The following is a 144,179-nucleotide window of genomic DNA, read 5'->3' as shown; positions in this document are numbered from 1 at the left end:
ACTAACATAAACTGTCCAACATGAAACCTTTTCATACAAGCTCCCACTTAAACTGGTGCCGAATCCCTTTAGTACAATGTGGCTTATAAACTACTAAATCACCTTCGAAGCCGAAACCGGCAGCCTCTTCATAATGTGCACGTCTATTCGACTCTGCCAGCATTCAGTTTAACACGAACCTTTCTGAGCGTTATTTTATAAACACGTGCACTCCAGCATTCAGGTGTGGTTTTAACCCCATGACCTGATCCAATTGAAATTCAAACGCTTAAAGAAACAGCCTACAAATATGTCAATCTGCTCCCACCACCACAATTGCACAAAATCCCCACACCTCTACGCTTCTCAACCAACCCATAATTCTACCGCTATGAACCATACATTAACATAAACACATGTCGAAAATATACAATCAAAATTGCGTGAAGGTAAACAGTATAATACAAATATGAAAAATTTATAAATAATGAAAAAACAGACACTTTGAAAAAAGAGACCTCCCATATAACTGGCTTCATTATCTTGATCCGTTATAATCCATTAACATTCCATGAGCACCATTCCGATTTTTTTTGGTGTCCTCACGCTGCCTCCAGAGTGATGCATGTATACGTGGTAAGTACTTGATTCATACGAAACTTTAATCAATGGGGTGCAAACTTTCGAAGGGACAATTAATTGAATAACAAGAAAAAGATTAAAGAATGCACTCCTTCCCTTTTTAATTTATCATTGTCGTCCTGAATTGAGAAGTTCTAGTGAATTAATGCGTGCGAGCAGTCAGTGATCTGTCCCAGTGATCACTAGTCTGAAAGAGAGTTTCCATAAGGACGCGCGCTTGCGCTCCAAACTGTCGCACTGCGGGGACAGGAATATTTCCATATTTTACACAACTATATTTCTTCTTTTTGCTGTTTACCAAAATCTTCATATTTTAAAAAAAGTAAACCAAGCTGTAATCACGAAACCTTCATCCACAGTTCATCCATACTTGCACCATCACGGTGGGAACAGCGCAATTCCAACATGATCCATTGTATTTACATATTCAAATGTCTCCTGCATGCCCTCCGGGCCTTCGACAGCGACACGTTGAAATGAATCATGCACAACAAGTTGGCTCATCAGAGATATTTATTTCTTATCACCCAATGCATTTCGGGCCACAGAGGCCCTTCGTCAGGGGTCACTGAAAAGAATGATAATGCAGACGTCTCAACCATCAAGATGAAAATAAAATAATACAAATAATACAAATACTACATGATGTAACAATAAAGTGATTTAAACTGCACACCCCAATCGTTTTACCCTCTATTAACCCTTGTTTACGATCGAAACCAGAAATTAAACGTGCTCAATGTGTCCCACCACCCCATAACCCCATTACATGCACTCAAAAGTTCAAATTAATCAAGCGCATGAAAACTAAATGCTGAATAAAAACCCAAAGTCTAGCCCGTACTGATAACATATTAACGCTAAATGAAACCCAAACTCTTGTACGTACTAACATAAACTGTCCAACATGAAACCTTTTCATACAAGCTCCCACTTAAACTGGTGCCGAATCCCTTTAGTACAATGTGGCTTATAAACTACTAAATCACCTTCGAAGCCGAAACCGGCAGCCTCTTCATAATGTGCACGTCTATTCGACTCTGCCAGCATTCAGTTTAACACGAACCTTTCTGAGCGTTATTTTATAAACACGTGCACTCCAGCATTCAGGTGTGGTTTTAACCCCATGACCTGATCCAATTGAAATTCAAACGCTTAAAGAAACAGCCTACAAATATGTCAATCTGCTCCCACCACCACAATTGCACAAAATCCCCACACCTCTACGCTTCTCAACCAACCCATAATTCTACCGCTATGAACCATACATTAACATAAACACATGTCGAAAATATACAATCAAAATTGCGTGAAGGTAAACAGTATAATACAAATATGAAAAATTTATAAATAATGAAAAAACAGACACTTTGAAAAAAGAGACCTCCCATATAACTGGCTTCATTATCTTGATCCGTTATAATCCATTAACATTCCATGAGCACCATTCCGATTTTTTTTGGTGTCCTCACGCTGCCTCCAGAGTGATGCATGTATACGTGGTAAGTACTTGATTCATACGAAACTTTAATCAATGGGGTGCAAACTTTCGAAGGGACAATTAATTGAATAACAAGAAAAAGATTAAAGAATGCACTCCTTCCCTTTTTAATTTATCATTGTCGTCCTGAATTGAGAAGTTCTAGTGAATTAATGCGTGCGAGCAGTCAGTGATCTGTCCCAGTGATCACTAGTCTGAAAGAGAGTTTCCATAAGGACGCGCGCTTGCGCTCCAAACTGTCGCACTGCGGGGACAGGAATATTTCCATATTTTACACAACTATATTTCTTCTTTTTGCTGTTTACCAAAATCTTCATATTTTAAAAAAAGTAAACCAAGCTGTAATCACGAAACCTTCATCCACAGTTCATCCATACTTGCACCATCACGGTGGGAACAGCGCAATTCCAACATGATCCATTGTATTTACATATTCAAATGTCTCCTGCATGCCCTCCGGGCCTTCGACAGCGACACGTTGAAATGAATCATGCACAACAAGTTGGCTCATCAGAGATATTTATTTCTTATCACCCAATGCATTTCGGGCCACAGAGGCCCTTCGTCAGGGGTCACTGAAAAGAATGATAATGCAGACGTCTGCACCATCAAGATGAAAATAAAATAATACAAATAATACAAATACTACATGATGTAACAATAAAGTGATTTAAACTGCACACCCCAATCGTTTTACCCTCTATTAACCCTTGTTTACGATCGAAACCAGAAATTAAACGTGCTCAATGTGTCCCACCACCCCATAACCCCATTACATGCACTCAAAAGTTCAAATTAATCAAGCGCATGAAAACTAAATGCTGAATAAAAACCCAAAGTCTAGCCCGTACTGATAACATATTAACGCTAAATGAAACCCAAACTCTTGTACGTACTAACATAAACTGTCCAACATGAAACCTTTTCATACAAGCTCCCACTTAAACTGGTGCCGAATCCCTTTAGTACAATGTGGCTTATAAACTACTAAATCACCTTCGAAGCCGAAACCGGCAGCCTCTTCATAATGTGCACGTCTATTCGACTCTGCCAGCATTCAGTTTAACACGAACCTTTCTGAGCGTTATTTTATAAACACGTGCACTCCAGCATTCAGGTGTGGTTTTAACCCCATGACCTGATCCAATTGAAATTCAAACGCTTAAAGAAACAGCCTACAAATATGTCAATCTGCTCCCACCACCACAATTGCACAAAATCCCCACACCTCTACGCTTCTCAACCAACCCATAATTCTACCGCTATGAACCATACATTAACATAAACACATGTCGAAAATATACAATCAAAATTGCGTGAAGGTAAACAGTATAATACAAATATGAAAAATTTATAAATAATGAAAAAACAGACACTTTGAAAAAAGAGACCTCCCATATAACTGGCTTCATTATCTTGATCCGTTATAATCCATTAACATTCCATGAGCACCATTCCGATTTTTTTTGGTGTCCTCACGCTGCCTCCAGAGTGATGCATGTATACGTGGTAAGTACTTGATTCATACGAAACTTTAATCAATGGGGTGCAAACTTTCGAAGGGACAATTAATTGAATAACAAGAAAAAGATTAAAGAATGCACTCCTTCCCTTTTTAATTTATCATTGTCGTCCTGAATTGAGAAGTTCTAGTGAATTAATGCGTGCGAGCAGTCAGTGATCTGTCCCAGTGATCACTAGTCTGAAAGAGAGTTTCCATAAGGACGCGCGCTTGCGCTCCAAACTGTCGCACTGCGGGGACAGGAATATTTCCATATTTTACACAACTATATTTCTTCTTTTTGCTGTTTACCAAAATCTTCATATTTTAAAAAAAGTAAACCAAGCTGTAATCACGAAACCTTCATCCACAGTTCATCCATACTTGCACCATCACGGTGGGAACAGCGCAATTCCAACATGATCCATTGTATTTACATATTCAAATGTCTCCTGCATGCCCTCCGGGCCTTCGACAGCGACACGTTGAAATGAATCATGCACAACAAGTTGGCTCATCAGAGATATTTATTTCTTATCACCCAATGCATTTCGGGCCACAGAGGCCCTTCGTCAGGGGTCACTGAAAAGAATGATAATGCAGACGTCTCAACCATCAAGATGAAAATAAAATAATACAAATAATACAAATACTACATGATGTAACAATAAAGTGATTTAAACTGCACACCCCAATCGTTTTACCCTCTATTAACCCTTGTTTACGATCGAAACCAGAAATTAAACGTGCTCAATGTGTCCCACCACCCCATAACCCCATTACATGCACTCAAAAGTTCAAATTAATCAAGCGCATGAAAACTAAATGCTGAATAAAAACCCAAAGTCTAGCCCGTACTGATAACATATTAACGCTAAATGAAACCCAAACTCTTGTACGTACTAACATAAACTGTCCAACATGAAACCTTTTCATACAAGCTCCCACTTAAACTGGTGCCGAATCCCTTTAGTACAATGTGGCTTATAAACTACTAAATCACCTTCGAAGCCGAAACCGGCAGCCTCTTCATAATGTGCACGTCTATTCGACTCTGCCAGCATTCAGTTTAACACGAACCTTTCTGAGCGTTATTTTATAAACACGTGCACTCCAGCATTCAGGTGTGGTTTTAACCCCATGACCTGATCCAATTGAAATTCAAACGCTTAAAGAAACAGCCTACAAATATGTCAATCTGCTCCCACCACCACAATTGCACAAAATCCCCACACCTCTACGCTTCTCAACCAACCCATAATTCTACCGCTATGAACCATACATTAACATAAACACATGTCGAAAATATACAATCAAAATTGCGTGAAGGTAAACAGTATAATACAAATATGAAAAATTTATAAATAATGAAAAAACAGACACTTTGAAAAAAGAGACCTCCCATATAACTGGCTTCATTATCTTGATCCGTTATAATCCATTAACATTCCATGAGCACCATTCCGATTTTTTTTGGTGTCCTCACGCTGCCTCCAGAGTGATGCATGTATACGTGGTAAGTACTTGATTCATACGAAACTTTAATCAATGGGGTGCAAACTTTCGAAGGGACAATTAATTGAATAACAAGAAAAAGATTAAAGAATGCACTCCTGATGAGCCAACTTGTTGTGCATGATTCATTTCAACGTGTCGCTGTCGAAGGCCCGGAGGGCATGCAGGAGACATTTGAATATGTAAATACAATGGATCATGTTGGAATTGCGCTGTTCCCACCGTGATGGTGCAAGTATGGATGAACTGTGGATGAAGGTTTCGTGATTACAGCTTGGTTTACTTTTTTTAAAATATGAAGATTTTGGTAAACAGCAAAAAGAAGAAATATAGTTGTGTAAAATATGGAAATATTCCTGTCCCCGCAGTGCGACAGTTTGGAGCGCAAGCGCGCGTCCTTATGGAAACTCTCTTTCAGACTAGTGATCACTGGGACAGATCACTGACTGCTCGCACGCATTAATTCACTAGAACTTCTCAATTCAGGACGACAATGATAAATTAAAAAGGGAAGGAGTGCATTCTTTAATCTTTTTCTTGTTAACTGCCTGTATGTTGGCATTCCTGCCTATGAGTTGCGGCGCCTTCAGACTATTCAAAATCAGGCGGCTTGCCTAATCCATCGGCTCCCCAAATTTCACCATTCCTCCATTCTTCTAAAAACCCTTCACTGGCTCCTTATTTTGTACCATACCCTTTTCAAAATGGGATGCATAGTTTTCATGGCTCGTGCTTGCACAGCCCCTCTCTTTATTAACTCCATGGTCTCTCATTACCTTCCTAGTCGTCATCTTCGTTCCTCCAGTCAGGCTCTTCTTACTGTCCCCCGATTTCGCAAGTCTCGTGCAGGTGGCACTAGGTTCTCTACCCTTGCTCCTCACTTTTGGAACAGTCTCCCTTTCACCATCCGATCAATTACCTCCTATCTTCATTTCCGGAAAGCGCTCAAGACTCACTTGTTCGCCCAGGCGTTCCCCTCCACTTGACCCCCCCTGGTTCCCCTCCGCCTCCAGTAATCCCTTAGCGCCAGGAAACCGCCCGGTCACAGTGCGCTCTACAAATATTTTTAACTTCACTTCTCTCTCTATCATGAAGAGAGGACATAAATGCTCTCACTTTATTATGAAGAGAGGGCACCCCTTCTCTCTCTATCATGAAGAGAGGACATCAATGCTCTCACTTTATTATGAAGAGAGGACAACCCTGCTCTCAATGCAGCCGTACTCTCTGTTTAGAATAGGCAGCTCTTTACCTTGGAGAGAATGTTAAAATGTCTTTACCTTGAACAGAATGCACCCACGTTCTACTTACCTTGGACAGAATAGACCCCTACTCTCCCTCTACCGTGAACAGAAAACATCCATGCTCCATTCACCATAGACTGAAATCACCCCTGCTCTCTCTTTACCCTGGACAGAATGCTCCTCTTCTCTTCCTTTACCATGGATAGAATGCACAGCAGCTCTCTTTTTACCATGGACAGAATACCATCCTCTTTACCATAGAATGAATACACTTGCACGCTAGCTTTGCCTTGAAAAGAATACCACATTGCACTCTCTTTACCATGTACAGAATGCTCCCCTGCTCTCTCTTTACAGTGTACAGAATGTTCCACTGCTCTCTCTTTACAGTGTACAGAATGTTCCACTGCTCTCTCTTTGCCATGAACAGAGTGCACTCCTGCTCTCTCTTTACCGTGGACAGAATGCTCCACTGCACTCTCTTTAAAGTGTACAGAATCCTCACCTGCTCTCTCTTCACCCAGAAAAGAATGCTCCCTTGCTCTCTCTTTACCATGGACAGACTGCACCCCTGCCCCCTCTTTACCTAGGACAGAATGCTCCCCTGCTCTCTCTTTACAATGAACACACTGCACCCCTGCTCTCTCTTTACCATCGACAGAATGCTCCCTTGCACTCGCTTTACAATTAACAGACTGCACCCTGCTCTCTCTTTAACATGTACAGAATACTCCCTTGCTCTCTCTTCACCATGGACGGAATGCTTCCCTGCTCTCTCCTTCCCATGAACAGAATGCACCGCTGCCCTCTCTTTACCTAGGACTGAATGCTCTTCTGCCCTTCTTTTACCCTGAACAGAATGTACCCCTGCTCTGTCTTTACCATGGACAGAATGCACCCCTGCTCTGTCTTTACCTAGGACAGAATGTTCTTCTGCTCTCTCTTTACCATGGATAGAATGCACAAGAGCGCTCTCTTGTACCAAGAGAATGCTCCTGTGCACTCTCTTTACCATGAACAGCATGCTACCGTGCTCTCTCTTTACCTTGAACAGAATGCTCCCCTGCTCTCTCTTTACCAAGGACCGAATCCACTGCTGCTCTGTCTTTACCCTGAACAGAATGCTCCCTTGCACTCTCTTTACCATGAACAGCATTCTGCCCTGCCCCCTTTTTACCTAGGACAGAATGCACCCCAGCTCTGTCTTTACCTAGGACAGAATGCTCCCCTGCTCTCTCTTTACAATGTACAGAATGCTCCCCCGCACTCTCTTTAAAATGTAGAGAATGCTCCCCTGCTCTCTATTTACCTAGGACAGAATGCACCTGTTCTGCTTGGGTTTTCGGATCAGATAGAACCCACTCATCAGGGCCTCACTAACCCAGCCAGAACGTTACCCCCTCCCTAGAACCTATTTACAATCCTACAACCACATATATCTATCACCTAAGGACAGGGGATTCCTACTATGTATACCAAGATCTCACAATCGGCGGCCTCGCGATCCCCTACGAATCCAGACCTCTCTGCCCAAACGACAGTATCACAAGTGGCGGCCTCGCGGTCCCATACGAACCCAGACCTCTCTGCCCATACGACAGTATCACAAGTGGCGGCCTCGCGGTCCCATACGAACCCAGACCTCTCTGCCCAGACGACAGTATCACAAGTGGCGGCCTCGCGGTCCCATACGAACCCAGACCTCTCTGCCCATACGACAGTATCACAAGTGGCGGCCTCGCGGTCCCATACGAACCCAGACCTCTCTGCCCAGATGACAGTATCAGCACAAGTGGCGGCCTCGCGGTCCCATACGAACCCAGACCTCTCTGCCCAGACGACAGTATCACAAGTGGCGGCCTCGCGGTCCCATACGAACCCAGACCTCTCTGCCCGTACGACAGTATCACAAGTGGCGGCCTCGCGGTCCCATACGAACCCAGACCTCTCTGCCCAGACGACAGTATCAGCACAAGTGGCGGCCTCGCGGTCCCATACGAACCCAGACCTCTCTGCCCAGACGACAGTATCAGCACAATCGGCGGCCTCGCGATCCCCTACGAATCCAGACCTCTCTACCCAGATGGCAGTCTCATACGACAGTTCATCCTATGGTTACCATAACATACAAAAAGGGCTCACTATTCATCAGATCACACAAGGATTGTCAGTTTGAGTACAGCCTGTTCTCAGGTTCGAGGGGCTCCTCTTTCCCTTATTCAGTTACCACTTACCTGATCAGGGTTAACATCTGTTCATGTAGCCGCAGCTGACTAGAAGAATAGGCTACCCTCTTATACAAGAACACGCAGTACATGTTGGTTCACTACAAACTGAATAGTTTATTACTCATTACATACATAATCACATAACATTACGATATAACACATAACCTGCAAAGAAAAGTGAAAGATTAAGTTGTACACTCTAATAAGAAAGGGTCGACATCACCTTAGTAATATGTAGCCTGCACTCAGTGGTCATCTAGGTTCCCTTCTCGTCTGTATCTCGGCTCGCCGGGAGTCACCCTTCTTCGAGTCACTGGGACCTCTCCCTTATCGGCTACTCTCTCCTCTCTGGCTATTCTGCTAGGAAAGCATCTGTCTCTCGGTTCTTCTCCGCTTTCAAGATGGCGTCTGTCTTCCCTGGAATAAGTAGTAGCTTTACTGCTAACGGCCAGATGCCGCCTACGGACTGAACGTGTAACTGCCTAAGACTTTCACTAATATAGAGGTGCATTTCCTCATGGAAAATTCCGGCCCGTAACCTGCCGCCCACCAAATTCTTGTACCTCCCCGTACCAAGGACACGTTCCCAGCCGGCCGGCCTGATGTAGTGTCTTCGGCATGAAGAAAAATACAATCCTTCGATAAGGGCCGGCCTGAACCGGTTCTCTCCAAGCGAATAACACCTCATAACTAAAACATAGCTTTTGGCCTAGAAGCATCCCAAGCTGCCGAAGCAGAAAGAAAGATGGAGTCTCTCCCGTTTGAGGCCTAACAGGCCTGAATTCAGCACAGCTCCATGAAATACTCTCACTATAGGACAGGTTATCCCTGATACTAACGAATCTATCCCCTAGGCTATATATGCAAGCCCTGATCTATGGGGAAGAGCACAGAATCATATCAAAGTGCCTAGTAAATAGGCTCCATTCACGACTCTAACCCTTAGGCTTGAATGATAAGAGACTGAAGTCACATCCAATCACTTGTTAACACAAGAAGGCCAGGAAAATCGAGCAGTACATTTCACCCTTGACTTCAGTCTATTATACATTCATTAAACGGAACTAACATCTGTGGAAGAATAATATGAAACAAAACTAACTGATCTATGTCGAGTACCAGGTGTGCAGAATTGAAGTAGTGAAGGAACACACTGAATAAAGCAACAGATGGAAATCAAAATGGCGATAGTAATCAGAATACCTCCTAATATTTGGCGTAAGAAATGCAAATCAGGTAACCAATTAAAGAGCCAGTCAAACCAGCCCTGATCAATGTGTTTTCTTACTTCTTCTGTCAAGTCATGTAACTTGTTAATGTGAGCTCGAATGGATTGTGTATGATCGGACAGGTTAAAACAACAAAGACCCTCAAAATCGGAACAATCGTGTCCATGTTTAAGCAAAAGATAATCAATGGCCGCTCGATTTTGCAAGATAGCCCGTCGTTCACCCTGGGCGTCTAATAGCATGTCCGACAGGACTGTGGAAGTATTATTAATGGATTTCACCATCCAGCAGGCCATTTTCTCAATAGATTTGGCATTATAAACAGCCAAAGCAGGAACACCAATAATTGAAACAGCCAGGCTAAGATATTCGGACTTAGAATATAAATGCAAAGATGAGTCACAATCCTCCTGTAATCTCACTGTATCTCGAATCACACGAGAATTGGCATTTGGATGTGAGGAAAACATGAGTAGGCTCAGCCTAGTAATGGCACAAGGGCCTCCAGAAATATTTGCGGGGACATATGGCCAGGAAGTATTACCACATGAGAAAAGCCATCCGGCAGGTAGTAACATCGTGCGATAATGACTAGGGGTAACTACCAAACTCTTGCAAGTCATATTGTTCTGGACCGAAGCACATGTTTTCGGTGTCCTTTGAAAGCACAAAGTTCGCTCATGAAGGGTGAAGAAAGTAGCACCTTTCAATTTTAGACGCAGACATTCAGAAATTGCACTAGGATTACACGTAAGGAAAAAACACATATCTCCTTGTGTGATATTATAGGTAACTATTTGGGACTGGACGGGGGGTATCTGGTCTGGTAGTTCAGTACATAAGGGGCAATACGCATGGGTGGCAAAATCGCCCAGAAGAACATTGGGGCGGGCCTTTGAAATGTTAAAAATATTAGTCAAAGTTTCCAGCGAGGCAGGGAAAGCAACCAGACAGGTCGCTAAGATGTCGTGTACAGATCTCATCGGCGTCAAGCAAAAGTGAGGGGCATCGGTCACCCTTTTCGCCAGTAAGGTCCAAAAGTTCGATGACGAATCCCACGCAGCGAGGGAACGCGACACTCGGGTGCGTAGCTCATCCCGGGTTGACGGGATTCCTCCTCTCTCGTCGAACCAACCCGAAAATAGTCCGACGACGACACATCCTGCAGCAGCAGTCCAAAGAATGATCTGAAAGAGAATCAAATACAGGCATTAATCATTCTCGTAAGTAACATTTGTCAGCCGGGACCGCTTCCCAGCTATCTTTCCCTGGTCTCATAACTAAAATGGTGTTATCATGACCGGTGGCAATGACCTCTGCTTGTTCAGGGGGATTCTTAGGCGACTGCACCCAAACCCTGGCCCCAGGGTTATTTGTGGAGCCAAAACCTTTCTGGCCTCGTACAGTTAGCAAAGTTGGGGCAGTGCCTTTTACCATCCCACCACTGAAGACAGGCATTATGAGTAATTGAGCCACTCGGTCAGTGCGATGGATCAGCAAGTCAGCCTCACTGCTATTCAGCAGGAGCACCTTAATCTCTCCCTGATAATCACTGTCAATGACCCCTCCAAGTACCTGAATGCCTTTTACAGCCAGCCCCGATCTAGGGGCGATTAATCCAAAATTCCCGGGTGGTATATGAACACCAACACCGGTCGCAATGATGACCCGATCTTTACCTTTTATAACGGTGTCATCCATGGCATGCAAGTCTAAACCTGCTGACCCTGGGGTCGCTCTACATGGAGCCATAGCTCCGGGAGTAATTTCCCAGTACATCACAGTCTCTCCGATTTCATTTGGCTGAGCATTAACATTCGGAGGGAACAAACGCATAAGTGGAGATTCAGCATTTAGAAAAGGACGATTATTCAAAATTAATAGCGCTTGGGGCAAAAAGTCTCGCCAATTCTTGTATTTGTCATCTGTCAGTCTACGCAGCTGCTCCTTCAGCAGACCATTCAATCTCTCCACAAGACCCGAGGCCTGCGGATAGTATGGGATATGAAATACCCAGTCAATATTGTTTTCCACACAGAATTCCTGTACCAATCTTCCACGAAAATGGGATGCATTATCAGATTGAATTTGGAATGGCACACCATAATACATCATAATCAATTCCAATGTTTTAATGGTATTCAATTGGGTAGCTTGCTTACAGGGAAGGGCCACCAACAGGCCACTGTATGTGTCAACAATGGTGCAAACATATTGACAATTCCTACTCATAGGGAGTGGACCAATGTAATCAATCTGCCAAATTTGAGCGGGCACTTTCCCGCGATGTAAATGACCTTTAACAATTTGGGGCACTTTACGCTGCCTGATATGCTGACAAATGGGACAATGTAAAATAACATTTTTAATTAAATCTAGGGGAATATAAATTCCTCTATCAGCAGCCCACCTGCTAGTGGCTTTCTCTCCAAAGTGTCCTGCTTTCTGGTGTGCCCATTTCGCCAATCCCGCAATATCAGAATCTTGCGTGTCCACCACTGCCTCAGCAATTTTAGATTTCTCATCTGCAATATTATGAAAGAATTTGTCAAGAGAGTCTATCGGGGTATGAGCATCCACATGGAAGATTGTAACAGTACTCCGTGGGAGCATTTCCCAAATCTCCTGCCATAATTCTTTTCCCCACAATTCCTTGGAATGGATTTTCCAACTATGGGAATGCCAAGTCGGTAACCAAACTGCCAGTCCATTGGCAGTAGACCAAGAATCGGTAAAAATATGACATATGCCAGGTAACTCTTGTTTCAGAACTTGATAAACAGCATAGAGTTCAGCAAATTGACTGCTCTTACCCTCACCAGTTGTACTCAGCAATTTTTGTGTGATCGGATTATAGGATACTGCCTTCCAATGCCGTTTCGTCCCTATGAACCTTGCTGAACCATCCGTAAACCAGACATGGTTTCTGTCCTCTGCGGACAAATCATCGAAAGGTTTACCCCACTTAACAGGAGATTCCTGTACTAAAGGTACGAAACATTCACTCTCAGTCTCAGTTGATGGCGCCCGTGCCACCTGCTCATGCAAAGATGCAACTCCTTTTTGTCCCACACGTGCCCTATCTTGTATATACCATTTCCATTTAATCACACTCGCCTCTTGAGCGTGTCCAATTCGGTGAGTTTTCGGCGAACTCATAACCCACTGCATGATAGGAATTTCAGGTCGCAAAACTATATCATGTCCCAAAGTCAACTGCTCGGTATCCACCAGAGCCCAATAACATGCAAGTAGCTGTTTCTCAAAAGGTGTATAACGCTCACCAGCATCAGGTAACTTTTTGGTCCAGAAACCTAACGGTACTCTACTCTTGCCTTGTTTCTGCCACAAACTCCAATTCGCATAAAGACCTTGTACAGACACATTCAAATCCACATCACCATCACATACAGGCCATAAATCCAGAGCATGCTGAATTGCTTCTTTTGCCAGACTGAACGCATCTTGCTGTGGTTTATCCCATTCAAATGCATTCTTTTTACGAGTGACACGGTACAAAGGGGCCAATATTTGACTCAAATGAGGAATATGCTGGCGCCAAAATCCAAACAAACCAATGAAGGTTTGGGCTTCTTTCCTATTTCTCGGAACTGCGAAATCAAGAATTTTCTGTTTAACCTGAGGGATCACTTCTCGGTGCCCTTCATGCCAATTAATACCCAAAAATTTTACAGCCTGGGACGGGCCTTGTAATTTATCCGGATTGATTTCCCAACCTTTCTCACGCAGGCACTCAATGACTCTGTCCAATTGGGTCTGAACTTCCTCTTGTGTTTCGCCTTGGATCAAAACATCATCAATATAATGACACATCTGAATTTGTGGATGAACCGGTACCTCAGCCAAATGCTCTGCCACCAGCCGGTGACATATCGTAGGACTATGTACATAGCCCTGAGGAAGACTTCTAAACGTCATCTGACGCCCATTCCACGTAAAACTGAACTGTTCCTGACACTCAGGGGCAATCGGAATCGAAAAGAAAGCATTAGCAATATCAATGGACGCATACCATGTACCTGGATGTTTTTGGATTCTTTCAATTAGGGTAATAACATCCGGTACTGCAACAGTCAAAGGGGGTGTGTGTCTATTCAATTCTCGATAATCAACAGTCATGCGCCAAGAATGATCACTCTTACGTACAGGCCAAACAGGATTATTCCAAGCAGAAGTAACTGGGGTGATAACACCTGCATCCACCAACTCCTGAATAGTGGTACTAATCTCTTCATGACCACCCGGAATACGATACTGCTTCTAACGAACCACTTTTGTCGCCTGGGGAACTTTTATGGGGGGCATTCTTAAACGACCAACCCGCACAGGCCTGGACGATATATAATGCCTAGTTTCAAATTGGTAACATCCATCATCTAAGTGCAAAGTCATTCCTTTCAAAATATCAATTCCAATTATAAATACTAAGAGTGGCACCACTAATACAGAGTATTCTTTTCTAGGAATTCTACCTATTCTCATTTCAAGTAAGGTTTGAACTGCGGGAGTTTCCTTTCCGCCTAATCCGGTAATTGTAAAAGGCTGACCTTTCAACTTCTTTGATTTTCCATGAATAAGAGTGGCCTCCGCTCCTGTATCTACCAATGCTCGGGCCCTTTGGACATTACGATGTCTCCAATAAATATCAATATCTACATAGGGTCTATTATCTCTGTGAGCCCATCTGTGTACTGGAGCTTGACCTATTTCCTAGTCATCTTTACTGCGTTCTGTGTACCAGGATAAATCAGGATAAAGACTCTCACGTTTCCTAGGTATCGATACCTCCTGTTCATATCCATCTCCATTACGAAATGGATTACTGTTCCCTGCATTGTACTGCGGGTTTCGATCGGCCAATGTGTGTCGATCCTCTCTCCTTCTCAACTCAGGGGATTGATCCCTATCATCTCTGCGTCTGCTGTTAACATAATCATCTCTCCCCCTCTCTCTTTCCCCCTCTCTCTCCCTGTCTCTCTCACGACGGGGGGACAAGTCACGCACATAACGCCGATCATCACGACGATCAGAGCGCCCACGGCGGTCGTCATCACCGCTACCGTCAGAAAAACCACGATCACACTCAGTCGTCCGAACACGCCGGGCACCCTCCTTCCGATCCAAGCCACGTTTGCGAAACATTTCCCACAAACGAGAAGTAGTCTCACCATCAATGTCCTCTTTCCGCACACCATCGGCCAGAAGACCAAGAAACATATCACGTCTAGTAAGTTTATTGTCACCAGGAGTACGAGTGTCAGGCCGGGATTGCCGTTCAGGTCTAAACCACTCACCCAACTCACCGAGTTGGCGTACCGATTCCAGCACCACAGATAACATGTTACCAGTCTGATTAATCAATAAAGTCATCATAACCTGCTTATAAGCAACAGGTGAAGAACGAATAATACGATTCCGCACAGAAGATGTCAAGAAACCATCAAGCAACCTGTCAGCAGTATTCAGAAAAATTGCCGTTTTCATCACCTCCTCTTTGAGACGTTGCGTAGCATCGCGCAAAGTATACCACAGTTTGTCATTCACAGGCCAATCAGATTCAGTAGGATATTTTTGATTACAACCCTCAGTCGCCAATTGAAGCAAAGAAATTTGACCACCAACATTAAAGTTACGAAAATGATCCTGTACAGTAGAATCCGAACTCAAGGAACAAAACTTCAAACAATCGCCAACATCCAACATAATGCCAGCAGCGCCCAGTTCATAAAGGCGCACCATCCATGTGAGTAAGGACTCACCAGCTCGCTGCCGAAATCTTTGTAAAATATCACTAATTTCTTGTTGAGTAAAATCCTCCAAAGAGTCTAAAGCAATACCATTCGGGGCACCGGGAGCCTGCTGCAACTTCCGCCGAAAAACCGGATGCACTGAGACCGCGGGACGAGCAGCACAAGGAGCTCGACCAGTACACGTAGATGAACAATCAGTGGAAGAAGCATCGACCCCACTCGAAGGACGAATGCAATCATGGAGTGCACCATCAGAGGCGCAAGAAGCAGACTTACAATCACGGCCGGAGCGAGAGGACTCGCTCTTGGCAGACTCCTCACCCGAGGAAGGAGAATCACTCGAGTTCCAGATATTACCATCCCATTCATCAGGATTCCAATCCAGACCGGCTTTCGCCACGACCAGACGCACCTTTCGCTTCGAAACTCGACCACGCCGATTTTTGTATTTATAACGAGCAATTCGCACAGCCGCCCTCTCGGCAATAGTTTGGTACGTCTCAAGTTTGTCAGCAAGCAACTTATTTTGACACCGCAACAAAGTATGAGCATTCTGAATCTCAACAAAATTCGCTTCCACATCCTTATGCACATTCTGCAACTTCAACAACCTCTCATGCAGGATCCTGTACGCAGACAGAACAATCCAACCTCTGCGCCCCAAAACGGGAAGTTCATCACCCTTAGATACCGGCGCCTTCTGTAAACAAGTAATCACATCAGCCGGCTCCGCCAGCTCCAAAAAAGAATTCCAATTCTCACTCAAACCAGTAGAATCAGCCCACTCACGGGCTAAGGCGTCATAAGGCGTTGAATCCCAGCCGGGAATATCAACGGGTAACTTAAAAGTAGATTTCGACTTTCTAGAAAACATATTTGAAAAGAAAGAAAAAGAGAAAAAGAAAAAGAAGAAAGAGAAAAGAAAACCACACGCAGGTAGATACAAATAATATACAAACAAAACCACGCACGCGCCGAAGGCAAACACAATACAACTACAATGCACACAGGTTTCGTAAACGGTTCGTGACGCCAAATGTTCTGCTTGGGTTTTCGGATCAGATAGAACCCACTCATCAGGGCCTCACTAACCCAGCCAGAACGTTACCCCCTCCCTAGAACCTATTTACAATCCTACAACCACATATATCTATCACCTAAGGACAGGGGATTCCTACTATGTATACCAAGATCTCACAATCGGCGGCCTCGCGATCCCCTACGAATCCAGACCTCTCTGCCCAAACGACAGTATTACAAGTGGCGGCCTCGCGGTCCCATACGAACCCAGACCTCTCTGCCCATACGACAGTATCACAAGTGGCGGCCTCGCGGTCCCATACGAACCCAGACCTCTCTGCCCAGACGACAGTATCACAAGTGGCGGCCTCGCGGTCCCATACGAACCCAGACCTCTCTGCCCATACGACAGTATCACAAGTGGCGGCCTCGCGGTCCCATACGAACCCAGACCTCTCTGCCCAGACGACAGTATCAGCACAAGTGGCGGCCTCGCGGTCCCATACGAACCCAGACCTCTCTGCCCAGACGACAGTATCACAAGTGGCGGCCTCGCGGTCCCATACGAACCCAGACCTCTCTGCCCGTACGACAGTATCACAAGTGGCGGCCTCGCGGTCCCATACGAACCCAGACCTCTCTGCCCAGACGACAGTATCAGCACAAGTGGCGGCCTCGCGGTCCCATACGAACCCAGACCTCTCTGCCCAGACGACAGTATCAGCACAATCGGCGGCCTCGCGATCCCCTACGAATACAGACCTCTCTACCCAGATGGCAGTCTCATACGACAGTTCATCCTATGGTTACCATAACATACAAAAAGGGCTCACTATTCATCAGATCACACAAGGATTGTCAGTTTGAGTACAGCCTGTTCTCAGGTTCGAGGGGCTCCTCTTTCCCTTATTCAGTTACCACTTACCTGATCAGGGTTAACATCTGTTCATGTAGCCGCAGCTGACTAGAAGAATAGGCTACCCTCTTATACAAGAACACGCAGTACATGTTGGTTCACTACAAACTGAATATTTTATTACTCATTACATACACAATCACATAACATTACGATATAACACATAACCTGCAAAGAAAAGTGAAAGATTAAGTTGTACACTCTAATAAGAAAGGGTCGACATCACCTTAGTAATATGTAGCCTGCACTCAGTGGTCATCTAGGTTCCCTTCTCGTCTGTATCTCGGCTCGCCGGGAGTCACCCTTCTTCGAGTCACTGGGACCTCTCCCTTATCGGCTACTCTCTCCTCTCTGGCTATTCTGCTAGGAAAGCATCTGTCTCTCGGTTCTTCTCCGCTTTCAAGATGGCGTCTGTCTTCCCTGGAATAAGTAGTAGCTTTACTGCTAACGGCCAGATGCCGCCTACGGACTGAACGTGTAACTGCCTAAGACTTTCACTAATATAGAGGTGCATTTCCTCATGGAAAATTCCGGCCCGTAACCTGCCGCCCACCAAATTCTTGTACCTCCCCGTACCAAGGACACGTTCCCAGCCGGCCGGCCTGATGTAGTGTCTTCGGCATGAAGAAAAATACAATCCTTCGATAAGGGCCGGCCTGAACCGGTTCTCTCCAAGCGAATAACACCTCATAACTAAAACATAGCTTTTGGCCTAGAAGCATCCCAAGCTGCCGAAGCAGAAAGAAAGATGGAGTCTCTCCCGTTTGAGGCCTAACAGGCCTGAATTCAGCACAGCTCCATGAAATACTCTCACTATAGGACAGGTTATCCCTAATACTAACGAATCTATCCCCTAGGCTATATATGCAAGCCCTGATCTATGGGGAAGAGCACAGAATCATATCAAAGTGCCTAGTAAATAGGCTCCATTCACTACTCTAACCCTTAGGCTTGAATGATAAGAGACTGAAGTCACATCCAATCACTTGTTAACACAAGAAGGCCAGGAAAATCGAGCAGTACAGCACCCCAGCTCTGTCTTTACCTAGGACAGAATGCTCCCCTGCTCTCTCTTTACAATGTACAGAATGCTCCCCTGCTCTCTCTTTACCTAGGACAGAATGCACCACTGCCCTCTCTTTACCATGGACAGAATGCACCCCTGCTCTGTCTTTACCTAGGACAGAATGGTCTCCTGCTCTCTCTTTACCATGGATAGAATGCACAAGATCGCTCTCTTGTACCAAGAGAATGCTCCTGTGCACTCTCTTTACCATGAACAGCATGCTCCCCTGCTCTCTCTTTACCAAGGACCGAATCCACCGCTGCTCTGTCTTTACCCTGAACAGAATGCTCCCTTGCACTCTCTTTACCATGAACAGCATGATGCCCTGCCCCCTTTTTACCTAGGACAGAATGCACCCCAGCTCTGTCTTTACCTAGGACAGAATGCTCGCCTGCTCTCTCTTTACAATGTACAGAATGCTCCCCTGCACTCTCTTTAAAATGTACAGAATGCTCCCCTGCTCTCTCTTTACCTAGGACAGAATGCACCCCAGCTCTGTCTTTACCTAGGACAGAATGCACCACTGCTCTCACTTTACCATGAACAGAATGCTCCCCTTCTGTCTCTTTACCATGAACAGAGTGAACCCCAGCTCTCTAACATGGACAGCATGCTCTCCTGCTCTCTCTGTACCATGGACAGAATGCACAAGAGCTCTCTCTTGCACCAAGAGAATGCTCTCTTGCACTCTCTTTACCATGAACAGCATGCTCCCCTGCCCTCTCTTTACCATAGACAGAATGCTCCCCTGCTCTCTCTTTACAATGTACAGAATGTTCCACTGCTGTCTCTTTACCTAGGACAGAATGTTCCTCTGCCCTTTCTTTACCATGAACAGAATGCTCCCCTGCTCTCTCTTTACCATAAACAGAGTGTAACCCTGCTCTCTATTTACCATGAACAGAATGCACCCGTGATCTCTCTTTACCACGGACAGAATGCTCCCCTGTTCTCTCTTTACCATGTACAGAATCCTACCTGCTCTCTCTTTACCCTGAACTGAATGTTCCCTTGCACTCTCATTACGATGGACAGAATGCACCCCTCCCCCCTCTTTACCGAGGACAGAATGCTCCCCTGCTCGCTCTTTACCATGAACAGACTGCACCCCTGCTCTCTCTTTACCATGTACAGAATGCTCCCCTGCTCTCTCTTTACAATGTGCAGAATACTCCCCTGCTCTCTCTTTACCATGAACAGACTGCACCCCTGCTCTCTCTTTACCATGTACAGAATCCTCCCTTGCTCTCTCTTTACCATGAACAGAATGCACCCCTGCTCTGTCTTTACCTAGGACAGAATGCTCCCCTGCTCTCTCTTTACCATGAACAGACTGCACCCCTGCTCTCTCTTTACCATGTACAGAATCCTCCCCTGCTCTCTCTTTACCTAGGACAGAATGCACTGCTGCTCTGTCTTTACTCTGAACAGAATGCTCCCCTGCTCTCTCTTTACAATGTACAGAATGCTCCCCTGCTCTCTCTTTACAATGTAAAGTATCCTCCCTTGCCCTATCTTTACCTAGGACAGCATGCACCCCAGCTCTCTAACATGGACAGAATGCTCCCCTGCACTCTCTTTACAACGGACAGAATGCACCCCTGCTCTCTCTTGACCTAGGACAGAATGCACAAGAGCTCTCTCTTGTACCAAGAGAATGCTTCCTTGCACTCTCTTTACCATGTACAGAATGCTCCCCTGCTCTCTCTTTACCATGGACAGAATGCACCCCTGCTCTTTCTTTACCATGGACAGAATCCCCCCTACTCTCTCTTTACCCTGGACAGAATGCTCCCCTGCTCTCTCTTTACCTAGGACAGAATACTACACTGCTCTCTCTTTGCCATGAACAGAGAGCTCCCCTTCTCTCTCTTTACCATGAGCAGAGTGCACCCCAGCTTTCTAACATGGACAGAATGCTCCCCTGCTCTCCCTTTACCATAGACAGAATGCGCAAGAGCTCTCTCTTGTACCATGGGCAGAATGCTCCTCTACCCTTTCTTTACCCTGAACAGAATGCTCCCCTGCTCTCTCTTTACCTAGGACAGATGTTCCACTGCTCTCTCTTTACCATGAACAGAGTGCACCCCTGCTCTCTTTACGATGAACAGAATGCACCCCTCCTCTCTCTTTACCATGGACAGCATGCTCCCCTGCTCTCTCCTTACCATGTACAGAATGCTCTCCTGCTCTCTCTTTACCATGAATAGAGTGCACCCCTGCTCTCTCTTTACCATGTACAGAATCTTCACATGCTCTCTCTTTACCCTGAACAGTATGCTCCCTTGCACTCTCTCTACCATGGAAAGAATTCACCCCTGCCCCCTCTTTACCTAGGACAGAATGCTCCCCCGCTCTCTCTTTACCTAGGACAGAATGTTCCACTGCTCTCTCTTTACCATGAACAGAGTGCACCCCTGCTCTCTTTACGATGAACAGAATGCAGCCCTCCTCTCTCTTTACCATGGACAGACTGCTCCCCTGCTCTCTCCATACCATGTACAGAATGCTCCCCTGCTCTCTCTTTACCATGAATAGAGTGCACCCCTGCTCTCTCTTTACCATGTACAGAATCTTCACATGCTCTCTCTTTACCCTGAACAGAATGCTCCCTTGCACTCTCTTTACCATGGAAAGAATTCACCCTTGTCCCCTCTTTACCTAGGACAGAATGCTCCCCCGCTCTCTCTTTACCTAGGACAGAATGCTCCTCGGCTCTCTCTTTACCTAGGACAGCATGCTCCTCTGCTCTCTCTTTACCATGTGCAGAATGCTCCCCTGCTCTCTCTTTACCATGTACAGAATGCTCCACTGCTCTCTCTTTACCATCATGAACAGAGTGCACCTCTCCTCTCTCTTTACCATGGACAGACTGCACCCCTTCCCCCTCTTTACCTAGGACAGAATGCTCCCCTGCTCTCTCTTTACAATGAACACACTGCACCCCTGCTCTCGCTTTACCATGGACAGAATGCTCCCTTGCACTCGCTTTACAATGAACAGACTGAACCCTGCTCTCTCTTTAACATGTGCAGAATACTCCCCTGCTCTCTCTTCACCATGGACGGAATGCTCCCCTGCTCTCTCTTTACCATGAACAGAATGCACCCCTGCCCTCTATTTAGCTAGGACAGAATGCTCCTCTGCCCTTCTTTTACCCTGAACAGAATGTACCCCTGCTCTGTCTTTACCATGGACAAAATGCACCTCTGCTCTGTCTTTACCATAGACAGAAAGCCCCCCCCCCTCTCTGTCTTTACCGAAGACAGAATGCTCTCCTGCTCTCCCATTACCATGGATAGAATGCACAAGAGCGCTCTCTTGTACCAAGAGAATGCTCCCTTGCACTCTCTTTACCATGAACGGCATGCTACCCTGCTCTCTCTTTACCTTGAACAGAATGCTTCCCTGCTCTCTCTTTACCAAGGACCGAATGCACCGCTGCTCTGTCTTTACCCTGAACAGAATGCTCCCTTGCACTCTCTTTACCATGAACAGCATGCTACCCTGCCCCTTTTTACCTAGGACAGAATGCACCCAGCTCTGTCTTTACATAGGACAGAAGGCTCCCCTGCTCTTCCTTTAACTAGGACAGAATGCTCCCCTGCTCTCTCTTTACAATGTACAGAATGCTCCCCTGCACTCTCTTTAAAATGTACAGAATGCTCCCCTGCTCTCTCTTTACCTAGGACAGAATGCACCCCAGCTCTGTCTTTACCTAGGCCAGAATGCTCCCCTGCTCTCTCTTTACAATGTACAGAATTTTCCCCTGCTCTCTCTTTACCTAGGACAGAATGCACCCCAGCTCTCTAACATGGACATAATGCTCCCCTGCACTCTCTTTACAATGGACAGAATGCATCCCATCTCTCTCTTTGCCATAGAAAGAATGCTCCCCTGCTCTCTATTTACAATGTACAGAATGCACCACTGTTCTCTCCTTACCATGAACAGCATGCCCCCTTTCTGTCTCTTTACCATGAACAGAGTGAACCCCAGCTCTCTAACATGGACAGAATGCTCTCCTGCTCTCTCTTTACCATGGACAGAATGCACAAGAGCTCTCTCTTGCACCAAGAGAATGCTCCCATGCACTCTCTTTACCATGAACAGCATGCTCCCCTGCTCTCTCTTTACCATAGACAGAATGCTCCCCTGCTCTCTCTTTACAATGTACAGAATGCTCCCCTGCTCTCTCTTTACCATGTACATAATCCTCCCCTGCTCTCTCTTTACCTAGGACAGAATGCTCCACTGCTCTCTCTTTACCATGAACAGAGTGCACCCCTGCTCTCTCTTTACCATGGACAGAATGTTCCCCTGTTCTCTCTTTACCATGTACAGAATCCTCACCTGCTCTCTCTTTACCCTGAACTGAATGTTCCCTTGCACTCTCTTTACCATGGACAGAATGCACCCCTGCCTCCTCTTTACCTAGGACAGAATGCTCCCCTGCTCCCTCTTTACCTGGGACAGAATGCTCCTCTGCCCTTTCTTTACCCTGGACAGAATGTCCCCCTGCTTTCTCTTTGCCATGTACAGAATGCTCCCCTGCTCTCTCTTTACCATGGACAGAATGCTCCCCTGCTCTCTCTTTACCATGAACAGACTGCACCCCTGCACTCTCTTTACAATGGACAGAATGCATCCCATCTCTCTCTTTGCCATAGACAGAATGCTCCCCTGCTCTCTGTTTACAATGTACAGAATGCACCACTGTTCTCTCCTTACCATGAACAGCATGCCCCCTTTCTGTCTCTTTACCATGAACAGAGTGAACCCCAGCTCTCTAACATGGACATAATGCTCTCCTGCTCTCTCTTTACCATGGACAGAATGCACAAGAGCTCTCTCTTGCACCAAGAGAATGCTCCCATGCACTCTCTTTACCATGAACAGCATGCTCCCCTGCTCTCTCTTTACCATAGACAGAATGCTCCCCTGCTCTCTCTTTACAATGTACAGAATGCTCCCCTGCTCTCTCTTTACCATGTACATAATCCTCCCCTGCTCTCTCTTTACCTAGGATAGAATGCTCCACTGCTCTCTCTTTACCATGAACAGAGTGCACCCCTTCTCTCTCTTTACCATGGACAGAATGTTCCCCTGTTCTCTCTTTACCATGTACAGAATCCTCACCTGCTCTCTCTTTACCCTGAACTGAATGTTCCCGTGCACTCTCTTTACCATGGACAGAATGCACCCCTGCCTCCTCTTTACCTAGGACAGAATGCTCCCCTGCTCCCTCTTTACCTGGGACAGAATGCTCCTCTGCCCTTTCTTTACCCTGGACAGAATGTCCCCCTGCTTTCTCTTTGCCATGTACAGAATGCTCTCCTGCTCTGTCTTTACCATGGACAGAATGCTCCCCTGCTCTCTCTTTACCATGAACAGACTGCACCCCTGCTCTCTCTTTACCATGTACAGAATCCTCCCTTGCTCTCTCTTTACCATGAACAGAATGCTCCTCTCCCTGTTCTTTACCATGAACAGAATGCTCCTCTCCCTGTTCTTTACCATGAACAGAATGCACCCCGCTCTGTCTTTACCTAGGACAGAATGCTCCCCTGCTCTCTCTTTACAATGTACAGAATGCTCCCCGGCTCTCTCTTTACAATGTAAAGGATGCTCCCCTGCTCTATCTTTCCCTAGGACAGCATGCACCCCAGAATCTAACATGGACAGAATGCTCCCCTGCACTCTCTTTACAATGGACAGAATGCACCCCTGCTCTCTCCTTACCTAGGACAGAATGCATCCCAGCTCTCTAACATGGACAGAGTGCTCCCCTGCACTCTCTTTACAATTGACAGAATGCACCCCTGCTCTCCCTTTACCTAGGCCAGAATTCACAAGAGCTCTCTCTTGTACCAAGAGAATGCTTCCTTGCACTCTCTTTACCATGGACAGAATGCTCCCCTGCCCTCTCTTTACTATGGACAGAATGCACCCCTGCTCTCTCTTTACCCTGAACAGAATGCTCCCCTGCTCTCTCTTTGCCATGAACAGAATGCTCCCCTTCTCTCTCTTTACCATGAACAGAATGCACCCCTGCTCTCTCTTTACCATCAACAGAGTGCACCCCTGCTCTCTCTTTACCATGTACAGAGTGCACCCCTCCTCTCTCTTTACCATGTACAGAATGCTCCCCTGCTCTCTCTTTACCATCAACAGAGTGCACCCCTGCTCTCTCTTTACCATGTACAGAGTGCACCCCTCCTCTCTCTTTACCATGTACAGAATGCTCCCCTGCTCTCTCTTTACCATGGATGGAATGCTCCCCTGCTCGCTCTTTACTTTGAAGAGCATACATCATTTCCCTCTTTCTTCCTTGAACAAAATATTATTACTATTAGGTTTTGTGAAGCGCACATACCACCCGAAAGGGTCTCATGGCGCTGTAGCAGGTTCGATGGAGGGAAATCATTCACGGCGCAAGAGAAAAATGTCTAAAATAGACAGGTTTTAAGCTTCTTTCTGAACAGTCGGTGGTTTGTAATAGTTCGAAGTTGCATTGTTAGCTCATTCCAGAAAAGAGGAGCTAAGTGGGAAAAGGATCTGCCACCATTTCTGGCGGTAGGGACCTTGAGAGGGGTAAGTAAATGTTTTGTTCCCGACCTAAGATTCTTTTTTTGTACATACCAGTTAAGTTTCGTAACCAGATACCTCGGCCTATTTCCAAACATTGCCTTATGTTTCAGGCAGATGATCTTAAACAAACACGTTTCCTGATAGGGAGCCAATGTAGAGCTTTTAAACTGGGAGCAGATGGGGACCGAGACGGAAGATTCAACACCAGTCAGGCTGTACACTACTGTCCCCGCTTAACCATGGGACACAATACACCTGTGCTGTCTCTTTACAATGAACATAATACACACAGCTCTCTCTTCACCATAAATAGAATACACCTTCTCTCTATTTACTGTGAGCAAAATGCACCGCTTCCTTCGCTTTCCGATGGAGAGAATACCCATTGATCTTTAGTAACGATAGCCAGACCAAATCCAAGGACGTGGCTTCAGGGGGGGTGTTTGGGGTGTTACACGCCCTTAATAAATCTGTTTATATTTGGGTACAGGGTTTTTCGGTTAGGCATGGTGAGGAGCCTGTCGGATTTCACCTGGGATTTTTACATACACACACAGACAAAAACACTCACATACACTGCCTCTCGTGTCTGTTTTGAAGGTCTTAAAACATGTTGTTCGTTTGACAAAGTTTTGTGATATAAATACCCCTTACAATCTGCACCTTGCTTCCTTTCCGCTGTCTCTTAAACTCCCTTTCAGCACTGCTTCTCCTATAATGTATTTTAACATGATATGCTAGCATGCTTGTTGGAAAATATGATGCTCACCGCCTACCCCCCCCCAATCTTACTGACCAAGCTATGCCTCTGACTACACCACTTCTCTCTCTTTGCCTTGAAGTGCAAAAACACCACTGCAGAGCCTTTAACTTGGACTGTCACTCCACTGCTTTTTCTTTACTATGGCCAAAATACACTCCTTCTCTCCTTACTATGGACAAATTACACCCTGCCTTTTGTTTACCATGAACATAACACACCCCTGCTCTCTCTTTACTATACACAGAATACTCCAGTGCTCTCTCTGTAGCATGAACAGAAAGCACTCATGTTCTCTCTTTACCATGAACAAAATAAACATCTGATCTCTTTAACAAAGATAGAATGTATATCTGCTCTCTCTTTACATTGAACATGTACTCATGGGCTCCCTCTTTACCATACATGATATATACTCCTGCACTGTCTTTATCTTTATCAGAACACACCCCTGCACTGTCTTTACATTGAACAGAACACACCCCTGCTCTCTCGTTACCATAAATAGAATACTCCACTGCTCTCTCTTTACCAGACAGAATCCACTGTTGCTCACCCTTTGCCATAGACAGAATAAAACCCCACCCTCTCCTTACCATGCACAGAATAGACTCCTGTTCTCTCTTTACCTTACACAGAATCTGTAGTAATCAAGTCCAGGCTGATTGTGATGTTTCAAGAGGATTTATTCAGGTTGGTTACAAGATGTAGGTTCAGTAGTATTCAGCCCCACCAGGAGCAGCCAGCAAGGCGCTCAGCCCATCTCCAACTGTGGTATCCAGAGACTAACATTCCACATTACATCATATCCACAGTGTTCCACTGGAGGAGCAGTGGATGACATGAACAGCACTAACACCAAGATACCACATATCCTCCTTTCTTCCAGAAAGAGAAATATAGAATCAGATGTAGAAGCTAGAAGAACGAAATAGAGAGGAGAGTACTAGAGAGAAACAGAGTAGAGGTAGAGAGAAAGAAAGCAACCCCCAAAAAATATTAAAGAAACAGATAAACATAACCTGTTTCCCATCCTCCTTTCTAATAAAGGAAGAAATAAAGAAAAGGAAAAGAAACCATCAATGAGTACTCTCTGTACACCAACTGGTCAGGTAAGTGTGCGAGAGAGTAATCCACATCAGGAAGAAACAAGTTGGCAGAGAAGAAGACAAATACAATCACAGAGAAGACGAGAAATACAAAAGATTACTCATGTTTCCCTGTAATGGAAAAATATTAAGATAATAAAATGTTAACGGCACTGGGTGAAACAGTCTCCTAAAACAAGAAGCAATACGTAGAGAATACACCTAACAACCAGTGTACTGAAACCCTGCATGCTAGAAATAGGACAAGAAGAACTCATACTATGCACCCAGTAAGGATAATAATAAGCGTGTGCAGAAATGACCTTGAGAGGAGATCTGAATATTGTGCACTGTTAAAAAAAACATGACCAACACTAGACACCTTAGGAAAGGTAAAACGTGCACTGCAGTGAAGCCATAAGACATGTAATGTGATGTCCATGTACAGACGCACCTCGACTGGAGGTACAATGTTATGCACAAAATGATGGGGAGACCCAACAAACATACCTCCGGAGAGGTCAAGAGATTGTGCAATGTAAAAGTGGGACAAAAGCCACAAAACATGTGAAACTAGATGGGTGTGCACATAAACAAAAGAGAAAAATACCTTGTGAAGAGGTCAACGTTGTGCACAAGATAAGCAGGACAAAAACCCTTGCAAGACACCTCGTGTTGATGTAAAAAACAATGTGCACTGTAAATACAGAACTAAAATCCCTGTGAGACACCTCGTGTTGAGGTAAAGATTGTGCACTGTGAAGGTAAGAACCTTAAATAAAAAACACATGCCTCGTGGAGAGGTAAGTGTTGTGCATTAGAGTTGCGGGAATACAACCCACGTGAAACACCTCGTGAAGAGGTAAAAAAAACATTGTGCACTGTTATAAATGGGCATAGGACCCATAAACAAAACCTTAGACACTCTGGTGCCGATTCCGATCCGGTAAAATAAATTTGCGTACGACTCGTATCCGTATATTTTCATGTACGAATCGTACAAGTACCGTACAAACGGCTTGGTACGATTCGTATGTGAAAAATACATACGAATAGCGTCGGGAAAAGGGTACGAGAGGGAGCCGGACATTTTTACGTCCGAATAGCGTCGGGAAAAGTGTAGGAGAGGGAGCCGGACATTTTTACGTGCAGATCGTAAAACAGAAGTCCGAGCGCGCAAGTACGATCCGTACCGCCCGTCCGAATACACAACCGCATCTAAAAGGCCCGGATGTGCCCGGATACGTGTCGTACAGCCCCCCCTTCCCCCCGCATATGTCAGCACCGTACCCCCGTATGTCAGCACCGTACCCCCCCTGTCCGCACTGTACCCCAGCCCCGTACCTGTACGCACCGTACCCCAGGCCCGTACCTGTACGCACTGTACCCCAGGCCCGTAGTGCCTGTACGTGCTGCACCCCAGGCCCGTACCCCAGCCCCATACCTGTACGCACCGTACCCCAGGCCCGTAGTGCCTGTACGCGCCGCACCCCAGGCCCATACCCCAGCCCTGTACCTGTACGCACCGTACCCCAGCCCCGTACCTGTACGCACCGTACCCCAGGCCTGTACCCTAGCCCCGCACCTGTACGCGCCACACCCCAGGCCCGTACCCCAGCCCCGTACCTGTACGCACCGTACCCCAGGCCCGTACCCCAGCCCCGCACCTGTATGTGCCACACCCCAGGCGCGTACCCCAGCCCCGTACCTGTACGCACCGTACCCTAGGCCCGTAGTGCCTGTACGCGCCGCACCCAGGCCCGTACCCCAGCCACATACCTGTACGTACCGTACCCCAGGCCCATAGTGCCTGTACGCACCGCACCCCAGGCCCATACCCCAGCCCCGTGCATGTACGTGCTGCACCCCACGCACGTACCCCAGCCCCGCACCTGTACGTACCACACAACACCACAACACCGTACCCCAGCACCCTCACCCAGCATCGCGTATGTACGGACCTCACCTACGTGAAAAAGACTCGCACAGAACCAGGACACTGTAAAACAGCACAAGGAGGGTCAATTCGACTCGCACAACACCACAAAACACGTCTACATGACAAAACACATCTCAATGACTGACCTGGCACATCCAAACAGAGGACCAAAATCACAACCACCTCTTATGACACACCCACCAAAATTTCAAACCCAGCCACACCCACAAATGGACCAATAAAAAGGGCCCACACACACATGAGCCTTTGCAACAGACCCACTGCTGACAGACCCCACAGACAAACAACTGCACCTTACTTACACCTTAACTACACCTTAACTTACACACCTTCACACAACCTCCTTCACAAACACCCCCTCTTCACATTCACACACACACCGTCACATTCACACCCACACACCCACAACCATCCACACCCACACCCCACACCATGCCCACAGACAAGAATCCAAAGTTCACAAGGGCGGAGCTGGGCCTCCTTGTCAACAAAGTCATCAGAGTCGAGCCACAGCTGTTTGGAACATTGGTCAGACAGACCAGCATAGCCCAAAAAACTAGCCTGTGGCAGAGGAACGTCGATAAGGTGAATGCTGTTTCGCCCATCCGAAGGACCAGGCATGAATGCCAAGCCAGGTGGTGCGATCTGCGGAGGGCAGTCAAGAGGAAAATGAACGAGGAATACGCCCAGAGTAACATCACTGGAGGTGGGCTGCCCCGCAGACCGGTACATTACCATCCCTGGGAGGAGAAGGTGATGGCCCTGCTTCCGCCGGTGGGAGTACACGGAGTCGAAGGAGTCGCAGAGTCTGGTGAGTACACAAACAGCTCACGTAACATGGGCGGCATTGCATCCACACCACAAATACACCAAATGCACGCAACTTCCCCCAAGCCCTCACCGCACACAACCACACTCAAAAACTACACTCATGCCACTAACGTCTCCATGCCCCATTCACAAATAAAGGCAATGCCATGTCCCAGCCCACACCAACCACAAACCCAAGACTGGATATCCGGGATGCTGGGAGGGTGGGGCTCACACAACACATTGTGCAACTCAGAAGCAGACTCCAATGCCCTCAGCCCATATGGCCTAAGTACATACCCATGCACCATGCCCAATGCACAGGGACTGGCAAAGTACTGACAAGGTAGCTGACACTTGGCCCTGCTGTATGCAGCACAAGGCCCTCCTGTGACCACTGTACACTCAAACACCAACTCCACAAGCTAAGATATCTAGCACAGGAACTCACACTCACTGGCATGCCATCATGCACCATGAGGGGACAGACACATCACCTGGGAGACCCAATGACAAATCACTCTACACCCAACAGCAGGCCCGGTCACACCCCCCCCCTTACACAAGCACACACCCCCGGGGCAGCCAACGGATTTACCCACTCTCACAATGGACATGTGACACAACAAGACCAATCCATAGCCAAATACGCATCCTAGCCAAAATTCTACTGGTCAAACACTCAGGAGAACATATCAATCTGTCCCCCGCAACATACCCATCCCCAAGTGTACATTGAGAGGAATGCTAGGCACATCCAACTACCTGGAGGAACTGTGACAACTTGAATATGTATGAAACATGGATGTGGCATGAAACAGCATTAACATTGTCTCTCTCTCACACACAGGGCAACGTCATGGACCTCCCCCCAACAATGGGGGGAACAATCACAGTCCCAGGCTCAGTGTGAAGATGATCCCACTGGCAGCGACGACTCTCACCACTCCGTGGATGACCTCGACCAACCTGGCCCCTCTGGTGCCCAAGGCCCTGCAGCACCTGAGTCAGGTACATCTGTGCCAACCTCCACCTCCATTCCTGCCACATCCCAGGAGACACCCAGGAGCCCTGCTCGCACTGAACAACAGAGCCAGTCTGACCAGGAGGGACAAGGTTTACCGGACACCCAGGAGGAGGCAGACAACCCCGCAAATGCCATCCCTCAGGGGTCCCGTAGACCCGATGTGCCCACAACGGCAGGCCAGGCTCGTGTGGGCAGGGGTGGTGGGAGTGGAGGCAGGCGGAGGCGTGAACCTGACCAGCCAGCTGAGGGAACCGGTATGTCACACATACACCACATCCTGGACACATACCGGCGTGACACCAGGGGCATCAGCCAGGTAGTGGCGAGCCTCACAGAGATGAAGGGGACCCTCGACGAGATGAAGAACCTGCAGGCCGAGCAACATGCCAGTCAACAACAACACCAGGGACGGATGGAGGCAAGACTGGCTGAGCTCCTGGCGGTGCAAACAGACATGAGCCGTTCACTCCGTCGGATCGCCGACAACATGGGCAACCCTCCCTGTGCCACCAGGCGAAGATCACCACCAGCCACAGGGAGGGAAGAGGAGGAGGATTCGTCCAACGGAGCATCACAAGCATCGTCAAGGCCTGCATCAGAGGGTCCCCCCAGGAAGGTGGGTCGTCCACAGAAAAGACCGTGAGAGTCAGCGGACCATCCACATCTCCCAGGTCACCTGGCCTGGCACCTGGCCCTCAGACGCAACAGCAGCACCTCATCCAATGACATTCTCTGCCACATGGACTTGCTGGTCACAGTCTGACCAATGATGACCAACACTGTGGTCTGGACTCTGATGACTTCCAAAGCAAAGGATCCCATCTCCCCCTGTGAACTTTGGATTCTATGCACCCTGTAGAGCACCTTAGTTTATCTACCAAAACACGTACCCCACCGTAAATAAAAATCTTTATATTTCAAGAGATGTTGCTGTCATTTTGCATTAGTCCACAACATATGTGTGTGTAAATGTCAAACTATGCCTGAGTGTTGAATTAACTCCACCCATCCATACCCTGGGATCTGAGTCTGGTACAGGACACACATGGGTCACAATGTATCATTCAATGCAGACATAGAGCACAATACTCACCTGTGATGTCCTCAAGCTGCTGAGGGGGGGCTTGCAATACTGTGCGGACAGACCTATTTGGAAGAGTATCATTAAGGCGCAGAGGTCATGGATCATGTCGAGTTTCCCCGGGAGGGAGTACCAGGTATGTGTGGCCAGGTGGGAGGACGATGTCCTGCATGCTGGAGTAAGGTGGATGTGAAGAATGGTATCCAGGGCAAGGTTGGATGCACGGAGATGGCCCAACAGGGTCACGGATGACAGTGGTACAAGGTTGGTTTGGGTTCGGGGTTGTGGCCTGCCTCCTGAGTGTGGGTGTGTAGTGTGAAGGTCATCCTGCAGCAGACAGTGATCCATTGCAGCTATCTCTGCTGGACGGTGATGTGGCTGGTGCGCCGGATGTTGAAGCTGTGGTGTGCAGATGCACCCTGGATGTGGACAAGTTTCCCGGGAGTTTGGATGTGCCTGCTCCGTAGAGGGCAGGGCAGTATTTGACACGGATGTTGTCGTGGCTGAGGCACAGATGCTGGTGATTAGCATGGCAAATGTGAGCAACCAATCCATGATGCACACCATCTTGTGTGCGGGACACTGGGTGCTTGTGCAGGGCTCTTGCGGGTGGGACACAAGCAGTTGACCCAGCTGTAAGTGGACAATCCTCAGATGTTGACCTCAGTCCTGTACAAGTCCAGCCTCAGGTGGTTGATGTTCAGCCATTCATCAATGGATATCATGCATTCTTGAATATTAGAACTGGCAATGTCTGCGTCCTTGGTGAGGGTGAGGAGCACCTGGCTGTCAATGGCATACGAGCTGATGATGAGGTGCTGTGCGCATGTGATGGTGGAGAGGGGGGTCCTGGACACATTGTAGATTGACACGCTGAGAGATGGTACCTGTGCCATGTGTCTGACGACGACAGCATACTACATGCAGAAGCCTTGAGTCCCATGGCCTTGCTAGGGTACAGAGCCAGTGGGGAGTAGGATGGACATGACCTGGTTGGTGTGACAGGGCCTGGAAGGCGTGGCAGCGCTGTGTAGGCAGTTGGAGTTGCACACTCATCATGCAAAGGTGTTGTGTGTGCGCTTAGTGTATGCCTGAGAGCAGGCGGTAGATTTGTGGATGGACATTGCTTGGAGGGTGGCTGTAACATCAGACTGTAGTGTGATGTGGGTCATGCAAGGACCTGAGGGTTGGCACCGCGTGGCCGCAACTGTGGCACAGACAAGCTGATGACAGTCAAATGAATGGGTTGAGGGAGGAAGGGAGGAGCATCTTTGTAGTGTGTGTGTTGCCAAATCCGGAAACTTCGTGTGCCCTTGCTGCAGGGGCTGCAACAGCAGGCGGCATGTCCTGGAAACTATGCCACAAGTTGCACACAAAGACAAGGATGTCAGAAAGGACAACTGCAACAGGTGTATGTAAAGGAAGGAGTGTCCGGTTTTCATGGCACACCCAGAGACAATGGATGCACAATCACCAAAGGTGACTGACACAGGATCAGGAAATTGAAGGCCGAGCTGCGCACAGGAAACACACCCTCATCAGGTGTTGACGGCCCGTTGTGGGGACCAACATGCCAAAACACATACACAGCCATGGACTTCATGCACAATAGAGAATCAAATACATGAAGAACAGCATGCATGTTGCTAATCTACACAGAGACTCATATGCACAATCTTTGACAACTATGCCAGAGATGCAGCATGCACAGTGGCAAGAGACCTGCATTGACAGAGATGAGGCACCTTGGAGGGACAGGAACACCTTTATTACTCAGGCTCACACCTATGGAAATGCATCAATATGAACAGACTCACAGGTCTTTTGGATGAACATGTGGGAGCCTCACTGGACACCCCCTTCGCACCACAGATGCTGTAAATCCATTGAAGTGGCACACAAGTGAAGGGGGTGAGCCAAACACCCCCTGCTGCACACGGAGAGGCTGCAATTCCCCATTGAGCCTCTTATCGGGATGTCCCACACTATGTCCACCCGTAGCATCCCGTATATTTCAGAGGAAAGTTTTACACACATTGATGCCTTCACCACAATCCACAATCCCATTACAGATGACTGTCACGAAGTGTGACTATCAATTCATGTGAGTCATGCTACATGTCATGTGCCCCATCGTGAGTCGACATGTATGCATAGTAACAAAACCTGCACAGGAGCAGTGCCCACACATTACAAACAACTACCACACCCAAAATGCCTTGCTGCAAACCTTACCCAAAGGAGACTTTTCACCATGTCCGTGCATGTAACGCTGATTCAGCACACGTTGCAATACTCATGAGGAATAGCAGGAGCACAACGATGCCACGAGCAGACAGCATGCGCAACTACCTGGGGATGACACACTAGAAGTCAGGAAAAAGATAGTCATCTGCATGCATGGTCATGTACTCTACATGAATAAGGTTGACACCATGCTTGTTGAAAATTGAGTGTGTCAGCTAAAATGTGTGGAATGACATCATCACTCGAGTGACACATCAGAACACACCTCTAAGTCACTTAGCATACAGTCAGCTGGACACACACATTGCAACACATGCCACACAAGGCTCCAAGCATGCACACTCAGACCCAGGGACTCACCATTATGAGAAGAAGTTGCATATGAGCTGACTCCGGATGTCCTCCTCCTCCTCCTCCTCACTTGCCTCGTGACCAAGGCCTTCATCCTCCACGGGTGGATGTTCCTGCTCATCCGGATCCAGGATGAGTGGCACAGCTTTCTCCACTGCCATGTTTTGCAGCATGCAGCACACGAGGAAGATTTTGCAGACCTTCACCGGTGCATATGGGAGGGACCCGTCTGTCTTGTGGAGGCACCGGAATCGGCTCTTCAGGAGGCCAAACGTCCTCTCAATCACTCGCCTGGTCTGCCCATGGGCGTTGTTGTAACGGTGATCTGCAGCTGTTCTGGGGTTGCGGAGAGGCGACATCAGCCATGGCATGTTGGGATAGCCAGAGTCCCCTACATGGAAACATCATGTAAAGAAGTGGGTCAGGAGATGCCATAACATACAAAGATACCGCTAAATACAGGACAAACAGAGTATACCCACCACCAAGACATGCTCGTTCGTTGTGCAGCCGCAGCATCATTTCTGGCACCCTGCTACGCCTCATGATGTATGCATCGTGTGATGACCCTGGAAAACGTGCACAGACATGGGAAATAAGCATGTTAGGTAGACACACAACAAGGGCATTAATGGAGTGATAATGTTTTCGGTTTCGATAGGCTACCTCCTGTGCTTGTGGTGGTACCAAAGCCACATGTGTCCCATCAATGGACCCAATTACATGGGGCATCCCTCCCAGGGCATAGAACTCACCCTTGATACCTGTCAACTGCTCACAAGTTGGAAAATGGATGAATTCATCCAGGTGCTCCAACATGGCTTCTAAAACATCATGCAGGACACGGCTGAACATGGTCTGGGACATGCCACCCACATCAGCTATGGTGAATTGAAACGTACCGGTGACAAAAAAATTTAGGACTGCCATCACCTTCATCTTGGGGGTCAGCGCAATAGGATAATTGTGTCGCAGTTGGAGGTGTGGTGCCAGCCTGTTTGTCAGGTCCTCAATTAACTGTTGGGTGAATCTGTAACGGTGTATGCAGTCACGTTCCCTCATGGCACCCAAGTCTGGCATTGGTCGGGGGAGAGGCGGTGCCCTGCAGAAATTTGGAAGGAATAACGAAGATTGAGTACATTACAACACCAATGTCAATGAACTGAGCACATGTTCAACAGCTAATACACATCTGCTAAATACAGAGTCTGGTCTGTGCAATATATCCAGGACACGTATGCCAGCCAGGTGATACTTCTACGAAGAGCCAACTACAAACGTTGATTGTCAAGGTCTACATTACATGCCATGAAACTAGCTGTGGGCCAGTGTAAGTGAACAGCCAGACACATTACAGGAGTGACATACATCCACATATCTGCATTAGAAGGATGTTATCTCATTCAGACAGCTTGCAGCAAGCTAGATGCACAGGTCACATGTCATTTAAAAAGTACAGATCACACACATTGCCATGAAGGGGTACATGTCAAAACTGATAACACAGACATTGAGACAACGCAGATATGTCCTCAGGTCGAAATACCATGTTCGATGCATACAGACACACGTTACGTGGGATTCCACATGTGACATGGTGTGCGTAATTGTGTGCCATGCCCATCTACACACAGACACATGCTGGATGCAGCAACAGCAGATGCAGTTGACGGAACACCAACAGCAAGCTCATGGGAACACATGACACACACATGACATAGTCACATCGTGGCACGCTGGTAGTTAGATGTCAGGTGTAATTATCCATGTACCTGGCATCAGGGGACAGTTGCGGGTGTTGGGGACTGTGCCATACCAGTGATGCAGTGCTTGACTCGTTTGTACTACATGCAGACATGTGCAAAGTGTGAAGGGGAAGTGTGCAACATGGTGCCCCATCACACTTGACATGTGTACACAGGTCACCACACATCTATTGTGCTAAAACATGAGGAGACATGTGCCACATCACTGCCTGACACACATAGGCCCTGCACATGAAGGACTGCACTGACAATGACTTGATGTACAATCTTGTGCGAGTCTGACACCTCCATTCCTTTCGTGTGCGCCTCCTATCACCAGTGTAAGCTGTGAAACGCACCGTACACACGCTCTGAGGGCGTGTGTATGGGCGTATCACCATATTGGGTTTGGGTAGGAGTACGCGTGTGTGTACGGACCGTACACACGTACCTGTACGACCAGTGTGTACACGTACGTGTACTACGGTAGTACACGTATGTGTACGACCAGTGTGTACACCTAGGTGTACACACTGGTCGTACACGTACGTGTACACACTGGTCCTATCCCCATAGTAGTGTTGCCGTAGGTGTACACCATAGTGATACGGCCCGTACACGCGTGTGTACGGGTCGTATCACTATGGCGTACACCTACGCCAACACTACTATGGGGATACGACCCGTACACGCGAATGTATGGGTCGTATCACGATGGCGTACACCTACGCCAACACTACTATGGGGATACGACCCGTACACATGCGTGTACGGGTCGTATCACTATGGCGCACACCTACGCCAACACTACTATGGGGATACAACCCGTACCCACGCGTGTACGGGCCGTATCACTATGGCGTACACCTACAGCAACACTACTATAGGGATACGACCCGTACACACGCGTGTACGGGCCGTATCACCGTGTACGGGCCGTATCACTATAGCGTACACCTACGCCAACACTACTATGGGGATACGACCCGTACACACGTGTGTATGGGTCGTATCACTATGGCGTACACCTACGGCAACACTACTATAGGGATACGACCCCTACACACACGTGTGCGGGTCGTATCACTATAGTAGTGGTGCCCTAGGGGTACGTGTGAAACGCACTGTACCTGTGTGGGGATTTGAACATTACAATGGGGACACATAAGGGACAAGTATTAGGGCCTAAATGCATGCTGGTTTTCATGGATACCGAGTTTCAAGATCAAAATTTTCCATCATGTGGGCTGGAAAAAGCAGTTGGCCACATTATATATTGTTGCAAAGTGGTTGTTGACTTGACATGCTGCTGCAAATTTGAAAGATGCTAATGCTGTCACTGGTGTATGTTTAAAGGGATTGGAGGAAACGTAGGATGCAAATGAGTCTGACCAATCACTCTGCACTCCTGTAAATGAAATAGGCCAGCAAGGCAGATATAAGTCAGGCAGAACCCATGAGAGGGCACTTGCCTGCACAACATGTCAGTCGACACCACTGCTGCTATCTTGTCTTCCTCTGGCACCATGTCAAGGGCTGTGGAGAGGGCCCAGCCATTCACACAGGAAGAGAATGAGGCGTTGCTGGAAGTCATCCTCCCACAGTACTCCAGCCTGTATGGTAGACCAGGGGAGCAGGTGAGTGCTGACTCCACTACCTTTGACTGTGCCCCTTTTTTTGTGACTGTCACTTCTGGCATTGTGTCCAGGTGTGACAGACATGAAATGTTGTTTAGAGTGGGTCCCAGCGAGGGGGGAATGGCTTATGTCTCTCATGCAGAGCATGATGTGGTTCATGTGTGCACTCCTCACTTGCATTGTGCTTACTGTGACATTCACTGCATGGTGCATGGCACATTCAGCGTGGCTAATCCTCTTGGGCATTCTTGTTCTATAGTCCTGAGGTGAATCAGTGGTCCCCCCGGTGTGACAGGTGACTGTACCCACAGATGTGTGTGAGTTGAGTGGAGCTGTGGTGAGAGTGTCCAAATGATGTGTACGCTCCCTGGACATTGATGTGTGTGAATGTTCCTTGTCATGTGGGTGAGTGTCTATGTGGAGTGTTGGACCACAGCTGCATGGAGGAGGCAACTGCTCTACCCATCTGATGTGAGAAGTAAGCTGTGCTGTGTGTCTGACTTGCTGGGCTAGCCCCACGCCTGTGACACCCCCCAGGAAAGTGGCACATGTGCAGAGTGAGGTTTGTATCCGCTGTTGCCAATGGCAGGTGAATGATCTGTGCCTGTGTGTGTCTGTGTACTCTGCTGAGGTTGCGTCAGTGGCCTGGGGCCTGTGACAGCTTGGAGGTGCTGTCCATCAGCCTTGTGTTGCTTTTGATGCTCAGTGTGTGCCATGATCAGGGAGTGTGTTGAACCCCTCATGCCACGTGTTTACTTTCAATGCCATATAGTGCATTGGCGCTTACACAGAGGCGAATGTCCCTATGGCAAAGGTGCTATTAGTTGGCAGCATACTATGCCCTGTTCAACAAATCAAAGATGTTAAAATGTGTGTCTCTGTGACATGGAGCAGGTGTAGTGATGTAGTCTCACTTTGTCATCCTCACGGTTGCCTACCAGAAGGGGAGAATTTGGAAGAGGGCCGTCAGGGCCGTGAATACGGTGGAGGGTCGCAGTCGGCGCCTGCCCCAAGTGAGGAAACGCTGGCAGGACATCCTGTGCTGGACCAGGAGGATCGCCCGGGTCCTGCTGGGGGACTCACCACCACGCCCCCACGGCGGACGCCGGCGCCTGACCCACCAAATGAAGCCTGTCCTGGCGGTGGTCTTCCCTGAGATGGATAGGCGGTTACAGGAGAGACAGCAGCAGGAAGGGGGTAGGGACATGTGTGTTTGTTGTGTGTCACCAGCTTTTGGAAGTGCTCAGTCGCCTGAATACACTGCCAGGGTTTATATGTGCAGTGCATATCCTGTTCCCCCAAGTCAACCGGTGCTGTTCTTCCTCCCTTCCCCCCCTTGACATGTGTTCCCTGGTCTGTGTGTAATCACTATTGCACATGATCATCTAGGCTGCAAGTTAATCAAGGTGCACACTGCTTTCAGCATCATGGGTGGGGGTGGTCTGTGACATGTGTTGGTACCTTGCCTGTGCCCTGTCCTGTTCACTCATTTGGGGGTCCATAATTGTTGGCACTGTCCTGAGTCTCAACATAGGAGTGTGAGGTTTCAAATAAACCGACTTGCAGCATGCATGACCTATGTAGTGGCCTCAGACATGATGTGCATGAGTGGGAGATATGCATAGTGCCGGGACGGTTGCTCCTGTTACAGTCAGATCATTCCAGGACCATGGAGCAGTGTGCCCACTACAGTCCCCTGAGACACCTTTTCCTAGGAATCATGTGTGGCATCAAACACTGTGCCCATTCACTGTGTGTTCAGCATAGGTTGCCCTCTGTGGCATTGTTCCATGGCCTCATTTGTATTTACGTAAAGTGTGCTACATGTGTCCACTGTCCAGGGTGACCCCATTAGGCTTGTGCATCCTCACACTGGGCAGTGCCTGTGTGTCTATGTACAACTATCTGTTGATGGTTGTTTGTCACAAATATGTGTGGTCAGCCTCACAAGGTGATGTTGAGTACATTTAGGAGTTCTTGATGCACATTTTAGTAATCCCAGATTAAGAGGTATAACTACTTGCTCTGTCTCAATCACATTGTCTCAGGTAGGGGGAGTTTGTGCAGGCAAGGCCTACATGTCCAAACCTTATGTCTCCTTGCCAGGTCTGACCTGTGTGTGATAATTGTCTGGACAGACACTCAACGTGCAGTGACCCAGGCATGTTGTGCAGGGGGTAATGTTTGTGCTTTGCAGCATGTGGCAAAAGTTAAAAGACATGTTTCCTGCTCATCCATTTTTAGCACCGGTGTGTGCTCCAGATGCTACGTAGTTTGGTCTGTGTGTGCTGACATCTGTGTGGACATTCTTGGTTCCCATGAGGGCGTCTCCTCAGTGCAGGTGCTCCTTATTCCGACACAATTGCAGGGCCATTAGCTAATGCATTGTCCTGTGTCTGGACATGTGTGCCACTCCACATGACAGGTAGTGGGTCAGATGTGTTGCCAACTGTGTCATCATGGTACGGATGGCCATGTGACAGGTGGCATGATTCAAGTTGCTAGTCAAGATGTCTTGTACCTTGGCACTGACTACACTTGTCAACATGTCCCAATAGTTTATATGCTTGACTTTGATTTATTGTTGTGAAGGACAATGTGCCTGCATGACAGATGTCTCCCAAGGAAGTGCACAAGAAACCACTTTTACACTTTTAGGGGACACGCTGGCACATTTGAAACAAAGGCACAGTTCTGTAATAAAATTGATTAGAGATTATACATATACATGTTCCCACAGTGTGGTTGCATTTGGGTTAGTCCCCGGTTGTTGCTGATACCAACTTACGGGTGTCAAGTCATCCAGACCACCGTGGTGCCATATATATGTACTTCCTGATACCACATTTCTTCTTAACAGTGGCTTATTTGCATTAGGCTGCCAGCTCATACAATGACTGTGTAAAAGTAGTTTTGTGTGCACCTCCTTGTGTGACTTCTGTTATCCAGGCACATGTGTGTTCTGTTCCAAAAGTGGCACATTCACACATTCTAAACATGTCGATTGTGTAAAGTGTTGTGATTCCCAAGGGATCACAATGTATTTCTTTAGGGTTTACAAAGTACTCACAGGTCTCTGAGTGTGGGGACACCTTCAGCATTGGCGTCTGTTATTTGGCCTTGGGTGCACCAATACTGCTTCTTTCACAGTGAACAAGAGGTGGCATACCTTCATAGTCTGGCTGTGCTCCACTGTTCACAGACACTAGCTTCTCAGTATAATTGGATATCGAGTTATTTGCTGTTGTGTCCTGATGTTCATTTTTTCTGGTGGCATGGTGGGTGAACCAACTGGGGAGTGCATGGCTTACATATGTGCAGAGTATTCTAGATGTTACTCATGATGCATTTCCTGATATGCACTGTGATCTATTTTGTTTGGACTCATGTGTCAGATGTACACAGGTGACTGATTATTTCATGTCTCTTCACCTTGCACACAGCATCATCGTGGGACACCGAGGGAGACACCTGCACGGACCAGGAGGAGGGATCGAGCACCGGTGCCACCACTGCTGGGGAGTCGGCGGAATCAAGTGGCACGGAGGGCGAGGGGAGTCAGGCGGAGGACCTGTCTAGTACCAACACCGACTACGACGCTGACGGGCCCGAGGCTGAGCTCCCTGAGGGGGCGGAGGCTGCTCCAACAGCTGGCAGCAGCACTATAACTGTCACCGCCCCCTCCATTCCCATCACCGCCCTCCCACTTGCTCGGGTCCCTTCTGTCCGTGTAGGGCAACAACGTGTCTCCTTCGTGCCAGGCACCGCACCCCCTGCCCCTGTCTCCCCTGCTGCCCTTACTGCAGAGTCTGTGGACATTCAGCGGCAGTTGCAGGTCGGGCAGACATCGATCCTGACTGTCCTCCGTGGCCACACCAGACTGCTGACACAGATGGTGTCGTACATGGAGGGCATGTCATCAGCGATGTCTGACCAACGGATGTTGCTGAGGTCCATGGACTCGTCACTGACGGCAGCAGTGAGTCTCCTGCAGCGTTTCGTCCCCCCTACCCCTGCACCATCCACACTTCCCACTCCCATGCCTGTCCCAAGCACGCACAGACAGTCCCAGCCACGCACCGCACCAGACACAGCCAGCACACCAACAGAGAAGGGCAAGCACACACCTCCTGTCACCCATACTCAGGGGGAAGAAGGCACACCCACTGGGTCTAGGGCACACAGGCAGACACGCAGCCACAGTCCAAGTCCGCATGCCTCACTCCTCAGTCCCTCCAATGTCACTCTCCTCGGCACCCCTGCCCCACAGTCTGAGAAGGAGACATACTTGGCTGTGCTGGGCCTCAGCCCCACTGGTTCACCATCATGCAAACGGGCAAGGCACTCCACTGGTAGGGGAGTTGAGTCCCCCCCCTGTCCACCACCTCCCCCAGTAGCGCTGCAACCCATCCCTTCGACCCCCCCCCCCTTGGGGCCTGTGGTTCCTTCGGGTGCAGGGGAGACGCTGGACGAGCTTGTGGACGTGTGCAGTGCCATGCTAACCGCCACCTTTGGCGCTGCCCACCCCCTGTGGTGGAGTCGTCCGTCCCTGCACCCACAACACCTACCCTTCCCCCTCCTGTCCCTGCGGTGCCTGGTCCTTCCCCACATGATGCCCCCCCCCCCAGGGAAGTCCTCCCTATTCCTTCCATGGGAGACAACAACTTGGTGGCTGTCCCAGCACCTGTACATTCCTATCAGTCCTGGAATGTGTGTGACAGTGTGTGTCCCCTTTGGCTCTCTTAGTTTAGTAGGCTTTAACATAACTATACAGTCTTGTGACATTATCTCAGTGTGTGTATTGTGCTGCATCCGCCAGGGGTGGGTATGCATGTGTCATTTGTCCTCACACCCACATGTGGTGTGTCATGCAGTGGGGGAAAGACATATATCCTCATGGGAGTGGGACACTGCTGTCAGTGATGTGTTGTTATGGCACTCTCAACATAGTCGCACATTGGGGATGCGTTCATACACCCATGGAGTTGTGGTCATCTGAGGATGATGTACACACCCCCATGTCTCTGTCTACTGCTGGTAGTGCTATGCACCCACTCCTCATATGTATGTCCACTGCTGGGAGTCCTTTGCACCCTCCCCTCATATGCCTGGACACTGCTGGGAGTCCTCTGCAGCCTCCCCTCATATGTCTGTCCACTGCTGGGAATACTCTGCACCCACCCCTCATACGTCTCTGTCCACTGCTAGTAGTGATATGCACCCACTCCTCATATGTCTGGACACTGCTGGGAGTCCTCTGCACCCACCCCTCATATGTCTGTCCACTGCTGGGAGTCCCCTGCACCCACCCCTCATACGTCTCTGTCCACTGCTGGGAGTCCTCTGCACCCACTCCTCATATGTCTGGACACTGCTGGGAGTCCTCTGCACCCACCCCTCATATGTCTGTCCACTGCTGGGAATACTCTGCACCCACCCCTCATATGTCTCTGTCCACTGCTAGTAGTGATATGCACCCACTCCTCATATGTCTGGACACTGCTGGGAGTCCTCTGCACCCACCCCTCATATGTCTGTCCACTGCTGGGAGTCCTCTGCACCCACCCCTCATACGTCTCTGTCCACTGCTGGGAGTCCTCTGCACCCACTCCTCATATGTCTGGACACTGCTGGGAGTCCTCTGCACCCACCCGGTGCTGTCTGATTTTCCTGCTGTTTCCAGCGATGTGTCCAGGCAGCTGTTGGCCAATTTGAAATCTGGCTCGCCACTTGACCCCTGCCCCGCCAAATTTTTGGCTGGGATGGCGGAGGTGGTGAATCCGCTGGTTAATCCCATCCTCAACGCCTCGCTGAGGGAGGGGAGGGTCCCCAGCTCTTGGAAGAGAGCGATGGTGATCCCCCTCCTAAAGAAACCGGGTCTCGACGTCGAGGTTCTGGCCAATTATAGGCCAATTTCACTTCTTCCGGCCCTCACGAAGATCACGGAAAAACACGTCCACGGTGTCCTGTCGCGCTTTCTGGAAGCTAACAATCTGCTCCATCCATCTCAATCCGGTTTCCGTCCTAATTTTAGTACGGAAACGGCATTGCTAGAGGTCACTGAGATCATCAGGGAGACTCTTGATGTCGGCGGGAGGGCGATGCTGGTCATGTTAGATCTATCGGCGGCCTTCGACACCGTCCCCCACAGGGCGCTCTTAGCGAGGCTTTATGACATCGGCCTTAGGGGGACGGCGCTCAGGTGGTTTACATCCTTCCTTGAAGGCCGCCGCCAGACGGTCTGGGTTTCCCAGAGCTCTGCCGAGATGCCGCCATTGGGAGTTGGGGTTCCACAGGGATCTGTGTTGAGCCCCACGTTGTTTAACATCTTTATGTCCCCTTTGGCGGCCTTGGTGGAAGCATATGGGGCCCAGATCATCTCTTACGCTGACGACACGCAACTCCTCTTCACATGCGGGAAAGACCAGGAGTTTGATGGAGGGAGAATTCGGGACTGTCTTACATTGGTCTTTGACTGGTTCCAACGGAACAGTCTAAGGGCCAACTCGAGCAAGTCCGAGGTTCTGTTTTTTGGTTGCGGTGTCGATCCGGAGTGGCAGCATTGGTGGCCGTCCGACATGAGCCCTCCTGCACAGTCTTCCTTGGTGGCTAAAAACCTGGGTGTCAAGCTGGACAACCAGCTATCGCTGCGAACACACATTCTGGGTCTGGCTGGCACCTGTTATGGAATTTTGAAAATGCTCCGTAAATTCCTGCCCCTGCTGTCTGAGGAGCACAGGCGTATTACTGTGCAGGCTCTCGTCGGTTCGAGGCTTGATTATGCTAATGCCCTCTTCCTTGGCCTCCCTGATTACCTAGTTCAGCGCCTACAGGTGGTACAGAACTCTGCCGCTCGGGCTATCTTTGGCCTGCGTAGACGAGCCCGAGCTTCCGGGCTGCTTCAGGCGCTACATTGGCTGCCTGTCCGGAAGCGGATCCAGTTTAAATCCCTGACTCTGATGCACAAAGCCCTGTTTGGATCAGGGGCTGGATACCTGCGGCGGAGACTAGCCTTCTATCGACCAGTCCGCTCCTTGCGCTCGGAATCCCTTTACAAAGCGGTGGTCCCTCGGGTGAGGAAGGCCCGCACGGGAGGGCGCTCTTTCAGCTGCAAAGCCCCACAGCTGTGGAACTCGCTTCCTCTTTCGCTGCGCAGCACTGTCAATTTGTTCCAGTTCAGGATGAGCCTGAAGACCTGGCTTTTTAATCTTTAGGCTGTTCTTATTGCTTCAGTTTCAGTTCTTTTTCTCATTCTTTTGCTGTGTTGTGTTATTTTTATTCTGAGATGCAGGTGGAAAGCGCCGGGACACTCTTTTCGAGTAGCCGTGCGCTATAAAAGAACGCTGTAACATAACATAACATAACACCCCTCATATGTCTGTCCACTGCTGGGAGTCCTCTGCAGCCACCCACCTACCCACCCCCTTGGTGCAGTACACTGCTGTCCTGGTCATACCCCCCCCCCCTCAAATTTACTGCTAATATGCTGCACCAGGCCGTAGTCCGACATTTGTGGCGTGTGTACGCCTTGTATCCATAATGTACTGGTGCCATAGGGGTACGGGTGAGACGGACCGTACCCCTGCATTCATAGGGTGTGTACGGTCCATACCGCGGTGCCCCTACATCACCACTACAATGGTGGTACGGACTGTACCCACGCTCTGGGGGGCGTGTGTGCGGTCTGTACCACGCGTACCCCTACGTCACCACTACAATGGTGGTACAGACCGTACCCACGCTCTGGGGTGTGTGGGTACGGTCCGTACCACGCGTACCCCTACATCACCACTACAATGGTGGTACGGCCCGTACCCACGCTCCCCAGAGCGTGGGTACGGTCTGTACCACCATTGTAGTGGTGACGTAGGGGTACGCGTGGTACGGTCCGTACCCATGCCTTCAGAGCGTGGGTACGGTCGGTACCACGCGTACCCCTATGTCACCACTACAATGGTGGTACGGACCGTACCCACGCTGTGGGGGGCGTGAGTACGGTCCGTACCACGCGTACCCCTACGTCACCACTACAATGGTGGTACGGACCGTACCCACGCTCTGGGGGGCGTGAGTACGGTCCGTACCACGCGTACCCCTACGTCACCACTACAATGGTGGTACGGACTGTACCCACGCTCTGGGGGGTGTGGGTACGGTCCGTACCACCATTGTAGTGGTGACGGGTACGCGTCCACGTCCACTTCCGTTATGGCGGTACGTGGGATTGGTGGACACGCCCCCCGAAGTGACCAGACCATGGAGGTAATTTATGTGCAGGATATATATGTTTTACATTGGGTGGGGGTTATGTTTCCTGCCCCTCGCCCCCCCCTTTGCCCCTGGGTGTTGTTCTGACCTTCTGCGGCATCTGCGTCGGTTTCTGTGCACCAGGTTGTAGGCTAGGAGGGCCGGGATGACACGTAGGATAGGTTCCATGGCTGTCCTTCGCATACCTGTGCTCCTTCTTCGCGTCATCCTCAATTTCCCGGGAGTTTTTGGCTGCCGTAAAAAATGAGCGGTGCGGAGTGACGTGGGCACGGATCGTACTTGCAGGTCCGTAAAAAGCTGCCTGACTCCGTCCGGACGACACGTACGCGATGTCCCGGATCGGAATTGTGGGTATTTTTTAGCCGGTCGGTGTTTTGTACGACTCGTACGGAAATGGTATTTCTGTACGAATCGTACTTGCGGGTTTGTAAGGTGGTTTTCCCGAGTACGAGTCGGACGGAGAATACGCTCCGTTGACCATTCGTACCCGGGTTTTACAGGATCGGAATCTGCACCTCTATGTAGAGTAAAATGTAAGGTAACCCTGGGCTAAAACCTAGACATTGTGCACTGTAATAAATGGGGAAAGGACCCACAAACCAAAACCCTGGACGCCCTATGTAGGGTGACACATAGGGTAGTCATGTCTGTAGTGACAGAGAGAATATGAGGACTGAAACCCATATGCAAAAAAACAACGTGCACAATAACAAACGGGACAAAACCCCTAAAGAAAGCACCTCGAGTAGAGATAAAACTGTTGTGCACTGTGGCAAAAGAACTATGACCAGGCAGTACATGCAAGGTAAATGTGCACTGGATTAGGTAACCAAATAATATAAGAAAAGACTCCTCGTATAGAGGTAAAAACGTTGAATAATTCAGAGATGTGACATACTTACATGACACCCTGGGTAGAGTAAAAACGTACCTAGACAATAACATAATGGGACCAAAACCATAACGTATAACACACATGGAGCAATGTGTCCCAGAAAGTACATATGGGTGAAAACCCATGACCTGTCTCTGTAGATGAATTGAATCAATGAAGCCAAGTAAGATAATATATGCTGGACCCCACTGAAGTGTGTTAAATCCCAAAAGAAATAGGATAGAGTCTCACCCGAGGAATCTATTGAAGAAAGAAGTTACTTTTCCTCTCTAAAACTTCCGAAAGTAAATTGACAAACAAGCCAAACTCCAGAGCGGGAACTCTCACAGAGGAATCCCATGACGACAGTTCTCCTCAAGTAGTTTTAGAGAGATTGAATCGATGCAAATGTGCTTGGACTCCTTCTAGTTGACCAAGGGCAATGAAGACTGTAAGACATGACCGGATCGACCAACCAAAAGATGGAGGCACGCACTTGACGTCGCTGCAGGGTGGCTCACAGTACGCCAACGCACCAATAGAGAACAGAAACAATGCAGCAGTGCCAAAGGTTCCGATAACGTGAAGAAGAGACGTCGGCGAAGAGTCGTCAGGTGGCACACGCGAAGGTGAGTGTGCACGCACGTATATTTTCAAAATGTCCAGTTGCGGTTAAACTGCCATTGTTGCCACCAAGTTAAAACACCCAAAAAAATTAAAGTTCTAGACCATGTAGAAATGTGGCAATCAAACCGAGGTGATGCGCAAAATGTTGCACAAGCGTGAAGGTGTTTGAGCGTGAACTGCCAGTGTGAACAACAATTTTCTTTCATAAATGTGCCGTTGATGTAGAAAAGAACATAATAGGACTGCTTGATGAGAGTTTGTTAAGTGCGCAGTTTGTAGACTTGAAAATACTTGAGAGTAACTGCGTGATGGAAGACAAGATGTGCGCAGTATACTGAGTGCGCAGAAATGTAGAGGGTTGAATATTATGAATAGGCAGGCACTGTAAATTAGAGCCAGAAACGACATAACGAGAGGGGTAACGACTAAGCAAGATAAAAAGAGAAGGCAAAAAGGTACATTATAAAAATACGAAATACCCAATTCCCCTCTTAATAAAGGCAATAAATAGATAACAAAAATGTGTCCAATCCCATGTAGGGTACACTCCATGTAAAGGTGTGGAAAGAGGGACTGGGACCCAAATTCCTGCCCCCACCCTGAACAGGGGACAGCGGGAATGTGACTGTGGACAAGAGGGACTAATACCTAATGTCCTGCCCCCACCAACCAATAGGGACAACATGTGATTTGAAAAAAAATTACACTATGCAAGAATATAGCGTCATGAGAACAAAGGGACTTGCACCCAATGTCCTGCCCCACTAGTAACTAAGGGACAACCTGTGAAATAAAATATGAAAACTCTCCAATGTGAGGAGGCAAGCAAAGTGAAGACTCAGGACCAAAACTTGTGCGGCGCAAGACGTCTTAAGCACGCAAGAACCACCCCTACAACAAAAACTCGTGCGGCGCTATGTGTCTTAAGCATGCAGGGACCACCCCTGCAACAAAACTATATGTGTGGCGCAAGGCGTCTTATGCACGCAGGGACCCACCCCTGCAACAAGTCAAAGAGACCACCCTCACGTAAGAGTACAATGTAATTATAGCATAACATTTGACATACAAATCCCAAACCTTACCCCGACGTAGGGCCAACCCTCATGTAAGGGAACATGTGAACCCAGTAGAAAAGGCAAACCAAATACACATTATAATATACTGTATTAATATGTGAGACCAGTTTAAACTTGTCAAAGTATAAGCAACAAACATTTCTCTGAGGCAGGTTAACAAAGACTCGTACAAAAAACTGGGGTAACAGTTCTGTGGAGAACATCAGCAAACATAGTAGAACCTTAAAGTTGTTGTGCCCTGTGAACACCTTCAGTTATAAAACAAAGGCTGAATGTGAGGTACCGTAGGCAAATTGTACCTTCCGTGTGTAAAACACAGTGTGAGCAGGCTTAGAAACAACATATGTCTTGGCTGCCAACCGTCGAACAATGCCAAAGGTTAAAAAGTGCCTGCAAGGTCTTTCTATGTCGAGAGGATACATGGCAGACAAACAAGCAAAGAAAACTTGAAGGAGACGTCTCACCCCTGCATTCCTGTCGTGGACTAACTTTATCGAAATCTCCGAACTTGTGAGAAAAAAAAAACGTGGTTGGCAGAAGGCTTGTGAAGCAAGGCAATGCTGATCGATTGTGCCAACTGCAAAATGGCGGCACGTATTCTGACGCCGCGCCGGATGGCTCCCAGCATCTCGATGCACTAAATTCGTCTATAGGCAGCAATGCGTGCTCTGGAAGAAAGAAGACGTCATGGAGATCTGTAGCTGTTTCGCGCGACACCAGAGTCAGGTAAGAGGCGCGAGATTAATTTGAAATTTGAAACACAGTCCAACAGTTGTGTTTAGCAGTTTAAATTTAAGGAAAATTTACAATCCAAAAAATGAACGTCAACAAGGCACATTTAAAAATCGAGTCTGAAATGAGATAAGAAACAGCACAATACAGCTGTCGCACCTCTTTTAATCTGTGTGCCACTCCGACAAACTGCCTCCAAAACGGTAAAACTGTTCTGCTGAGCCAAAGGTGTTTTCTGCATAGAGGTCAAATAGATGAACCTCATGGCAGTAAACAGTCCATAAGCAAATACAAACCAGTGGACACATTTTAACCCCTTCGCCACGGCACGAATTTTGCCATGGCGCTGGGGGGGTTCGGGGTGTTAGCGGCGCCGCCATGCTCGTGACGGAACCACTCCGTCATGAGCCACAGGCGCGCTGTGCTCATGACGGAGTGGTTCCGTTACGACTCCGCCCACTTGCATTGTTTGCCCGCACAGGCGGGGAATCAGTGCTGCGTGGGCGGAGCGGCCGCCAACGGCCGCAGCATGACGGAACCACTCCGTCATGAGCACACGGCGCCCGTGGCTCATGACGGAGTGGTTCCGTCATGAGCAGGCAAGGGGTTAAAGACAGAATGGTCATTCGCCAACAATGTTTCACCGATCCTTGCCTCCAGGGACACGCAAGTGGCATGTGGAATATGCAAAGGTGAATCCAGAAAAGGGGTACCTGCTACAAATAATCATTTATATCCTGTGAAAGCAGTGTAGACAATTAACATCTTGTCACTTGACATCATTTTCCCAGCCAGTGCCACTGTTGAGATGAATAACTCAAAGTAGTGGTGAGAGAGTAACTTCAAACATGTCTCTTGGCTCAGTTCCAACGCAGGCAGTTATCAAGCACACACTCTGTGCAATACCAATGTAAAGAAAGGAAAAGCTTACAGTAGATGTAGGTTCACTCTGCGCAGCATGCATGAGGTGCCAAGTTGTAGAAGCTTCTTGACCCTGTGTACAGCACGCTTGTTAATGTGCTGCATGCGTTGGAAGAACAGACGTATTGAGACTCTGTAGGAAAAGACCATATGAGATGCTGTGGGAACAGCAGGCAGAGACAGGTTCTGCTTAGAGACTGGAACTGGCACCTTTGCGTTGAGGGCGACCGGTGGGAGGTCACTGGTGGGGCTGATGTGTGCCAGTAGAAGAGTAAGTGCAGCTGTAGATTCAGGAGTAGCTTGAGGTTGAGAGTAGGAACTCAAGATATCCTCAAAGGTAGCAGACGCAGGTTCTTTGGTTCAAATCGTTGCCAAAAAAATGTAGTAATCAAGTCCAGGCTGATTGTGATGTTTCAAGAGGATTTATTCAGGTTGGTTACAAGATGTAGGTTCAGTAGTATTCAGCCCCACCAGGAGCAGCCAGAAAGGCGCTCATTCCATCTCCAACCGTAGTATCCAGAGACTAACATTCCACATTACATCATATCCACAGTGTTCCACTGGAGGAGCAGTGGATGACATGAACAGCACTAACACCAAGATACCACAGAATCCCACTCTGCTTTCTTTAGCATGCAAAGAATACACCCCTGCTCTCACTTCACATTGAACAGAATTCCACCCTACTCCCTCTTTACCATGGACTAAGCTCACCCTCTGCTCTTTCTTGCATGCATATACTCCAGTAGAAGTCCCATTTGCACAAACACAGCTCAGCACATGCTCTCTCTCAAATGTACAGATCTCAATTACTACTCTCTTTTACTTAATACTCCCCAGAGCTTGCTCTTGTTTGCATGTATACAAGAACTCCTTTGATCTCTTTGAATGAACAGAGCTTATTTACCCTTGACTGTTTAGAAGTCAGTTTAAACTTTACATATTTATTGGCAAACAACACTTGTTAGGTAACAGCTCAGGGTAGAGCTCACCACAAAAACCTTAATTGATTGTCGTGTATATCCCTTCACACCGTAAGGGTGTTTGACCACACCCGTCCCGTGTTGTCATTGTTTATCTATGTCAGTTGTTTGTTCTTGTGGTGAGTAGCATGCATCATAGATCAACGCTTGTGTGGCTACCACCTCCAAGTTACACCAGAGCTGCTTTCAAGCCCTTATTGCTGTGATGTTCTGTGGTTTCTGTTAAACCTTATTCTATAGCGGTTGTGCCCTTCTCTGTTTTTCAGAATTGTGCTGTACCTGCAGGGTCACCATTTGAGTGTGCATTTTGGTATTTTATATAGTACTAACATGCCACCTTAAAGCTGCTTCAGAGTCCACAAAGAAACAGTCAACAAGCAAAAAGCAGGAAGGCAAAAAAAGGTGAGCCTCAGAGTGAGCATTATGCAATAACAGTTTTGCACTGGGTGTGATTTTCTCTTCATATATATATATATATATATATATATATATATATATATATATATATATATATAATATATATATATAAGAGGATTTTTTGGTTTGCTTATTGTAACATTTGCAGAAGCTTCACAAAACGTTCCAAAACAAATGTTTATCCACTTCAACTTCGTCCTGGAAAGTTTCAAGGTAATCCATTGAACGGAGGCTTAGAAAAAGGAGGGGGGGGGGCCAAAACATATTTTCCATAGGAAAATTTAACATTGATACAGCAAAAATTGCTTTTTTTTTTAGAAATGATGGTTCAGAATTTAAGTATGTATAGGGGAGAAGACCTTCCATGGATCCAAGAGATCGAACTATAATATATGATTAGCTGCCACTGCATCAACAAAGATGTGGTAGCAGCCGTTTTAGGATTCGGGGCTCAGTTCCCTGACCTATACAAAGAATAAAGAACATGTCCCAGAGGAATCACCATCCAAGTTGACTGACAGAATGCACACCTTAATGTTCAACTATCCTTTTATTTTAACCTACTCAAAAGCAACAAAATGTGTGTGCTGACTGACGTTGTGCTCTGTCCTCTCAGCACAAGTGAAAGACTTCGTACCATGTGGAGTGACATTTCACTCCATTCACCAATCACACAGCCATGTCGGAAAATATTCAAAAGATTATTCAATCATTCATTTTAATCCATTTTTTCTCCATGTTTAATTTTTATAGCTTTCTCTTCACTTTCCACACACACGTAAAAGGCTGTGTGTTTTCCCAATTGTATCAAATGCTGTAGATATGCCTATCCAGGCCTTTTTCTATACCACATAGGAAATCCATGATTCATCCCAGGCAGCCATTTTCACTTTAACCTAATGCATTTCGGGCTGAAAAGCCCTTCGTCACGAGTAGCTAAAAATTCAAATTAAGACCCACTATTAATATTTCTCCACTTTAAACATAAAGCATAAAACTGTAATCTCTCCCAATTTCATGCACTTTCTGTGCCCTACAAATGTGGTCTAAAAATATTTGTGCATACACCCGTGCCTCTTCAATCCCAAACATGGTCTTACTTAAAAATGAAAAAGACTAAAAAAACATCAGCAGCAAAATTCTCCTCCTTTGGAACTCTATACAACCCTGTGTCTACCAAACTAAATCTCCATATCGTGAACACTTCACCAACTGATCTGTCATTTCTAATAACTGCATCTTCTAAACACTGTTCCTGGCCATTAAACTGGCACATCTTGTCAGTTTTGCTAATGTTGTTTTTTTTAGTCTTTTTAATTTATAATGTTAAGTAAGACAATGTTTGGGATTGAAGAGGCACGGGTGGATGCACAAATATTTTGTCGACAGAGAACAACAAAGGAAAATTAATTATTTATTTAATTTTCCCTCATCGTCTATTGAATCCCTCCACGGCTCCCTCCACTCTTACCTGGACGGGCTGCTCCTCTAGTACTGAACTCCCTTTGTCACACACACATCATGCCTTACCTGAGAGATCTCCACTGGCTGCTGATACAGACACGCTGCCAATTCAAACCTCTCACACACACATTCAAGGCACTGGACATTGGACCGCATACCTCAACTGCTGCTTCCATTTCCACCAGACACCTATGCTCTGTCTGACTGTCTCTCTCTCTCACTCTCTTGCACACACACCCTGCATCTGCACAAGCAGCACAGGAGGCCAAGTTTTCTCACACCCAAAACATGGAATGACCTCCCTCTACACTTAAGGGTCTATTCCTCGCTTCTAGAATTCCCACAAGAAGCTCAATTCATGGCTCTTCAAATAAGTCCGTGCAGACAACCTTCTCACCTACTCCAGCACCTGGATACCCCTAAGTGATAAATTTGTGCTTTACAAATCCTGATAATATTACATAATAAAGCAAACACAAGGAGATGGACAGAGCGCTGAAACTTTTCAGGCACTCACCACCAGTCACAGATCTAGGTTGAAGTCATCATCGTTCTTTTGCTCACTTCGCCACCCCAGTTCAGACACAGCTATATGAAAATCAGTCTTCACCCTGTGCGTCATGGGAACAGTCCAGCCCGAACTGCCAAGCCAAGTCTTCCCTGGACCGGAAACAAGCATCCTGGGACTGGTTTCGGGCTAGTCATTACATTATAACAACCTTATTAGAGGAAAAATGTCTGGGTGTGGCCTGCGGGGGGGAAGATGGCGGACACGTCTTAAAGCTACTCCGCCACTCATTCCTGTTATCCGGTACCTTTCTGCATCCGGGAACGACATTCGTGCATCCCTGAAGCTCTGTCCACTTTCCTGAGCCCTTCCGACTGCCCACATGAAGAGGAATCGCCTGTAATGGCCAGGCTGCCAATGCTGTAACCTGGCGGCCTGCAGCGAACGGCACGGAGCGGTGAGAAGCCATGAGTGGCGGTGGAAAGCATCAGATCGAAGGCTGCATTGATGCCAGGTGGTGCCGCAGACCAACGAGAGGCAGTGGATGAGACTCGTGGGGCTACCCGGACACCGGCCGTGGGGCGTTTTCCCGCTGCTCTAGAGACAGGAAGACTGTGGCGCACTGGAAAGTGCCGCAACTGGGGCCTGGATGAGTTTTTGACGTGACGAGCCTAGATGCCGGCTCCTCCCCTGCCTGCTCAACATATGGTGTGCACCGCCGGGGGTCGGCTAGAACCCACTGCCATACCTGGAATGCTCACAACTGCTGGCTCCCTTAACCGTGGGGCTACCGAGTTTGCTGCCATCGCCTCATAGATCGCTGATGCTGTCCTGCAAATGGGTGACTATGGTGTACTGGAGGGGGCCATGGCTGGGGCCTGGATACACTCTATGGCGTGTCTGTGCCTGCATGACGGCCCCTCTTCTGCCTGCTTTATGCACTGTATATGCTGACGGGGACTGACCAAGCGCTACCGCCCTGCCTTGAGTATTCTCCTCTACCGGCTTCCTGGTCTGCGGGACTGCTGAACAAGCTGCTGATGCCCTGTGAGCGCTTGCTGTTTTCCTGCAACAGGTGGAGGGACCTCCTGTGTGTGGCTGCGCCCTTACTGCCAAGGCCTGGATTTCCGCCTCGGGCTCCATCTGGAAATTGGATGCTGGGGAGATCTGTTTTTAAGGATCATCGCATATCTCTACACAGTTTCTGCTGCACAGCAAGTATTTCCCCCAATAGGCAATGCTATTACTTTGCTCTTTATACTGCCCCAGGATGTGATGAATGGTATTGCGCCTGCAGTGCCACATTTTTACTTGAACCTATTGGCCTTGTCTCCCTGGCTATTGTGACTTTCTCTATGTTTGGGTTCTTCACAGCACAGAGCAATGTGTACTATACTGCAGCACGGCTCGCTGACATGTAGTGGCAATTTTATTTGTACACTATTGAATATTGATCCTACTATGCCCGCTGTCAGTACTAAGGAGGTGGCCCACGTCTAGATGCTGGGACAACAAAGGTGTTACCTCGATGAGCTGCACATGCAGCACCAGCTCTAGGGCCTCCTCACGCTCTTCACCAACTGCAGAGATGGACCAACTGGACTCTCGGAGTCAGCCCGCCCCCCCTGCAGATAGGTTTGATCCAGTACTGGAGGCTATAGAATGCTTTCATGTCTCCTTGGAATCCAAAATCGATAATGTGGTGGGGGATCTTATGCTACTTCACGCAAACCACAGAAAACTGCCTGACTGACTAGCGGCCACAAAGCAGACTCTGTCGATGGTGCAACCAGCCACTGAATTGCTGGAGAGGCAACTAAGAGAATGCGACACCAGGATCCAGCGCTTGGAGGACAAAGTGGAGGATGCGGAAGGGTGGTCGAGGCATAACAATGTTTGCCTTATTTGTCTCCCAGCGCCGGCAGAGGGCCAGGATGCAGTTGCATTTATTGAGCGGTGGCTCAGTGAGCTATTGCCGGAATCCTCCCTGTCGTCATACTTCACTATTGAGAGGGCACCCCACATTCCTTCTAAGCGACCTGCGCCGGGCTCTGGCCCCTGGCCGTTAATTTTCAAAGTCCTGAACTTCCGCGGCAGAGACTAAATACTGCGTGAAACTCGGAAGCTGCAGAAAGTCAGACTGGAAAACATGTGTGTAATGTTTTTTCTGGACTATACCCTAGGGGTACAATGCCAACAGAGTTCTTTTCAACAACAACTCCCTGTACTTGACATCAAATACTCCTTACTCTTCCCAGCGACACTGCGTCTAGTGAGCCGAAGGCAAAACAAGGTTCTTCGACATTCCACAGTACACTAGGGACAGCCTTGAGGTATCTGGGTGGTTTTCTGGTCCCAGACCGAGTGGCAGGGGAGGATAGCTGAGTACTGTGAGAAATGCGCTGGGCCGCGCATGCGACTGGGAAAAAGACGTCCACCCAACATGATAGCAGTACTGAACTTGGCGCAAATCATCAGGGAGTGCAAGCAAGCTGTCCAGGAGGCAGAACGGATCTCCAGTCCAATCCATGGTTCAGATCGAGATGCAGCATCCGCTTGATCATCTGGAGATGAGGAGTCTTCAGTAGCTTGCCCGTCGGATACCAACTCATCAATCCTGCCAGACATCACACCACAGATTTCAAATGACATTATTTGAGATGTAACCTGTCACAAGCTACTGCACGTCCCATGCTGCTCTTGTAATTTACCCCTTACGCATGCCTATTTCTGTTTTCTCTATGATCAGGGAGGGTTGGTCCTGGGGGCGGTGGATGGGAGGCTCACTACTCCTCGCTTTCTACTCCTCTGGGTGGAAGGCTTTGAGGGGAACTTGCCACTTGATTCACGTCTAGAATGCCTCCTGGGATTTCACTTTATCTCAACAGTGTTGGCAGATACTGTTTTAATTGTTCTTTGCAGCCACTCACCCTCCTACCCGCATTATTGAGGGTTCATTCTGTTAGACATAGTTTGAGTCTTGGTTTGGGAAGCCTTTTCTTAAGGTCCGCTCTTTTGTTATTGACAATATGCCACGTTGGCACTAGGTTCAAATATCAGGTTCAAATACTATGTTGTTTGGGTTCTGCTACATACACTGCTTGCGGATCTTCATCCTGGCTTTCTTATGTAGTCAAATATACGTTCTCAGATTTAGGTGTTTCACACTGTACCACCCAGCCATAACTTGACCCCTCAATGTAGTATCACCTGGAATGTTCGTGGTCTGCATACCCCATCAACTCGATATGCAGTATACTCATATCTCGAAAGACATCATGCCCAAATCGCCTTGCTGAAAGAATCACACTTAACACACTTAGAAGCGACTAAATTGTAACGCAGATAGCAGGAGCAAGTCTTTTCTCCAAATATTTCCTCATATGTCAGTGGTGTATTAATCTTGATTCGCCCAGGCACTCCTTTTTTGGCAGAGGAAGTAGTGACAGAAAACGGGTATATTTTTTATCTGGGGGGACTCAATGGTGGTCACCTCCTCCAGGGCTCTTTCTTGCAGTCATTGTCGCAGGAACGCTCTAAATAGTGTGATCTACCATTGCTGATGGGAGGAGATTTTAATAGCATCTTGGACACAAGCTTAGACCGCTACTTTCCTACCTTACAGTGCACGATGGCCTCTGCTAATGCCTCAACGCTAAAGGACTGGGCACAACAGTGGGGACTAGTTAACATATGGAGGCACTGCAACCCCACAACATGAGTGTATTCTTTTTACTCCCACCCACATGCATTACATGTTTGATTAGACAGGATTCTGGGCGGACCCAACCTTCTACCTTCCATCACACATGCCCTACTTGGGCCGCACCCATTCAGATCACAACCCGCAACACATAACTGTTCCCTGGGACATCCGACCTTCCCTGGTCCCCACCTGACGCTTACAGCCTGCCATGCTGGAGAATCCCCCTTTCTGTGACTCTCTAAATACCACCATTCTTGAGTATTTTGAACACAACACAGACACGGCCACATCGGCTCTGATAGAATGCATTAAAAGTGACAATGACGGGCTGCTACCTGGGTCTGGGCTGTGGTAAGCTAGGCAAGTGGAAGATGAACTATTGAAGGTGGAGTGAACTTTATTGGCCCTTGAGACTCTCTCTGTTGCTAAACCTTCTCATGAATCGGATCTCACTGACGTGAAGAAAATATATACGAACCTGCTCGAGCGGCTGCGATGCCTGAATTATACAGCACACTCAGCCAGGGTGCATGCGACAGCTGATCGTTCTGGGTCCCTTCTTGCCTGCCTAATTCGCCAAGAGCAGCCGGTGCGACCCATCACTGTGCTGAAGTCGAAATGCATTATACGCAACATGAAATTCACGAGGAGATGGTCTTCCATTACGTGTCACTTTTATTTTTTTAAAGTTTAAGCTTATTGAAGAAAAAGAATTGAATAGAACAAAAACAAATTTCATATATATAAGTAGATATAACCTAATTAGATATATAATTTACATCAAGAACAATTTATGAAAGGGAAAAAGGAAGAGACATACAAGGAAGGGGGTAGGGGGAAAGAGAAACAATGGAAGTAAAAAACAATAAGGAATTACATCATCAATATAAGATATAATACCTGAGCTCTAAATTTATACGCATAGAAAAAATTTAATTTAAGAAAAATATATAAGCTAACTGTGATTGAAACAATACAGCAAAAGGAGTAACCGTGAATATAAATATGACAAAAGCAAATTGACACAGTTACATCAAGGTGGTTTCCGAACTTCATCGGGAATGTTAACTGGGGTAATGTTGGTGGATGCAACACAGGTTAGATAGGAGGATAGTGGGAGCCATAAAAGATCTCTTTTGATGGAAAGAGAGACAGGAGTGACATAATTAGTGTCTAGTCTATGATGAAAGCAAACAGCATTCTGCCATGCGTTGAAAGTGACTTTATTTGCTTGTTTCCAGTTAGAGGTAATCAAATTTAAAGCTATCGCCAATAAGTCAACTAATTTGGAGATGGAGGGTTCAGTAGGCTAGGCTGGTGATATAGAACCTAAGAAAATGTTAGTATGGGAGATAGGATTTTGATTTTAAAAATTTTGTTAATTTGAGACCAGACAAATCCCCAGAAACAAGAAATGGCGGACATTCAAAAAGCATGTGCTTTAAGTCAGCTTCTACACAAGGACATGACCAGCATACGGAAGAAGAGTCAGGAGATATAGATGACACTTTTACAGGGGTTATTAAAATCCGCTTGTAAATGAAGTATAGAGTTTGAGAAGTGTTAGCAGCTCTGGAAGTCTTATTAATTTTTAGCCATAGTTTATCCCAATGGGAGATAGGCCAACATAATGCTAAGTCTTTTTCCCAAGCCAAATCAGCTTTCCTCTTATCTCTAGTCGGATTATGAAATAAACATTTATATAAAGAGGAAGCCGATGAGGAGGATAATAGTAAAGGAAAAATATTGGAGCATTTGGATGAATTATTGGATACAGCCGGTAGGGAGCGTAGATATTGGGAAAGAGAAGAGCAAAGTAAGGCATATTTAGTCTTACAAGAGGATGTCAATCCAAATTTTGATTGTAAATCCAAAAAGGATATGGGGTCATTGTTTGTTAAAAGTTGGGAGATCCAAAGCAATGCCTTGAGTCTCCATGCCTTCCAATAAATTGTTCGATTATTAATACGTAATGACTTATTATACCAAATGGGTTGTTGAGCTAATGAAGAAGAGGAAGGGTAAGAGGAAGGAAGAAGAGGTGCAAGGATTTTACACGTATGAGAGATAACTGGTGAGCGAAAAAGAGAGTTGCTATTAGTAAATGCAAGTGATTCTTTAAATTCAAAAGGAGATTAAAAAAAAATTTCAATAGTCAACCAAATGGCAGGATAAATAAGTTGATCTTCCGAAAGCCAGCGAGAAGATTGTTTTAGAGAAAAGGCATAATGATATGATTTAAAATCGGGAAATTTAAGACCTCCAAATGATTTATCTGCTTTTAGGGCAGATAAAGCAATTCGGGAAGGTTTATTTTTCCACAGCAATTTGGTTAAAAGAGAGTCAATTTTTTTAAAGTAGAAAGCAGGAATGTGAACTGGAATCATAGATAAAAGATAAAGAATCAGAGGAGAAAGCATCATCTTGATGGAGTCCAAACGTCCCCACCAAGAGAGGAAGAGTGGATGCCAGCGATCAATAGAATTTGATAGAGTCTTTATAATATTATCAAAATTCATCTTTAACGTATCCGAGATGTTGGAGGAGAACCATAAGCCCAAATATTTAATCTTCGAAGTTCGCCAGGAAAAACCTGTCTTTATAAAATCTTGTTTGAGGCAGAGAACATTTAGAGGTAAGACCTCACATTCATCTGAGTTGAGACGATATCCAGATAATCAAGAGAAAATATCCACCTGAGATAAAAAGGAAGGAATGGAAGTAGTTGGATTGGAACAGTACAAAAGGATATCATCTGCATAGACGGACAATTTGACATGGCAGGAGTCAAGTTGGAAGCTAGTAATATTTTTATCCAATCAAATTTTAGTTAAAAAGGGTTCTAAGACTATTATAAACAAAAGAGGAGAAAGGGGATGTTAGAATCCGGGTTCTCTGGTTGGCCCAGGTAGGTACTTGTGACAAGCAGGGAACCTTTCCTCTATTCAGGATAAGGGGGTACACTCCTAAAATAACCCCTGCTAACCCTCTAGGTAGCTTGGCGCGAGCAGACAAGGCTCAGAGCGTTATAGGTTAAGCATTTGTGAACACATACAGTAACCAAGTGACAACACTACAAATGGGCACCACACAGGTTTTATATTAAAAATAAGGATTCTTTATATAGAGTTACCACAAGACCATTAAACGACAAAAATACACAATACTGTTACTTTAGATGGTAGAAGTTTGCTTAGTTATTTTAAGTTCTTAAATGCGACACTTTAAGTCAATGTACCTTTTTAGATGCGACACGCAGGGCAACGAAAGTGTTGCAACGATGTTGATACGATGAAGTTTTTGGTGCAAAGAAATAAAGACGTGAAGATTTTCTAGATGCGTTACGCTTCTCCGATGTTGCGAGAAGGCTTGACTCAATGCATCAGCTACAGCGGCGTCACCCTTTACGCGATGCGACGACAGCGGCCTTGGCAGCGGCACTCTTCTCCGACGTTTGCGAGACGCTTCCGCTCGATGCGATGTTGCAGCGGCGACACCCCTTTACGCGATGCGACGACAGCAGCTCTGACGGCGGCACGCTTCTCCGTGGATGTGAGGCGCTTTTCTTGATGCGGTGCAATGCGACAGCTACGATGGCTGCGATGGCGACCCGCTTCTTCCTCGATGCGAGACTCTTCTCTTGATGCAGTGGGATGCGTCAGCTACGATGGCTGCGATGGTGACACGCTTCTTCGGCGTTGCGAGACACTTCTTGGAGGATGCGAGACTCTTCCGCTCGATGCGATGCTGCAGCGGCGACACCCTTTACGAGATGCGACGACAGCAGCTCCGACGGTGGCACACTTCTCCTTCTTGAGTCGCGCTTCCAGCTCCTTGCGACACGCAGTCCCTCAGAAGGACCAACAACAGCAGCAGGCACTTCCAAAGAACTTTGGGGAGCTGGGAGGGGAAGTCTGTTGTTCCTGAGACTTCAGCAGGAGGCAAGCTCTATTCCAAGCCTTTGGAGATCTTTTTAAGCACAAGTTGAAATAAAGTCTTTGTAGTCTTTCTCCTCTCCTTCAGCAGTAAGGCAACCACTGCAGGCCAATCCCCCAGGTCAGGGACAGTACTCCTCCTTACAGCTTTCACATTTCCTTCTCCTCAGGCAGAGGTTCTTCTTGTCAAGCAGGATCTAATTTCTTGGGAGCAGGGTCCCAATACTTATACCCCTAATTCCTTTGTTCCTCTGGGGTAGAGGGGCCTTTGCCCAGTCCAAACCAGTTCCTGAGCACTTTGTTGACATGACTCTGACTTTCTATTCAGGGTGCAGGGCAGAGACATCAGCCGCTCCACAGGAGGTGGAGCCAGCATTGTGGTGGCAGAGCACAGCCCTATTCAGAGTCCAGGTGCACTCCTCCCACCCATCAGGATGTCAATCTCTCTATTCACCACCAGGCTACCTAGCCCTGCCCCTTTGGGTTTTCCCAGCCCTGTCACTCACACAAACCAGACAGGCAGATACACATCATAGCAGAGGCGGGCTGAAATGGTTAGGCAAGCAAATACCAACTTTTTAAAAGTGGTATTTGCAAACACAGAATATTAAAATAAACTTTACTAAAAGATGTATTTTATTATTCTGAGTTCAGGCATACTAAACTCGGATTTCTGCCATGTTCTCTGGGTCTGTTAGGATCATAGAATATAATAATTCTAACAGCCCATTCTGGCCTATGGGAACAGGTAGCCTTGCAAAAGTGAAAAATGAAAATGGCTGTAATTCACTATTAGGACATGCCACACACATCAGGGCTTGTCCTACCTTATGCTTACAATGCACCCTGCCCTTGGGCCTACCATAGGGGTGCCTAATCAGAAATTAAGGGAAGGTTTAGGTACTGGGAAGTGGGTCCACTTGCCCAGACTGCACGCAGGTTCTGCAATGGCAGACCTTAGACACATTTTTTAGACACATATTTTTCTGTGGGTGGCACAACCAGTGCTGCAAGCCCACCATCAGCATTTGTATTTATAAGCCTTGGGCACTCCTGGTGCACTTTACTGGGGCCTGACAGTAAACCAAATAAGCCAATCATGGAATCCAACCAACATATAGATTTTACAGTAGAGAGAGCATATGCACTTTAGCACTGATCAGCAGTGGTAAGGTGCCCAGAGTCATAGAACAGCCAACAACAGGTCAGAAAAAATACAGGAGGAAGGTAAAAATTTCAGGGATGACCCTGCAAAAAGGGCCAAGTCCAACAGGGGACATCCTTGGCGCACTCCTCTAGCAAGTGAAAAATAATCTGAAGTTGTGCCGTTCACAAAAATAGACGCTTTAGGACTAGAATATAATATAGAAATAAGAGATATTAGTTTAGGAGGAAATCCTATCCATTTTAATGCCTGAAACATAAAATCCCAACCAATCCTGTCGAACGCCTTTTCTGCATCTAAAGCTATAGCAGCAATGGGATAATCAAGAGAAGACGCTTTGCTGAGGATATTAAAAAAGCATCTGGAGTTGTCACAAGATAAACAACCTTTTACAAATCCTGATTGTTCAGGGCCAATAAAATTAGGTAGAATAGGATCAATACGAAGTGCTAGAATTTTAGCGAAGATCTTATAATCCAGGTTGACTAGAGAGATTGGCCTATAATTTTTACATAGAGATGGATCCTTATTCTCTTTGAGAATTAAGCAAATCATGGCCTCTTGAAAGGTCCCAGATGAAGAACCATTAGAGATTTGCAAAATGTGCGTAAAACTCGATGGTGAATCCTTCTGGACCTGGTGCCTTCCCTCTTTTTAATAGTGATATAGTGCGTGTAATTTCCGATGTAGTGATATCTGCCTCTAAGGAGGAAAAATCAGTGTCATTAGGCGGGGGGGGGCTCAATAGACTGAAAGTAGGTAGAAAGGTCTGTCAAATTTGGTAGTTGTTCAGGGGTATATAAGTTTTTGTAAAAGAAAGAAATTCATGTAATATATCATTGTCTTTAAAATAGGATACACCTGTGTCAGTCCGTATTAATTCTATTTTGGTCCGCTCTAGTCTAATTTTTAAGTAATTCACTAATAATTTCCCCATCTTATTTTGGCCTCCATGGTATCGAAGAGATAGTCCATACGGGATTGTGAGTGATGAGGGGGAGAATAAAAAAAGTGTTCTTGAAGAGTAGGATTGCAGAGCTAAGGATTTACGGCGTATAGAGGATGTAAATTGTGAGTGCATCTTTGTGTTAGAAAATTTAACAGAAGATCGTCTATCTAAAATAGGGTCAAAAACCTGGTTACAATCTCCACCAAAAATAATATATTCATTATCGAATAAAAGGAGTTTATCCGATATCTGTGTCCAAAATGTATTGTCAACATTAACTGGTGCATATACATTAAAAAGAAGAAGAGGTATTTGATTTATAAGAATTTTTACAATTACCCAATGACCCTCTAGATCATTTTCTTGATGAGTAACTGTAACTTGGTATTTCTTATGACATAAGATAGAGACTCAGTTATTTTTAACGAGAGCAGGGGAAGAAAAGACATTACCCACCCAACTTCATTTCAATTTAGAAGCTACTTTGTCCGATAAATGCGTTTCTTGAATTAATGCAATATCAGTGTTTAATTTAGCTAAATGTGTCAGTACCCGTTGTCTTTTAATGGGGTTGTTTACTCCTTTAACATTCCAAGTTACAACTCTAAAAATAAACCCTCAAATAAAACATGAACAGTTATTATGCAAACATTGTAAGAGTCAAAATTTGTAATACAGACAAGAAAGAAGTTAGAGAACAGAAGAGTGTAAAAGAGACTCAGGAATGTAGAGAGGAAGAAGATAATTAGATGAAGAGTATTGTAAAGTATAGAGAAAGAGTTGGAGAAAAAGATAGAAAAAAGAGAAAAATGTAAAAAATGAAAGGAAAAGATTGAGGAAGAAGGAACACAAAACAAAAATACAATGCAAGTCTAACAGTTGATAATAGAAAAAGATGTCAAAAAGACATACCACAAAAAACAACAATACTGGGGATGGTAGAACCACATGAGAAAGGTAGCACACCGGACCGAAGACTCCATAAGAACGCGACACAGGGATAAAAACCTCCAGGTGAACATGAAGATTACATAGATCAAGGGATCACAAAAACCGCATCTAAAAGAATCCAAAAGAAATAATAATATTAACAAGAGAAATCACAACAGAACAATATTCAGATTACAATGGACAATGGGGAGGAGCAAAGAACAAACATCAAGACATAACATCACTTCGGGAATGGAGAAAAATAATCATCATGCTCGAGGGATGTCCAAAGAGTTGTTTCTGCAGCAATATAGAAATTGTTGAAGCATCGCTGGATCTTCATAATTCGTCGTCTTGTTGTTATAAGTCACTTTGAAGAGACAAGGATGGAATAGGCAATAACGAGCATTCAAAGATCGAAGAGCAGGCCTCATATCGAGAATTTTCTTCCGACGGTCGGCAGTGCTTTTGGCGTAGTCCGGTGCAAAGAAAAGATTAGCACCATTCCAAGTAATCTTTCTTTTCTGCTTGGCGGCTTGAAGAACTTTAAGTAGATCAGTATATTCTAAAAGGTACAAGATAACACCTCTAGGTTTTGTTGCAGAGGAGGTGGCAGTAGAAGAAGTAGAAGTTGGACCTAACGGATGAACTCATTGGATATTTAAAGCTGGGGAAGCAGGGAGACCAAGAAGCGTAGGCAAAAATGATTGAAAAAAGGATATGGTATTCGATCCCTCAAGGCCTTCCGCGAGTCTGTGAATGCTTAGGTTGTTACGCCTATTTCGATTTTCTAAATTTTCAACTTGTTGCTTAAGATCCTGAATTTCTCTGTGCATACATGGAACTTGGTCAGTGATTACTTGAACAGTGGCGAATTTCCCTTCAAGATTCTCAACTTTTTGTTCAGTATTTGACCAGTTATCTTCAAGGTTTTGAAGATGAGAATTCGTTTCTGCCATATAGGGTTTAAGTGAACAAATTTCCTCAAGTAGGAGCTCTATAGAGATAGAAGAGGAGGAAGTCGGAGGAGAGGGAGGATTCGTTTTAACTCTTTTCCCTGTTGTAGAAGCTGAAGAAGATGTTAATTTAGAAGAAGAAATTTTTTAATTTGAGCGAGAGGTATATGGAGAAGCTTTTTTTATGTTAGTAACATCATTAACTGCATCTTCCATATTGTCTTGCAAAACACTTGATGGATTATTATCTTCCAAAGAGACGTTAGTAGTGTTTATTTGCGGCAAATTCTTGTTATAACGTGACATTGCCATTGAAAAAATAGGAGAAGTTGGTTATTGAAACGAATACTGGCAAAAGCTCTGGTAAAGTTCCTTTATAAGGTAGCCAAAAATTAGCATATTACTGAAATGAGTTCAATATTAACATCATAAAGACAAGATATTATCTTGTTGAGAAGGAAAACAGTATCCTGAACTGTATTGTAAGGATGGCAAAATAGAACCATAAAGAACAATATTGTAGTTGCTCCTCAATTATGCTAAAATACACTTACTCCAATTTCGACAGAATGCACAAGTCAAAGTTCAGCTTATTGTGGCATAAAATGCTAGATGGCAGTGAAATGGTACATTAGATACAGTCAAAATGATGATTTTTCCTCAGCTATGAGCTTGAAAATAGCAAAAAGAGAGTGGAGTTTGAAGAACTTCTTACCCCGTGTATTGATAATGGCAACATTCCAAATTGGAGGAGTTTTCCTGCAGTAAAGCCCATTTTTACATAGTATTATGAGGTAAAATATGCAGAAGACACAGAGAATTAGTGAAATATTCAAATATCATCCGCTCTTCGCCGATGATAAGAGTAAGAAAAATAAGCGGCAAAAATCTACATCAGAGTGATGCTTATTTCTTATTTATGTACCGGAGAGGCTCCTGTCTCGGCTACGCTCCGATGGAGCTCCTCAGAACTGCTGCCATTTCCTGTAGCACCTTAGCCACGACCCCCATTACGTATCACTTTACAAATCAGTGCTGGAGGCATCTGTGTCAGATATCAGCTCTTTCCTAGAAGAGTTTTGTTTTCCTAAGCTGGCCCGATATCAACGCTTAGACCTCCATGCTCCTATGACCTCTGCTGAGATCTGGGATGTGATGTGCGTCCTTGCCACTGGGAAGGTGCTGGGCCCAGGTGGCTTTCCATCTGAATTCTATAAAGCATATGCCTACCTTCTGGTCCTGCACCTTCAGTGGGTATATGATGAGGCGCTCCTTTATTCACACCTTCAAGACTCCCTCTGCGGGGCACACTTTTCTCCTTACCGAAGCCTGATAGAGATCCTACCCATTTGGGCTCCTAACGCCCATTGGTGTTACTAAACGCAGATTACAACATTTTGTGCTGGTGGAGAGACTAGCCCCACTAGCACCCTCTTTGATACATGGCAACCAGAATGGGGTTGTTCCGGCATGTACTACGCCGTCTCTATCGAATAATGTGATACGCCCCTCATGCCTGGCCACAATTGGGGTGTTAAGTACTCGATCTAGAAAAGGTGTTTGACACTATTGAATGACCTTACCTATTTGATGTCCTACCGAGATATGGCATTGGACCCAGTTTTATTCATTTGGTGAAGCTCCTTTATGACAGAAAGACCTTGCGGGTCCTAAGTGGAAGTCTTGTCTCGGAACTGATAATAGTATGCACAGGCACCAGGCAGGGATGCCCCCATAACCCCTCCTTTTCTTCTCAGCTATGGAGCCCTTGGTTCTAGCCATGTGTGCTTCGGCAGAGTGATGGGGTATACCAATAGGCGGGGATTAGCATGCAGTATCATTATACACGTATGATTGGCTGTTGTAAGTCAGGGATGTCTGCTCAGTTGCAGATTTCATACTTGACCTTCTCAATCGCTTTGCACGTCTATCTGGACTACATATAAACTGGCAAAAGTCCTGCTTGTTTCACTTTTTTCCCAGGCTACTGGCCCCGACACTCATAATTAATGGTGCTCCAGTTACTTGGTAGCCAACTATGTTCCGTTACCTGGATATTCGATTTTATCATACTGACTGAGACTTACTTGATGGCAACCTCACTAGAGCACTCCCTTCCCTAACGTCGCAGATGTCGTTTTGGAAAACACTTGCTCTCTCAGTTGCAGGGAGAGTTGCTCCTGCAGCTTCTATTTTATTTTACTAACCTACCACTGTATCTTTCTATGCCCTTTTTTCAGTCTATTGAGCATATGCTTTGCGATCTACTATGGAATAAATCTCGATGTAGAGAGGCGCTCTCGAAACTGTAACTCCATCGACCAAAGATGGGTTAGGGGTACCCAACCTGGAGCATTATTACTTAGCATCCCAGATACAATGGGTGACTCGCTCGATGGCGGGGTTGCACCTATCGGGCACGGCAGTGGATGGTCCTCCTTATAGCCTGGACAATCTCCTTTACCTGTTTCACCCCTGTTTCTAAAACATCCCGGCATCTCCCTCTACTGTTATAAGTGCCTTATCGTTGTTTCCGTCGCTGCTTATTTCTCACCAAACATATAACACCCTACGCCTCAGCAATTCCATTATTGGGTATGCCCAGGGGCAACACAAAAACACTATCAGCTTTGCTCTCAGTATGGCTCACAGTGGGCATACACACATTGGGCAACTTCTATTGGGATGGTACACTCATGATTTACGATGTCCTAAGATATGAAGAAGGAATGCCCCCGGGACATTTCGTTAGTCACACCTCTTGGACTGGCACCCTGCAGCTCCACAGGGGAGACATTATACAAGAATGTCAAAAGCACCTCACACTCCAATATTTACAAGTCATGGGTGTGGGGCATCATCTCACCCGGTTGTTTGCGGACGCACTTCGCCTACAGACTGCCACAGACTTGGCTTCCCTTCAACATGGCTGGGACCCCTAAGGAATTGAGTAGGATTCTGGTGAGCCCTACGCATGTCCTTTGTAATGCTAGGTTCTAGTTAATACAGTACTGCATTGTACACAGGGCATATCTTACCCCGGAAAAAATTAAATGTTACTTTCATAGGGTAGATGCGGGCTGCCCTCGATGTAGCCATCAGGATGCTGACATCTTACACATGTTCTGGTCATGTCCCAAACTACGACATTATTGGTAGGGAGTAACACATAACTTATTTGACTGCACCGACCGGCACCTTACAAATACATGGGAAGCCTATATATTGGACATATTTCCAAGAGATCACAACTCGTTTCTTGGACATTGGCCTCATAGTGGCCAAGCGCCTCATTGTGAGGCATTGGAAATCCAGAAAACCACTGTCATTACATGTCTGGTCACATATCATCTTTAATTGAGATAGAGTAGAAAGAGTCTCTCCGTAGAGAAGACACCCTGGGCTTCCGTAAATACCCCATTTCGTCCAACTGTGATGTGATCTGACGGCCCTTCAAATTGCACTGTGCCATGATGGGGAAGCAGGTGACACTACCGATCTATAATTAGCACCCGATCAAGAATACGCACGTAGGCCATGATTTCACTGTCTGAAGTGCTTCTTTTTGTACACATTGAGATATGTACGAAGTGAAACAGAGTTACATTGTATTGATGGTACTTTTCTCAGGGCATATAAGTACTGCATGAGCGATAGTGAACCCTCCTTGCTTACTTCCTTATCCTCGTCCCCCTTTTATTTTACCTCATCCTCATGTTGTTTATTTCTGTTTCCTCTGAGCTAATTGGTTGCTCACAGTTATACAGTTCATATATGTTTGATGTCATTATCATGGAATGTAGCAGAAAATATGTCTTTACACCGACCGTTTCACCCTGGGAGGCATTTCTTACTCGTACTCTGAGCTACATGGCTAATTACTTCTTGCATTACGGGGATGTACTTTTGGCTAACTGCATTATGCTCACTCAAATGTCTCTATTACACATTCACCTATTTACATCCTTGTACTATGCTTACGCCTATTAATATGTTGCAACTATATTATGGAAAACTCTTAATGAACAGGTCAAGCAAAAAAAATGGAGGAAAAATGTCTGAATAGTTTGGCAAGACTTCTCATCAGTCCAGACATCGTGGTAAAAAGAAACTTGGGGCATATTAACAAGGAACAGGGAAAATTAATGCTAAGGGCGCTTAGCGTTAATTTGTTTAACGCCCGCTATCGCTGGATAATATCGCCTGGTTAACGCGTTATTAACAATGCTAACCGCCCAGGCGATAAAAAATCCAGCGATAGCGGCATTTTGGGAGGTTATCGCTGGTAATGCAGCAATAAAACTACAAGGATAGGGATATCCTTGTTGATAGCCCATGGTGGACTTAGCCATGTAATTCACCTCCCATTGGATTACATGGCTAAGTCTGAAAATTAGCAGACGTAAAAAAGCAGCGTTAACTGTGGTTAGCGCTGCTTTTTTTGTCTCTAACAGGGTTAGCGTGAACCTTGATAATAGGAGAAATGTCGCTAAGCGGCATTTCTCCTACTTTTCTCTGGAACGTCCACTTTGCATACCAATAGAGATGCAAAGGGAAGCGTATTGAAAAAGGGTGCTAACATGCGATTTTGCATTTTGTTGATAGGGCGATATTTTTAGCTCCGCTTCTTTGGCTTTTCAAGTCAAAAAAGCGGAGATAAAGCCCTTGTTAATATGCCGCTAAAACTTTTGACTATGAGCAAAAAAAATAAATAAGTGACATACTTGTGGGCAGACTACCAAAGGAGGAGCTAATAAAAGAACTCCAAACACATTTGAATAGACCCATTTCTTCCCAATCCAATATATATGAAACATTAGAATTACATCAATACACAGTACTCTTCAAAAATAATGAATTAAGGTTTTGTGGTCTCAAAGTCTTGCAGTTACCAATGTCTTCAGAGAGGCAGATGTGCAGCTGGCCCGGTTAAATCCTCAACAATGTGTCTGTACATGCGCTCCACCTGAGCACTAGACTGCTAACCAAGGTGGCCATCAAGGACGTCTCATCTTGGAGGAGGAAAGATGTCTGAATGGGTTGCCAGATATTCGTCATTTATCAAGACGTCGCGATCAAAACAAATTACATCCTTTGACTATGAGCAAATGAATAATTAAAGTGTCCTAAGCGTAACTAGAATACCGAATGAGAAGCTGATAAAACACTTCCAAACACATTTTAACAGCCACACTCTATCCCGATTCAACTCACATATTTAAAATTAGAGTGAAATATTAAAACACAATATTTTAAAAGAAACTAATTATGCGTTGTATGCTCAACATCTTGCAGTTACCAATGTCTCTGAAGATGTGGACGTGCATATGTGTATACATAGCCTTGAGTTATCAAGTGCAGCCGTCAAATGTCAAGGTTTATCCATGTATGCAAACAGCAGCATTCAAATAGTAGTTATAAACTAAAATTCTCAGATATTACCAAATATATCCAGCAGAATCTCGGAAAGCACAGTGTCGCATTATAATGTGCACTGCAGTCTGACACCTCACTGCAAGGCTACCCCAATGAAACGCTGTGGAATATACGAATGCAATAACTTGCTTTATGCCTGGCACAGATCAGCATGCTGTGTGACCTCAGACCAGTATTGGAGCCGCATGTGTACAGTTCACCATATGCATATTATAGCCCCAAAAGCATTGTGTGGCCCATTTTCACAGTTTAGTCCTATGTGCACCCTCTGTCCAAACCTCATATGTACAATAAGCACAGTGTACCCACATATGAACCATGCAGACACAAACCTACTCTGTGTTCTGGACATCCTCTTTCCTTCAGAAAGCTACAATAATTTCAGAGGGGTGCAAGGGCAGATGAGCTGCACAGCAGTGGGGCCTACTGCAGTCTGTGGTTTGTGCCTGCACTGGCTGTTCAGAGGATGCAACATAATAGCCAGCGGCAGTGCCTCCATTAGGGTGGAGGAGCATCGCCCACCCTGCCGCCAGCCCAGCAAGCCTGAAAAATAAAATGGTGTTGCAAGGTGGAAGTATTATATGATATGGCTGGGAGACCTTATCGCGTAATACTAACACAATACGCAAAAATGGACCTCTGATTTACCCTTAGCAGCCTTAGATTGGTCCTGGTTGCGTGGCACGGAGCAGTTATGTGTACTCAGAGGAACATGTATTAAGCATTTCACAGTATCAGCATTGACAATATGTAAGCGACACAACTTGAAAGAAACCTTGACACCGATTTATAAAAATAGATGGTATAACTATAGGCACCAAATGAACTGGATATGTTGCATATAACCAGAGTTATAGAGTTTCAAAGTATTAACAAGAAATGCAATGAAAGCTGTTCAATGTTCACCATTAAAGTCAGTGGGGAAAAAACACACTTAGCAAAACGTCATTTGCAGGACGACTTCCACAGAACTGTCTTGTGGTTAAGGTTCTGTGGTCCTCAGGGTGCAGAGGTTACTTGGCTGTCCTTAGTGCTGATGGGATTTGTAGGAGTGGTCAAGAAGCGCAGCACTTGGCATAACCACACTTGGCAATGGAGTTACACTCTACTCTCAGAGAGTAAAGGCCTTTAGGCTCCCAGGACCCGGGTTCAACAGCTGTATTCCTTCTACCTTGCTCTGTGGCTCCAAGCACAGAGGTAGCTTGCAGCTGTCAATCACCGGGCAGGTCGTGCCAAAGATGCGTTACCCCGCACTCGACTACTCCTTCTTCAGGTTGCAGGGACACACCTGTGGGGTCATTGCCGACATTGGTCAGTATCACTGTGAGTTGCTCTCGAGCTGGAGATGTCACCCAAGGGGTCTATAACCTGGCTGGCGATCACCAAGCCTTGGCTGCAGCAAATGTACTTCTTGGGTCCTTCAGCAGCTGGATGTCAACAGGAGTGGACTAGCGGCTCGAGACGTGGCGTGAGCTTAGCTACCACTCAGACCTTGCAGAACACCACTTCTCTTCAGGCTCACTCTCAACAGGGCCAGCCGGTCACAATTCTTGTTATGCAGCACGTAGATTCTTATGCAAGATGCAGGTGACTGGTTCCAACAGTCAGGGGAGTCTGCTTTGGCTTCTGGTGTCCACTGAAGTCCCTCGTGCTGGGAGGAATGAGCTTTTGCTACAGACACATCCTGTTGTTGGTGATGGCGTATTCTTTGTGCCTCTTATCGGTTTCCAAGTTAGAACTGGGGTTGTGGTGCCAGGTGAGCCCCTTAAATCCTAGTTTTGGGGGGACTAAGGCATGTAGTACTGTGGCAAATGGGCTACTGGTCCCTGTGGCTAATCCACCCATGTACTGACAACATCCTGTGGGTGTACATCACTGTAATACCCAGAATACTCTATTTTGGGGGCTTCCAATATGGCAGAACCCTTCCTCGACTGTACATACCTGAGTGTAGGCCACCTTAATAACTAATATCCCTGCCTGCCTGAGCTGCATGGCAGGAAGGGCTTTGTCCTTGAGTGGGGGACAAGGTAGGCCTTTGAGGCCCACCATCTTGATAACTGTAAACACTAGCCATACTGGGAGGGTGGAAGTACGACCTGCTTCATGCCCAGGCCCTTGTCTTCATCCTGGGGACGTGCTAGCACATCCCACCAGGAGGGCAGACTCTTGTATTGTTGGCAAGCGGCTCGGGGAAGCCCGCCAAGGCGCTAGAGGTTTGTATCCTAGGGGCTACCCACGCAGGGTGGCACCCCTGTGCATGCCAGCTCACACTCGACACGAGAATCGTGTTAGGGTGAAAAAGTATAGTGTTTGATACCATACATAACACAATTTGGTTGTTCCATAATGGAGCTGGCTATCTCAAAATTCGTCTGTAGCCAGCCCATGTTACTCTATGGACCGCCAGTGAGACAGTGAAGCCTCACTTTACAGGGTTACTGCACGGATATATATGTAAGTACATTAATATCCAGACATTTAATATAATGCATTCTACCTCCTGGGCTTTGGAGGACAACCTTAAGACTGACTTACATCAAGGCAGCGGTGTGGCTCTGCAGAACATGGTGTATGCAGAGTCACTCCCGAGCAGACAGCCTGCTTGTAAGGGCTGCAATGGAAGGCCTGCAGACACACTTTTCCTTGGGTCACACAGGGTGGCACAATATAGAGTTCTGCAGCCCTGGTGATCTTTCTTATCACCCTTGACCTGGGTACCATTAGTATCATCTCCTAAGGACTATAAGGAGTGATAAGTGCTTGGCAATTGTGTGTACCAATTCAGCAGTTACAGTTTAAGGGAAACCTCACTGGCACTGGGGCCTGGTTAGCATGTACCAGTGCACTTCCAAATCTACAAAGAAAGCAACTTGAGCAAAAAAAAGTGGGGGGGGGTGGGGAGGGGGAGGGGTTGACCATGACAAAAAGATTTATTTTTCAGTGCAGCTGCCAGTCCGTGCCAAGTATTGGGGCAGGGCCATTATGGCTAAGTGGCAGCAGGGGTGGAGGAGAGGTGCACACTTAAAGGTTAAAGTGCGCATGTCACTTAGGCCGGCTGTCAGGTGACAGCCAGCCTGACATGTGCACTTTAAACCTCATCAACCCGAGCTTCTGAGACAGCTGGGTGGAGAGCAGGCACAGGTCTCCAGTGCCTGTAGGAGAACCGAGCCAGGATGCTCAAACCAATCCTGGTGTTACTCTCATGCTGGTTAACAGTATGAAAGTAGCATCTGGATTGGTTAGGGGAGTTTACACACTGCCAGGCAGTGTGAGAAACTCACTCTGTCTTCGGGATCAACTCCAGAGCTCTTAATCATGGCGCGTTATAAACACTGTTTATAACGGACCACCATTGAGAGCTTTGAGGTTTGCGCCTAAGGGAATTCCTGGAGTGCCCACCTGATCACCCGACCACTTTCAAAAGCAATCTGCCCCCACTGATTGTAGCTCCTCTTCCTGGTAGGTCCCATCCTCTGAAGCCAGCCACATTTCCAGTAGGGGTGGGCGGAATTTGCGAAAGCGATTTTCGCAAATTATCGCGAAAATGTTAAAAATCTCCGCAAACAAGCGAAAATGCGGAAGTTTTTTTCCGGCATGTTCGCGAGATTTTCTGCATGGTTGCGGGTCGCTAACTTACCCATGTGGTTGCTTGCGGGCGCGGCCATCTTGTTTTCAGTTGTCTCGCGGTGCATGATCGCGAGAAAAAAGACGTGATCGCGCGACGCATGACGTTACTGCGGACGCGAACTGTCGCGAGACAGCGTAAATGGCTAAAACAATACAACATCTCATGGAGAACGCGACCGGATCGGGAAAACTTGTCGGCGAACGCGGGGATTCAGGTAAGGCGATCGCGCGCGTGCGAGAATGTATTATTTTACAGCGCGAGCAAGAAACAAATTATCGCAAAGCTGCGGAATGCGGAAATTTTGACATTTCCGCACTCTCCGCGGAACGCGGAAATGCCAAATTATCGCAAATTCCGCGAACGGAACGGAAATTTTGCCCAGGCCTAATTTCCAGTCCATGTACGCATTCCTACTTCTCATGTGTCAAAATGCAGCTACGGACCCTTACCAAAAACCTTTAGGATTGGTATCCTCTTTTGCATAATGTTGTCCGTCTGTGAACTTGACTGGTGCTGCTGCCCTTGAAGGGATTCCTCGGACTCTCATTTCAACTTTCTTGGAACCAACACCGCGCCTCGCGGCCCCCGCTTCGCGGGTGCCGCTCGAGGGACCGGGACTTTGCTGCTGCTATTTGGGGCATTGTTGGAGTGCTGACCCTGCAAGAACCGGCGTATTCAGGACTGCGAGGACCAGGGTGCTGTGCACGAAGCAGATCAGCCGCACCTGGTCCTCTTCCTGAATCCTCCCCCAACACTTTAAACAGGCGGTGTAGCCCCAGCATCGTGGGCTCCGTCTGTGAACTTGGCTGGTGCTGCTGCCCTTGAAGGGATTCCTCGGACTCTCATTTCAACTTTCTTGGAACCAACACCGCGCCTCGCAGCCCCCGCTTCGCGGGAGCCGCTCGAGGGACCGGGACTTTGCTGCTGCTATTTGGGGCATTGTTGGAGTGCTGACCCTGCAAGAACCGGCGTATTCAGAACTGCGAGGACCAGGGTGCTGTGCACGAAGCAGATCAGCCGCACCTGGTCCTCTTCCTGACTCCTCCCCCAACACTGCTGCCCCTTAGTATATGTACGTTTCCCTGCCTACACGCGCTAGCGGGACGCGCGCGGGTCTTAGCACGGGGCTAAGACCGGGCAAAGAGCGGGCCGTTTGAGGCCGTTAGAGAACGGAAGAGACCGGACCGGGCCATCCCCCTAACGCCCTTAACCTTGTGCGAACAGTGTACGTATTACTTCATGTAATTTTATCAGATTATATTATTAGTGTATATTTATGGTTTTAAAAGTGCAACGATACCTGAATACGTACACTTAATCCCTCACCCACTTTCCATTGGTATCTAGAAAACATGGTATTAACGAGAGGGAAAAAATCTAAAGTGAAGGGGGGTGGAGGGAAGTGCCTAGGCCCCATGGATGACTTCATAGCCAAGGCAAATACATTCATTGACCAGAGTATCAGCCTAATAGAAGATAGGGTCTCTCTGGATTTAGCTTTGGCCAAAAGATCATCCATTGGAAACTTAAGGAATGCAAAAACCCCGGAAACTCTTAGTACAGATGGGCGCAGGCCACCTTGCGAGGGTAGGCGTAGCCTGCCAAATAACGTTGATTTATCGGCCTCCCAACTATCTGAGTTCCAGACAAGCTTAGATTTAGAGAAGACACCAGACATGATTCCTCAATTAACACCGGAAGAAGTGAGACAATCAAGAGGGAGGAGAGAGGGTGCTATAAGGAAACGAAAAAACACCTTTAAAAACTCTAGTCTTCGCCAAATTGCTGATCAGTGTAGTGGGGAAGAGATAGAACCTCACAACGCAGAACATCTATCTGATCTAATAGCGATAAATCAGTCTACGCAAGACACTCTAGAATTAACAAACGAAGAAATTCCTATGCACTCACCTCACAGTAAAACAAGAAATGAGACTGATAATTCACAACTGATTAACAATCTCACGGCCCTCCTAAAATCTTCCCTTGCTCCACTTGAATCAAGACTAATGCGGATAGAGCAACAGCTAGTGAACCTGATAGATGATATAAAACTTAAGCAAGGCCCAGGGGATTGTAGCAAGGAAAGAACTAAGTTGCCCCCTCAAAAGCCAGCAAACAGACAACATAAAGTTTTAGAAAATGTATCAGTAAAAGTAACACCAAAATTACCTCCTTCTAAAGTGCGACATGGCAATAGAGTAGTGGAACCCACCCTAAACCTCGTGACAACTCCGTCCCAGAATAACACCTCGAAAGAAAAAATATCAGCTCCGATAACCCTGGCCCCAAAAAAACTCATGCCTAACAAAAAAATAACGCCGACAAACAAAGCCCCCAAAAAAACCGTGGTGCCCGATAGTAACAGTGGCGACGTAAGGAAGCCTCCTGAACCTAGACTGGCTGTGGATTTGCCCCCAGAAGCAACTCCTTTCGTGGTTGTAATGACAGGCGTCCCTGAAATAGATAACCCAAATACAGAACCTACGTGGTCATTAAAAAATAAAGTCCAATACTGGCTTAATACTAATCGTCCTGTACCAGTAAATTGGACTTGTAGGATTCTGATGGTACGCAGGACCCCATGGGTGGGAAACAGTAGAAAAACTATACCAGGAGATTGCATTTTGATCACATTTGAGGACCCAAGAGTGGTAAACTATATCTGCTCTTGGGAGTTCTCGAATGCAAATGAGGAAATAGGAACTAGGAGACTTTCCTTTTTCTATCCTTCTGGTCTTGTTAAAGGGATCCCAAATTATGCCGTTCGCCCCTGGGAAGCAATAGTTCTACCTCAGGGGAAACAACCTAACCATTGGCAAGTAGCGGGTTCCCGCCACTATGATAACGATGGCCCCTGGCACGCATCGAGACCACAACACTGGAGAGGAGGGCGGGAGGACTGGGGTTCTCGAATGGTATACAGAGAGTCACCCCAAAGTGATTTTTGGTCTAGTATTCCGATGACAAATAGGTATAGTGTTCTTGAATCAGTTGATTGACTACCAGACATGATAGAAACAACAACATGCAAACTAAAGTCTAAGGAAAAAACAATCTGTCCAACAACTGAGCTTGTGACCAACTCGGAAATTACAAACCCTAAGACATGTTACCCAGAACCTAAAGAAAAAATGACCTATATAATAAATAAAGCCCCGGTCAATATAGAACTGCAGCATTTACCCATCCTCTTTTGGAACGTAGCGGGCCTCCGCTCCAAGATTAACGATCGGACGGCCGTTGCTTTCCTGGAGTCAGGGAAAATCATATGTCTCCAGGAGACATGGTCTATGACCGAACTCCATCTTCAGGGCTATAAAACATTTTTCACTCCCGCTCAGAGTACCAATGTAGGTAGACCCAAGGGAGGGTTGACCACATACATAGCAAACACAGTTAACTTTCTGAAAGTCTCTGTAGTTGTGTATGAACCAAACTTTCAGCTACTCTCCCTTGTGAAAAATAATAATGAGACGATCCTATTGCTTAATTTTTACAACAACTTGGAAGAGGATAAATTTTTGTCTGTTCTATCTGACATCAAGGAAAGGATAACCCATAAATTAAGGAAGGGAAAAGGGGCAGTTCATCTTCTATGGGGAGGAGACCTAAATCTACACCCATGCCCACATGTAGGGAAAAATCGTTGCGGGATCGTGGACGAAAATAATATTCCCCTGATGCATTTTTTTCATAGCAGGGGGGGAAACGCAATGAATAATGTTCTGACAGACCTGGAACTTGCAATCATCAATGAATCAAGTCCAGGTACAAATTCCCTGCAACCAACATACGTGGGTCGGGGCCATAAAACCACAGTAGATTATATCATCGCTTCAACAGGATTGTTGCCCCGAGTCAGGCTGTTCGAGGTGTTGACAAACGATTTAAGTGATCATTCTGCCCTTAGGATGGAATGTCATGTAACCGATTGTCAATCTCCAACCGCTGTTATAGCAAAGACCCTCGCACAAAATAATCTTGAGATGGGAAGGCAAAATGGCTATACATTAAAATGGGGAAAAGTGGATCTGGAAGAATTTACAGGCAAATTGGTCAACGAGGCATATGAAAATATAATCAAGTGTTTGGATTTAGGAGTAACAGATGTAGAAGTCCTAAATAATTTTGCACAAATTATAGAGAAAATTAAGGAACTTCTCACAGTAACTTTACACAACTCAAATCCAACTACTAAAGGATGGTTTAACCATAGCTGTACTATGGCCTTAACTAAATTAAAGGAGGCGTTAAACAAAACCGATAGAGATCAGGTTCAGATCCAATTCTTGAGACATCAATATCGACGGGCTCGCAAGCAAAGAACCAAAGACTTAAAAGAGAAACTTTGGAATGATTTACATTCTAGCGCCGTTTCTAACAATAGCGCTGCCTTCTGGAGAACTGTTAAAACTCCTTATCTACAAGATAAAGACGGCCCAAAGATAGAAGTTGCAATTGAGGAAGATATCTGGGTGTCTCATTTTTCCAATATTTTTAATAATACAGCTACACCGACAGGGGCACAATTGCTACTTCCTACAGTTGTATACCCAATCTCCCTGTACATTGATATTTCCGAAGTTATAGAGGCCTTGGTAGCGAGCAAAAGTGGGAAAGCCCCAGGCCCAGATGGGGTCCCAGTGGATCTTTTTAAATTTAATTTAGATCTCTGGTCCCCCATCCTTACGAGAGTATGCATTGCATCAGTGAAGCTGGGCCTGCCAAAATCTTGGACGAAATCGATTATGGTCCCTATCTTTAAAAAGGGAGACAGTCAAGATGTGAAATGTTACCGTCCAATTTCCCTATTAGACTCCTTGGGAAAGGTTGTTGGCAGAGTCGTGCTTGAGCGACTCCAGAACTGGGCCGAAGAGAAAGATATTGTCTCAGATCTTCAATTCGGTTTTCGGGAGGGCTTTGGAACTGTGGAGCAGGCTCTTAATCTTAGCATGATAGTGGCCAAATACCTTCAAGCAAAGAATGACACAGTCTACATGGTTTACGTGGACTTGTCCGCTGCGTTCGACTGCGTCTCGCACGCAAAACTTTGGACGATTTTGGCCCACATGGGAGTGGATTCCCCCATTCTAGACTTTCTAAGAGAACTGTACTCAAATGCAACAGCAAGGGTTCGCTTTGGCACAAGAGGGGAGCTGACAGCACCTTTTGCAGTAGAGCGTGGAGTCAGGCAGGGATGTGTCCTGGCTCCCTTCCTCTTCTCTCTATACACAAATGGATTAGAGGAGGCGATGTTGAGGGGGGCGCAGGACCTACCACGAGTAAAACAACGCCTGATTCCCGCCCTGCTCTACGCAGACGATGCTGTCATTTTGGCACGCACACCACGAGAACTGCAAAACTCCCTGAACAGATATGTCAATTTTATGGGTGGGCTGGATCTACAAGTAAATGTAAAAAAAACGTTTGTTATGGTAACAGGTAGCGGGAAAAAACGTTTAAAGAACATTTTCCTTAATGACCAAAAATTGGAGATAACCACTCAATACTGCTACCTGGGTATCATGATTGATGAAAAACTCAATTGGAGACCAGCAGTAGAGGCCAGATGTCATCTTTTCAAAAGAGCAATAATTTCCTTGATGAGTTTTTCTCAGAGATTGGGGAAAAGGCCCCCAGTGGAACTATTAAGAATATATATAGCCAAATGCCAGGCCATTGCACTATATGGGGCGGGGCTCTGGGGACATGTAGACGTTAGTGCCCTACAGGTGATCGAAAACACCTTTCTTAGTTTCCTGTTAGCAACATCACGTAGCACCTCGATCTACGCCTCCCATCTAGAACTCGGAATCCCTTATTTAGAGGACCTATTAAAGATCCAACCATTATTGCTTTGGCGGCGCATATGGACCTCTGAAAAAAATAGCATAACTCAGGAAGTTGTTGCAGATTCAATGATCCTTGACCAATCATCAAAAATCAAATGGCTTCGATACATTAGAAATTTCTTCAAAGATCTTGGATTGGAGAAATATTATCTCGAACCCAAAAACGTTATCGAGGTATCAAAACGATCATTGAAACAACTGGCCCTGACACATTTAGAATCACTAAGGCTGGCATCTGAGTGGTCAAAACCCTCGGTTCTACATGCCAATACGATCCAGCTGACGTTCCTAATCCAGCCCTATCTTACATTACAGATTAGCACCTATGACAGAATGCTATTAACAAGATTCAGACTAGAGCTTTTTCACAGATTAGTAGCATTCCCTGATAGAAAAAAGTGGGATTTAACTCTCTCTACCTGTCCCTGTGATGAAAAATCAATACAGTCAAATTTACACACAATATTGTTCTGTAAATTCCATCACCCACACAGGAGGGTTTGGCTACTTCCTTTATTAAAGCAGTGGGGATTTAGACAATGTCGTCCAGCCATGTTACGCCTTCAACTGCTAGAATCTGAACTGGTCTGTTAGTGTGTTCTCAATTTTCTAAAATGTATTGTAAAACACAGGAAAAATCTGTAAGACAAAATGCTATCGAAAACATAAGAATTGCTTTCTGTAAAACACTTGACTTTGGATTTGTGTAACTATTTCCCATGATTATCATTTTTATTGTATATTTGTATATTTTTGTGTGTGAAATGTACCTTTTATGGTTTTACAATTTGTAAAAACCGAATAAAGAAGTTTATTATTATAATGTTTTAATGCCTGCATTTTACAAATGCATTCTTGACTCTCATGTACTTTGTATTGCATTATTTGATTCAATATTTATATGCCCTACATACACAGCAGGACTACTTGGATACCTCTCACCGATCACATTACACATGTATTCTACACAAACAGTTGCGCCACTCATGTACTATGTACATAGACTGACAGGCGTGGTTCTCATGCACAATTTTTTTTCTCAGTTCGCCTGTGAAAATATTGTGGATACAATGTCTCATAAGTGCTTGCTTTCACTTTAGCAATTTACCTACTTCTTTTGACTACCGCCCTGGCCTCAATGTGCCTTTCATCTTACAGTCTTGGTTTGCAGTGTGGTGAAAATGGGTCAGTAGTGGATGCAATGATGTGTTCAGTACAAAAGTGATTCAGTAAGGAACTGCAGATTTCAATTGTCGTGTGATGATGTGAAGTAATCAGAGATACCATTGATGTTGGCATTGTTGGTGTCATCCGTGATGCCCTTTTTCAAAATCAGGAGCAGAGCATGCAGTGACTGTAGGATTCCAAAACTACCGCAACTGATTCATTTAGAGGGTTTGGTCTGTCTGGTCATAAACCTTAATGCTAGGTCAACTGTTTCAATGGAAACACAAACATTTGGATATTTTCCCACATTCAATTCTTCTTCAGCACTGGGAATTTATTTGACTTAGGAACAAAAATACAGAAATAAGCATATACACACTGTAGAAGATTTGTTATGGTTCATACTTTTGTTACTCATTAACCAGGTGTATAATGTATTTTCATACTTGATAATACATTTATATGATATGATACTGTTGTTTTTTTTTAAACAAATTGTTTATGATGTGTAGGAATGTGGTTTCCTACTCTATGTTACCAGACGACAAATTAAGTGCAAATGCCATCTTTTCTAAAATGAAAGTAAACTTTGTCACTCATGTTCCCCCTCCTGCCCCAAGCACTTCTCTCTTCACAAACTCTGCAGCACATAGTCAAGCTGACATGTATGGGTTAATTCTAGTGTTATTGTTATTCTGCTCTTGATGAATTTTCCCCAGCTCAGTCACAACCTGAAACATTTCTAAGGTTCTTCTGTTGGTTCTCTGTGTCTTATTCATTTACGTAACAGGGGTGGATTATCCTGATTTGTTAAAAATGTATGTATGTATGTATGTATGTGTGTTCTTATATAGCGCTCGACTTACCCTTGGGTATCTCGGCGCTTGCATTGGGAACCCGTCCTGGCTTTTTCCCTGTGAGATAACCCGTACTGGGCATCCCCAAGGTGAAAGCCAGGCATCCCGCCGCGGGGGGGGCCGTAGTGGAGATTAAGCAATCCACAATGTTTTGTGCGAGAACTTGACTTCCAGTGTTAATCATGAAAAATGTTAATTGTAACTATGAATAGTGCCGAGTCTTGTGCGGAGAGATGGATGCCGTATGTGAGGCATTTGGATGTGCAATGTTGATTCTGAGTCCAATTGGTGGTGTGATTACTCTTGTTTTGATGTACTATTCGTATATGTAATTTGTGTTGAAAGGTTTGGCTTATTATTGTTGGTTTGGTTATCAAATGCATCGAAATCTAAGATCTCAAGATATTGAGGTTTTACTTGACTGCACAAAGGTAGCACGTATTGTAAGGTGCCGCATGCATACAGATATGGTTTTTGAAATTAATAAAATGTCCTTTTCAGGCGTTTGTGTGTCTAATCTAGGTTGATGTCTCCTGCTCCTAAATGCATGAGAGTAGGTACATTAATCAAGGGTGGATATTTGCTAAATGGTGGTCTGGTTAGTGTGAACTGCATTTAATTAGTGTTTGTGAGATTTGTTTTATTCTAACGTATTTAATTTTCTCCTTTTATGTTGAGCAGTCACTGTTTTTTAAAATTTATTTAGTGTAAATTCATTGAGAAGGGCTGTGTAATTGTTTTCCTGATTCATGGAGACACTGCGATTCCTTTGTCTGCACTGAGAACCGTCATCCAGTCCATGATACTATCCAGGCTTTATTATGGTAACATCTTATATCTGGGGACTGACAAGACAGTGAAAAGATGTCTTCGGCTGGTACAAAATGCGGCAGCAAGGCGTCTATTCCGGCTACCTGTATACTCCTCCGTGTTTAGTCTTTTTCACAAACTCCACTTGCTTTGTGCACATCAAATTCAAGGCTCTCTGCTTCATATATAAAATCAAGCTACACTCAGGACTACGGTTCCTACAAAATCTGGTTGTGCCTACCATCCTCTCCGCACCCTGTGCTCAAGTAACTAGTCCCTCTTTGGAGTGCACAAATCAAACACTCCCGAATGGGTGGCCACTCCTTTTTCCTTTCTGAGCCCTAAGGTGTGGAATACTCTCTACCTTCCTTCTGCAAGAAGTAAAAAACTTGGCTTTTTTAGGACATGTTCTTAGGCTGCTGATACTTGTCCTCGAGTGCTAGTAGTAGTCAATAATAACAATAATAATTGCTTAGTCAGGTGATAGGCTGCACTGAGATTCGTGAGACGTCACCTTAGAGTCACTGGCTGGTTGCTGACAGAGTTGCTCTGTGATTGGTTGAAATTTTGCATAAATGTACTGGGATTGGTTGTTGTTCACTAGCTTATTCTTTGTGATTTTGGGATTGTTTTAAACAAAAATAATGGATGCTGCATTGAAAAAGCCTAAAGTTACCAATGTACCTTCTCCTGAGGGTCAAAAATTACATGGCCAAGGAACGCCTGCATATGAGCTGACGATGGACATTGGGTCATATATGTGTACCTGGATTACTGAAGGGAATGAATATACATCTTCTGACTAAGATTTACAGTTTCTTCTAAAGGGTGCCTTTAATAATTGAAAGATAGATTTCTTTTTTTTGTGTGTGTCCTCATTCACCTCAGAAGCAATATTATTTCCTTCCGCCCTTATTTTGAGAGAACCAACCACTTGCGGACATTCCACAATGAACCTTATCCTTCCTGCCCCTGTCTCTCTCTCACGGTGTTAACTACACACAGGCAGCTGCTTTAAGTACAAACGGAGGGGCCCTGCAGCACACCAGAGAGTTTTTACCGATGTAATCATGGGACAGATTTATAATTCATGAACCTTCATGTATCTTCATTATCCCCCATATCTTGCTGCTCCCTTTCTGGACCCACACTCAATACTTGTAAGGGCTTCCAAAACCCTTTCCTCTTGGACTCTTTCCCTAACAGGTCCATCCTAGACATATATAGAAGAGACTCCAACCAATCCGAATGCTGTGGTGCCGCAGAAGGATAGATCTCTTGAGACAAACTATGAATGATAGAAAGTTATGACCTACTCAGTTTGAGGCATTGGATAAGTGGGATTGGATGGCTACAGAGAAGGAGAAAAAAAAATATCAAAGCGGATGAAGGGTTCATTGAGACAATTGCTTGAATACAAGTCAAATCAACAGCAGATGTACTGCATGGAGGATATGATGGAGGGAGTAAGAGTTTACCCTGCAAAAGTCAAAGAGATGACAAACATAAAAAGAGATTGATGAGGGAGATAGAAAATAACACGAAATCAAGATTTAGATGAGGAGGATAACCTTTTAAATAATCTTTTAAATTCCAGACCTCCTCTGTATACTGTTGGAAAGCAGTGACAGGGGCATGGTCCTGCTGTAGTGTGAGATACAGATGCAACAGGAGATAGTGTGGGTGTACAAGCACAGGGTCCAACTGCGGCTGCGAGTACAACAGTGAGTGTGCCATACGACACCTTTGCTGAATAATAGTAGAGATACTATAGCTGTTTCTCTACTTCCAATTGACCTGCCTGACTGTTGCTACTGCTACTATTAAAGAACCTCCAATGGGGAGAGTTATTAATGTTGGGCTTTAAAAAACTTGAATCCAGGTAATTATACAAGGAACAGATGACCTGAATATATTATTGTCATACAATGTTAATGAAATTAGATATTTGATCAAAGAAGGAGCAAGATGTGTAAGCGAAGCATATGACAAACTTGAAGAATTGGTTGATGAGTGTCAAGTAGTTAGCAGTAAAATGAAAAATGTGAGGAAAAATTACGAATTGAATCTGACAAATTATGAACAAAAGAAATTAGGTTTAATAACCTTAAGAGCTCACATTCAGGATTTAGTTGAAAATACAAGGGAATGGAGTGATTTTAAGAAATACAGAGAAAGGTGTAAGAGAGGAATTACTAATAAAATGAGAGCTTCAGAGAGAGGAATGAAAGAGAAGAAGTCAACTAGTGATTCAGAAATTGGGATAGTTTCAGAATTCCCACTAAGAAAAGTACATGGAGGTAATTGTGCAAAAGTGCCTTGGAGAAGGGGTGATCTGTATGCTTTCCAACACATTTTTCAAAATTGCAAGAGGGACCTTAAAAGTGCTCCACGGAGATTCATGGGTTGGCTACTATCTCTAAAATGCTTTGGAATGATTTGAATTTGTTGTTTGAGATTGTAGTTCCTAGTGGTTTGTGGGCTGAGTGTAAGGTTGCTTTTGCTTGGCCGACTGAAGAACCAACTAGTGTTGCACCTAATAATGCTCCTTTTGATATGGTTGCTGACAAATACAAGGAGCATTTGAAAAAGAAGGTGCCAGAGAAAGACTTTAACTAGACAACGATTTTGAGATCTTCACAGGAACTGAAAGAGTCAGTGCAAGCCTATTATGAGAGACTCCTGCAGAATTTTAAGAATCACAGTGGAGGCACGGATCCCGAGAAAGATGGTGCTGGTGGTTTCGTTTCTACTTTTGTGATAGGTTTGTGTCCTGAGCTCAGTTCTCATATACAGCAAAGTGTGATGTGCCTGCAGAAAACGAGTATAGATGAAAATTTGGAATTTGCCAAGTATAGTAGTGACAGGATAGATTCGTAGAGGAAAAATATCAAAGAAAAGCTGATAGTTACCCAGAGAAAGCAGTTTGAGAGGAATAGTAGGAAACAGCTTATGGGATCTTATTTGGGTTATATGCCAGCTGACAATGCTGGAATTAATGTGATGCCTTTGTTACAAGGTGTGAACATGGGGAATAGGATAATGCAGATGTAGGATTGTTGAAGACGGTTTGCGAATAATTCTGGAATTATTACAAATATTGAGATTTTGAAGAAGAGCACTGCATGTCTTTTCTGTGGTACAATCGGGCATTGGAAGCTGGGAATGTCTTACAAACTCCAGTTCAAATCCAGAATGATTTTGTTCAACAGACGCAGTGAACTGTGAATCAGACACAGATACAGTCATTGGCCTCAGTCCAGCCAGCTTCCATTCAGAACATGCATGATCAGAAACAGATTTGCATGAATATGCATGTCGCCCCAGTGTTGCAGCAAAATATGTACAATAAAATGACATATAATGCAGTGCACCAACAGAATCCATTGATTTTGAGTAATGATTTCCCTCAGTTTTCTCCAGACAATAATTCTCAATGCCAGTGCCTGAGAGGGTAAGAGGATTGCTTACTTTGGAGCAGTCCTGGATGTTGACCAGAGTGGTCCATACATTGACAGTGAAGTCAATGGCCACCCAGTTTCTTTCTTGATAGATACGGGGGCTACCCACTCTACAGTTCAATCTGTGGAAGATCCATACCTACACTTTTTGGGAAGAGAAGACAAAGGTGTATGCATTAGCAATAAACAAATTGTTAATCAGTTCACAATAGATGTACCTGTTAAAATAGGGTTAATGGCAAATAAACATCAGTTCGTTTTGGTTGATTCAAGCCCTATTATCTTGTTGGGCAGAGACTTGCTTTGCAAGATGAACTGTGTGATTTATTGTACACTGGATGGTGTTCCAATTGAAACCAAAGATGATGATTTTGTCTTCAAAATTAAATCATAAGATTTAAGAGTCCAGTTGTTCCCAGTCCTGACCAAATATCATTTTCCTCTCGATCTAAAACATGTTCTCAAAGAAGAGGTATGCAATTTCTCTAGGAAAGAGGTCTGATTGATAACAAGTGCAAAGTCTGTCAGAATGAATGTTGAACTCAATGCTATTTCCCCCAGAACTAAGCAATCACACTTTCAGGAGAAGCAGAGGACAGAATTAAGACTGTTATTGTAAAACTGATTGGACAAATAATTATTTAGGAAGTGCTTGGTCATTATTTTAACTCTCCAGTGCTTTTAATTAAAAAAAAGGCTGGGTGGTAAATGGAGAATAGTGGAGGTTTTGAGAAAAATAAATAAAATAGTTATTCCATGTTGTACAGTGGTACTGAATCCAGCAGTAATTTTATTTCAGAGTCCATCAGATGCAAAATGCTATACAGTTATTGACTTATGCAAGCCTTCTTCTCCATTCTCCTCCATGAAGACAGCCAGTATTCATTCTCATTTCAATTTCAAAATAAAGTTCCATTTGGTGTAGAATCCCACAGGGATATACTGAAAGTCCATAAATGTTTAGACCAATCTTAAAGAAAGATCTGGAACATCTGCAGTTGCTCTGTAACTCTGTCCGGGTGCAATATAAAGATGAAATACAATTGTAAAGTTGACACAATTTCCCTGTTGAATCATTTAGGTGACAATGATCACAAGGTTTGCCCTACACAAAAGCAATATTGTAAAAAGAATGTGTTTTATCTTGGTCATCACATTAAAAAAGGAACAAGGAAAGTATCAAAAGAACGTTTTACTGCAATTCTGAAAATGAATCTTTCTACCACCCAGAGGGAGGTGATGATGTTCTTAGGAATTGTTGGATACTGTTGTCAGTGCATCATACATTTTTCCTTGATTGAAAAGCCCTTAGAAAGGCTGACCCATAGTGATATCAAAGATCCGGAGCCATTTGATGAAGGACATTTAAAGGCCTTTGGAATGCCTTGCTATACTTTAGAATTTTACTTCTTCTTTCATGAAAAAGGTGGATGTGCACTTGGAATGTTAACACAAATGCATGGAGGAATCATGTGGCCTGTGCCCTATTTATCAGCCATGTTGAATCCAGTAGTTGTAAGTCTTCCTGGTGTTTGAAAGTTGTTGCAGCTGTTAACATTGCAATTGAACAAAGTGAGGGAATTTTGATGGGACATTCTTTGATTTTGTTTGCACCCCACTATTTTGAGATTTTGCTGACTCATACACAAACTTAGCACATGACAAACAGTCGACTGGCGAGGTATGAACAAGTTATATTGGCAGCTGAAAACATCTTAATAATAAGGTGCAATTTCCTCCTGCAACAATGCTTCCTGTTTCAAAAAAAACTGTGGAGACAAAAACGGGAATGATGATGATGATGAACCAGTGCATGACTGCATCAGTGTTACAGAATTATGCACTAAACCAAGACCAGTTATTGAAGAAATTCCTCTTGAAATGTCTGATCTAACTTTGTTTGTTGGTGCATCCTCTTGAAGTGATTGTTATGAAGCACTGAATGCTGCTTATGCAGTATGTTCCTGTAGGAGAGTAGGGTCTGCTTTCTATGTTCACCCCCACTTTTTTCTTTTGCTTTACTGGTTTTCGACTTAGATGTGGCTGTGGGCCTGCTAATCAGACCCACAGCCCTGCTGTTCTCTCTCTAAATTGATACTATGTACTTTAGGTGCATAACCCATTTGGATAGGATCACCGTATTGGCCCCTGTACAGTGTACCTTAGGTACCCAGGGCATAGGTGTACCCTAGGCCTACCAGGGGCTGCAGCATTTATTATGCCACCCCTGGCCTGGCCTTCCATTATGACACAACTGGCTGATCACTCAGCTGGGGCAAGGTCGTGTAATCACCCCTTGCTTAGGTGTAGTATTCCTATACCTAGCTTACATATAGACACATGTGTACCTATCAGCCACTCCTATGGCAGGCCTTAACCATCCTGGAGGCAGAGTGCTTGGTAACATGTGAGATGGTGCTCTAGCATGAGCTGAGCCTGTCTGCAGCTTTCGTAACCATGTCCTTATAGCTGTTCTATGATATAGCCTACCATATACTCTTAAAGTGCCTTATAATCTTAAACGGTTATGGTAACTATGGTTTGGCTTTATCAAAACATGTCGTGTAAGGTGTCTAACACTTTGGAATAATACCCCCATCCCATTTCTGGGGATGAGGATATTATCCCTCCCTTCTAGAGGGAGAAGACATGTTGTAACCTACTTACCCGGTTAAAGTTAACCAGACCCCCAGCATCACAAAATGGATGCTGCTGCCACAGACACGAGTCTGACCTCCTGCTGCTGGGAGTGATCCCGGCAAGGGAGGCTTGGACAATAGGTTTCCTGCCTTGGGAGGTGCGAGCACCACCCCAGACAGGCCTTAGTGTATTGGGGCAGGGAGGGATGAAAAGAATGAGACATGCCTGGGGCACACATGGTGTCCCGTGCATAGTCCAGTTCAAACCGGTGCTGGGGCACTCCAGCCCCAGTCCTGGCGCGAAACTGGACAAAGGGAAGGGGGTGTAACCACCCCCCTCCCAGGTCCCACCCATAAGGCGTGACCTAGCAGGCAACCCAGCCCCCCAGATTAGTATAAGAGTGGTAGCTGGGCCCCAGGAGATTAGATTATCCTGAACCTGCAACTTGAACAGAAACTCTGGACCTTCGACATTCGACGAAAGAAGAAGACTGAAGAATCTCCCTTGTGGCCAAGGAGTGGCTACCCTGTGCAAACAGGCACCATCAAGAGACTACCCTTTGCTTTGCTGAAGTTCTACGTGGGACCGACTGCAGAGCTCGACCAGAGCCTTGACTTCCAGACTTCTCCGACCCTGATCCACATCCACAGCCGAGCTGAGATCCGTGGAGGCGACGAGAGACGTGGGACCGGCTATCTGGGAAAAGTGGCGAGTATCTTCCAGCGCAGCTTCTGAGGCACCCTCGAAGTTGTGCACCGGGGATTGAGAAGCCCCAACCCCAAGCACCATCTGCACCGAAGATCAGCCCCCCACACTCCACGAGTCCTGCGTGGGGCCCTTCTGCATTTTCCTGCTTGTCGCGCCTGTCCGGTTGCTTGCCCGTTGGCTAGTGGCCTTTGTGACGACGCATCCTGAAATCTTCACCACTGGTTTGGCTCCTCCAGACTGGCTCCCGCTTCCTTGCAAAAGAGAAGCACCCCAGACCTTCCTGGTCTGCACCAGAAGCAAGTCCTCCGTTCTTCGTGGGTTCTGCTTGCCAAGGCTTGGTGAGTCCTAGTCCAACTTCGATGCCGCCGACAGCAAGAGCCTTCGTGGGACAGCTCGCCTCCTGGTCCTGGTCGTCCTCGACGTTCCCTGGTCCTCGTGGCTGCAGCGACAAGCTTCACCTTCACCTGCAATCTTCACGACATCGCCTGGTCCCTTCCTGGTTCCACGTGGTCACTGGCTAGTGACCTTGACTCTGTCCCTTCTGCTTGCAGGTCTCCTCTCTTCTTGATCCCAGCCTTGGGATCCACCGGACACTCTTCACTGACTGCCTGTCAGCAACTTTCCTTCAGGCATCCATAGAAGTCCACGACGAAACCCGACGCAAGTTCACACTTATGCACCCGCAGCCCGTGGGCCAGGTAACTTGGGTACTCCGGTGCTCACAAGGGTAGTGACTATCCTAGGGTCTAGTTTACGAGTCTCGACTCTCTAGCTGCTTCAGAAGTGTCCTTAAACTGTTTATTTCAGAACTGTACTATTTCTATTGACTATACGCATTACGCGTGAGTGTTTCCACTCTGCACCTGAATCCCGTGGGCCTCCCACTTCCTAACTGTTGCTAGTGCAGTGTAGCCCCAGCGATTCCCTAGGCCTAGGCCTATTCTATTTCCGTGACAGTGGTCCTTATACCACTTCTTCGGTATATGGTTTACGTGGCCCCTAGGGCCTAACTGTATTACTTACCTGTGTGACTTAATGTATGCTTAAATAAGACTGTGTTGTACTTACCTCTAATCTCATAAAGAGTGCTGAGGGTTTGACTAGAATAAATACACCTTATTTTATATATATATCTGTTGTGGTGTCCTTTCATTTGGTATTCAAGGGATTATATATGGTATCACAGCTGGCTTCACATGCCATTCAGAGTTTAGCCTAAGACTGCTCTTGTCCATGCTACCACTAGAATAGCTGGTCTATAAGGTTGACTTTACAACCAATCACCATAAGGGTTGTTTGGACTGATATAAGGTGTACACTAGAACTAGTGACATCATACATCAGGCCAACTTCTCACAGTTCCATTCCTGAAGTCCTTGAAGTATCACACCTGCCAAATGTAACTTCAGCACAAGTGGCAGGGTTGGTTGCATTGACAAGAGCTTGTTTCCCGCAAATCACTGCAAAGATCTAGCGGATATGGTGAAATCTGTTTCTCACTGGGCAAACTTGGGAGCATCACCGGCCAAAGAAATCCAATTCCATCCATTGAATCTAGGTATTTGGGTGGTTATTAGAAGACATATTCGCAACAATTGCCTTGCAGAACGAAAGGGTGGCCCATATTAAGCTATACTTGTGACTAACACTGCTGTGAAGTGTGCCGAAATTATGTAGAGGATCCACATTGCTCACATGAAAAGAGTGAAGGCAGTGGTTGAAGAAGTGGTGAAAACAACTACTGATTCACAGAGTCAAGTTCACAGTGTGGTGCCAGAAGGGTGTGCCAAATTTGAAATTGAAACTGGTGAAGACAATGAAATAGAAGTTTTGACTCTTCTTCCTATTCAGATACAGATGGTAGATAAGTCCATTTAGGTTAACCATATTTTTTGTTTGGAGTTTGGAGTCTATTTCTATAACTTCAGATTCTTTATTGATTGAATTTAGCCTTTTATTCTGCCATTGCTTTCTTTCTCAAGTTCTTTTCAGTGACTTAGTTGTTTTGACCTTTAATCTTTGCTTCTTCACTTGTGACTACCTCTGAGCTGACTTTCTTTCTCTAGGGGTTCTTGTGACTCGAAATTAAAACTGGAGACTTACACTGTTTGTAGAAGAGACGACTTGTTCTTGCTGCCACTCATACCTTTGACATGTCAACAGCTCTTCACTCTGCACCTTGCTGTGAAACTGGTCACTTGTACCTTTGCCAGAATCGTCACTCTCATCAACAAGAACCAGTGATCTATAGTCCAATAACCTGTGGCCAATACACCTTTGAAAGTGAACCTGAAGAAGAATCCCCTTGAAAATGTTAAGAGACTGACAAAGATTGAACACCGAACTAACTAACACTGAAGTAACATCTAAATAAAGAAGAAGAAATTTTTTTATTTTTGAGGGCATGAACTGAAAAACAAAAGGAAAGACATCTTCAGACATTTGTTTTATTTTTATTTTTACAGTTGTCAACAAAATAAGAAGAAAATAGCTGTTGTTGCTTTATAGAAGTTCTACAATAATTTTATCTTTGTTTTTCTGGTCTAAATAGAAAACAGCATATAGCAAATATTGCAAAATGATTAGTCTGATCACCTCACTAATGATACTAATAATTTTAGTTGGCCTGATGTTGTGCTTCATTTCTCCAGTGAGATATGACTCCACAGAGATTAAATGAAGTACAGTACATCATGAAGTTATATGCAAAGCATGTAGGGAAAGCCTAGCTAGTGGATTTCATGATAATATCTACACTAAAATACTAAAATATTAAATGAGTATGTTGAAATCATGGGAGTTAAAGCCTGTTTTGTGTGTACTTTCCTTACCTCTTCCACAGGTGCTACCTATTTGCAATTACCAATTTCTTGCAATCTTTCATGTACTGTATTTGTTCGTTTTAATTTTTATCTCCTTATTTGTCAGATTTCAATATTTCCCTGGAAGTTCAAGCCATCTCTGAACATGAACATGCTAATGTGGGTGAGCAGTTAGGCTTATAAAAGAGTAGTGTTAAGCATTTGTTGTACACACAGTGGCAATAAATGAGACACACACTCAATGAATACATTTGAGACTAATTTAGAAAATTTATATTTGGTTATATTTATTTTGTAGAACCACAGAACTTCATCTCAGGTAAATACATTTTGCAATAGAAATACTTTTCAATGTAAAAAGTGGACACAGTGCAATTTTCATACTTTGCAATGTTGCAATGTTAACCTTTGGGAGGAAGAAAACATTCAACATACGTATAGGCATCATTGATTTACAAGACCAGTCTTCAGAAGTTAAGGTCAATATTAGGCAAGGTTCAGTTGGGGCAAGGTTAAGTTCAGCATCAACAGTACACCACCAGTGGCAAAGGAGCGGCCAGGTGCAGGGTGGAAGTTCGAGGTCAGGCGCGCAATACAATCAATGGGAATGGGAACAATTGGATAGGGGCTGCTTACAAGTACGTAGCAGCGGCTTGGGGGACCAGGGTCCGGGGGTGGAGGCCAACACTGGACAGGGCCCAAGGCAGCACCAAAACTACACCACTAATGGCACAGGGGTGGTCAGGTATAGGACCAACACAGTATTGGGTGCCCAATGAAAAGCAATGGAGAAAGTCCAAATCGGAATAGGGCTGCGGGCCAGGAGGCAGGTCGAAGGAAACCAACAGCTGCACAGGTAAGTTGCGATGCTCAGGTATGTGGGGAGACCTTGTGTCCTCATCACCAAGGACGGACAGGTGCAGGGGTTCCTTTTGATGTCAGAAACGGCTTACCTGAGCAGGTCGTGGTTGAGGGGGGTCTCTCCACAAAGGCGGCAGGCGACATTGAGCAGTTCAGGAGAGGTCAGCTCACAGTGGATTCTGGCTCTGGGGCAGAGTGGAACCTTATTAGAACCGGTGGGCCACTTGGATTCAGGCTGGAGGCATCAAGTGCAGAGTTGGAACCGGGGGCCTGCTTCGTGGTTCTTCAGATCTCAGATTCTTTACTTTGAAGATGGTTGCTTTGTGAACAGGTTTTCTGTTCTCTGGAGCTCCTGAACTTTATCAAAGGCAGGCAGGCCTCCCAAGGTTCTGGAGGTCGCTGGGCTGCAGGACGAGTCATCTTCTGGTGCAGGATCGTCGAGGGCTGCAGACAGATTGTTAGGGCTGGGGCCAAGTCAGTAGTTCTTTGCAGTCTTCTCTGCAGGTGCGACTCTGATGTGACCGGCTCTTCTTAGGTTGTCAGGAACCGAAGCTCAGGGTCTAGGGATGCCACCTAAATACTGGATTTGGGGGTGTTAAAAGGGAGTTACAGGTAGTGGCCAATAGACCCCTCACGTGGGGTGTCTAACCCTCTTTTATGCCCAACTCCCGAAGGAGGGGGGCATAGTCCTAGCCCTGATTGGATAAGTCCCACCATATTCAAGATGGTGGGCACTGAAAGTGTAATTCACCTCACCTCCAGCACCTGAAGGGTCAAGTTCGCAGAGGGGGGCACACCTCCTATTCTTTCTATGTTTTCTCACCTGTCCTCTGGCCAAAAAGGGATTAAAGCATTAGGAAGGCAGCAAGACCTTTGAAGCTCCATGCCACGGATGACTCTTCCTGACCAGGAGGAGGTGTGAACACCTCCACCCAGGAAAGGCATTGTTCTCGACCTCAGTGCAGACAGGCACTCTCCCCATGAGGTCAGAAGACTACCTGATCGCAGCAGGCTGGCTCAGGCCAGTCAGTGACCACACTAAGGATAAGTAGGTTTCAGGGGGCCCATCTAAGAGGCCCTCTATGTGAAATTTTAAATTAAACTGACACTGGAATCAATGCAGGTTTATTATGCTGAGATGTTTGGTACCAAACATCCCATATTTCAATGAAGCTATCATGGAGCTGGGGAACTCGTAATGGCAAGTGTCCAGCCCATGTACATACTATGACTTGCCTAGTCACTTTCAATATCCAGGAATCAACAAGGATATTGCAGGGGCATATCGGTCTCATACAGATCTGCCCGCACAGGACATATAGTGCACCCTGCCTTAGGGCTAAGGCCTGCTAGAGGAGTGTCTTACCTATATCTTACGCAGTGTCTACGGGTGTGGCACACAGGGATGTGTGCTATGTTGACTCTTCAGTTTTGTCTGCACCAAGACACGCAGACTGCAGTGCCAGTGTGCATGTGCTTGGTGAGGGGTCCCTTAGAGTGGCACAATTCATGCTGCAGCCCTTAGGGATCCTCTTTAAGCACAAGGCCCTTGGTTTACTAGGAGCGTACATGTGAGCTAAATGGGTGCCAATCGTTGAAACGATAGGTACAGTTTAGAGAAGGGGATTTGGCAAAAGGTACCTGGTTGGCAGGCAACCTGTCCACTTCCAGTCAAAACTACACAATTTTCAAGACAAAATGTGTCCAAAAGAGGCACTTTCCTACATTGATGAGAATAACAGAAGAATCATAGGAGTGGACCGTACAGGTTAATTTTCGCTAAATAAGCTTGGAAAGCCCAAACACCTCAGGAAACAATGATCACCCAGCATTCAGGCCCCAAACATTGCAAATCATCTCAAGTATGTTCCCAAATTACAGGTGAACACCCTCCCTCACTGAATGCCACCACATGAATTATGAATCATCACTTATCACGTACTCACCTTTGCAATTGTGGCAACCTCTTCCAATACAAGCACGGGTAGGCTAGGTAGTAGGTACACAATTGCATCTTTGATTCAGGCAACATATTGGAATTTGGTATTGGCAGTCTTGTAAATCAATGATCTTCTGGGGCAGCGCTATTCAGTGATACAAAAAAGGATAGGCATACAAGGGAGGCAGGCATTGTCTCCAATGTCATGAAGGAATTATGGAGGCTTCTTCACTGCACACTGGTCCAATACGGCAATATATGTGGCTAAAAAATGGTGGGACAGTATATAAATTTGATACAAAAATAATGTTTCACTAGCTATTTTTATTTGTTTTGCAAATGATTAAGTTCAATGAGAAAAAAATTCAAAAGTTCTATGGTGGCATTGGCATACTCCGTCGGGGAAGTAAGGTTCATCATCAAACTCAGGTGGTACACCCAGAAGTTGGTAAGCTAATATATTTGATTTTGACCAATAATCATCCTCCTCCTGTGCTGTTTCAGGAACAGTGTAATTGTGTGGTATGAAATGTTGGTTCATTTTGATTCTAGTCAATCTCTCTTGGTTTTGAAGCAAGAGACTGGTCCTTTTCACTCTAACAACTGCACCAGCTGCACTGAACACATGATCAGCAGATACTCTGGCTACAGGACAAGCCAGATACTTTATTTCCAGCTTGCTGAGTTCTAGCCATTGGTGCATCTTCCCATACCAATACTTCACTGGGTTTGATCCACATAGACCTCTTTAGGAACATCCAGATACTCCTGGAACATCCTGTAGATGGTAATTGGTGCTGCCACTTGCTCAAACTGTTTTGCCTTTGCCTCTGTTCTGGACTTAAGCCCTACCGAATGAAACCAAAACAATGCCGAGGTTGGGCCCTGTCCTTCTGTTGCTGTGGTTTCCACTGTTCTCGTTGATGTTGTTATTGACTGCTGTGAGAAAAGACTGCTCTCTCTGTAAGTTGAAGGCAGCACCCTAGAACTGCGAGGTGGGACTCTAAGTTCCAGCTGTTCTTCTTCCAGGTCTCCAGCTTGCTCAACAATCCATTTCTTGTGTTTTGAAACAAAAAGGAATGAAAGTGGACAGAATTATTTTGTACTATGGATCAAGCAGTATGACACAGATGTACTGTTGGATGACAAGATATTGTTTTGCATTGGAAGCCAATCAAAAGAGTAAGCTCTCAACCAAGACGTGTTTCTGCGTTTTCGTTCACACCTATGGGGGAGAAACTTTCAGACACCTTGTTTAGCTGCTCCTGTAGCAGATGCAACCACGGGATAGCTTGGCCAATCATGTTGTCCTCCTTGCTAACTTCCCATGTGAAAACCTCAAAAGGGAGTAGCATTTGTGTCAGGCATTTGACCAGGCCCCATTTCTCCACATCCATGGTCATAACTTTCCCAACTGCATCCCATTCTCTTTAAATGGTATAGTAATTGATCTGTTTGTACTGCCCAAACAGACTTTGCAACATCTAATTGTTCGAATTCCAACATATTGGTATCTCCTGTATCAGGGCTTCAGCTGGTACTCTATTAGTACTCTATTAGTGCGCTGAATAGTCTGCAACTGCTTGTGGGCTTTAAAAGAATGGCTGAAATGAGTGCTGATTCTTCTGAAGGTGGTTTGTATGTTGCTGACAGAGTCTTCTATTTTTAGAACGTCTTGCACCACCAGGTTGATTCAATGGTCCAAACACAGGACCCTGAAATAGCCACCGTCTACCATAGCCTTGACTATGGTAATGCCATTGTACGTGGAAACAAATCCAGTTCTGTGACCTCTGGTTTGCAGCCATTCGGACGCCTTGCAGTCAGATTCCTCCAAGATGTTTACAGCTATATGTGATTTCTCCATGGCAAACATGGCCACTGTTGCATGCCGACGAACGCTCTTGAAACTTTCTTCAGAGTCAAGACCTGTAGATATCTTTTGTTTTAGCCCCACCAAAAAGATCCAGTGTGCAGTGATGCACATGTAATCAGTCGCCTGACAACTGGTCCACACATGTCTGTCATCAGGTGGATAGCATGAACAATACTTTGCTGCAAAGCTTGTCCTACCAATTGCATCATATTGTGATGCCACACTGAAACTACAACTCGTGCAAAATAGGTCTCACTTGGAACCTTCATATTCTGGCAGATGGCTGTCCCAAATTCGAAGAATCCTATTCATTTCACACAAAAAAGGAGAAGGTCCAGCTTTAACATTTTTGACAGCTTCCCATTGTACAAATGTGCCATTGGGTGGTGGCGCTCATAGGGCCCTCTTGCCTAAACATGCCCGTAATAGTAGCATGGATTTTCTGCATTTCTGGGGCCTCTGACACAGGAGCCGTTCGAGAAGTAGGTCGTGGTAGAGTCAGAGTGTGTCCTGATGGGCCAGCTAATGTAAGCTGTGGTGTTTGAATCTCACTCTGAGTCTTCTTGTGCCATTGTGAAGTCGCTGCTTTGCGTGAGGATGTTACCCTCATCATCACCTCCGACCATGATTGGACTTGTAGCTGATATTCCCCGGCTCTCCTCACCACCCCAACCATATTTAGCAATTTCTTTAATGTGTTTCTCCCACTTGATTGCATTGTGTTTTTTCATATGGTTCATTTGGCCTCCAGTACCATAATGTTAACCAGGCTTACCTCGACGAACATTGGTGTGGCAAATGGTGCATACTGCAATGTGCTCCCCCTCTTTGCTAACCGTAAAAAAGGCCCAAACTGGGGAGAAGTACTTTTTTACTGTGCCACTGCCAATACCTGAAGAAGAGATGGAGGTAGGTGGGCATGTTGTCAATTGCCTCTGTCGAGTGAATACTTCTACTGAGGTAGGGGTTGGTGCAGATCTCAGCTGTGGCTTTGCAAATATTGGAACTGGTGATGCTTCCTGTACCACATCCCTCAGAGCAGGTTGAATGGCAATGTCGGATCTCTCTGTGTCACCTTCCATAATGACTAGTTTGTGGTGGTCGTCATCATCCTCATCATCCCCTTCCATAATTCTAAGGCTTTTATCAACATTTATTTTCCCTTGCCTCTCCTGGCATCTCCTGGACTCTGCTGGGGTCCAATCCAAGTGCATATCACCATCATCAGAAGTGGTGCTTGGAGAAGATGGCGGAGTATAGGCCTTTCTTATCCTTGTTGGAGATATGGGAGTCAAAGATTCTATAAGAGGGGGTTCTTGGTCGGCAAGAAGATTGACCTTCTCGACTGCTCCAAATTTAGAAAGATCTACTATTACTGGATGCGGCTGCTTTCCACTTTGCTATGTTTACTGAAACGATTGGGTACTACCTTGCGAAAGGGACAAATCCAATTCAACATCACTGCTCATCAGCGTCACCTTGATTACAGTGGCTTACTCACTGACAGACATGGTCTTGGACTTACATTGGGTTGATTCTGCAGATGCAGGAGTGCTGCTCCAGCTTGCTCCCCTGAGGCTTGAGGGGTAGGGACATGACATTGCCCAAAAAAAGGTTTCGGCCGACACGTCACTGGGCACTTTCTTTTGAGCAACTTTTTAGGGGCCATCTTAAAGCTCTCATTTGGCAGTAGCACTAAGCTGCAGCACTTAGCTGCACAAGTGGAAGAGACTAGAGGACCGACGTTTGACTTCACTGTACAGGCCTTCTGTTTGGCAGTACTGCGGGTGATGTCTCTTCTCTTGTGCACACAAAAGCAAACAAGCAAAAAACACATGTAGTGAAACGTAACATTGCTGCAGTTTCAATTAGCACGAACAAAGGCAATATTAGTGTGGTTGCTTACTCAGGTAATAAATAATAACCACTTTAAAGTCAAACCACAACACCATACCATTCAATTTAAGTCCTCATCAGGATAACACACACACAATAGGCAAATAGAGCTCTTTCCTTTACATCTATAAAGTAGACACCTGTGACACTCAGGGAACTGCATAGGTAAATAGAATAATAATCTTTTAAAAAATGCATGTAAGTTGATGTGCATATGGCAGGCAATGATGTCCGGGGGAAATGTAAAAATCGTTAAAAGAAATGGATGATTGGAGTGGCTACAAGACCTAGTATATGGTAGAGAGCAATGCATCACATATGCTGAGCTTTTGCCTTCTAGTTCCACACTTCGTGACATGTGGGAACTGCTGCAATCATATTTGCTGTCCCAGGTGCAAGACGGGATAGGAGGAGCCCTAGCTTGGCCTGAAGGAGAATCTCCTTCTGGGTGCTCAGGATAGGGTCAGGTCTTGACTGGAGGTCCCACCTGTTGCCTTGTTGGAAGGAGATGGGTAGACGCTGATAGCACCTGTTCTCCTGGACTGTGCCTATGCCTTTTTAATATGCCTGTAGAAATGCTGTAGTATACCTGGGAAGCTGTGCAGGGGTATTGCCCCTTTGACTAATACAACAACTGTGCTGATAGACATGTATAGCGCGACAATGGCAGAAGTTATCGTAACCAAATATGATGCATGTGCAATGTGGATGCAATGTCTTGTAACTGTGTATAACAAAGTCAATAAAGAAAACATTTCTTTTTTTAAATGGTATGATGCTGATGTGTGTGCAGTGCACCGCAGCCAGAGTGTCCAGGAGGAAATCTAGCTACACCTAAAAAAAACTGCATGCTGTTGAGCAGATGTGCGCCTATGGATGGACAGGTGGATAAATGGTAAGACTGTGGCAAAATGAAAAAAAGGAAATTTTTTATTCTTTTTTAAATTAAAAAAAATCAAAACATTTGTTAAAACACATTAAAAATGTTTACGAAACATTTTCCGACTAATTTTAAAAAACTAAAAGTTTTTAAAAATACCACATATTAAAAAGATAAAATAAAAAATTTAATTCAAAATGCCATCAATCATTGCAAATGTTTGTATGGGAGGATGAGAAGAAACATATTATGAAGCAAAGAGGTGCAAACTAAAAAAAAAAATCTAAAAATGCATGAAATATACAAGCACCTTTCATCAAAACAATATTCTTAATATACATACAGCCATGATCCTCAAGCATATTATTAAACTGATATCACATGCAAATCTATGGAAAAGGCACACTGGCTGGATGCACAAGATGGCTGCCAGCTGGTGCCACGTGGCTAAACATCAACACTGAGCAAGGAGGCATGGGGAACAAAGAACACATGCAAGCCTATGGCAAAGGCACACTGGCCGGGTGCACAAAATGGCTGCCAGCCAGTAACATATGGTCAAACAACAACACTGAGATTCAGACTCCACAAAATGGGCCCTGGCCACACGGCATTGAGTACAAAGACAAATCAGTGGTGTACTATGACAAACACACGCGTACACACACTGAACAGATAAAGGAGTAATGGTAACACTGAAGAAAACTCTACCTTTGATCTAGTAATGCCAAAAATGAAAAATTAACTGTTGTAGAAAAACACATCCTCCCAAGGCATTAAATATTATCCCACATATACACTTTTTGTACACAAAAAAATGTGAAATGCCAAAAAAAACACCAGATTTTAAATGCAATCCAATGCCATCCCAGCTCTAAATGATGTTTTAAAGCAACATATACCAAAGAAACAGTTGTTTCATGCACCCATAACTAACACTAGCCTGGGCCTATTGGATTGCCCCTTGGCAGACTAGGCCACAAAGTTAAAAAAAACATTTGCAGTTGCAAGGCACTGGGAGGAACCTGCTGGACAGAAACAGGAAGCTGAGTCCCTGATGCACTTACTTCCTTTTGGGAAAAAAAGTTTTTAAAAAAAGGCTCCTCTCACAAAAAACAACTCCAACGGTCTGCTGGAGAAGAAATCTACCCGAATAGCCTCTTTAGCTGCTTCTCCAGCACAAAAGCTACCCAAGATGGATGTGTTCATGACTGCGATTGGGACAACATTGGCATAGTCGCGGCCAGTAGCTGTGCGAGTGAGCATGAAGTCTTGTGGGAACTCGCTAGTGGTGTGAGCTATAATGAAGTCTTACCCGCGCTCGCTAGAGGCCCCGAGAGTATTGTGGCACTTGCGAGTGATTGCCAAAATAAATCCCAGATGTAAGAATGGAAAAAAACCTCTGCTTCGTAGCCGGAAGGCGGAATCCAGGAACTCCGCGCTCCTCCGCCGAGTGAAGCAGAGTTTACCGTCCAGGGCTAATCTCCAGTGAGATTCATTTTAAGGTGAGATTTCCCTGCAGTAGAAATCAAGGCTTTTTTACTTTGAACTGCAGTGGGCATAAAAGAGCAGAGACGCACAGCAACAATTAATAAAAGCCTCACATTAAGCATCAGCGTCTCGGGTTTGTGCAATGAGGTATCCCTATTGTTGGGTGATCCTCATTCTGCTTACACGTTTTATTGAACCAGTTGGACAAAGAATAGAAATTCCAGGGCTGGAAATGGCAATATGTAGAGCAACCATATAACAATCCTGCTGGTTGCTCGGTGCACATTTGGCACTTTGGAAGGCGAATAAGGGGCACAAGAGTTTAACTGTACTTCATCGCTTTTCTATGGTCTCATGGCTCCAATAATAAGGTGAAATGTTCAACAATATTCTGAATATGAGAGAAAAAACATACTAAATAGTACAAAAGAAAATAACAACAATGACTTTCTGTATGTATCTATAAGATGAAGAATTTAGGCCCGGATTTATTAAGCCTTTGCGTTGTCCTTGCGTTGCGCAAGGCGAAGCAAGAACAACGCAAAGGCTTTAGTAATATTTACAATGCCACGCAAGGGGCCACTTGCTTTGCCTCGTGAGGCCTCATAAAGAAATGTAGCACAACGTTCTTGTCTTGCGCTGCATTACGTCACACTTCAAGCTGGGAGGAGTGCCATAGGTGGCGCATGAGTTTTTCTATGCATCCACCCATGGATTTTGGCCCATTCTCAGATTCACTAAAGCTAGTAAACCTTGGAATGCATCAAAATGCCACGCCTTCCCCAGTGAGACATAGATAGGAAAAATATCATTATTTCTCGTTATTTTCTCGTTCCGCGTGTGTTACATTCTGCAGCACATATAGAAAGATGAACATGCCTCCAAGGATTCATTTTTGCATCAAGGGGTCCCTTCCTCCACAAAAGTCTGTAACGTAGGCACCGTTGCATTATAATGCAAAGGTATCTGCATTGGTCCTAGGCTTTACACAGTGCACCTGTACAAGGAGAGAGCAGAAATGCTCCATATCGCTGTAAATATGGAGCATTTCTGATCTCTTCCTTTTACGCTATGCGAAGCAGCAACTTTGCTTGCTGCCCTGCATTGCATGAAGTATTAGTAAATAAGCTCCTTAATGTCTGATTCTTCAGTCTATGATTGAAATGCAATATAGTCCCCCATTTAATACAAGCACTCCATAAGAAGCGCTATGATACACCAAACAGCCAATAGCAGATGGTGAGCACTCTTCTAGAGTGTAAACAAAGCCCGCCCTACGTACACGCTCAAGAAACGGTAACAGCAGCTCTTGCAAGAAAGTTTCGAGCAGCCCTAACAATTGTTTAAGCCAAACCAGTGTTGGTAAACATTTTCGGTGACTGGCGCTAAACGTTCACATAAGGCAGGCAGGATACAAGCCCTTAGATGGGCCATTTGAGACAGAAATTCAAGTGCAACAAATATCTATCGTCGCACAGGATCGGTTAACAAGATGCGCTGTGCTGACTGAGCAGACGTCCTAAATCACAATTTAAACGTTTGGGGGCGTTTAGTCGCAGCCTACCATTCTTTCCCTCTCTGCTGAGATGGATGTATGTCCATACAGCTGTTGGCACGTCTCATTTTACATTAACATCCATCTAACATTTAATTAAAGGCAGCCAGCCAAGAGTTCAGAAAACAAATGTGCTGGGCTTCTGAGGCTGAGGAGCCTGGCTGACCCCGCGTGGGGAAGGTCGCGCCTAATGAGCCGTCTAATCATACAAATTATTCCGTATGTGGCTATTTTAAATATCGCGTCCCTTCTCTCGCAATCAATCTGCTTTCTAATCACAATGTTTATCAGGAGAGACCATCCACCCGTCCAGACCTCGCTGTGCGCCGCCGCAGTCCTCCGGCCGCCAGCATTTGTTCCATCACGCACGTCACGGCGACCAATTAGCGCAGACTTAGAAATACCACGGCATCTATAAGGACCGACCATAGAAGGTGAGGCTGCCTCAGTCTGACATATTCCAGCAGCATCTTCATAATGTGCGGTGATGGGAGGAGAACTGCATCCGTAATATGGGTCTGTAGTAGTTCTATGGCTCCAATAGTGTCTGTGGCTGGGCCCAATTTTTGGGGGGGTATTTAGGGTTGGAGTAGCTGGCATAGGTTCAAAATGAGTGCAGCAATATCAGAGATTTTAGGGTAGGGTAACCACAGTAAATGGTCACTTACTCGTGTGATACTCCTGGTTTACCACTGAGCCAAAAGTAAGCAGGGGATGTCTCTAGATTACTCTTGGAATTCAGTATTATTAAGCCAAGTGAACCATAAGAGGAAGTCACATCTTCCTACAGTAAAATCTTAGTAAACCAGACACATGGAGTCCTGATGGCATAGAGGTTCAAGCTCAAGTTTGTTTATTTATTTGCTGGATTAGTAAAAACCATTGAAATACATGTGCACCATGCAATACATGTCCAAAACTGTACAAATTAGGTAATAAAGAGAAAGGCCTAGAAGTGCAACCTCTCAGTGCTCCAACCATAATGTACTATGGTATCTAACCCCAGCCGGGGAAATGTCTGCAGTTTGCTCGTAAAGTGCAACTTGCAAGTCACCCAACTGAAGTTACAGGTCTCCCAGGATACACCACACCTGGATCATGCCAATAGGTGTTTGGCGGCATCTTTCCGTTCTTTTTTCTGCACCTTTTGTCCTACCCTCTGGAGGAATTTTACCACTAAGCACTAATCTGTCGAGGATCGTTTGGATCAAAACAGGCTAGCACTGCCTCTCTGCATGTCCTTGTTCCTCTTTCTTTAAATGTCCTGCGTAGGAAGTGCAAGACGGTTTTCCAGGGTTGCTTTGCACAGGCACAACACATGAATAATGTCTTCAGGCCCATGACCACATAGCCAGCAATTCTCCTGACCTTTTATTCTTCTCCATGGAGGGTAGTACTTTAATACAGGGAGGACCCCAACCCTGTATTTAAGGAAATTTTCTTTTGCCCGATTGTTATAAGATTCTCATAAATAGCATTGGGGCTTAGAGCTTTTTGCAGTTGTTAAGAGTTAACCACCCCTGGCTCTGCCTGGTATGGGAGGTTTTGTTCTCCATGAGGGACAGGGCTTTAGTGTTGAATTTTGTTATTCTTTTGAATTCAGCCCTGCTCAATGGTAAGACCCAAGCAGAGGAGAGACCCAGATTCGTTTTTTTGTTTTTTTTAACTCTTTATTTATTCATTACGCAACAAAGAGAACATTACAGTCACACACCTGATCATATGCAAATTAGGCTAAAAAACCATCATTATCTTGACATTGTACATTGGGTACTACCACACGTCCACATTAGCCCTTCTCTGCGCCAGGTCCCCGAGCGCCTGCCCAGTGATATGAGAGTGCCATCTGAGTAAGCAATCCCCCCACGGTGTCCCAATCAGGAAGCGTAGGGTCCCGGGTCGTGTTCAGCAGCACTGGTCTCCAAATTCCATCGTCGATCAGACCAATCACTATTCCCACCCCCCCGTGCCCCCCCAGGGGAGATCGCAACCCGGCCCCCCCCCAACAGTGGCAGAGTCGCTGCGCGACGCTCGCGCAAGGGAACTAGGGCACAGGGGGGGGACATCGCAGTCCGCGGCAGGGGACCCCCAAATGATATGATCCGTCCCAGGAGAGGCACTGCAGGGGGCAGACAGCCCATACGTCAAGCTGATCCCCATGTGCAGCGAGGTACCGCGTCAGGCGTCCCCATATGTCAGAGGGGCGAGAGGCAGATGGGAGCAGCTCAGAGTATAGAAGAGCATTTTCCTGACAAGTGAGCATATCTGGCAGCCATTCCTTAAATTTGGGACGTCTCCCCCTTCCCCACCTGCACGCTATGCGACGTTTGGCCAGCAGCAGTGCACTAGTGACAAATCGGCGATCTGGTCTAGGTATGTCTCGAGTGTAGCCCAACAGTGCCTGCAAAGGGGAGGGTAGTAGTGGGAAACCTAGCATTTCCCCCAAAGCCGTGTAAACCTGGCTCCAGTACTCGTCCACGCCCGGGCACGTCCAGGCTAGATGTAGGAAGTCCGACCGGGGGGAGCGGCACCTGTCACAAAGATCATCATCTCGGAGATGAAACCTATGCATACTTACCGGGGTGCAGTATAAGCGATGCAGAAACTTATAATGGAGAACTCGGAACCTACTGCTAGAAGAGATCATTTCAGTTTGTAAGCAACAATACTCCCATTGATCGTCCGTGAGGGCAAGGCCCATCTCCGCCTCCCAGCTGGCACGGGACCCCACCACCCCCCTCTCAATATGATTATATAGTCGCCGATAGAGAGATGAGACAATGTGCGATGGGGAGGGGGAGCTAAGCATGTAGTGGAAAGGTTCCAAAACAGTAGGTTCATGCGGATATGCCGGCAGTATTTTCTGTAGACCACTGCGGAGTCGTACAAACGCGAAGACTTCCAGGGGGGTGGGGACATTGTCCCCGTAGAGGAGCGGGAGGTCACGGAACCTGCCCTCATGAAATAAGTCACCCCAGCTAGTAATTCCCATTTTTTGTTTTAATTGCTGAAACAGCCCTTCTTCTAAGAGTGGGAGGGTCGGATGATACACCAGAGGCATCGGTGGGGAGTACAGTAACTTTGCACCCATGTGATCAGCAATGTAATTCCAAGCCTGTGTTGTGGTATGGACGGGGTAGTGTTCCGCGCGAGACGGGGGGTACCCCAGCCAGGACCAGTCCCTCCAACAGGATTGGGTCTGCCAACCAATGTTCGACCGCGGTCTGTGGCATGAAAGGGGAAGACCTATACCAATAGTACGCAAAATGTGCCTGTGCACAGTTATAATAAAGTTCGAAGTCAGGAATATCAAATCCGCCTTGTATGTACGGGCGCGTGAGCACACTCCATTTTAGCCTCGGTCTTTTTCCCCCCCACACCAAATGGATAAGTTCAGATCGTAGTGCCCGAAAAAAATAGCCAACCGGATGGAATGGTATATTTAGGAAGAAATAGAGCAAATTGGGAAGTATATTCATCTTTATAAGTGAAGTCCGACCTGCCATGGTCAACGGTAGGGTCAACCACCTGGTCACACTCGACCGTATAGTCTCAAGAGCCCTGCCATAATTCATACGCATCACCTCCTGCCGATCTTTAGACACCCACACTCCCAGGTACTTCACATCAGTTTCACGCCATTCTTGTGGAAAGTCCAGAGGGACCCTATCAATACCATCCGTCAGAGGGAAAACAGCAGACTTGCCCCAATTTATGTGGATTCCGGAGTATAGTGCAAACCGCACAAATTCTCTAAGTATGGGGTTTAAATTGTCCCGGGGATGTTTGATGTATAATGTGAGGTCATCCGCGTATAAGGACAGCAAAATTTGCCGTCGTTGACACCTTAAGGACGCCGCCAGATAATTCTGCCAGAGACGGGACGCCAATGGTTCTATCGCTTAGGCGAAGAGGAGTGGCGACAGCGGGCACCCCTGCCTGGTGCCCCTGGTGACCAGAAAAGGATCAGACACCCGGCCATTAATGAGGACCCTTGCCAGTGGGCGATGATACAGAATGTGGATCCATCAGGAGAATGCCAGAGGCATACCCATGTTCCTCAGAATCAAGTGGAGGTAATCCCATTCAACCGAGTCAAATGCCTTGGTGGCATCTAGGAACACCGCCACCAGGGCCAGAGAGGGGTGAGCGTTCTGTAGGATCGAAAAAAGCGTCCGCAGATTATGGGACGTAGATCTGCGCAGGATAAACCCCGCCTGGTCCAGCAGAATCAAGTCCCTGATCAAGAGATTAACGCGATTTGCCAAAACTTTGGCAAGAATCTTAACAACGCAATTGAGAAGAGAGAGTGGCCTATAGGAGTCGCAGCAATCCGGGGGCTTCCCAGGCTTAAGAAGAGAGACAATTAGGGTCTCCGACATACTGGGTGGCAAGGAACCAGTCTCATTCGCCTCCTCAAATACCTCTTTTAGAACCGCCGCTACTGGATCTATGAAGGTTTTATAGTACTCGACAGGGAATCCGTCCAATCCCGGCGCCTTACCCGATGCCGTTTGCATTATGGCGTCTTTGATTTCGGCTATTCTGATGGGAGCCGCGAGGAATTCTCGCTGGGCATCAGAAAGCCAGCCTAGCGTGAGGTCTGACAGGTAGTCAGACATCTCTAACGGCGACTCTCACTTGGACGTGTATAGGTTGGAGTAATGAGATACAAAGGCAGAAAGTATAGAATGTGTGTCGCGAAGCGGTGTGCCATCTGAGGCTTTAACTTCCAGTATGTGACTAGCGCATCGTGTGGGACGAACCACTCCCGCCAAGAATCTACCGGGCCGCTCCCCCTCCCCATATGCTTGTGCAGTAAAGTATTTACCGCGAAAATGGACTTCCCTGTCCGCAGCAGCCCTATACTCTGTGAGTTTTGTGCGGTAGTCTACTTGTGCCTTGGGGTCATTCATGAAATTAGGGGCTGTCCCTAACGCATGTAGCTCACGTTCCAGGGAACCCAGCGTGGTGCGAAGCAAGCGCAGGACCCCCAAACCTGTGGAAATGCATACTCCTCGCATGGTGGCCTTAAAGGCCTCCCACACCGTCGCCACGCAGTCCTCCGATCCCCTATTCCGATCCAGAAAGTCCGCGATCTCATCGGACATCTCAGATTTAAAAAGCTAATCTAAAAGGATATTAGGCTGCATGCGCCAGGGGAGGGGGGCCCCGACGAGGCCTGTCCTAGCCAGAGTGATCAGGACGGGAGCGTGATCCGAATGCGTGCGGGACAGGTGCCGGGCGCATAGCAAAGAGGAACCCAAGCTTCTGGAGATTAAGATATAATCTAATCTAGCCCAAGTAGAGTGCGGCGCCGACCAGTGTGTGCCTTCTTTCACTCCCGGGTGAGCATGGCGCCAAGCATCGAGCAGCTCGTGATGGGCCATTAGATCAGACAGGTATGCCTGAGTGTGTATGCGATGTGTGGTGCCCGCATTAGACCGGTCCAGCGCAGGATTCAAAGTGGCATTAAAATCCCCTCCCCAGATTACGTGTGTGGACCCTATGTCTAATATCACCTCCCACAGGGAGATGAAGTGTGCAGGCTCGTCTGAGTTAGGTCCATAGGATGATGCAATGGTAATGGTAGTAGCTCCCATCCGCCCCCAAACCACACAAAACCTCCCTCCCACATCTGTTTTTTCCCCCAAAGGCACAAATGGAGTATGCTTTTTAACTAATATGGCAGTGCCCCTGGAGTATGTCAAGTAGGAGGAGAATAGGGGGTACGCCGCCCACCGAGATGCGAATGTCGGTAATCGGCGGGGGTCTGTATGAGTTTCTTGCAACAACGCAATATGTATCTGCTGACGATCAAGGTAACCCAGGACCTGTCTGCGCTTACGCGGATCACCCAGCCCACGTATGTTCCACGTTAGAACATTGACCCTACTATGTGGATCGCGTTGCGAAGGCTCACCCCCCTGTGCCATTACCAATAATTATGTCCAATAGTGACCACGGGCACGCCCCATGACCGACCCTCGCTCTCCGTGACCCAACCCCCCCGCGTGTTTATCATGCCGCACCACCCCTCCAGGAGCCCAGCACAGAGGCTGCCATGTATTGAAGCCAAGCGCGTGAGTGTGTGTGTCCCAACGCCCAAGTGTGTGTCTGCAGTTGCATTCCCCACCCATTCCCCTTCCATCCGACTTCCCCAACATGTCGGAGGAGACCCTGCCCAAGAACATTTCCCCGGGCAATGAGTCCGTAGCTCGCCTCACCCCCTCCCACCACGACAGCCCAAACCTGCCGGGATCTACATCCCTCCCATCAACCATAAACCACATAACAGATGTTGTGGGGTATTCCCTCTCTGGGGGACACCAGTGGGCTGGACCTACCCTCCCCTATCCCGATATTTCACCCACTGCACCATCACCATACTTGACGAGGGTCGAAAGTGGGGTGGGAGGGAGTGCCATGGCGAAAAGCGACAACCACAACCTTGCCAATAAACCAAACTGGAGTAAATGAGATCATAAATAAGGCCCAATGTCTCTTTTTTTTTCTTTTCTTTTCTTGTCCTTCCCCTTCTCCCTCCCTCCCTGGTCTCATCTCTCCCCAGTTCCGCAAGTGCAACAAAGTCAAGGCTGTGGCGGAGGGAAAAGAAAAGAGAAACAAAACATAACAAAAAATATATGAAACATTAAAGCAGCTTCACTGCAGTACTCATCAGTCCGGAGCAGACGTCGGGGATCGGGGGCCGGACCTCGCTCCGGGACTCCGCCGCTGAGAGGCTGTTCTTTCTTTAGGAAGTCCTCCACCTGCTGGGGGTTGCCGAAGAAAAAGGCCCTGCCATGGTGCGTGATCTTGAGCTTGGCAGGATAGAGCATAGAGCATGGAATATTGCGCTGCAATAGTTTCTTCTTCACTCCCGCAAACTTGCGACGGGCCTCCTGTACCATCTGAGTGAAATCTGAGTAGAACGAAAGAGTGGTATTTTCGTGCAATATCGGTTGTTTTTCCCGGACCAGGCGCAGCAGGGTGTCGTGGTCTCTGTAGTTTAGGAACCTGATGATAACAGGGCGTGGCGGGGCACCAGGGACCGGTCGGGGCCCCCCCAATGAGCGGTGGGCACGCTCCACCACCAATTGTGGTGAGAAGGAGTCACGTCCGAATTTTTCGACCAGTAGGCTCTCTACGACCTCCTCCATGCGGCCCCCACCACTAGATTCTGCAAGGCCAATCAGGCGGACATTATTCCGGCGGGAGCGCGCCTCCAAATCCTCATTCTTCTCCGCAATAACCCTAAGCAGCCGGTCCATCTGCGAGAGTTTGGTCACGCTAGTACTGGCCCCATCCTCGAGTTCTGATATACGTTCCTCTGCCTCTTTCAAGCGCTCACCGTGCTGATCCAACCGCTGCACCACCGCATCTAGCCGTTTGTTCATACTGTCAATCTTGGCATCAATGGAGGTAAGGCTCCTTCGCATGCCCACGAGGAGGGCCTTCCAGTCCATATCAGTGTCATCACTAGGGTCCGGCTCCGCTCCATCTGCGGATTGCGCGCGCGTTGTTTTTTTTGGGGGGGCATTAAAATGTAAAGTAGTTTGTTTCGTGTCTGTTTTGCCCATATTATCAGCAGGCGCTAGCCCAGATCACCAAGTCCAGGCAGAGTATGGAGTGCGACCCGTGAATAGCACGACACGCTCCGGCCCTGGTGCCCAACCACAGGCCACTCTCATCTCTGCAGTCTCTCGCACCTTCAAGCCTCCGGTCAGGGACAGACAGCTCAATTCATCGACCTTCGAGGGTTCCAAAAGACCAGCCTGGGGGGTCCAACGTGCTACAGGAGCCAGCAAAGTCCACAACACCCCCCCCACTCTCTCCACACCACAGCAGTTGTAAGAAAAAAAAAAAAAAAAAAGATGTCCAAGGCCCCAAGGACGGGCGTCGGTCCGTCCTCCGATTCAGCCCCAGCGCATTCCTCCAGCGAGTGGGGGGGGGCAGAATAAAGCAGCACCGCCAGCACCACACCGCTCCGATCCCTGATCTCCCCACATGCGTCACAAAGGTGGCATCGGATCTCACAAGGCACTTCGCGGCCCCAGGGTAGGCAAAGGGGACAGGCGGATGCGACCCAGGTTCAACACAAACCTCAAGAGATGGCGCCCAGTCCCTCCGGCACAGCAGAGGCCCGAGACCAGGCCCCCAGCGCCTGCAGCAAGCAGAAAGATCTCCCTCCGCGGCGACAGGTCAAACCTCCGGGAAGGGGGGGGGACCCCTCCCCAGCGAACACTCGAGGGGGTGACGGCGGCAGTGCCCCAAGATCAGCGTCACAGCCGCGGCCCGACAGGGCCCGCAGATCCCTGGTCTGAAGTGACGAGGTCCGCCGCGCCACCAATCCGCCTCGCGCGCCGGAGCTCTCCCGGCGGCTCCCGGTGCCGATATCTCCGCCGCCGGACCTCGGATTTGCTTCAAATTTTCACCGAGTAGTCCAAGTGGGCTGTGCTATTAGCCGATGCCTTTAGACCATCAGTAGCTGGCAAGGAGGATGGTACTGCAGGATTCAAATTCGCCCGACTGGCTGGAGCCTCACTAGAGCGCGGCCATGTCGGTCCAGCGCCACCTAACGCCCACCGAGACCCAGATTAGTTATGGCCAAGTTTAATTAGGCTCTCGCTGGTGATCATGCCCTCCCTTGTATTTCAAGCCAGAGGTGATGACCTAAAGCGCAATTCTTTGCTTGCCTGAAATTGTGGTACAGTTCGCGAGAGCCACCTGCTGTCCTAGAGATTGCTTCACAAGACCAAATTCCAACCTGATCTGGGCAGGAGACGTATACACTGTCGCTGGTAGATAAAAGATGGGCCTATAAACTTTTGTCATTGTGTTATCCAGAGTGATTCTGTCCCGGCCTCTCAGGGTCTCACTTCTGTAAGTCAGGGAAGAAATAACCTTGGCTTGAGAGACTTGCAAGAGTGGGGTTGACGTAGGCCTCTTCAGTTTTCTATGTAAGGCTCCTACGCCACGTGCAAGAGCTTCGCCCTTTCTTCTGATTTCGTCTATTTGGTTACTGAACCTTCCATTGGCATTAAAGAGCACTCCAAGGTACCTATAGTTATTGACAGTCTTTTTTTGTCTCTGGCCAAAAAGCAGGTGTAATTTTTCCACCTTTTTTTTAATCACTAAGGTTTTGGTCTCTTTCATGTTTATTGACAGTCCATTAATCTTGGAGTAAGACAAAGTTGCATCTAAAAGCCGTTGTAGGCCCAGCTTCATCCTGCTAACTAGCACAAAATCATTGGCATAGAGTTGGTTGAAAAGTTGGATTCCTCACAGTTTTGGGGCGTGATTGTGACCTTATTTAGAATTGGTGGGAGATCAGAGAGGAACAAGTTAAACAGGGTCGGCGCAAGCACGCACCCCTGCTTTAAATCCATTGTTGTTACTATGGCCCTAGACAGATAGGAGCCATTCCCCAGCTTGACACATATCCACGTGTTGTTATGGAGCCTTTGTATTGCACTTAGCTGGCCTGCTCGGATATTCCATTCTGCCAGTTTTTTCCATAGTTTCTACCGGTTGACCCTGTCGATGGCGGATTTGTAGTCTTTCTAACATAGATGCACTGGTTGTTTGTACGTTGTTGCATAGTCAGTCAGCAAGGAGAGGGCCATAATGTTGGTTGTGGTATCTGTATTTTTAGTTAAACCAGTTAGATTCAGCTGGATTCTCTCCAGCCCATGACCTAAGCTTTTCTAGTAAAGTCCCAGCAAAGTATTTTGTCTCATTTTCTATTTGGGCCACCAGGCGTAGATTCCTGGATTGCTTTTGTTTCCCCCTTTATATATAAGTGAAACGATTGAGCCATTCCCTGAGATAGGAAAGTTATTGCTGCCTAGGATGTGGTTAAAAATTGGGGATAGGTGCTCTGCCCAGAAGGTAGGCTCTTCCTTGTAAATCACAGGGGGAATCCCGTTTGGGCCCGGTGCCCCTTCATGTTGCCCCTTAGAAATTTGCCTCTGGATGGTCCCCGAACTGATTGAAAGTTTAATATTGATGTGGCCTGCAGAGCTATTGGACGAGGTTCGTTGGATGAAGTTCCTTTCAAGGACTTTGTCTTCAGAGGAGCTATGCTGTAAAGCCACAGCCATGCTTTTATACTTCAGCACTCTTCTCCAGAGTTATTGGGGTCATCTCGACTGATGAGGTTTGTGCTAATCATGTTGAAATACTCAGACAAATAGTGCACCTAGGTAGATTCCGGGATGTTTGATTTTGCACTCTGGGTAAAGAGCTGTTAACATTATTTACCACCTGCCAGAACCCAGACAAGTTTTTCCTTCTAATGTTAAGCAACAGTTTCACACAAAGGAGTCCTTTTGTTTCCTCTCCAACACCCACTTTAATTATGTTAGGGCTTTCTTGGATTTTCTAAGTTCCAGACATATCGCCGGGTCACTTGGAGCTCTCCTGAGTACCCTCTGGAGTTGGTTTATTTGTCTTTTTCATTTCTTAATAGGGAGACTTGCCTCCCAGGCCTGTTGGTGTGGGACCTTGTTGCTGATCTTCTGCCTTCATTCAGTTACTAGTTTAGCAAGTCAGCCTGAGAATTCATCAGTAAAGTCCTCCCAGTTGCTCATGGGGCTTCCCCCTTCTTTCTTCGCTGCCTGAAGTTTTTGATTGGCATAATGGATGAAGACTTATAGGGAGCTGGGCATACATTTAATCCGCTTGTTGTCGATTGTATAGATAGAAATTTGCTTGGTCGGCTGAGACTTGATTTTCTGTAGTTCCGAATGACAGTTCTGTTTCCTGGGGAAGATGATCACTGTTGGATCTATCACCTAGTCTGAATGAAAGTACACGCTGCGTTAAAGGGGGACTAACCAACGTATAATCAGGGTGGCTCCTGTCTGTGAGTGATATGAGAGTCCAGGCGGATCCTCTGGGATAAAGTGGCCGTTTAATGCACTGAGGCCCATATGCTCCAGGTTGCCGAGCAATAGCTAGCCTATTTTGTCTCTTTTGTGCAGTGCATTCTTTCCTGCTGGTATGATCCAGTGTAATTCTTGTGCTGCCAACATATTATTTCGGGCTGATGGTCCCATCAGCCACATATTGAAGTCCCCCGAAACTATAAGTTTGGAACTGACCCTCCAATTTTGGGTAATTTCATAATTCTGTCTACTAGAATTGCTGATATCTTGGTCCTCGCCTTTTTATTTGGATGGATGATCACATTGAATCACCGGCTCACCCTATCTCTGCAGGTGCCGTTGTAATAGATAATGTGCTTCGCGTTTAATTAGAACTGATCTGTGCCTTTTGAATTTCCTGCTCCGGACTGGTTCTGTGGCAAGGCAATAGGAAGTATCTGCTGATACCAATAATGAAGTATGTTATGCTATGTTATGTTGATTTGTATAGCACTCTAATCCCTCCTGAGGGCATTCAGGCGCTAGAGCAGGATTAAAATAAGATGTCCCAGTATGGTCATTCGAATAGCCAAGTCTTAAGTTTCTTGTAGAACTCAAGAAGTGAGTAGAAGGCTCTGATGCACAGAGGGAGCTTGTTCCAAGTTTTCGGTGGGATGTGGGAGTACGTGCGCTAGAGAGTGTGAGTAAGCAGCAGATTTCCCCAACGAGTGGCAAATTTAGAGGCTGGTTTAGAGTATGTCAGATGGAGTAATCAATCAAAATGCTGCGGGTATTCCCAGTGGCGTGACAAAACCTTAGTGCGCCCCACTGTCAGATATCATGATGGAGCTACAACCATACCCCAACTTGTCTTGTCCCCCACTCCTTACCTTCATAAACCCTCATAGAGTCAGGCTATACAACAAGTTACATAGACCCACAGGTATGTGATTACGTCTGAGTACTGTACTATAAGGTTACACCTCAGATGAATCAGAAATGAGAGGCTCAGAACTCACATTCAGCGTTTGGAATAGTTGCTGACTCAACTTGTTTCGCTTTGGTTATCTCTCTTCTGAACCAGTGTTATTTTCTTCCAGTGCTGTATGTATGCCCACCTAGTTAAAACATAAATATCTAATGGATGCTGCTATCTCCACTAGCAAGGGCAGAACCTCAGAGTCAATGGCATGTCTCTTTTCCGATGTCCTACCACTTTCTCTCCTTTTCTCTTCCTCCTAACTCTGGTCATCTTTGATTTCCTTATTTGCTATTTCACCTTTGACCCTACATGTGTCTGTGTAGTCTCGTTATAATTTTTATGTCTCTTCTCCTTGTCTCTCAAAGGAGTCTCTCGCTAGTGCCTCTCTCCATATATCATGTATCTCTCTGTAATGAATGCCCTTTTACTCTTTGTCATTGGTCAATATTCCTCTCTTGCTTGTCTGTCACTCTCTCGCCTCTTTTGCATTTCTGTCTCACATTTTCTCACACACAAATTTAGTTGTCTCTTTGTTTCTTCAGTGTTACACACACATTGGTCGGTCTGTGGTGCCCCCTCATTCGCATAGGTCCATATTTCCACTGGCTGTCATTGTCCTCCTTTGTCTCTCTACTCTTTCTCTCACCTGTCTGCATGCAATAGCTCTGTCTTTCCATTGCTTTCTCTCACTCCGTCTCCCTCTCTCTGAATTGTTTCTTACTCCCCTAGTTCTTCAAACCCTGCTTGTCTCTCTCTCCCTCCACCCTTTGGTCTCTCCCTTTTCTCTCTGATCTCTCTTTCTCTGCTTTCTCCACTTTCCTCTTTATGACCTTACTCTTTCTCTTTCTCAGCTCTCCTTTATTCTCCATGTTGATATTTTACAACCTACAGCCGTCTCACTCTCTCTCCTCCACCTTGGCACCTCCACCTCACTCTCCACTCTTTGTTGTCTCTCTTTCCTGTGGTACTTCCTCGCTATTTCTGTTTGCTCTGGCCCCTCCTCACATCCAGAGAGACACAAGGGGCCTCCATATAGCGAAATTATAACTATAAACAAATCTACTTCGTTTCTTTCTGCACACTGCCTAGCACGTCCCAGAGAGCAGGCTGCGGCCAGGAGCAGCAGTTGTTTTTCTTTGTTTTGCCAAATCGAAAAATATTGCAGTGCTTAATTTGTAAAAAAAAAAAAATATGTGCAGGTGCTCAAAGTTAAAGCACCACTTACCGTAGCTGGAAGGGTTGTCGGATATGTGGTATCTCCTGTTCCAATGTCGCTCAAAAGGTAATGAGGCTGGCTTACAGAGCAGGCGGGCCACATGACGCAGACACGTGCTGGCGCTGCACCACACAGGCGCTATCAAAAGTGGGCTACAGTGCAAAGCTGGTGGTGACCTACACGAGCAATCGGCCATGGCCCGGCCTTCCCAGCAGAGCTGCCCCATCTCCGTCATAATGACCTCACTGTGCTATCTGGAAGGCCTCGGCCTCAGTGAGCAGGTGCAGATGGGCAGATTACCAGGAGGGAACGCTAAAAAGACCGGTGGGAAACGTTTTTGAAAGCAAAAAGCAGTACACAGAGCAGCAAGGTCGGGAAGATGACTCATAACAACTGCACTCTGTCACCTCAGTTGAACGTTCTATTGGCAAGCACACACCACAACAATGGAAGAGAGGGGCGGGTGCAGAGAGGCTAGCAGGGACGAATAGGGTGAAACCTGAAAAATGGAGAATACAACAGAGACAAAGAGATTTCCTGTCACGGCCAGAGCAGGACACTGAGGGAGGAAGTGAATAGAGTTTCAGGTGTGCTCACCATCAACCACCGGCACAAATGAAGTATTGTGCTAGGTGATCAAAGGGCCAGGGGCCATCAGTGACACCCCAAGGTCAGCTGAAGAGAGAAGAGGTGGGCGTTGCGCAGGTTTCCAAACCTGAGCCAAAGGTGCAAATGTATTACTTTTCCTAAACGAGCTGCTTTGAAGAGTCTGGCTAGAGTTCCAGAAAGGAGCCAACCCCCTGAACAATTTAAACATGCACCTACACACATAAAAAAGGAAAAAGGGAAATTGCATTTTTTGTTTGGTAGCAGTGCAAATATCAGGAGTCAGTAATACATTTCATGGCACATAAACAAGGCGCCTCGCCCAAACCTTGTGCTAACATGACATTATTTACAAAGCAGCAACAGTGAAGGTATTCTTTGTAAAATCACTGACTCAGCTATTGTGTGCCTGCAGGAATATCTAGAGTCGCATTTATCTCAGGTTATTAGATCTTGATAGGGACAATATCAGAAGAGAATTGTGTGCTACTTCTCGCAGGTTATATGTAACAGTAAAAAATTACGTAGAGGTGGTCGAGCCACTAAAGGCTCGAGCTATATGCCTAACCCAGCTCGAGGTCCTCTTGGTGCCTCAAGCCCAGAACAAGCCAAGCTTTCCTGTGGCTCATGCCTGCTACCCACACTCTAATCTCATGTGCTCAGAGTTATAGACAAACATTAACCCTCGATGTCAAATTGGAGGGGAGACCGAGAAAGCGGAACCTTTTTACTGACTGTATTGCACAATGTGAAACCAGAACACTAAAATCAATCCTGTCTTTCCCATTTGACCAAATTGTGTGATCTTAGGCAAATATTTGTTTTCACTGTGCTGCGTTTCTGCCCAAGATAGCATCTTGAAATATGGAACTTCAGGATGTGTGCTGTACAAAATCATTCTCTTTTGTTTAATGTAATAGACTATGACGATGCTCCGTGCTTAATAAGATTCAAGGCTACATATAGAGTGCAGATGTGAAATGTCTTGCTTCTTCATTCATTAATGGCACTGTCATCAAACCAGTGGGGCAAAATCCATGTAATCTAAATTCATGTTGAGTAACTATCACGTATAGTCATACCTCTCAATGCAGTGACACAGTCTGATGTACTGAATGGCAATGTTTCCGCATGCTAAAGAAATACACTTTTTTGTACTTTGAGGGAGACTTTATCATATTGTCATTTGTTTGTTGCACAAATTACATGCCGTACATTTTCATGGCGCAAGGTTCGTGCAAAAGCCATTGGCTCGACTCTCCCCACAAGTTTGTAGGCTCGTTAACCTCTACAATTACACGAATGAAGTGTATTTTTTTGACAACTTAACTTCATTCTAATATCCTCCTTCCTTTTAAGTCTGTGCATTCAAGGCGCTCCTGTGCCTGAAGAGCGAGGTGTTTGCCTGGACCCATAGCAGGCTGATTCCTGCCAGCGAGGTTCCTCTCATGAAGAACAGTCGCAGGTTCCCTCGATGGCAGTGTTACGAACACCATACTCACCAGTGTACGCATATTTATTGACCTGGCAGGGATGAAGGGGATGTGGCCTAACGCCCAAAGCTGCTAACTTTACAACTGGGGAACTATATTTGCGTTCCAGCCTCGGCTTAATATCCTGTGATTCAGGACAAAATAACTTCATTTTCCTAAGCATTAAAAAATATGCAGGCCAAGTTTGTACTAAAATAAATAACTAAAAAATAAGATGTGACTAATCCCTCAAAGACTGCATGAGGGAAACCAGGAAAGCCCCCACCGAACACCCCTCTTCCCGGGAAATCCCCAACAACCCCACTAGATCAGTCCGGATCTGGTGCTAGCTGCCGAAATCAACCTTCAAAGACCCTGCAGTGCTAAGGATCTCCTGGGAGGGAGTTTACTGTTTTCTGGACTGCCACCGCAGAATGGACTAAGAAACCCGGTGGGCACACACCAACCACTGGTTGATTGAGGGTGCAGTGCCAGGGACCCGAACCCTGCACTGCAGAGGCCCCTGGATATCCCATATGCCATATAACCATTACCATAGGCTAAATGCACTTATAATATGGCAGACGGGACCTCAGCCGGATGTATGTCGTTACAACGCACACTTTTACAACGCATGTACTTACAACGCATTTTTTACAACGCATATTCCATTACAACGCATGACATTACAACGCATGACACTACAACGCATTTTTAAAAACTACCTTTACAACGCATTTCCATTACAACGCATACTACCTTTACAACGCATACCATTACAACGCATAATATTAAATTGTATTTAAGGTAAGTATTAGATAGTATAGGGGTAAAAGTTACTTTTCTAACTCCAGGGGGTGCAACACTAGGGTAAGTGTTGGATAGTATAGGGGTAAAAATTACTATTCTAACTCCAGGGGGTGCAACAGTAGGGTAAGTGTTGGATAGTATAGGGGTTAAAATTACTATTCTAACTCCAGGGGGTGCAACAGTAGGGTAAGTGTTGGATGGTATAGGGGTAAAAATTACTATTCTAACTCCAGGGGGTGCAACAGTAGTGTAAGTGTTGGATAGTATAGGGGTAAAAATTACTATTCGAACTCCAGGGGGTGCAACAGTAGGGTAAGTGTTGGATAGTATAGGGGTAAAAATTACTATTCTAACTCCAGGGGGTGCAACAGTAGGGTAAGTGTTGGATAGTATAGGGGTAAAAATTACTATTCTAACTCCAGGGGGTGCAACAGTAGGGTAAGTGTTGGATGGTATAGGGGTAAAAATTACTATTCTAACTCCAGGGGGTGCAACAGTAGGGTAAGTGTTGGATAGTATAGGGGTAAAAATTACTATTCTAACTCCAGGGGGTGAAACAGTAGGGTAAGTGTTGGATAGTATAGGGGTAAAAATTACTATTCTAACTCCAGGGGGTGCAACAGTAGGGTAAGTGTTGGATAGTATAGGGGTAAAAATTACTATTCTAACTCCAGGGGGTGCAACAGTAGGGTAAGTGTTGGATAGTATAGGGGTAAAAATTACTATTCTAACTCCAGGGGGTGCAACAGTAGGGTAAGTGTTGGATAGTATAGGGGTAAAAATTACTATTCTAACTCCAGGGGGTGCAACAGTAGGGTAAGTGTTGGATAGTGTAGTGTAATATTATGCGTTGTAATGGTATGCGTTGTAATGGTAGTATGCGTTGTAATGGAATGCGTTGTAAAGGTAGTTTTTAAAAATGCGTTGTAGTGTCATGCGTTGTAATGTCATGCGTTGTAATGGATTATGCGTTGTAAAAAATGCGTTGTAAAGGTAGTGCGTTGTAAAAGTTGCGTTGTAAAGGTTGTTCCCCCCTCAGCCACGTTTGTGATACTGTAGTCCATCCAGAAAACTCTAAGTCAGACCCCTCATTGCTCGGTAGGCAAAATATCACTTCCATATTTGCCATGATGCTCGAAGTTTGTGTGGCTCCGTCAGCAGCCCTGTTTAGCCAGCTCTTCTTTGGTGTGTTTAAAAGCCCTCAGTTAAAAATATTGAAAGAAAAACTACAAGTCATAGAATGCAATGTGCTCTTGGCTAAAAGTCAGAACTGGCTGAAGGAGTCACAGGTGACATCAGTGCACTTGACAGATAAGCGCTTTACCAGCAGCAGCACAAATCTTGGCGCTAGCCCATGTCCAGGTGAGGTCTAGCCCTCATGAACCCGCTGCACACCTCACACTGCTTCTCTGCTGCACTGCTCTTGTGGGTACTTAAGTTGTCAAATATTCTTTTGAAATCTTCACCACCCCTTTATGAAGAGAAAACTCTTGTAAATTAGAGGTGACTACCTTCCTGTCATCAGAAATGTATGCACTTGCAGAGAATGATCGAGATAGTTATTCATTTTCAAGTGCATGCTCATTTTGAGGTGTGGCTAACATTAGTGCAGCAGTTGCACTGATACTAGGGCCCAGCAGTGCAAGTGTCCCAATGCACCCAAAAGATGGCAGCCGCTGATGGCTCATTCAAAGGACTGGCTCATTTTACTTGCTTTCACTATGATCCATGACATCCTTACTACACACTGTTCATTATTCACCAATTTAACTCCAAGCATTAAAGCAACACATATTCACCAATGCACACTCTCAGACCCATTAGACTAGATTAACCATCCAATACCTTGCCTTCAATCAGGCACTTTATGGTGTAATATTTGCGCTCCTAGCCCACCAGTACATCTTGTTAGAGCAACAGCAGCTTCATTAGTTGCTACTTCATAGAAACATTTAGAGTACTAGCGCGTGTCCCTACACTGTGACCAACAAATAATGCAATAGCAACTTCAACCCCAGATGAATTGTAAATTGATACTTGTATAGCGCACTACTCACCCGCAAGGGTCTCAAGGCGCTTGTACGAATACCACTGTGGAACCCATCCTGGCTTTCCCTGTGAGGCATCCACTCCTGGGCACTCCCAAGGTGGAGGCCAGGCATCCTTAGCGTTGTGGGGGCCGTTGTGGAGATTAAGCAAGCTATTGCCCAGAGTTGCAGAGTGGGACTCCGTGATTGGAATATGCACCGAGGCGAGAATAATTATCATGTCCGTGGAATTTTTGAGCCCAAGACCCGCCGAGGCGGGGAATTGAACCCTGGTCCCGGGCTAGACTTCTGCATCAGGGTCTGCCGCTCTAATCATTGAGCCACACTTCTCCAATGAATAAATTTAGGGGCATATTCTCAAGGAGTAATCACCGTGTTATCGGCACTTTATCGCAGCCAAAGACGCGATACATTTATCACCCCATTCACAAGCCAGTGCTAACAGCCCATAGCACCAGTTTACCTGCGATAGCAGCCGCAAAAAACATTGCCTGAGATGACCCCGGCAACTATCGTTAATGAGATGCAGAGTAGGCGTTCCTGTGCCAAAAGCTACGACAACACCACTCCACAACATTCTCAACGACCAGCCAGATCGGCGAAAAGACCACCTGGAAGAACTATACAATCTATATTTAGGGATAGTTCCCGTATTTGATGAGGTAAGCGCCTTAATTGCTCAACCTTGCCCCACTGATTACCACCTTAAACTCCAGGCACTCCATGTTGCCCTAGTAAGTACCCTGGCTGAAGTGTTGAACCCTCCGGTACCTAGACGGACCAAGAGGGCTTATCCGTCCTCCTGGTACAATGCCTTCTGCAGAAAGTGTAAATCAAAGCTTATACAGGCACTCAAGCAGAACAAGAATAAACTCTTAATAAAAGAAAGGAGAGTTGAATATAGACAACTGCTTGAGTGTGCAAAGACTGAGTGGGACCATGATAAATGGACAAACTTGACAGTTGCCCTCGCAACTAGAAACCACCGGGAATTTTGGTCCATTGTCAACACTGGCTCTGGGGAGCCAGTGTCGGCAATCAAACCTAATATAGCAGCGGAGGTTTGGGAGGAGCATTTCCGGAACCTGTACAGCTCAGTTGAGGGCTTTGAATCTGAGGGGACTGATAGGAACACGTTTATATCCACCTCATCCGAGGTGGTGTTCGAATTTACGCTAGAAGAGGACCATGAAGCAATTGGTAAAGTTATACCTGGTAAAGCTCCAGGATTGGACCAACTCCCAGGTGACCTCTTTAGACACGAACCAAGGATATGGGCCCCATATTTGTGCTCAATAACTAGATATATCTAAAATCTACCAGATACATCAAAAGGTGTCCAGGGGAAAATATTTATAGACCAATAGGTTTCTAACCCCCTAATTCTAAATATGTTATAACTACAAAATAGAAAACCTATGGTTAAAGTTTCAAAAATCAGAAAGCAAGTGAGTACTTTTACTAGTGAAAATGAATCCCATCAGCCACCTGGGTAGCAACCCACATCATCTGGGATCCAGTAACCCTTACTGTGCCCTCCAGATAGAACAAGGCAACAGCTTAAGCGGGCAACTAGAATCTTACTCACGGTTTAAGATATAGTATCTACCGTAGTACAAAAAAGATGTGGTTTATTCGTTAGTGGTGGTGAGGAAAGCAGTGCAGTGAAAATGTGAATATTAAAATCATCTACTGAAACAGATATAATACTTTATTGGTTCTGTTTGAGTGACGAAATAAAACCAGTGCAAGAGCTGTTTTGAAAAAATTACTGCTCACGTCCAGTTGGAAAGAAGGTCTACATGTTTCATTGGATTGTGCTCAACACACATGTGTGATTTTTTTCAACAAACTATACACCCGTTTATGTTCATTTAGAGTGGGGCCTCATTTCCCAGAGCGGATGCCTGGTGAGGAGAGGAGCGCCCCCGTATAGTGAGGGGTACGCGTATTTATTTCTTTGTGGGTTGCTTTAAATGTACACTGCGAATCGTATAGTTGTACTAAGAGTTGTTAAAGGACCGTCTTAACATAGCTATAAATGATGAAGCAGGTGGTTGTATTATAACTGGCACCTAATGTCTTTTTACTTTTAGGAAATGGACGAACACTCCTGAAAAAGTCAGAAAAGAGTGTTGAATGATATACTCCGCAACCCAAGTAGGTTGTATCATTTTCATTCACTGTGTTTTTTCACATTTGGGTATTACACATCAACACATAGCAGTAGCAAAAGTTCTTAGGTCCTGACGAAAGCCGGATTTCCACATAATCCAGAGGCTGAAACATGTAGACCTTCTTTCCAACTGGACGTGAGCAGTTATTTTTTCAAAACAGCTCTTGCACTGGTTTTATTTCGTCACTCAAACAGAACCAATAAAGTATTATATCTGTTTCAGTAGATGATTTTAATATTCACATTTTCACTGCACTGCTTTCCTCACCACCACATTTTGATGAGGCTCCATGAAGCAAATTTTGCCCGGGTAAGGTGCGGGAAGGATGGAGCCTTGGCAACACGATTCTCCGTTGACAGGGGGTAAGGCAGGGGTGCGTTCTGGCACCGACCCTGTTCTGCCTCTATGTCAACGGAGGGATCACTCACTTGAATACGGTTCGAAACACTGATGCCCCAAAGCTAGCGGGAAATCGGGTGCCTGCAATTATGTTTGCAGACGACACCCTCCTGCTCTCAAAAACCCCAATGGGGATTCAACGCATACTGGACGGATTTGAGTCCTTTTGCCTTGAGCGGGGATTGGAGATCAATGCACTAAAAACTACATTTATGATTTTCAATCCACCAGCGACTACTCGCCCCAGTCCAAAAATAGGTACTACAAGACTGGAGAGGGTCCAGATATTTGATTACTTAGGGGTAACTATCAATGAGAGTATGACGTGGCCCCCCCAGCAAACCAAGTCCCAACTGAAATTGGCACAGCTGGCAGGGGGTATTCTAAAGCTTGTTAACAAGTCAACCATAAAGCCAATAGGACCACCATTAGAGATTTATAAAACACAAGCCAGGGGTGCGGTGATGTATGGGGGTGAACTATGGGGTCATGTTTGTAAGTCTGACATTAGCATGACTGAAAATAAATTCCTAAGAAAACTATTGGCCCTACCATCCAGCACTCCACTCCTCCCATTGAGGTTAGATCTGGGTATAAGACCGATCGCCCATGAGCTTGGCGTCAAACCCCTAAGGTTTTGGCGTAGGCTCAGGGCAACTCCTGAGTTATTAAATTACAGGCTGGAATTGGCAGAAATACTATGTATGCCCAAGATATGGAAAATACCCTGGCTTATGTATGTCAAGAGTGAACGTGGTAGGTTGGGCATACCTGCTTTATGGGATGACCCTTTGAATAGTTGTAACGCGATCTCTCGCAAACACCTCTCTAGATTGTTTTATGATAGTAAGTTGGATTCTCTCCTCCATAATCAAGAGGTGGGCACTCTCACAGAATCGTTTTTAAAGATTAAACATGTATATAATTTTGAACTTTTTTTAGATGATATCTACCCCATTTTAGCCAGGAAACTGTATCTGCAATGGAGATATTGAACCCTGCCGCTTAGAGCCTTTACGACTAGGTGGTCTACCTTTCCTCCAATGAATTGTCCCGGTTGCAATTGTGAAAATGAAAATGAACTTCATGTTTTATTTTTTTGCCCGGCTTATAGCAAGCCTCGAAGGTATTGGCTCGTACCTTTGTGTAAAAATCTGGGGTTCGCTCATTGCATGTATGCATTCCGAATACTCAAATCAGATGTGACGAGATCTACTGTATTCGCTGTTCCAAAATTCCTGGCTGCTATGTGGGTCAAGCGACAAGTACTACTGAAAACTGCATATATCGTTAAACTGGATGTACAGTTTATTTTCCACATTTTTAACTGTTTTTAATATTATAACTAGTTTTGGGGTTTATTTGATATATGTTCTCTTTTATGGCTATTATGCCGAAATAAAGATTTTACAACAACAACAAAAGACCACGAAACATGCAATAAAGCGCATTAGCTGCAGGAAATTAACACCTGCTCTGACCTGGTGTAAATTCGAACGGCAGCCTGCACCACAAAAGGGAGCCCAGCCCACAGCCACACCTGAAGAACAACAGATGCCATGGAGCCACTGATCATGCAGCTCGGAGCCCCAACAGGGCCACAACACCCACCGCCACCACCCCCAGGACCCTCCCTCCCCGGACAACCTCTCCCCGAACAAAGACATGCAACATCACGGAATCATGTACCAAATAATCCGCCTGATGTCGCACAATCACATTTGGTGAAATGCATGTGTCATCACAAAAATGAGCATCACACATTCACCTACGATGTAACAAATGAAAATGTATTCAAAGAAATACAGAACAGAAATTAAGACACATGGCGGCTCCCCTCGGGACAATCTGTAGGTCACAGCCTGCAAGACAAAAATCATGATGAGAAGGTGTGTCTTGCGCACATCAAAGGACAGAGAGAGAGCGAAGGAGAGAGAGAGAGAAAGAGAGGGAGCGAGAGAAAGACGGACAGAGAGGGGGAGCGAGAGAAAGACGGACAGAGAGGGGGAGAGAGACACAGAAAATAGAAGAGATGGACAGGGAGACAGAGTGCCGACAATGCGCACCCAGGGCACGCTGATCACCTGCTGCCACCGGTGTGTCTCCAACCACGTGCTGGTATGTAGTGCAGTTCACCAGGTCACACATCTGAAACAGATCCGTCATCTGAAACAGAGTCCAGATACATGAATCGCAACGTACATACAATTTCACAAGACATCATCGCATACCCGCCCCTGCGCACCCAGGCAGTTGCACCCCAGCCCCTCCTCCTGCCCAGCGGTGCATGCCCGCCTCTGCTCACCCAGGCAGATGCATCCCAGCCCCTCCTGCCGCCCAGTGGTGCATGCCCACCCCTGCGCACCCACGCAGATGCACCCCAGTCCCTCCCGCCGCCCTGCAGTGCATGCCCACCGCTGCGCACCCAGGCAGATGCACCCCAGCCCCTCCCGTCGCCCAGCAGTGCATGCCCGACCCTGCGCACCCAGGCCTCACTGCTCACTTTCTGCCCTTGGTGTGTAGCATTGAGGGCCCACCATGTGCCGCTACAAGCCACATATCCGGGGCCCACAAACATGACACCCTCCACATCATGCAGCCCCGGTCTGCAAGCCACCAGGTCTCACATTTGATTCTGGGTCTTAATTTCGCCATGGCAGAGGATATACCAGTGTACCCGGCATCATCGCAGGCTAAACACCCGCTCAGCACTTACGGTGCCCCTACCTCAGTGCACCCAAAGTCACCGTCCCGTGGCGGTGTGCCTGTGCCAGCCACAATGTATCCGGTGCCACCAAGTCTGTGCCCCAAAGTCTTGGACCCTGATTGATTGGGCATCGTGTTGTGGACGCCATCATGTCACCTCCGGTCCTGGGGAATGTGACGTTGCAGGGCCCGAGGCCCTCATGCCTACATTAACACCACATGGATGCACCCAGATAGAGAGTGGAAATGGCGTTGAGCACGTGCGCACGTTTTTATTGTGTGCTGGATGGGTTTGGTGTGGTGTGGTGTGGGTGTAAACCAGCCGTGAGTGAGTGGCTGTGGCATGCTGACAACTAGACCTGTGAGCAGCAGATCACTACAGGGAAGACCTGGGACATGTAGCATTGCTGTCCCCCCCTGTGAGCGTAAGCGGAGTGGGCTGGCCTGGCGTATGCCAGTCCAGTGTAAGGGTTTGTAAATGACCCAGGGCCCTGGGCGTGGTTCCGTAATGGGCTGGAGAAGGAAGTAACTCATGCGTGTGTCCCTGCTGTTGTGCCAGCGCCACCCGGACCGCATTCGGTAATGTGTCACCCTGTGAACCCTGTTCTACGACATGAGCCACATGGACGTGAGAGGAGTCCAGTGAGCCTACATTCAACCATACTTCCAAACTTGAAAGACCATAGACATGACACATCTGTGTGAATATGAATGTTTAATGCATATTCAGTGGAGTGTTGCATCTGGAGAAGTACAGGGCCATGCAAACCCCACATGACGATGTTGGCCTGTGGGGGGCCAGCCAGAGTCCTTCAGGGAATGACAAGTACATCAGAAGAGGATGGGTTCAGTCTGCAGTCTGATTGCTGTGTCATTGGCGATCAAACAGCATATGGCAGTCCATGTCGAGGTCCAAGGTGAGTGTCACAGAGTGCATCGGGGGAGAGTGGAAGTTGATGATGCAGAGGGCAGAATCAAGCTGAAGCCAGCCCTATGGCGGAGATGCATGTTACTGTGTCCTTCCTACCATGAGGGCAGAATCATTCGCATCTTCGTCCTCTGCTGTTTCATGTGCTTCACGTGTGGGTGGTGGTGTTCTGTCTCCAGCACTGTGTGGCAGTGACACATCAGTGGCCAGAGGTGGAAGGTCTGCCGCAATGTTTGGCATTGACACTTCAGGGGGCGGAGATGTGGATGAAGTGGTAGCAGCAGCATGCATCAGCACCAGGCCTTGTGGCAGCAATGCCATGAGGATGGTCCTGAGGTCATTGAGGAACCCAGCTACCTCTCGCTGGTGTGCAGCTGTGGCAGCCGCTTGTTCTGCATTCGTCCGCTCCATGGTCTCCATTAACTTCCGCATGTTTCCCAACTCCCGTGTGACATCGCTAGAGCCACTCTGACTGGACAGTTGTTCTATTCTCTGAGTCAGGGCTCCAGCGATGTCAGCCATGGTCTGTTGGAGAGCATGGAGCTGACTGTGGGTGTCCGTTAGGGACCGTGAGTAGTCCCTGATGGGACTTAGACACCCACGTATGGCATCTAGTTTGTCTGCCATGCGGTCGAAGCCCACCCGCACCTGTTCTGCCATTTCTTCTCCTGGCACCCCAACACACGGCATTGGAAGGCCATGTGTTCTTCGTGGGGGTCCTGGGAGGCAGCCGTGGTGGTGGGTGTTGCCTGCTGTGTGTTCTGTGCAGGGGGTGGGGTCTCCTCGTAGCAGTTGGGCTGCCCAGCTCCTGGAAGTGGGCTGCGTAGGCTCTCCACGAGCAGTTGGAGGGCGTCAAAATCGAAGCTGTGGTGGTCCTCTTCGTCATCAGAGAAAAGGGGGTCGGGCTGCTCTGCAGGAGGTGTTGATTCTCCCTCTGCAATGTGAAGGGGAGATGCAGTTTAACAATGTGTCCACATGTATGTTGCCGCATTGTACATGTTTTCATACAGACAGCATGACTGGGAACATTGTGGCTGTTTGGGAGGAGCTGCCTATTTGATGGGGGACAGTGGACATTTCGACAACACATGTGTGTGTGTATGTCCTTGTACATTATCAACTCACATTTCCCTGCAATGCCAAAGTGATTGGCCAGTGTCTGCACCCAAGCGGCACCAGTTGTGTCCTGTGTTCTGTTGTAGGTGTTTTGTGGATTGAGCCACATCATTGTCAATGTTGATGTGCTCTGCATGTAATGTGTGTGTGCCGCACTTTGGGGGAGTTGCCCCTGCAGCTCTGGTTTTGCTGGCCCCTATCCCTTTCATGTGGTGTGCCTTTGACTTCTGTGCTTGTACAGTGCTGACATGTTGAATACTTGGGTACATTGGTCGCATGGTGGGAGTTGGTGGTCTGGGGCATGGTTTGTCCGCAGATGTGCTATACTTATTTGTGCATGTGTGCCATTGTGCCCATCTCCCCCCGTTCCCCCAGTCCCTGGTCGTTACTCACCCTGTTGCTGTTGTGTCTGGTCTTGTTGTTTAGTGCCCGGTCCCCCAACTCCTGCCACCGTCTCCCCACTGATGACTGTGGCCACCATTTCTTCCATGTCGTCCGGCTCCTCCTGTGGCGCTGGGCTCCCACCTCCAGTCTGCATTACTGCCTTCCGGTTGTTGGCGAGTTTCAGCTTGGTTTTTCGCTTGACATCATTCCAGCGCCTCTTGACCGCTTCCATTGCCCTCTTCAGCACTCCGACTGCATTCACCTTGTCCACGATGGCCTGCCATTATCCATTTTTTGTTGCCAATGACACAGTGGAGGTGACGAACAGTTGTTGATGGTGTTCTATCACCTCCGTTATCAGGATCCTGTTTTCCTGCAGACTGAACCTTTTCTTCCTACTTTTCTTCTCCTTGCCCTTCCCTGACCCCGAGGTCCCAGGCTGGTCCTCCGGGGGGCTGGTGGGGTTCTGGTTCTCCTCTGTAGTTGCTCCGGCAATGTCCATTGTGCTTCGCTGTTGTTTGGCATTTGTTTGTCGTTTCTTTTCTACTTTTAAGGGGATTGTTCCCGCCTGCCGCGTGTGAATTGCAGGCATGTAGCTGGTTTTCGCTGATTTTTGTTTCGGGATTGGCCTCATCGCAGCTTTTTTAGTGTTTGTGTTTCGCATTTTTGCGGCATAGCATTGATTTTAGCGCGGTCAGTTGACGTGCTATCTGGAGACTATCGCATGGTACCGCCGTTTTTGTGAATACTTGGTTAACACAGTGTAAATTTCCCACGATAGACTGCGATGTTGAAGGTTGCGTTAAGTTACTTTTGCAATGGTTATCACACGTTCTTGAGAATATCCCCCTTAGTGTCGCCATAGAATTTGCAAAATTGTTGTCTTCAATGAGCTTTTCAGGGCTCTTTGCATATCAGAAGATATGCTTAATCTTTTATGGATCAATTTTTCGTTATTGATATTTCATATGATAACAAGTGCAGTGCTATGTGGCCAATTGTCGGCATATATTGTCGAATGTTATTAAACTGTACACCATACACACCATCCACAATTACTTAAGTCTACTTGAAAAAACTACCAAAGATCGCCTTATTTAGATGGAAGTCCTAAAGTCCTACCATGACTAGTGCCAGAGTCAGCCAGTTGTAGCCTAACTTGAGTATTTCTGTTAGGTGGTGTTGCCTGGATATACAATACTTTCTAATACCTTGAACAGGAGACTTTGAAATCTGAGGAGAGGAATGCAAGGAAAAGAACCTCTGCCACTAAACATTCTTTACCTGTGACTTCCAGTGACATAGTTGCCTCTCCATGCCCATCACTTCCCGCATTCGATGGAGCCATTGTCTGTGTTCGAGGAGTTTAGCAGACTCCAATGAGAAATATACTGATGGGTTGCTGCTCATAATGCCAGTGCCATGTGCATCATCTTTTAAGGACAATGTCAGTATTGTTGGGTAAAGTGAGTTCACAGATAAAGTCCGAAGTTTACTGACTTCACTGAGGCACAGTTTTACTTTTCCACCTCCATTTGCAACCGAGTGTCACACCAAATGTGAATGAGGCATCAGGCTGCAGGGTAGTGTGTTTCTCTGCTGTCATACAGAGGTGAACTAGCTCTGAATCACAGCAGGCAAAGACAATAGCTACTGATCTCCTTTCCCCTACTGCTGGAAATTCACCCTGAGACTTGTTGCGGTAGATAAACGAGACGTTTGTGGCAATACTTCAAAACAAAGTAAGCTGCTGGCTTGAGGCATGGGCTACATGAACATTCCCACTGCAGCACAAAATTCATCTCCCCTCCGTCTATTTTCAACAACAATCGGGTACCCGCACATACAATACAGGTTCATCAGAAATATTTTCTCTTCAATACATACATCAGCATTGTAACAGCCACCAATAAAAGGCGTGAGGATCTTTACCTAGCACCATGTCTACACAATGGTGTTACCTAGCACCATGTCTACACAATGTCCAAACAACCATAAGATACAGAGCTACCCGCTGAGCTGCATATCACATTGCAAAAGATGGCAGGGACCCAGAGATTGCCGAGACATTACTCCTAAGGAGGAGAAGCCGTTACCTCTGCTGTCAACTGGGCCATCAGTGTTCGCCTTTCTTTCTGCAGCTCCACCGTCGGGAAGATACAAATGTCCCCTCTGTGCCTATTCCATTTACCCCATTTCTGATCCCATTTCTTGGGGCACCCCGTCCCTTCAACACTGATTTTTCGGCAATCATTGCGGTGTCCATATCCTTTGCCCAATCACCCTGAAGAGGGATCGCCTCCACTCCACACTTTTGTGCGATGTTTCGCTTCGCAGTGGTGAAGCCCATCGAGGTCCAAGCCTGTTCAGCCTGAGAAAGGTCAGTTGCCCCCCTAATATTAAGCAAGCATAGGTGGGGAGATAGCTTTAGGGACTTGTCGCATGTCCTCTCAAGTTGGCGGGCAATCTTACCGCAATAACCCTGGATTTGTGGGCATTCTCATAATATGTGAATGAAGGTACCCACTTGATTACAGTGTCGGAGACAAAGCGGATCAGGGCGCCTGCCTAACTTGAACAGGAGATTAGCATCAAAGTAGACCGATGGAGGATCTTGAGCTGGAGGAGTCGCATGCGCATTGGAATGGCCACCTCACGAGGGGAGGCCAGTGCATTCCACCACTCGTCATCCTCTATCATTCCCAGGTCTTTCTCCCAGCTCGCCCTCAACCTTTGCATCGGATCTGCCCGGTTATTAACCAGTTTCTTGTAAGTGAATGAAATGGCTTTGCGGTCCATGGGATCCAATAACAACCGGTCCTCCAGGAGGGAGGAATCAGGGAGGGGGACACCCTCTGGCAGGGCAGAGGATATAGCATGGCTGATCTGCAAATCCCTAAAAGTCTCAGACTGTGCCAGTTGGTATTTTGCCTGAAGTTCTTTGAATGTGGCCAATTTCCCCTTCACCCACATATCTTCGACCGTAGATATCCCGATTGTGTCCCATTTGTCAAACCCCGGGCATTTGCTGAGTTTGCCCAGAATATCAGGTTCCCATAGAGGAGTCGCCTTAGTCAGAGACTTGTGCCAGCCCAGCTTTCTGGTGACACCATGCCAAGTCTCGACTGTACGTGCCGTGGGGCCATTTAAATTGAGTTTGCGGGTATTGGTATAAAGCGCCCTGTGATAGCCGCCCCGTCCCATGAGCCAATAATCTGTTCTAAAATTGGGATCATCATGGGGACCAAACACCCATCTGTTGACTGCAATCAACTGGGACGCTTGATAATAGAGTCTTAAATCCGGTAAACCAATGCCCCCGTCATACCATCCCATGGTAAGCTGGTTCATTGCTATACGCGGTGTACGGTCTTCCCACAATAAGCCGTGCAATACACTGTCTATTTGCGAAAAGTAAGAATCCGGGACTGGATTGGGGGTATTCTGTAAGACGTAGAGAAAACGTGGAAGTGCAAGCATTTTGAACAAGGACGCGCGCCCCGGGAGAGTAAGAGGGAGAGAACGCCAATGCAGGGCGTCGGATTTGAAGCGCTGAAGAGGCCCAAGAAGGTTGTGTTGAAAGAAGAGGTCAACATCTGGAGTGACGTATATGCCCAAATATTGAAAACCTCGGGGAGCCGCCGAGATCTCGTAGCCCCGAGGACAAGCTGGGGGAGCACACCAAAAAGCATACATCTGGGACTTGTACCAGTTTACACGATACCCAGAATGGGCACCGAAGATGTGGAAGATATGGAGCACCCGTTGCAGCGGTCGCGCAGGGGAAGCCAGATATAGGAGGATATCATCAGCGTAAAGCGAGATGCGGTCCTCGTGATACGCTGTCCATTTAAGCCCCCGTATCCCCGGATCACCCCGGACCCATACAGCAAGCAGCTCCAAAACTAAGGCAAAGAGCAACGGAGACAAGGGACAACCCTGCCTCGTGCCCCGGCGAAGTACAAAAGTGGCGGAACGATGATTATTGACAATGACATGTGCGGTGATTTGAGTATATAATAGTCTGATCCAGCGTATCAATTTGGGTCCGAACCCCATGCGAGTCAAAACGGCGAAGAGAAAATTCCATTCTATTGTATCAAATGCCATAGAGGAATCCAATGATAACAGGATCGCGTCTTCCTCAATGGTATGAATCCGACCTAGAACCCCATGCATCCGTTGCAGATTCCAGGCTGTATATCTCCCCGGCATAAATCCTGACTGATCCGGATGAACCAAATCAGTAACATAAGGGAGGAGTCGATTCGCCAGGAGTTTGGCCAGAATCTTGGCCTCGACCGTCAAAAAGGAAATGGGGCGGTATGATTTACAATCTTCAACCGGCTTATTCGGTTTATGAATGACCACGATGGCCGCGTTTCGGAAATCTGCTGGGATGATACCTGACTCAAAACATTCATTATATAGATTTAACAAATGAGGAGCCAGCAATGTTCAATATGGTAACATCCCCACTTCCATGAGGTGTCTCCCTGGGCACAGGTCAATGGCTGAAAAAACAGTTGTTCAATTCTTCGAAAAACGCACTTCTCAATTGGTTCTTTTGCGAAAATATTCTTGGTTGTTTATTCTCACAATCAAAGATATTTATATACGGCAACTTGTGACACATCCAACATAATCTACATGTTGAAATGCCCATGCGGAAAAGCCTATATTGGACAAACAGAACGCAAATTGAAAGTCCGGCTGAATGAACACAAAAGTAACATCAGGACTAAACAAATGAAATCAACGGTGGCTAACCATTTCATTGAAGCAGATCATCACATTAGTCAACTAAAAGTCTGCGTTCTGGAGATCGTAGAACAACAGGAAGGCAGAGACAACCGCAACTCATAACTTCAACGAGAGAATTTTTGGATATACCACTTAAATACCTTACAACCTAACGGAATGAATGAAAGAGTGGAATTTCAATGCTACTTATAATCACAAGTAGCTGACAGACATCATGCATTTTGTTAAAACTCCCGTAGCAAGAGCTTGGGATTAACTACTATAAGGTTATTCTGGGTATCATATCGGACTGCTGGCAATAGATCTTTTTGTTAAATTTATTAGCTTGTACTGATTTTTGTTAATCGATCATCGACAATGATTACATTCTGTATAGTGAAATGAATATCCATATAACCCAAAGGAAGGAGTATTGAACATGTTTTAGTGATATGTTCCTAATTATCATGCTAGGATCATATTCTCATATTGATTTTCAATAGCATCATTTATATTTAAAAACCATTGCTGACAACATCGAGGGTATTGTATTTACAAAGCTTTATTAACACACAAAGCGGTTTTCAGTATCACAGCACCAGTCCTCTTTTCATATTTAGTTTAGTACGTGAGCGCGTAAATACGTCATACACCATTCAATAGGAAGTCACGGTATCACCCTAACACATACGGCAGCCTCCGGAGAGAGAAGCGTGTTACCTTGCAACACCGGTAAGACAAATACCATATGGCTCTGGGTTAACTGGGCACTTTTAACTGTAATTTAGCGCAAGTCAGTAATGATAGCATGACACAGTTAATACCCGCACGGGATACTCTGACCAATCGCAATACGACGTATTTCTTTTAGAATACTCCACACACCAACACACGCATGAGATACTCTGATTTTAATGGATTACATACAGAGGCGCATTCACTAACAAACACTTTGGTTCGAAGAACAGTGATATAGACACGATGTGGTGAACTTTTACATAACTCACTAGGCACCCTTTGAGGCATGGTGTGGTAACGATAGTGATTCAGGTGTAAATTCCCCATACTATACATTTATTAATTTTTAATTCTCATAGACTTTCCCTGATGAAGGCTTTCAGCCGAAATGCATTGGAACGGCGAACAAGATGTTGCATTGATTAATCTAGAAACATTGCATTTTGGGAACTGAAGTTTTTGAACAGAATATCTTTGATTGTGAGAATAAACAACCAAGAATATTTTCGCAAAAGAACCAATTGAGAATTGCGATTTTCGAAGAATTGAACAACTGTTTTTTCAGCCATTGATCTGTGCCCAGGGAGACACCTCATGGAAGTGGGGATGTTACCATATTGATTACTTTTATGCTCTTTACCAGGGAGTGATACCCAGGAGCACGGCACAAACTGACATACTACGCACAAACCCGGCAGTGCAAAATGTAATCAATAAGAGCCAGCAATGTTGTCATGGGTTTAAAAAGCTCGATGGGAAGCCCGTTGGGACCCATCGCCTTTCCGGATCGGACATCTCGTATAGCCTTCTGAACCTCTGCCACCGTAATGCCTGCCTCCAGGGCCTCCCTGTCTTGTGGAGAAATGTTAGTCACGTCTATAGTAACTAGGAGGTCAGCCGATAGCGGGGCTTGAGATGTAGGCAAACTAGTGTAGACCTCCACATAATGGATTGCAAAGGTGTCGGCTATTAGTTGAGGTTTGGTAAGGAGCGTACCCTCAGGGTTGGCTATCGCGGGCACCCACCTAGCAGCCTGTTCCCTTCGTTTCAGCCACGCCTAAAGCTTGCCTGTTCGCTCACCCTGCTCACAGATCCTATGTCGGGAAGACAGAGCACGCGCCGTGGCATCCTCCAAAAGAAGCTGTCTATAATCCTGTATTTTGATCACAAGGTTATGTTGAGTTGCATGGTTGGGGTCATGCACAACCGACTCCTCCAGATACGAGATATCCACCTCTAGCTCAATTACCCTCGTAGATCTTTCCTCCCTGTGACCTACCATTAATGACAATGCCCTGCCCTTTATGACTGCCCCCAAAGCACCCCATAGTGTCACTGCAGAGTCAACAGAAACCACATTTTCAGCAAAATAATAGTCAGCGTCCTTACGGAGAGCCTCTTTAATATGCGGTATTTTTAACGCCCACGGTTGTATGGTAATGGTGCCAGGCCGGCCCATCCGTTGAAAGCTCAGGGGCACTAGGACAGGGGAGTGGTCGGAGATCCCACGGGCCAGACTATTGGACCCGTGAAAACATTAACATTCTGGGCATGTGCAAACATGTAGTCTATCCGAGATTGGCTACCATGTGCCCCCGATTAAAATGTAAAGCGTGTATGCAGCGGATTGAACCACCTCCAAATGCCCACAATCCCCAGGGCGTTCGCAAACTCAAACAGATATGAGCCTCTTGGCGGGTCCTCTCGGGGTGGAAGGCGGTCCAGAGAACCATCCATTGTGAGGTTAAAGTCACCTCCCAGCACTAACACCCCCAGGGGCAGTTCCAACAGTAGGGTACCAACCTCACGTAGCGTCAGTCGCTGTAGTCCAGGAGGGGCATACACAGACACAACATTAATGACTCGTCCCTCATAGGAGCCTGTGACTGCGGAGTATCTGCCCTGAGCGTCAGTCCAGGTTTTCTGGACGATATGGGACAACCCTTCCGGAGCAGAATCCCCACCCCCTGGAGCCCAAGGTAAATCCACCATTCTGTAGCCTTTCCTATTCAGGGCCCAACAGGAAGTCCCAACCAAATGTGTTTCCTGCAGCAACACCACATCTAGCTCATTTCGCTAAATATATTGCAACACGATACCCCTCTTAATCTTATCCCCCAATCCATTAACGTTTCACGTGGACAATTTGAGTGTTGAACCTTGGGTCATCACGTCAACTCAGTGGGAATCAAATAATGCCAGGTGAGCTTGCATGGCCAAGAGCTGCTTAGGTGGATGTCACTGATGCTATTAACAGCAAAACCGATTGCAAAATGGGAGAATTCAACATTGAAGTGTACCGGTACCAAATACAAAAAAGACATAATAAAAAAAAAAAACATCCTGCCAGAATGAACGCCCCCCCCACCCTGCCTCCCTGCAGAACGGGCCTGAAACCACCCGCCACCCCCAACTTGCAGAGTGCCTGTCGCCCACCCTCAACAACTTCAGGAACGTGTATAACTCCACTCCCTAAAGCATTAAGTAAGAGGTCAATTCGCTAGCCCCGGCCTAGAAAGCCCCAGGGTGAAACATACATCAGCAACATTCAACATTCCAAGGATAAGCGGCTGAAAAGCCCTGAGCGCCAGGTCTCAGCTAGCATCAAAGAAACCAAGCCACATCAATATGTACATCAAGCAACCCATAAGAATGGGGGAACCCGCAGTCCAAAATGTATCAGTTAGCCACAGCGGGCTGCAACAGGCAAAAGAAGCATTGTGTATGATTCTCAGGTAGTCAGTCTTACATGATCACCCCGTCGGACTTTGGGAACTCGCCTCAGAGGGAGGCGGGGACTGAGGTTTCTGATGCCACTCGTTGAGCTCTCCGGTGATCGGTGTCGACTTGTGTGATTTCTTGCCAGCCGTGCGCCAGCCATCGAGCCAGTCCCAGGCGTCCTCAGGACTAGTGAAAAACCACAGTTTACCATCCGATTCAATTCTGAGTTTCGTTGGGAATAACATGGCATATTTGATCTCTTGGTCCCTAAGAACTCGTTTCACTTCCAGGAAGCTCCAACGTTGTTTCTGGACTCTTAAGGTGAAGTCCAGGAAGAACGATACTTTACTGTTTTCAATAGTCAATGGGGGAGCCACCCTCGCAGTCTTTAGGATCAGGTCGCGATAATTAAACACTCGGGCAAGAAGCGGGCAGGGGTGCTCCCGGCTTGGGCCTACCCCCGGCACACGATGGGCCCGCTCAATAGAGAAGCATTTGGATAGGCCTCTTGGCTGGAGACGCTGCAGGATGAGCGCCTCGACATACAGATCGGCAGCTGGTCCCTCTGCCCATTCCGGAATGCCAAGGATTCGGACATTATTGTGCCTCATTCTGCCTTCATACTCGTCATGTTGAACCGCCATCGCCTCGTGAGAAGAGCGCAGCTCAAAGTCACCTGCTTCTTGAGGAGGGTTGTGTCAGTTACCAGTTCCGTTGTGGTGTTCTCAATGGTATTCACACAATCGGCCATTTTTCGCATGTCTTCCCTTATGAGGGCCACTTCCATTGCGACTGTATCGATTCTGTTCTCGAGAGAGGTCCGCACAGTGGTAATAGCCGCAAGAAGGTCCCTATTAGTAGGCTCTGGATCATCACTATGGGCTACAACATTGCCCGGTTTGTCCTCATTGTTCTTCTGCCATGCAAACTTATCCAGTTTGGCTTGCGTCACAGTCCACCCACTGCGGCATGACGCCATGGCAGCTCCACAGGAGGGGAGCGAAGTAGGGCCAGGGAGCAGGGGCTACTCACCGCCGCCTGCTATGAGGCACCCCACATGGCCTGTTGGCTTTGGCACGTGCCAAACCAGTCCCTCGACAGTTCAGAACTGGTAATCACCCCATAGCCGCCGCCAGGGGCCCCGATCAGGCACCACAAGTCGCTGTTTTGTGAGGGGGAACTCAGGTGCGGTGCACGTCACACTTGGCCGATGAGTCTCCGAACGTCTGGCCCAAGTGGATTCATAGGTATTCCCATCCCAGGTCAGTGTGCAAGCCCGTAGAGCGCCGCGCAGTCTCCCCCCTGCGCAGTATCCTGATTGCCTGCGTAGCATCCTCAAGTCCCCGGCTGAACACAGACGTCTCACGGTCACACCAATGAATCACCCCCAGTACACAGCTCAACAAACACAGTCCACTAGCCACAAGTGAATAGCCAGTCCCATCTGAAGGCTTGCGCTAGATGCGGGGTATAGCAAAAGTCACATCGGCCCGCCAAACCCCAAGGACCTCGGCGGTGGTGATGCGGGCCCCTGCACAGCAAACAGCAAGTACCCGCCAAATCGCCCCCAGTGGAGCATGACCTGCCTGAAACTGGATTGTAGAGAATGTGGTGGGGAGTGTCACCTTCCCACTGCCTGAAACTGGCCCATCCGGGCACCCGGGAACTTCCGCGATGGTCATGCACAAAGCCAGGGCCTCGCGGCCTGCTGAAGGTACGGCGGCACTGGAGGAGCAGCCGAGAGCCACTGCAGGGTGGATTCGCTCCCTCCGCGGCGTCCACGAGCCAGCCACAGTGCTCCGATGAAGGACCCAGGTACCCCCCATGCAGATCCAGACGCTGGGGCTGCTTGAACAAGTATCTCGACCCTTCGCGGCACAGGCCTCAACCGCGGGGTCGCTTTGCGCTCCGTCGCCGCAGAGCCACACTTCCTGTCGGCCAGACCGCGTCAGGTGGAGCCGGCGTCTGGAGCGTCTCTTCGGAATGTCGCCCAATGAACTTCAATTTTCTACCGCCCCTTGGGTAGCAGCAAAGGCGGTCAGGGAGTCCCTCGGGGCAGAAATCAGGCCGGGGCAAATAGAGTTAGGGGGAGTTATCGGGAGTGGCACGACGGAGCTCTGCTACCGTGCGGCCATTCCTGTCGGCAGTTGGCCATGCCCACGTCTATTTTTTAACATTGTCAGCTTCTTGGTTATATTAAATTGACTTGCAGTTGCATTTCTATAAGCGTCATACACTTGACAAGGCGCAGAAGTGCATTTTTGAACTGGTAGCAGGCTACTCAGTGGAAAGGCGATGGACGAAAGTGAGCAAGTCTTTCATGTGGCCTCTATGGGCATTGTTTTGATGCTGCTTGTTAGCAATGAGTTATGCTCTTGTATTTTGATTAGTCGCTGCATGAATTTTACTTGAAAATGAGTCAAAAATAGAGTAAGTTTGATATGGTAGTGTATAGATGGCAAGAAAGTGTATAAGTGCAGTGTGGCTTACTTGGGATGTGTTTTGGATCCTTGCATGTACGGCAAAAGCTGTTCGAACCGTGCTGTAATGAGAGTGTTAAAAAAAAATGGAAAAGTGAACGTGGTCACTCATGAAGTTTTCTACCACTTTTGAAGTGGCCATTATCATGTAGTTTAAACTACATTTAATACAGGCATAGGAAAGTGCCCAGATGTGAAGGGTGCTTCTTATGATGAGTACACGCTTGCATCTGCCATAGTATATGCTGCAAATGGCAGAGGAACAACAGAGAACAAAAGACCATATAGACCAGCCACGGTATATGCCCTGGACAATCCAAAGAAAGGAGCAGGTAGGAACAATTGGCATAATACAATCAGTCATGGTACGTACTCTGATGGGTCCACCAAGGAGCAACAGGGGGGAATCATTATACAACCAGCCATGTTATATACTTCAGGAGTTCATCCCAAGTGTGGCAGGCAGCAACCTATAGAATTGGGCATTATATATATATATGAATTTTATAATATTTTAAGTGCTCTTTGACTTCGTACATCTTATATCATTTTCAGTTTGGCGGTATTTACAAATCTTTTACTGGACCTCCCTATTAGTGCAGATAATCCTGCTTTTTGTTCTTTCTGTGTTGTTGTTTTTTAAAGGGATTTAACTTGATCTTTAGGGCAATTTGGAAGTACACTTCTATGTAATATCTGTTATGGTGGGACGCTCTTCATTCTCCAGGTGCCATAGTGGGTGGGGCTGGTGCTTGGACATCTAGAACTGCCATATTGGTGATGGTCTACTCTTGTCTTCCAAGCATGTACACAACAACAGACTATTTATACACAGCTGCCACGTGTCCGCTGACTGTGTGCCACAGGCAAGCCCACCTGCTCTGTCCTGGGGCAAACCCACCAATTGCCAGCCACACAGTCCGTTTAGCCCTAGTTATGCAGAATGGTACACCTTCTTCATTTATCTACACGGCTGCATTTATGCTAACTCTTCTAATGTTATTCATCTGTTCAAACAGAAAATCTCTGTTCACCTAATTCCCTATCCTACATTCCCAAAACGGTAAATGACAATCTTATTCCTCCTATTATGCTAAAAGTTGTGCTTTGTGATGTCGATCTGCTTCCAAACATTGTTTTGAAATTGCAGACCTCTTCCCATGCTATGATATCCCACTGTCGTTTCTTGGCAAGAATTGGAGGGGTCAGGCCAGCACCCCTATAAGAATTACGTAGTATCTCCTATAGGAATCACTTAGGGGCATATCAACAAGGGCTTTATCTCTGCTTTTTTGGCTTTAAAAGCCAAAAAAGCAGAGATAAAACTAGCACCCTATCAACAACAGGGTGCTAACACGCAAATGTGCATGTTAGCACCCTTTTACTCTACGCTTCCCCTTGCATCTCTAATGAGATGCAAAGGGGGCGTTCCAGAGTAAAATAATAGGAGAAATGTCGCTAAGCGACATTTCTCCTATTATCAAGAATGTCGCTAACCCTGTTAGAGACAAAAAAAGCAGCGCTAACCGCGGTTAACGCTGCTTTTTTACGTCTGCTAATTTTCAGACTTAGCCATGATATCCTATGGAAGGAGGATATCATGGCTAAGTTTGCCTGTCCCTATCAACAAGGTAACGTGTGATTATCGCTGGGTTTCCAGCGATAATCTCACGTTAGCCTGTTAGCGTGTAGATTTTTATCGCTATTGAGATAAGCGTTGCTAATAGCACGCTATCTCAGCGATAAAAATTCACGCTAGCCGGCGATAATTATCCTCACGCTAAGAGCGCTGAGCGATAATTATCGCCGGTTGTTGTTGATATGCCCCTTCGTACCTGATGGTTTTAAAATTTCCGAGTTGATAAACCTGATGGGGAGGGCTGTAAAATTGGAGTTCTTGCAGACCAGCTGTCTATTCTGGCAAACTCCTTTAGTCACAGGTCTGGCTGGGAAGCTCTAACTGTTCAACTAAAAGTAGTCTTGGCACAGCTGTGCTATATTTTACTTTATAGACCACCTTTTTCTCTGGCAAGTCTTATTCCCGTTTTTACTGAAGAACTTGATGTATCGTCCTTACAATCTTACTCTATTAGGGGACTTCAATTCATGGTTTGATAAGCCCAACGATCCCTACCAAACTTTGAAAATGATTTAGCTATTCTTAATTAGAAGCTTTTAAAGTCTGGCCTCACCCATAATGCTGGCCATCTGCTTAACCCCATCTTTTTTTTTCTCCCAGTCTCATTACAACCCAGTCCCCCATTCCTCTCGCCTGGACTAATCATTTGGCGATAACTTTCACCCTACTGTTACCCACACATTTAAAGGTCCACGTAGCTCATTTATAAAGGGATTGGGACAACGGAAGCCTTATCGGTTCAACTAAGACAGCTTTCCACTATAGTCCTTTCCAACCACACCAGCCCTGATGTGCTGGAGGCCAATGTTGATTCTGGTTTTTACATTGACATTAGACACTATGCTGCCTCTTCAGAAACATGGGTAGTTCTCTAGGAAGGAGGTGATTAACCACGGGGTTTCAAAGCCTTGGCGCTCAAGCTCCTGAGAGCTGAAAACAATGGTGCAAGAACTAAGAGCCCAATCCCAAAGAGGCCTATAAAAGTGCAGCTTTACATATAAACAGAAGATAAAAGAAGCTAAACGTACTTGGTTCTTAAATTGACTCAGTTTGGCTCCCAACTACATGATTATGAAACCTCAAAATATAATGTGATTAACTCTCCTCAATTACGCCGCGATATGGCTTACTTTTTCATGCATATAATTCTCTATTTCAGAGAATGTATTGTTAATGAGGTCATACCTTAACTTGACTATACGCTTCTAAGGTCCTTTCATAAAACTGGTGCGGCAATAATAAATCATTTTAAATTAAAACTTACCTGCTGCCTCGTTGCAGCTCTTCTCCTGACCACAGGCTCCCGGACTCCCCTGCACCAATCCAGACGCTGCTCTCATGCTGATACTGCTTTTACCCAGCAGGAGAGCAGCGTCGGGACTGGGCGGAGTGGCTAGTTTTACGCTTGAAGAGAGACTGGGAGCTTGTGCCTGCTTCTCTCCATACACCAGCCTGGAGACATCAAAGTGCCCATGGCGGTTTGGCCGTCCTAAGACAGCCAGCCAAATTTCGCAGTGTCCACAACTGCAAGTGCCCCCCATGCTTGCCATGGCCCCATCTGCAAGACTTGGCTCACCTCCTGTTATGAAAAATAAAATGATAATAAAACTGCTTTGCTATCATTTTATTCTACTTTATGCTGCTGAGGCAGTCGAGCGACGCTCCTCTGCCATAACGGAGGAGCCGCCGCTGCAACGATCTTCGGCACTCCAGGATTTTTAGTCAGAAAATGGACGTTACATTGTTCATCTCTGGTTCTCAGATCTGCCAATCTATTTTGTCCTTGAAGGTCATAAAGTACGTGCTGTTTCGTGAGTGTGCATTTTCAATTGCAGCTGTTGCTCTGGCATGACGCTCTGACTCCAACCTTGCTTCTTTCGGAAACCTTTTAAAGGCTTGAGGGGCCGATTCACAGAACTAACTTAAGACAAAATCCTAAACTTACTACTTTAGGTATTCACAGAAGTTAGGATTTTGTCTTAAGTTTGTCTTAAGACAAACTTAAGACAGACTTAAGACAGTCTTAAGACAGACTTAAGACAAGCTTAAGACAGACTTAAGACAGACTTAAGACAGACTTAAAACAAACTTAAGACAAAATCCTAACTTAAGTCTGTCTTAAGTCTGCCTTAAGTCTGTCTTAAGTCTGTCTTAAGTTTGTCTTAAGTCTATCTTAAGTCTGTCTTAAGACTGTCTTAAGTCTGTCTTAAGTCTGTCTTAGGACTGTCTTAAGTCTGTCTTAAGTTTGTCTTAAGACAAACTTAAGACAAAATCCTAACTTCTGTGAATACCAAAAGTAGTAAGTTTAGGATTTTGTCTTAAGTTAGTTCTGTGAATCGGGCCCACGACTCTTTAAATTAGTCCTTTCCTATGTATATACCTTTTTATGTTGACCAGCGCCAAGAAGCTTCGACTGATGTAGCGCAATACAATTTACAATATTGCTCACTGTCGTCCCTCAATGTAAAGCCAATTGAGTTTTGTTTTCTCTGACACACTCAGATCTAATATGTGCTATAAAAAACAACAGAATAAATGAATAAATATTTACAACATACCAAACACGCATGTTGCTCACTCTGGGGAGTGTGCATAGGAGCAGCAAGGAGTATCCTATGGTAATGGGAAATTATAAAGCCAGTGTTAGAAATTGGGTTGTTGGTTAACAGGGGTGTAGACCTAAGTCAAACAGCAACTACAATCCTAGTCTGGGTAAGTGTCAGGCAAATCATAAATTAACCTTATGCTCACCCTCTGGAAGCTTGGCACAGAGCAGTCAGGCTTAACTTAGAGCCTAGCTCCCATCCCTAAAGACTCGGTGAGAAATCTCGGAGTCCG

The 144,179-nt window shown here is 46.3% G+C and overlaps 1 long non-coding RNA gene across 2 annotated transcripts; it reads left to right on the top strand.

Moving 5' to 3' along the window:
- Window positions 1-47,607: 47,607 nt before the first annotated feature.
- Window positions 47,608-92,779, top strand: LOC146857703 (uncharacterized). Of its 2 annotated transcripts, none has more exons than XR_014979605.1 (3): window positions 47,608-47,680; window positions 51,660-51,795; window positions 92,055-92,779. It is a non-coding gene; the product is annotated as an uncharacterized LOC146857703 (long non-coding RNA). The 2 variants fall into 2 exon arrangements; XR_014979604.1 differs by lacking the exon at window positions 47,608-47,680 and adding an exon at window positions 49,428-49,483 and having other exon boundaries at window positions 92,055-92,773.
- Window positions 92,780-144,179: the final 51,400 nt, after the last annotated feature.

This window comes from Triturus cristatus, chromosome 3_2 (assembly GCF_964204655.1).
Source record: "Triturus cristatus chromosome 3_2, aTriCri1.1, whole genome shotgun sequence".
In the NCBI taxonomy this organism is placed as follows: Eukaryota; Metazoa; Chordata; class Amphibia; order Caudata; family Salamandridae; genus Triturus; species Triturus cristatus.
This window is presented reverse-complemented; position numbering and strand designations above follow the sequence as displayed.